General features: G+C 53.6%; 1 protein-coding gene across 1 annotated transcript; it reads right to left on the bottom strand.

Annotated features, from left to right (window-relative positions):
* Positions 1-23,086: 23,086 nt before the first annotated feature.
* JADE2 (jade family PHD finger 2) lies at positions 23,087-105,057 on the bottom strand. Its single transcript, XM_059825209.1, has 12 exons — positions 105,031-105,057; positions 97,881-97,938; positions 94,819-94,904; positions 82,347-82,504; positions 61,325-61,494; positions 49,535-49,746; positions 45,386-45,553; positions 44,750-44,866; positions 37,844-38,305; positions 32,445-32,562; positions 27,720-27,848; positions 23,087-25,253 (listed from the first exon to the last, which is right to left on the bottom strand). The coding sequence occupies exons 2-12, from the start codon at positions 97,936-97,938 to the stop codon at positions 24,397-24,399; spliced, it is 2,535 nt and encodes an 844-aa protein (XP_059681192.1). The 5' UTR covers positions 105,031-105,057; the 3' UTR covers positions 23,087-24,396.
* Positions 105,058-108,835: the final 3,778 nt, after the last annotated feature.

Raw genomic sequence — 108,835 nt, 5'->3', positions numbered from 1 at the left:
ACTCCCAGGAGCAGCACTAGCTGGAGCAAACCCCTGGCAAGCAGCTTGGGGCAGAGATGAGCTGTTAGAGACCTGATCTTAGCAATTTACTGATACTTGAGTACCCGAACCCAGAAGCAGATACAGGGGCTTTGTTGACAAGGGGTGTACTGTGACAAGCTGCTGGTCTGGGAGGGGATGGGACTGGTGCTTGCAGTAGTACGTGCAGATGGGGAAGCTGAGCTAAGGAGGGGAACCTGATCTTACTCTGTCGAGAGGATCTCAAGTGGTTCAGGTTTTGTAGCACACAGGCTTTCTGAGCAAAAGAAGCTGCTTTTCAGTGAGAGTGTGGCTCTTGAGAGGAAGGTCAGAATTTGTGTTAAGTTAGTGTTTGTTAAAATTGTTAAAGGTTTGTTGAAACCTAAAAGCTTTGCTAGCGGCAGGAAATCGGGCAGTGAGCAGGCTGGAGGAGGGGGTCAGCACTGGGGACCACGGCACAGGGTCTGCCGTGAGGATTACGCGAGCATCTCTAGGAAATACTTGACCAAGTTCCCGGCTGTGCAGTGGAGGAAGGGAGAAATTAATTGGGTTGAAAAATGTCCTCTTGCCAGCCAGGTAAGAGGGAGAGCAATCAAGAACAGGGCTCCTAAGGCTGCTCTGCCACGGCTTGTTTGTGGGCTGACCCCGGGGCTGGTATTTAGAAACGTTGGTGCTTGTGAAAGCAAAGGGGAGAGAGAGAAATTAGTGGTAGGAGCTGTATTCAGTCAGTCTGTGCATGCTATGGTAATGCCAGTGTTTGTCGGGGCGGTTTGAAATCCATCCAGTATCCTACAATTAAGCCAGGTTTTGTTAAGTCACTGAAAACTGCTGATCCTTAGTCGACTGTTCCCTAAGGGCAAAGCTGAGGTCACTTCTTTAATGCACTTGACTTCTGACCAGAGATAAGCGTGAACTGCAAAACTTAAAACCATATTTTAAGCTCTCTCATGCCTGTTGGCACTCAGAGCTGGATTTTTGAGTTCAGCCTAGACTATTGGTTCCAGCCCCAGTGCCCGAATGCTGTTTTCTCTCTGCTTTCTTAGGGCAGGAGTTTGGTTTAGGTTCAAGTAAATTGGAACCGTGAAAGGAAGACTCCTTATGTGCCACTTCGCTCTTCTATTCCTTGCTCTGTGTGTGTATGTATGTAATGTATCTGTAATATGTAAATATATGTGTACATATATACACACACAAGAGGTTTAAAATAAATCCATTCAAAATATTGTTACTGAGATGCATTAGCATGAAATTGCAGAGGACGTTTAGTGCAAGTCTGCTCATAATAGGTTTTAAAGGCTAAAAAAAATCAGGAGTTTGCAGTAGAGAAAATGAAAAGCTTTTGCTTTACTGGTGAATAAATAATTACAGGAGCTACTGTGGGGGAAATTCAGATGTGCAGCTATGGTAGGGAGAGCAGCTGGAGTTCTGGGCGCTGCCTGGAGAAACAGCGTTTAGGCAGAACAGAAGGAGGCAGAGCTAATAATATAGTTTGCCTTTTTTTAGAGCTTATGCTTTGTTACTGGCATCTGAGACGCTTTTAGCATTGGTGTAAAGAAGTTTGGGTGTTCCTGCAAAATGAGATGTTTACTCGAGCGTTTTTTAGCAAGTGTGTCCCGTCCGCTTGCTCCTGTTCATTGCGCTGTTTGTGGCAGCTGAAGAGCTCCGATGAACATCCCCAAAAGCAGGTTATGTTGATTTGACATTTGTACCTGAAAACTCCTCTGTAAAGAGAACTTCTTTTTGATTTATAGTCCTTTTTTTTATTTAGTTCTCCTCTAGTCCTCCTGTCTGCTATTACCACTTCTGCAATATCCTTTTGTTTCCTAATCTGCAATTTGAATTGCCTTCCTAAGTTTAAAAAACTATATGACTTTTTTTTCCCCAGGCTGCTTTGGGGAGAGCTTGTCTCCAACAGTTTGATGTTCAAAATCCTGGGGTAGAAATTTGTAAGGGGGCCCTCTGACAAAGAAGAAATTCTGCTTGTGTTCTCAGAGCCGTTGTCAGGTGGAAGGCAAGAGACAATCAGTAAAAGATTTATGCGTGTCTTTTACTGTTGTTATTTTGGGAGAAACGAGGAAAACCAAAGATGTTACAGTCACCATGGTTAGCTGAAGTTCATGGAGCTGCCGCAAGTCTGACCGCAGCAAAGAATGTGTAACAGATCCTCATGCATGTGACTGTGGGATGGAGTCTATTTCTGTCTCTGTAAACATGAAATTATGAAATACGCACCATGGAGATGGTGCTGGTGAAGTCCTTGTCTGACCTGGTCAACTATCATCGGACTCGCACCTCTCTGGGAGTACAAAGTGAATTTGAACTTACTGCAGAACATCGTGGAAGATGTTTATTGAAAGGGAAGCAGGTCAAGCCATAAAGCAAGGAAACCACCCAGTATGTTACCAGGTAAGAGGGAAGATGCTGTGAGTTTCTGTAATAATATGTTATGCACCTTGTGGACATAAAAGCACTTCACAAAGATAGCGTCTAGAAAACAAAAAAATCACCAAAAAAAACCCCATGTTTCCTTTTGTACAGTCCAGATATGAAGTAAATTCTTCTTAAAGCAGATGTGTGGCTGAGACTTGGATCCTGTCTGCAAAATTGAAAAAAAAGTGTGTCTCAAGATTGCAAAAGAAGGGAAAAAAAGATGTGGGAGAAATGGGTCGTGTACACTTTGCTTTTGCACTCATTAGGTGGTACGGATGGTGACCTGCATGGTACAAGGCTGCGGTGGGGAGGGAGCTGGTCCTGCCCTGAGTCTTCTGCAGGAGCCTGCCTTGGCTGTGCCCTGCCCTGCTGCTATCCCTCTCCAGGAGATGTGTCCCACCTGCACTCGCTGGAACCACCCCGGCACCTCTGCCCTGCATCAGCTCCAGCGCCGAGCCTGCATCCCAGGTGCAAAGGTCAGTGATGTTCCCCACCCCAGATGCTGAATTCCTCCCCAATACTCAAGGACGGCCGCAGGTCTGCCCTAGCATAGCGTTTCCTCGTCCCGCACCCACATTTGGTGTAGCTCGCTGCTGGAGGGAGGCTCAGGCAGCCTGCTTGGGACCCAGAGCCCGTTGGCAGAGTGGGGTGAGCGGGCAGGAGCTCGCTGGGACAAGCAGCAGCCTGCCTGCGCAGGCAGGTGGGAGGAAATCCAGAGCCTATCCCGGGGACTGGGTGAAAAAGTCATGCAAGGAGGGAGAGCAAAAACATGGAGGGGGGGAAAAAATGACCCATGGGATCCTACGATTTACTTCATTCCTGGTTTTCTTATTTCACAGAAGAGGCAATGGAACTCCTGCCTTGTTGCAGCAAGTGCCTGAGCAGACACTCCTTTCAAAAAGAGATGGTGGCCCTCCATTCACACACAACATCCCCAAACCCCCTGAGCAGCATGTGCCTCCATCTCCCTCCTGTGTAATGTAGCCTATAGGGCTTGCGTGGCAACCCTGCGCTGCTCCTTTTAGCCTATACATCTCCCCAGGGAATAATCTGCTCCCAGTCCTGGTCTTTGGGAAGTTTGTGGGGTTTTTGTGCTAAGACTAAAAAATCAGGTGAAGTGGAAGGAGCAGTACCCCCCACAAGCCTTCTGCAGTAGAGGAAAGGTCCTTGGTGGAAAGCTGTGCCTGACGAGGAGGTTTCAATCAGGAGCCCAGGCTGGCACGTTACTGCTGCTCAAGAACCAAAGAAAAACCCCCAAGCCCCAAATTCAGCTCATTTCCCCCATGAAAATAGAGTTGTGCCCCATATTGCATGTCTGGGAAGCTCTGTCAGCAGTCAAGTGCTGGTGACTGCTATGGAAATTTTGGCTAGAGATGACTTTCAGATGGTTTTCCCATTAGGCTTCTAAAGGTAAACAAAGAAAGGATTGGCATAGAAGGGTAGGAAGGCAAGAAAAACTAAACTATGTAAAATTTTATTAATAGGCTATTTGCTGTTAGAGAAAACCAGGAATTTATACCCCAAGTTAAGCTCATCATGGTGTGCAACCCATTCTTGGGGGTACTTTAACAGCAATTATCATAGTTATAGATCTGGACATTCTTTTTATTCTTCCCCCTGGTTTTCAGGTGACGTTCTTGCACTTTTCTCTGCCTCAGACACAACTGTCGGCATTAAGGCTGCTCTGTGCTTGTGCAATCCTCCTGCCCTTGAGATGAATCTCAACCCGATCGAACCATGGCAAGAGTTTGCTGGAGCAGCACGCTGCCCGAGCTTGCAGCGGGCTCTCCGCAAACACCGCTCCGTCTGCCTCCAGTCGGCACTAGGGCTGCAGGAGATTTGAGCTGTGATTTATGTCCCACAAGAAAGTGCAGTGTTGTATATTTAGGGTAAGGTGCTGAGCATCGTTTGGTCTTGACAGCTGTGGGATTTAGGAGAAATAATGCATCCAAACTGCTTAGTTTCTTTTGTTTTATTGATACTTTCTCATAGCAGAAGTACACAAAGAAAATTACTGAGATCTAGGTGCATAAGAAAAGCAGGATCAAGCCTTTCATTTTGCACCTTTAAAGGCTCGGTTTTGCTCACGCAAAATTTGCTCATCCCTCGCATGCTGCTGGCGCTGCGTTTGCTGGGCAGGGGTGATGTATCTGGGTGGCGGAGGGGAGTCCAGCTCCAAAAGAGCACCTTTTGACTTGGATTTCAAAAAGATACAGTTGTGATCTGTATAAGAGCTTCAATGAAGCAGATAATTTGAATGGTGCCCTCCTTTCCCCCATGAATTCTAGTATATGAGGTATGTCTCAGTAACGAGCAGTTGTGTTTTCTGCCTCATGGCAGGCTGGTTTCTGGAAACTTGGTGTTTCCAGGTATTTCGGCACTAGCATTTAGATACTTGTCTCTCCTTACAGGTTTTTGTATTTGTATTTAAACAGCAGACAGACTGTCAGTAAGATGTGATTCGTGTGAACGCTCTTCAAAAAAGACTATTACAAAAGCAAACAGAACGATCACTCCGGGTTCACGGTTGGGAAGGAGGAACAAAATGAGGCTTAAATAGCGATGAGTCAAGGCAGCGATGAAGTGCCTATTTATTGGTAAATAAAAGCTGGCTGCCATTGCCCGCTTTGAAGCCTGTGTGCCCCGGAGGGGTTCGGAAAGGGGTGATGCAAACTGATGAGTCACAGTTTAGAACAATAGTTTCTTTATGCGAAATGACTCAGGATAAAAGAAAAACAGGTTTTTCAAGAAGCTGAAGCCTATGAAATTACAAAAAGGGATAAAATAATAGGACATCTTTAACCCTGTGTTGAAAGTATTAAACCTTTTTCTAAAGATTAATGCAGTGGTTGTGGTGGATGCCTGAGACAAGTGGATTAGACCTTGCCTGTTTTCAGCTAGCTTTCCACTTTTGGAGCGTGCCTGCAGATAACCAGAGGGAAAAAAAGGTGAATACCGTGTGTATGAGCGTTAAATATGATGTAATTAACAGCATCTCATGTAACACTGGATTGCAGTCACTTGTCTGCATCATCCTCCCTTTCCTCTTCTCTTTCTCCAATTTAAGGTAAAGGGTTGGTCCCAGCATGGTCCGGCTCTTGGGGTGGGAGCTGTCCTGGTCTGTGCGTGGTTGTACGGGGCTGGAGCTCCTGTCCCACGTCTGCAGAAAATGCTGCCTGTCCTCCCTGCTTACCCTGCCACGGACCAAATAGCCTCTTCCATGAACTAAAAGCTCTGCTAGGTATGATGCTATACAAATAACATATCCTCTTTACTATAGAGAACGCTGTTTCCTCCAGCGAGGGTGGAATATACCACCCTGAAGTTTCTGTGGCCCCACAAATGTCCCTTTTAGGTATTCTGTAGAGTTTTATTGCAGAAATTATCACCTTAACGATCTCAATGCCAATATGTACAATTTTTTTTTAAGGATTTAATTAAATCAGAACAATTAGGTAAAGGGGAGGGCAAGCTATGCTCTGTCAATAAAACCACTGTAATCAGATTAATCCAGCAAGCCAAATAAATGGTTTATTTCTTTTCTTGTACTACATGCATTCACACCACAGGTAGCGAATTTCCAAGCACCATCCCTCAGCCCTCTGTGTCCTGCACCTTGTTGAGTTTGTCTGAAGAAGGAGAAAGCTCGGGTCTCGCCCAGGGCTGCTGGCATCTCCCCAGCACCACTGGCTTTTATTCAGAGTTCAAGCCTTCCTTGCAGCCAGCCATGCCCCCTCGGGGCTTTCCTGCTCTCACTGCTTTCCATCCATAGGTGGCAGCAAGCTTTAAAATCTTTAACCTCTCAACGTTGATGTTTTCTACAATTCTCAACATTGACGGTTTTTAGGAGCTCAGGGAGTTGTGCAATGATCTCCAGAACTTTAGTGCACGGAGCTGGGATAAGAGGAACGAGTTATTTTCAAGGAATGAAACATCCTTTGCAGCTGTTCACTGAATTGCTCTATGAAGACAAATAGAAGGTCAAATTCAGGGGTAAGAAAGGGCAGAGGAGCAGCTATTTTGGGCCAATGCACCCTTGCAAAGAGCAGCAATTATTGTCTGATAAGTTACCCGGGAAAATTGACGTGGTTAACAGCTTTCCCTTGCAAAAGCGTGTGGATGCAAAAGTCACATTTCACAGAATCCCTAAGGTTGGAAAAGATCTGTAAGATCATAGAGTCCAACCATCAACCAACAAACCCCACCATGCCCACTAAACCATGTCCCGCAGTGCCACGGCCACACGGTCCTTGAACCCCTCCAGGGATGGTGACTCCACCACCTCCCTGGGCAGCCTCTGCCACTGCTTCACCGCTCTCTCAGCAAAGACATTTTTCCTCATATCCAGCCTGAACCTCCCCTGGCGCAACTTGAGGCCGTTTCCTCTTGTCCTGTCGCTTGTCCCTTGGGAGAAGAGACCAACACCCACCTCCCCACAACCCCCTTTCAGGCAGTTGTAGAGAGCGATGAGGTCTCCCCTCACCTCCTCTTCTCCAGACGGAACAACCCCAGCTCCCTCATTTGTGGTGCAGATTTAAGCTGCTTTGCTTGAATTAGCTTTTGCGTTTTCTGTATGTCTCTGCCTGCACTGGGGGATCTCTCTCCTCTCCCTGTGCTGATGCCTGGCTGCTGTCTGGGGCAGCCTCAGGTGGCATCGCCAAGCCAGCGGGCTCAGCACGGTGGGGACGCGGGGACAGCTTGGGGCAGGGTTGGCTGCTCACGCTCCAGCAGCATGTGGAGTACAACCTGCTCCATGCGGACGTAGCCCCATGGTGACGGTAACCCCAGCTGCAAGGGGTGCTCAGGATCTCCGGCACTCGGGATCTCTGTCCCGGTGCCTCCACCTCCAGCAGCATCACAGCGCGGCTGCCCCACGAGCCAGCCCTCCTCCAGCCTCCCCGTCCCCTTCTGAGGACAGAGCGGATGAAGATCAGCATCAAGCCATCTCTACTCGCAGCAGTTTTAGGTTGCCTCGCCTGCTTGTGGGTCCCCACTAGCACTGCTCGGCGTGTCCCGGGGAGCGCGGTGCCACATGCCGAGTGCCCCGCGGTGACTCCTTCTCTCCAGTTTGCCTTTTATTTTCCTGCGTGCCGTGCCAGGCTCACCCAAACAAATCGGACTGTGTTGACAAGGACCAGCCAAAAGGCGCATTGGCTGCGGGCAGGGCTGAGAGGTCAGCGGGCTCAGGGTGAGGGAGGCGCTTGTTTGGAGGAGGCAACGAGCCACGGCTGCATCCCAGGGCGATTAATCTGGAATTTGTTAAAGCATGGTTGGGCCACGGGTGAGAGAAAAGCTCAGCGGCGCGTGCACGCTGCTGTGTGAGAGCAGCACTGGCCAAAGGTGAGGGAAACTCTCCATATAAGTCATTATACTTCTGCCAAAATTAATCGTTGCTTTAACTGAATGAGTTATTCTTCTCCACCTGCCCGTTGGCTGATGGGGTGTTGCTGGAGCAATGGTAATGACTCGCTCGGAAACAAGAAAAGTGGCAGGATTTTTGACAGGCAGCAGAGCAATCCTAAATGCAACCTTGCAAGCTGTACGCAGTGCTTGTGAAAATTAAATAATAATAAAATGGTAGTTACAGTAGTGCCTGTACGCACGGCGAGCTCTGTGACTCAGCCCGGAGGGGAGGCAACCACAGGGGAAGGAGAAAGCCTGGGTTTACGTATAGGTGTCCTGGGGCTGTCGGCTTTCCCAGGAGAGGGGGACAATACAGCGTGTTCGGTTCGGCCATGGAAGATGCGGTGAGGGAGCAGGATCAGGCCTGGTGAGCAGAGGAGCTGGGAGAGGACGTGGTCTTCTCCGGCAGAGAGGAAGCCCGTCCGGCTCTCCGCACGTGCCAGAGTGGATGCCGTGCTCAGCTGCACCTCGAGGAATTGTACCTTCTTCTGGGTGAACAGTAAATGAAGCCACGTTTCCTTCCTCAGCCTTCATTTTCTGATCCTGTAGGGAAAAGTATGTGCCGATTTGTATTTAACTTTTCCTAATAACATGCTTGAATGGCTATGTTTTGCACAGCTCGCTCGCACAAGGCAAGGAGGTGATTTCACCTGATGGGGTGCGATGCCAGTGCCACCTCCGGGACGTGGGGACCCTGTGCCGGGACCCGAGGCTGCCGCGCTCCCTGTGCTACCCCGGGGTGTTATCCCGCGCCTCTGGCGAGCGGGACCTCTCCATCCCCACGGCCCCTGCCCCGCGGCAGAGAAGGGAAGCATGATCCCTTGTTTACAGCCGATAGCTGGCATCGCAGGCAAAATTACCCCTATTTTGACACCTCTCAGAAGCTAGCGGCGATGAGTGATGGCTCTTCTGGAGGAGCAGCAGCTCCGCTCAGACGGCTGTTGACAGTTGCTGATGACAGGAATATGAGGGCTTAATTATTATATAATTAAATTGAAGTGATCATCTTATGTCTGTTTAGTGTCTAACATAAAATGAGCCAGTGATCTCAGTCTAGTTTGCGGTGGCCTGTGGTTAGAAATGACTGGCATGTGGGATGCGGATGGATGCTGGCATCCCGGGGGGAAAAGGGGGTCAGGGAGAGGGGTCCAGCCTGGGTGGTGGAGGCTGTGCAGGAGACTGGGCTTCTGCAGTGTTCTGCCTGGATATGGGTGGCTTTTCCCCTTCCCCGCTCCAGGAAATTCCCAGGGAATAACTTTCATGTCAGACGGCTGTGAGAACAGTGGTTCTTCATCCCTTGTAGCATTAAATGCAGATCGGTGCAGGATGCAGGGGATTCGCTGTGCAGGCAGCGGCCGTCCTGGGAGCCGGGCTCACTGCGGTCCTGCCTGGCCCGAGGGGGGGACCCTCAGCCTCCATCACCCTCACTGGCCCCGAGCACCCAGCGGGAGGGCTCCCAGTACCCAGAGATTCCAGCAAAAAGCAAAAATAGTTGCAAAAAGCTACTATTCAAACTACCAATGTATACCCCAGCTTCTTGGTGGTCCTCCAAGATCGTATGTCCTTGGAAGCAGAGTTCGGAGGATGGTCCCTGTCCAGGATGAGCACCTACCACAGGGGTGCAGAGACCCCACAGAGCCTTGGCGATGGGCGATGCCACATGTCATGACTGTAAAGGACATGAGTCAGGGCCTCGCTCTCTCTCCCCATGCGAAATTGGATTTTTCAACCTTAAATTCTATTAGTATCGTTTTTTCCTATAAGATATTCAATGTAATTCTGCCTATAAGATACTTACAAGGCTAAAAATCCCTTTCAGGTAACTGCGGATGCTGGCACTAGTGGGATGCTCAACAGTAATGCCTGAAAAGCTTCTGCGCCCGCAGGTGGGAGCTGCGTAAGGAGATGCTCTTTAATCCAGCAGCTTCGCCACAGTTTTGCTTTTCGGTGGTTGTTGATGCCATCCGGCCTCGGTTTGTTGTTTTTCTCTCAGCAAGAGCTGCGTAGGAAACGTTAGAGCAGGTGTTAGGCCATGTTTGTGTTTTAAAGGCATTTCACATTGCGGTTCACATCTGCGCTAGGAAAGCCAGAGAGAGGTATTGCAGGTTATTGTGGAAAATTTACAGTTTAAGCATCTCGCTTAATAGAACCCCCTTCTGCTCAGGCTTGGGCTATTACTGTATTATTCCCAGCCTCCATCTGTGCCTGCTGCTCCAACGCGCTGAGTGCCTGCAATTACTTCCAGAAGAAGTTCAGTCTCTTTTTGAAAGCCCCCATTTCCCTCTGGCTCGAGCTGTCCACAGCTTGAATCCGAAAAAGATCTCCAAGTGCTTTTTGAGCTGTGTGATGCTGAGCCGGGGGATGCAGCAGCTCCCGGGGGGGTGTCCAGCTGCGGGGTGGCCAAAATGTGATGCTCTTTCTCCCATCAGGCAGGTTATGTTCGTTCTCTACAGCAAGTGCTGCTTTATATTTATTTGCACGATTTCTCTGCATAAACCCCATGGGTAAGTAACTGCCAGAAAGCGAAGCCGTGTTTGTACCTAACAACAGCCCGCAACTTTCAGTGTCTCCCCACCCTTCCCCCGGGGTTTGCTGCATCGTTTGCTGAAATAATGGTTAATGTGGCACCCGATAAAAGTGCCAAAGCTGGGACCTGCGGCAGAGCTGCCCCTTCGCGTGCACAGGAGGCACTGCAGGGGCGGTGGGACGGTTTCTTCAGCTGCTCCTAGACTATCCCAAGGGAATGAAGCTGGCACTCGGTGTGATCCCCATGGCAGCTTCAAACCAGCCCCGCGGCACCGCACTTCCCAAAAATGCTTTCCCTGGCGCGGGGATGGCTGCCCGGAGGCGGCAGCGCCCAGGCTGGAGCATGCATTGGTGGGGTGTTCATCAGGACAGACCCTGAGCCCACTGTAACGTCACCCAAAGGCACCGACCAAGGAGCCATCTGGACTTGGGGCCATGGCCGTGTAGTTCAGTTTTCCCCAGCTAAAGGCGGGAGAGGTGACAGTGACCGAGGGTCGTGCCACTGGTCTTCAAGGTGGCAGCAAATAAAGTGTGGATGCGACACAGCCGCCTCTCCTGTGGCACAGCTGAGGTGCTGGGGAGGGAGCGAGGCCGCTGGATTAGCAGGCGGTTAAACAGGTACCGTGTCCCCGCGGCAGCCAAGGGAGCTTGCTGAGGCCTCGTATTCCTGCAGAAAAGAGCAATTCCCGCCTGCTGCTGCCACGAAAGCCACTTCTCCGTGCACTCCTCCGTGCACAGCCCCGCATCCCTCTGGGTCGCTCCTGCTCCTGTCCGTCCCGTCCGGCTGGGCTGGGTGATCTGGAGTGTGCTGAGGCAAGCGCTACCTGCAGCAGGCTGGGCGTTGCTTTTTCTGAGGGTTGTATTTATGGCTTTATTTCGCCAGCTCCAGCCTAGCTCCCACTCGCTGGCTTGCCGGGTGGTGAGCCACCAGGACAGACTCACGGGGACAACCCGGGGTCATTTGGAGGAGCAGCGATGGCTCTGGCATGCTTTGCAGCGTGATCGCCTGCGGCGCTGGAGTGCCACTTTGCCATCAAATTAGACTTGAGACGTCGTAAAATAATTGCGGTAACATCTTCACACTGTTTTCATCAGTTAGCAAAGAGCATCGCATGCACAGAGGGGAAGCTGATGGTCCTCGGGCTGTGGCCATGCTGAGCATCTTGGTGTGACTCGGGGGTCCCTGTCCCCATCCCTGTTCCTGTCCTTGTCCCCGCTGCCGGGGATGGGAAGGTGCTCAGCAAGGCTGTGCTGCCAGCACAGAGCGTGTGTGCAGCGGCCAGGGGAAGCTGTCTTGGAGCAAAGCCCCTCTCCACCGCAGCAGACCCAACACAAACTGCTTGGAGAGCCGTGTGTGACTCGGGGAGGGGGGGAGATAAGCCTGGGTTTTAATTTCTGAAGCCAGCTGGCCCAGATCGACTGCAAAAAAAGAAAAAAAAAGCAGTGTTCTGAAAAGCAGCATCCTTTCGAGCAGAGCTGGTGGCTGTCGAAAGTGGTGGCGGCGAGGGGAGGAAGGAAGAGGGGGCCGGGCGCTGCCGGGAAGCCAAACACGCTCTTTTTGGCTGGCTCTCTTCAGCAGCGTGTGGGCAGAGCGCTGGGATCCTGTGTCTCGAGCTGAGACCGGCTGCGCGTTGCGGAGATGACTCATGCGTTTCGCGGGGAAGATGATGCTCTCGGTGTCGCCGAGCGATGCCTTCCCCTCCCTCCCCTTCCCCAGGTGAAGGTGCCAAAACTGCGCCGAGGGGAGACGATGGCCCTGGGGAGCAGAAAGGCAGGGGCTGAGCCCTGACGGGGACAGGCAGCACTGCGGGCTCCTCCTCTCGGTTAGGAAGGAGATGTTATGTTCCCTGCCTTGATAATTTGGGGTCATAATTGCACAGCTGGAGCAGGAGCTGGGCATCCCCGCCGTGCTGCTGAGCTGCACCGAGCTGCGGCAGGGCTCAGCTGCGTGGGGCAGAGCCAGCGTGCAGGCTGGGGAATTTGGGCCAGTCATTAGAGGAGCAGAGCTGGGGCTGGGTGGACTGCGGCAGCGTTTCAGTCGGGGCTTTGCCTTTAGATTTACATTTGACAGTGTCGCAGGATGAAAAACAAATTCCTCCGCGGAGGAGCTGAGCCTGTCAGTCCTCTTGCTCGGATCGGGTCCAAGAGCATCCTAAAAGGGGCTGCAGCACCCGCGGGAGGCCGGGCTGGGGAGCAGAGGGGACTGACCGTCGGAAGTCCCGGGCAATGAGCCGGTGTCAGCCCACTGCAGCCTCCCCACTGCCTTTTGCTCCCGGGCACGGGTGCAAGCCTCCCCCGGGTTTCGGTGTTTGAGGTCCCCTCGCCCTGAGTTTCGTTCTGACTTTTAGGTTGGGATGAGTCAAAATCTCAGAGCAAAATGTAGATGAAACCGCTGCCTGTGGCAGGGTTTGCCAGCTCGAGGGAGCATCCTCGGGGGGGACAGCCCTGCACCCAGTGCCATGTCCCACGGGGGGAGGACACTGCCCCGGCCCCACGCGCCTCCCCGAGAAAGGCAAAGAGGCACGAAGTGAAGCGAAGGGGATGGAGGTGTTTTGTCGGTGAGACCTCTGCTCCTGCCGCTTGTCTTCAGAGAGCTGCGAAAGCTCATTCGAGCTGCGTTTAGTCGACGGCTGAGTCCATGAGACGTTTCAGTCGCTGACGGGAACTGACTCCTGGTACTTTCCTGCTATTCAGCAACGAGCTAATTCCTTGGTTATTCACCCCAGCGGTACAGCCCTTCAGATCCACGCAAGCCCCGCTCAGCAAACCTTTCCCCACACCCCGATTCGATCATTTCCAACAAATCCCTTTCATTGATACATACAGAAAGCAAAAATCCAAGATGAGTTTGTAAATGCACGATGAGTTTGCTGCTGCCAGCCCCCGGCACCCCATCTCTTCTTCAGCAGCCGGCAAACGCTACCTTCAGGCTGGGAAATCAGCCGAAAGGTGATTTTTGCGAGAGTCCAAGCGCGTTTCCTTCTGGCTAGCAGACAGTGCTGCCCTTGGGCTCACTCAGCCGTGAGTTCGTTAGTGTAAGGTAATTCTGTTTGCTCAAGCAGGCGGTGTTGTCCGCTTAATTGTAAGGAGATGGGAATCCTTAGCTGTGCCAGAGATTTTATGAAAGTATAAAAAAAAGCCAGCGAGCAGCCTCATAAGCCGGTAAATGGCATCCTATGTCCCTCCATTAGAAAGCAGAGAGTTATGCTGAGGTTAATATTTCATTCGGGAAATAAATCTGCCTTTGCTCTATGCAGTCCATAAAAGCAACCTCCCCGCAGATTAGCAGTCCCCAGGTGCCAGGAGTTTGGAAAAAAACCAGTCTCCGCTGCAATTAATACAACAGGCACTGGCGCTGCGCCCCTCCGTCTTCCTTTGTGCGTGGTCCCGGAGGAGCCGGGCTTGGCTTACGGTGCAGATGGGGCCGTTTGTTGGTGATGGACTATCCCGAGGGTGACGTGTTCTCCCGTTGGGTGCGTTGGCCTCTTCCTTCCGCACCCAGGAGGGAAAGCAGAGCCTCTGGCAGAAACCGGCATCGTCGGCTGAACAAAAACCAGAGAGGAAAGTAAGGGGGGGAAAAAAAACTATTGATTTATCTAGGCCATTTCCCCCGAAATGAAGGAACAAACATTTTTCAGCATCTTGTCCAGCCTCGTTTCGTTTTGCTGAATCTCGTGGCATTAGGTGTTTCTGCCAGGAGCTGCAAACGCACCCGTCCTACCCCTGAGCTTCCCTGCACACCCTCGTCCAGCCCAAAACAATCCTCTTGGTGAAGGTTACAGCCTCAAAAGTACATTTAATTCTGCTCTTAAGGCACCTTAGCCAAAATTTGCCTTCTCTTTGAAGAAGTTCAGAGAAAACCACCAGGAAAGCTGAGCAGTTTACCATTACTCTCCTGTTATTTACCACCAAACCCAACTGCAACTTTGCAAGCAGAGCTGCAAAAGGGACATTTCGACACAGACTTTGCTGGGTTTCCTGGTGGTTTGGCATGTTGTGCCCTGCGTTTAACGGGCTCTTTTCCACCTTTCCCGCTGAGATGCCACCGAGACCCAGAGCGGAGGTGAGCAAGGAAGGCTAGAGCAATAAAAATACCCAGAGCCAACCTTTTTTTCCCCTTGCAACTGCTATACTCGTCACACGGGAAACAATCCGTTATCTTTTCTCTCCGTGTAGAACAACCCTGAATACTCAGTGCGTATTTGCCTTGTCCCATACGCATGTTGACATTTTTCATCCTTCTGTTATTACAGATGCTGCAAAGGCAATAACCCTGAAATGTCACAGCTGCAGATTTGTATCGCACAGCTAAGATGGTGTGGTTAAATAAGGAATCACTCAACATCTAAATATTAGGTAAAAGGCAACAAAATCCGCACAAACAAGACCAAGACAGTGTACAGTACCTGCGGGATTTGCATCCCCACTCAACCTGGGAAACTTTGAATGGCCTGAGATAGATAGATAAACTAATTTAACTGTCTTTTAAAGTGCTGGAAAGTATGTAGAGGTCAGCCCGACCAGGCTTGGAGAGAAAATCGTTCCTCTGAGGTTTAGAGCTGATTTCTGCTCCTTGCTTTGCTCCCAGCAGTGTTCAGCGAGCTGTTCAGCAGAGGAGGTTTGCAAGGGATGGGCTGAATAAATGACTTTATAGGCAAGCTACTCATCAGACTTTTGCAATTGCCCTTGAGGGACCACGCGGTGGGTCAGGTTTGCACCGTAGCTGGGCTTTCCAGGGGATGCCGGACGCCGCGCCGGGCTGCCGGTGCCGTGCCGAGCACCCGGGCAGCGCTGCTGCTCCCGACCCGGCGTGGTTGCTGCCACCCGCGCTGCTCGGGGGCTTTTCCCCAACACCCTCCTGAAGCATCTCCCTCCTCTTCCTCGGAGAAGGCGACGGCCTGAGCAGCCACCTCCCGCTCAGCTCTTGCTGGGCATCGTGGGAACACTTCATGCTCCAAAGACATTTTCAATTTACCTGCAACCACTCACCAATGCTGAGAATAATATGTATCATCAGCACTGCAGTTAAGTCTTCTCCCAGCTTGAGGGTGTCTTCAATTGATAATTATATCTAGTTACTGCTGTAACACATGCTGGTGGCTGGTTGCTGCCAAACTGGCTGCGTTCCTGCTCCCTTCCATCCAGCTTTGCTTTTGCTGGATGGAAGGGAGCTGGATGGGAATACCTTTGCAGTGTATTTCCCACCAGAGCTGCTCCCTCTGCTAGGGCCGGGAGGACCAGCTTTGCCCAGTGTCAAAGCTCAGGTCATGTTTTCCAGCCGTAGAAGACAGCCGCGGGCCGGAGGCGGCAGTGACATCTCCCTTGGTGTCAGGTGGGGAAGTTACTTCATCCTCACCGACTATTTTCTAATGCTTGGGATGGAAAATATTGCACAGGGGTGGCAAGCGGGCTGGTGGGATGTTGAGAGGCGGCTGCGGTTGCTGTTGGCACGGGGGAGGCACAGCCGCTCTCGGCACACTCTCGGCTCCGGCTGTGCCGGTGCCATGCCGTGCCCACGCCGCTCCCAGCCCGCACTCCCGGAGCTCAGCTATTTATAGTGCTTCTTCCTCCTGGTGTATTTATACGAGCCAGTTTTATAGCTGTTGTCTAGCACATGCAGAGGACTGGGGAGATGCTTGCAGGCTTCAGATCAGACGAGTGACCAAAGTCCCAACAGCTGGGCACACATCTGGCTTTTGCCGTGCCGATAAACGAGGACGCTGCTGTCCCGCACCCGACTGTGTGCCTCGGCATCCCAGCGCCTCAGAAAGCCTACAAAATCAGCCGTGGGGGCCTTTTGCTGCTAGAGAAGCGTTGGTGCCGAGGAGGTGATGCTCGGGGCACAGGGGATGCGTCTCCTCGCCCTGCCTCCGGCCGCGCAGCGATGCTGCTTGGCTCTGCGCTGCTCCGGAGGGTGCTCTCTGTATGGTGGGTTTAAAAAGCTGACTGGAACCAGCTCATTCCTCATGGATCTCCAGAAGCAGCCCTTCAGGGTGACTGGCCCACCCCAGGTCTGTGTGCCGGTCTCTCTGGGTGTCGAGGTCCCCTGTGTCCCCCAGGATGGCACCTGGCTCAGGCTGTCTTCGGGAATGCGCGGCGCAAGGATTGGCATCCTTGCTGCCAGGCTTTATCCCCCAAACTTAGTCATTTTAAAGCTGGAGCTGCAAAAATTGCTGATTTCCCTCTTTTAGAAATGCATTATTGATCCTGCTTGCTTATTAAGGGCAGGAATTTATCCCCCGCCTGCCGGTCCCTCTGCGCAGCGTGAGTGTTATTTGTGGTATCCCATACAACAAACACCTATTTTTAGCTGACTGTTCTTGGAAGGGGTTTCCGTACCTTGTTTTCCGCAGGGAATTCTCTCACTTGCAGGGTGCCTGGAGCTGCTCGTAGCACTCCAGCCTGCACAGGGGGATGCTTGGATGGAGGCAGAGCACGTGGCAGGTCCAGACCCGCGTGGATGGCCGGCGTCCCGCTCTGATGGCAGCAGCGCCCTAAACAAACGCAGCATCTCCCTCCTAGGAATCATTTCCCTGGGAGTTATGGCTGCAGATGTGTTATTTTGCTTTTTGACCTGCCTGCCTCCCAGGAAAAACTCCATTTCATTGATCAGACCATTTCAAGCTCATTGCAGGGCTGCTAATGACCAAGCTGTAACAGCAATATTTTAACCTCTGCGTTTTCTCCTCGTGTTCAGTGTCAGCATTATGAAGTACCACTTAAAATATAAGCACAGGCAGTCAATTATTTTAATCTTTATTACATCTGAATGTACGGCAGCTACTCCCGAGCAAAAACACTGCGCCTGATGCTCAGCAGAGCAGGTTTGGCTGGGAAATGCCATCCCACCACTTTGGGAAATGTCATCCCACCGCTTTGGGAAATGTCGTCCCACCACTTTGGGAAACCATCCCACCACTGCACACATCAGCAGAGCTCACGGACACCCCCGGGCTCATTTCTCAGGGCAGCCACAGCGCAAACAGCAACCCCTCCGCACCCGACTCCTGACTTTGGAAGAGGGCTGTATTCCTCCTACCACCTTCTAATTCCGCTATAAATTGCTTGCCATTTGCATGGTATATACCCCTGTGCAGGCAAGGTCCAGGCTCAGCGCCCGCAGCACCCTCTCATGGACAAGGGACAGATACGGGTAAAGCCATGGGCTCACCCTGTGCCCCCCAAACCACTTGGCCGGGCGCTGAGCACCTCCCCGCCACGACTCCGTGGGAGGTCTCCGGCGTACGGGGCCATTGCAGGAGCAGAAAGGGCTGCCCGCAAGCAAAACCAGCCCCATCTCATCACTGCTACTTCCCCACGCGAATCCGCCACGAAAAAAAGGTGCCTGGTTAAACCCTGCACGTCACGGGCTCGAGTCTATTTTTAACTCGCGCATTAAATGAACAGGGAATGAGTTTGTCAAGCGGAGTTTGGGACGGGCAAGACGTCAAGGCAGAGGCAGCGCTTGTGAAACCTGGCTGGTTCAGCCAGGGTCGGCGTTGGCTGGAGTGGGATTTTTCCCTTGTTTTGTGGGTTAGTCATAGGTTTGTTTATTTTTTTAGAGTTGTGGGGTTTTTTTTTATTATTCATGTGTTGCAATCACAGCAGACACATCATTTCACAGCCCTACATGGAAATCCAAGACCAAGGAACTATTTTTAGCACACAAAATGTCTCCCCCTAAATGTATTAACTTTGGAAGAGTAAATATTAAATACACTCTCATCGCATTAGAGGCGTTTATGCAGAAGTACAGCATCAGCCTTTCTAATGGTTAGGGGAAATTATGTTATACAACTAGCACTTAATCAAACACAATAAAACAAGATCTTTCTGCAATTCTTTCAGGATAAGTTGAAGGGAAATTCATTCATTTTCTCATCCATTGCCGATGATTTACTGACACTGGGGCATATTTGCCCCATTAGTATTTATGGTGGCACTTGCAATCCTTATGCAAAACATATAGGGGATATCCTAACATTCATTTTGCAGTTAAACTGAAATGATTCTGTGCCTGCTCGCTCCTGATTGAGGCATTCAGCACCGTCTGTGATGAGGGTACTATAGGCAAACCCCAAGCAAGCAACACAGGGAAACCCTATGTGCTGTAAGTGCCTATAAATACATATATTTTTAGTAAGAATGGCTTTTTGTAACTTTATTGGGGAAGCATTCCTCAGGCTGGGCTAAGGGAGAAGGATGCGGTGGTGCTGGTGGAGACGCGCTGCCCCAGGGCTGGCTGTCCCTGCTCTGCTGGGTGCCTGGACAAACAGCAGTGACCCCCGTGGCTGGTGGCTCGGGGACCGGTGCCGGTGGCTCTCGCCTGAGCCAAAGGTGATGAGCAGCGGGGTGCTGCCCGGGTTTGGGTACCCAGGGTTTGGGCACTGGCCTCGCGGAGCTCCTTGCTGCACCGCGCTCCTGCAAGAACGAGCTGGTTGCATTCGAAGGTGCTTTCCTAAAAAGAAGGATGCCGGAGATACGGAGCCGAGCTGTTGTTGGTGGGTGGGTTTCACTGCCGTCTTGGTTATTGTCTCTAGTATGGGCTCTCTGGGAAAGGAGGGATGTACAGATGTAGTTCCTTTAGATGCCCCGAATTTTCTTCTCTCTTCCTTTACTTCCAGGCATTTGGGTCCCAATTCCCATGCCATTTCCACGACACATCTAGCCAGACCATCCCAGCCAGCTCTGGTCCGATACAGGTGCCGGAGGCTGGGATGCATCGCCCCAGGGATTTGGCCAGCTCGCTTTTCCGTGAGGCTCAGGTATTTTGGAGACAAAATCCTTGCCAGTTTGTAAGGACGTTGCCCCATGTTGTCCAGCATCAGACCTCCCAGGCCTGGCCGTGCTGTGTGTCATTCCCCCTCGGACTTTTTGGGAGCATCCCAGGGCCAGGGGCATCACCAGGGCTTGAGGGTATGTCGGGGGAGTCAAACCAAAGGGGTTTTCTCAAACCAGGAGCACAGCGGGCTGGCTCGCTCCCTTCTTTATGAAATCAAACTCTTTAATATCTCCCTGCCTAGAACAGGTGAAAAACTTATTACAGAAGACGACTCTTGAACTGGCTCTGGACAGACGGGTTCATGCGTGATGCTGCGGGCATCGCATCTGCGCCGTGAGGCTCCGTGGACCAGCCAGAAGTTCGGGTTCATCACTGGGGTGCCTCGGGCACTGCGAGCAATAACACAGCCCAGTAATAAAATCCTTAGTTTGCAATAAACTGATCCTTTGCTATTTCATTTAAGAGCAAAATATAAGGCCGTGGTAGTTTAAAGGTGGATTTCCTTCTTCCTGCAACCCCCCAAAGACCCATCTTGGATTGATGGTTTTAGCGCCGTCTTCTCCGTGCACCGTGATTTCCCTGATTAATTACTTTGGTAATAAATTGAATGAAGTATGTCTGTTAAATATCTCATTTTCCTTCAGCAGCTTGGGCACTTGGTCAATTTTACACAAAAAAAAAACAAAGTGCCAGGAGATGCCAAAAAAGTAAGACAAAAAAAACGATGGCCAACGATTCCTCAATGACCAACTGCCTGCCCGGATGAAGCGGTCCCACACCTCACGGGGGGGTCCCTGCCACCCAGCCCTACCAGGTCGAGTATTTGCTGAAATGAAGTGACACCCTTCCCCGTGGCCTCCAAGCCGCCCGTGCACGTGCAGGGAGATGTGGGTCCCATTCAAGCGACAGTTTTTCCAGCTGTCGGGATGAGCCCTGCCGCTGCCGGCACGCTCGGCACGGGGAAGGTGCGATGGAGGCTCAGCCCCGGCGCCCGCCTGCCCACAACCCACATCAGCAGGGTAACAAGCAGCGTCTTACAAACAGCAACACATTGCTGCAGTTATTTTGGATTTCACAGCTCGCTTTCGCTCCCGTGAATAGCAAAGGCAACAGCGTGTTGCTCCTCCGAACCCCCCGTCTCCCAGCGGGGTCCCCCCCATGCATGCTTTGCTCCGAGTCTGCAGAACAAGATTTAAATAGCCTAGAGAAAGGTGGTTACCTTGAATTACAGACACTTTCAGGCACCCTCTTGCTTGGGCTCTCCCCTCCAGCACTGGCAAATGTCTCCAGCCGCGCTCCCCAAGGCTTGCTGAGCTCTGGCAATGGAAACGCAAATGGAAATGCAATGGAAATCTGGAAGTTCACTGTTCGGGGGCAGACAGCGGCTGCATCAGCAGGGCTGGAGCAGCTCTGCATCCTCACGCACGGAGCTGCATCCCCTGGGATGCTCCAGCGGGTCCCCGGGTAAATTTGCTCTGCTTGACCTTGCTGACTTCACCGACACAGAGGTACACAGAAAACACTGCTTTATTGACTGCATTTGCCAACACATTGAGGAATGCAAAGGGTTTTTTTCATAAGCAATGGGCCATGGTCCCAATGTGTATTAAAGCATACACTGTATCTAAACAGGATGAAAATAATGGCAGACAGAGCTATTCCAAGGCAACACAAATAGCATGCATAATACAGTCTCACACAGAACGAGTTTGATAACATTATATTGCTTTAAGGATTAACTAACATGGAAAATGTACAAAAAGGAGAAATAGGTTTTTGCATTAATGAAAAATACATTTTTTCTCTACAAAGGAATTTCTAATACAAGAAAATAAATATTGCAACATAAGCCAAAAATAATTTAAAATTGCTCTTTTCAATATATTTTCAATATTTCTCTTTTATATTAACAAATGGCACATCACGTTCTTTGAAACAAAGAAAACAGAAGGGTTTCTCCTCCTGCGACATTCATATCGTTTCCTGTAACTGATGTGAAGTGGGTCTGTTTTGTATGTGGAATGGCGCAAACTGTGGGGGGATCTCCTTAAAGAACAACCAAACCTCACGCCCTGCCCTGCGGCAGCATCTTCCCGCCGGCGGCTGCTCCCGCATCCCGCTCTCACCTCCCGGCTCCATTCTGCATCCCGCCTCGGGGCCAGCTCCGTGGGACAGCAGGCATCCAAACCCCGTAAAATAGGTGCGAGCAAAAACAAAAAAAATTAAAAAAAGAATTAAAAGATGGGTGTGGGGAAAGCGGGTGTGTGGAATCGGAGCTGTCCTCGGGAAACCCCGCAGCGTCGGGGCTGGGGTTGATGTTGGGGCTGTGCTCCATGACCAGGGCACGATGCTATTCGCATCCTCATCTCAGCTATGACGGCTGCTGCTTCTCCAAGGAAACGGGTGCTCTTACAGTGCAAGTGGCGATTCCTGCAGTTTATACATCTTCAAAGACAACATTTCTCTACTAAAATAAACCCTTTTATTTTTTTTTCTTTCTTTTCATTTCAAAATACATTTACAGTAACATCAAAAATATTTCCCTTGTGCATTTTCTCTCCTGAATGCCAGGCTCCCCTGCCCCAGGGCGGTGGCGAGGATGCACGGGGCAGGGGACGCACCGGGACGGCCGCAGCCATCCTGCTGCGGTCCAGCCCCGCCAGCCCTCCCTCAGCCCCACGGCTCCCGAAAGCCCTTTTTCTCCTCTCCATTCCCCCCACCCCGTTCCTCTCCCCGGGTTTGACGTCCCCCACAACGCCCTTTAGCTTTCCCCACCTAAACGCCGTCTCCCGATGGCAAAATAGGATGCCTGACGCTTTGGGAGCTTTTCAAAGGGGTTTCTCGCCTGGGGCTGGCGGGTTGGTTGTTCTTTAAAGTCTCCCCCTTTTTGCTTTCCTGTACTGAGAAGACAAGTAGTGCAGAAGCTGATGAATGGAGCTGTGTACAGTGAAATTTGTGGATTGTTGTGTTTTTTTTAACCATAATTGAGTGAAGCACACGGAAGCAAGATTCATTAAAAGGCAGCATATTGATTATTGTTATGACTCTTATACTAGGATACTGTAGCTAAAGCTAGCAAGCCTGATAAGATAAACTAAGTCCTATTTACTGTATTTAACATTATCTGAACATACTGAGCCTTAATTAATGAGCAGATTTTCATTTCCAACCTCAATGGATTATGCTAATTTATAACAAAGGTGGTTCCCCTTTTGTTGATTTTCTGTTGGTGGTTTTTCTTTTTTTTCCTGCTAATAACTTGTGTAACGTTTTTCCCATCGGAGGAAGATTCCTCCCCAGGCACGGTCAGTCTCAGCCGGGTTAGTGTTGGGCTTAGCCAGGGCTGGGTGCAGGCGCGCAGCATCCGACCCGCAGCCCCCGCCGCTCGCCATGCCTGGGATGAGCTGGGCTGGCATCGCTTATCTCTGCTGCAATTTTATCAATAATAAGGACTTTGGAAGGCTGATAAAAGATGATCTACTCTAAAACATCAATCGAAGGAGTCTCAGAGGTTCAAAAGAAAGCTCACAGTGAAATGAGCAAAAAGCATCGGAAATCAAAACGGCAGGATGCAGTCTCGGAGCAGCAGCATCCCTCGGAGCAAGCTTGGAACCTAACGCCGCAGCGGTGTGTTATGAGTGTGTCTTTAGTCCTTTGTTGCTAAATAACTTCCAATTTTTTCGTAATGACAGGTTTCTGGTTTCTGGCTGTGCTGCTTGACTGTCAAAATATTCTTTGGCATCCACGAAATTATTTGACTGATTGGTTTGACAATTGCAAGGTTTTTTTGTTTAGTGATGGGTTTAACCGGTTGCAGAAGTGTCCCAGGTTTGGTTTTTTTTTTTTTAGTTTTTTTTTTAAACATTTTTTATTTTTAAAAAACAACAACAACAAAAGTTTCAGTGAATTCCTTTTTTTTTTTTTTTTGTTCCCTGAGCTCACACTGGGGTCACTCCAATAAAACACGTAGCATGACTTAACTGTGACCTTTGAAGCCAAAACCGAAGTAATGGTGCAATTAAGTGCAAACATGGAAATTCGCCTGACTTGTAGGTAACATGGGCTTTTAAACAACATTTAAGGCTTATTGGGGACATTTTATGCATTAAATTATTGTAATACTTATAATGTCAGCTTCTGTGAATCACCCTCCCACAATGAGTCAACAGCTTGTAACCAGGATTTAAGGAATAAAAAAAAAAAAAAAAGGATGGGGAGGAATAAATTCACCATTTCCATTGTAGCGTTTAGTAGGAAAACAAAATGGTGAAGGCAAGCGTTTCCATTTCCCCTCGGTGACGGGACGTTTGACCTCGGGGCCAAGCGTTTCGTTGGCAAAGGGGATTTCAAACGTGCTGCGCCGGCACGGTAGGACCACGGCAGCCATCGGAGAGAAGCACGGGCAGAAAAACTTCGCTCAACCCCCCGGGTTAAACCAACCCCGACTCCCCACGGTGTTTTTAAAGGATGCTTTTCTCCTCCATCCTGCCCCACCTTTCCATTTTTCCAGCTTGCTAACAGCTGATCAATTCACCTGAGTAAATCACTTCAGTTTTTCTAATGTCCTCAACGGGGCAGGGACGGGGAGAAATTGTGCATCCCGGCCCCTGGACGCATCCCGACCGGATGGAAAGGCGAGGGGAAGAATAATGACCGAGGTTTTTGTTTTTTTTCCTAAAAATATAAACGTAACATTGCTCTCTTCCACCCCAAGAGCTTTCCTCCAACAAGCTTTTTGTGCTTTAGTCATTATTTATTTTAGTATCGCTTATTTTGCCTCCTCGCCTAGGCGCACGCAGGCAGGTATTTCCCCTCCCGCAGCTGACCGCTACCATACCCTCCGCTCACTCCCTGCTCCGGGGCAACCGTCCCGGGCAGAAATCTGCCCCTCGTTAAGTAATGCCCATTAATTAAACTGTCATCCCTGCAGAAAGCATGGGTACTGGCACCCTTCGCCCTCTCGGCACCCTCGGCATCGGTCCCGCTGGGTGCCGGCTCGCGTTCCCGGGAAGTGGGGTCTGGCGGGGAGCTGGGGAGGGACCACTGCTGTCACGGTCATCGATGTCGGTGAAGCTGAAGCTGTATCTCAGGCGTATAGAGAAGAGAAAGACAACAGTGCCGAATTTCCAACTATATACACATATTAAAAATCCCCCCTGCTGCGATACCAGGCAGAAATTGGACATGGCAGTTGTGACTGGGTTGAGGCCTCGTCGAGCCGGCGCGGTCGGGAGGAGTTAGGATGCCAGGATGCTCATCCTGACGATGTCCTCGCCGGCCGCATCCAGCTGGCCCCGCTGCGCCCTGCCGCCGCGGGACTCCCCGTCCGAGTCGCTCATCTCTGCGTCGGAGAAGTAGCCGTCCGCCTCGGCGTCGAAGTGACGCAAGGGAGCTCCGCCGGTGCCATCGGGCTTGGGGGGCTGCGACCTCCGAGTCCCTCGGCTCTCCTTTGGTAATTTGAACCGCACGACGGTTTTGGGGCTACCTACGGAGTCAGGCACTTTGGCCGCGGGGCTGGGCTCCGGCTGAGCGCAGCGCAGCGTCTCCTCCTCCTCCTCCTTGCTGACGCAGCCCTTCGCCCCGGCCGGGGGGTGAGGCTCACCGGCTTTCGGGATTGAGCCCTTCTTGGCCGCCTTTTTAGCCTCGCCCGTCCCTTTGCGGTCGGCGGGAAGCTTCGCCGCCCCTTTCTCCGACTTGCTCGGTCTGGAATCGGGAGCGAAGGGCTTGGCGGCGTCATCCGACAAGTCGCTGGCGTTGTTAGTCCAGGGCTCCGAGCTCTCCGGGTGGCTCCCACCCACAGCGGGGGGGCTGCTCCTGGACAGCTTTTTCTTAGTGTTCGTTCTCGTTTTGCTTTTCACCTTCTTTGCGGCCTCGCTCTGCTTGAACGGGGACCTGAGGGAATGGTCCATCATGAAGCTCAGCAAGGTCTCCTCGTCCTGGAGGAGCTCCTCGGAGAGGCCGGGGGTGCTGTCCTCGTGGTGGGCGTTGTTGAGGGACCACTCGCTCATGGCCATGTTCTCGGCGGTGATCTGGACTGACTGCGCCAACCAGCTGTTGAAGAAGGTCCCATCGATGGGGAAGGAGGTTGACAAGCCTGGAAAAAACAAAAGGGGACAATTGCCTCAGAAGCCAGGAACAGCCACGCTGCCCTTTGACACCGCCGCCGCCTTCACTGCGACTCCCCGGCACCGGAGAAACAAGGTCAACCGTGACGCACCACATCGGGGCACGGAAGCGGGTTTACTCCAGCACTAACGCTGAATTTGGCGTTCGCTGAGCTCACAGCACAACAACCCCAGCGGTCCCCCACATCCAACACTCCGCTGACCTCCCCCAATTGAAACAGAGCATCTTTCTGCCGCGAAGACGCCGAGCCCCAACCCACCCCAGCACGGGTGGAAAATGCGTTCCCGCACAAAGGCAGCAGGCGATCAATCCAGGTGTAAGCCTAAAAATTTGGTGACTGCTACCAGAGTGGGACTCGTGCCCAGGTGAGGGGTGACAGGTTCCCCAGGGAGCCGCTGCCGCCGTGCCACCAAAACCCCGGGCACCACCCGAGCCGGGGCGGTCAGTGCCAACCTGGGTGCAAAGGCAGGGAGGGAGGGAGGCAGGTCTGAGAACAACTCTGAATACTCGCGAGGGGTGAAAAACGGAAGAAGAGGAGCAGAGATGGCAGGCTGGGAATGGAAAAAAGCTGAAAACCTTCCTAATCATTCTCTCTGAGAGCAAGAGCCGAGCATTGCGGGCTGGGTCTAATTAGCAAGTGGAAAGGCGCATACCTGCACAAGCACACCCAGCTCTCATCCCTGTAACGGGAACCCACCGTTCGACGACAGAGCTGGCTTCATGGATGGAGGAAAAATTAGGTTTGCTTTTTGATTTCAGGTGAGAGCTTTCCTTTTAGAACAGTCAGTCTAGCAACGGAAGAGGGAAAGAGCAGCGGCACGGGCAGGGTGACTCACGCCCGCGATGTTTGCCGGTCTCGATGACAGCTTCGCATCACCCTCCCCCGGGAGCAGCGATACGGGCTGTGAGCCCGCCCCGCGGGGGGACAAACGGAACACCCTGCGCGATGCCAGGGCTGCTGAAGGGCAGCGCTGGGGAGGTGGGTCAGGTCGGACCCCCCCTTGGAGGTGACACTGTCGAGGTGGCAGTCCCGCACCTCCTGGCACAGGGTACCACGGTCCTTTGGGAGAAGACAGCCCCCCGCGCCGGCAGCAGCCCAATGCAGGGGAGGGGAAGCAGGAGCAGGGGTGAGCTTAGGGCATCGCGTGGTACCCCGGCGCCGGACAGCCTGGGTCTTCCCGCAAGGGCACTGCCAAGGTCGTCTTCCCCAGCCCTTCTCCGACGACTCCAGCCCCAAGTGATGCTTCAAGCACTTTACAAAACCCCAGAGGTTACGACACCCCGGTGAAGCTTTGGGTGGGCTGCCTGGTTTCCCCGGCTCACAGAAGTGCGGCTTTCCTCTGAGATGCCTCAGCCCCCATCAAGTTTGACGGAATTTGCCCCAGAAAACCCAAAGTTTCTTTAGCAGAGCACAGCGCAGAGACAGGACGCGCGCAAAAGCCCCGTTTCCAAAGGGGATCCTGCCTAAAACCCACCAGTTTTGAGACGAACAGAAAGCAGCAAGGCGGGGCGAGCAATGGGCAAAGCAGAGCAAGGCAGGGTGGCCCAGACCCCCAGACACCCTCTGTACCCCACAGGGTCTTATAGCACCCCTGGACCGTCCGAGAGCCCCAGGGGACCGGTGCAGCCCCTGTGCACCCGTGGAGCAGCTGAGCATGCGTGAACTCATCACCTCCAGCCCTGCATGCTGGTGGAGGTGACAGTGCCGGAGGAAGTCGAACAAAAACCCAATTCTGTCTAAAAACCATATGCAGTCATCAAGGATCTTGTCAAAAAAGACCTTTTTTGTTCTGTTTTTTTACTTTCCCCCCCAGCCCCTTCGGCAGCCGAGCGGCGGTAGGTTGCAGCTGATGGGGGAGAGCGGGCGGCGGGTGAAGCATCCGCAGAGCCAGCCTGCATCTCCTCGCCCCCGAGGAAACACAAGAGACCAGCCACGTTTTGTGCCTGCCTCCTGGATGCTCCCGGATCGCCAGCACAACCAGCACGACCACACGGTCCTGGACAGAACATGCCACGAAAATGCAGAGCCCGTGGGCTGTATTCACCATCAGTGCACAGCAGAGACGGAGGATGAGCCCTGCTCTGGGGTGGGTAAGTCTGATTTTATCACCGGGAAGTGAAATCACGCTTCAGCAGCACATCACAGGTTTTGTACCGCGTTCTCCCGATCCGGGTGCAAGCCCTGGGGCTGCGGGGGTGGATTTTCACCCCCTGCTCCGCTGGGGACCACCTCTCCAACGCGGTCTCTCCCGTAGGACCTCGGTAATTCAGGCTGATGCCCACAAGGGAGAGATGGAAGAGGCTCCCACGGCCTCGGGTGTAACGCCACTGCGGACATGCGGGAGGGCTCAGGGGCTGGGACTCTTAACCCCGCTCCCCGAAACGCAGCTGCCAGTGGCACGGGTCAATTCTGCGCCCATAAAATCAGACTTACCCAGTTGTCCCAATACAGTTTCGTTGACTGATTTCCTTTTCTCTTTCTTCTCGGGACTATTTTTTCTACCATCTCTTCCTTTCCTTCTCGGGTCACTTTTCTTACCCTTTGTCTTCTTCCCAGTTTGTTCTGGCATTTTTTAGAAAAAAAGGAAAACTCCGTGTGAGACGAGGCATCAGGGATGCTGCGATGAGCAAGTTCCCCTGCCGCACCCCTGCGGTGGAGACCGGGACCGGACCTGCAAACAATTCCAAGCCAAAGGGAGACCAGCGGCCATTTTTTGGCCAACTGTAGGCAAAGGTCTCTGTAGGTTAAGAAAATCTGAATCCCGCAGGTTATATAAAAAAGAGGTTTGGGCCTTGGCTGAGAACTTAGCGTGGCCGCAGGAGCAGTCCCACTGAAGGCAGGGGACTTGCTGGGGACCCTACAGCCACCAACGTGCCCTCCTGGACCAGGGCTTTGGGGTGAGGACCTGCGGGAGCAGCAGAAGGGAGTAACCCCGAACCCTGCTCAGACACCTTCCAGGAGACATGGGGACCTCCAAAGCCGGCGGTGTGTCACCCGTCACCAACAAGAGCATCTCCTGGAGGGATTCAGCTGCAAAGCCAGTTTGACAGCAATGGTACCGGCAGTGTTTTAAAGCAGACCTTGATTTGATTTGACCTCTCGGCTATAGTAACTGCTCGTACTCATACCGTGCAGGGGTGAAAAAACCCCAGAGCTATTAAAACTTAAGCAGTGTACTGAGCATAAGTAAATGGAGTAGGAAAGATGACCAGCATTGCCTAAGGGAAGCCAGGGATATAACTCTTAGCTACGTAGACATTCAGCTAAAAATCAGTATTTCCTTTGAACTTCTATTTGATTTATTCCTCTTGGGTAAACAGGACAAATACCCTATAAAAGTATGACTTGTATTGCCAAGTGAAATACTTCAACAGTTTTTACTTACTCTGTTAGGTCGTTCTCCTGCAGAAGTCCATGCTAAAACGTCTATTAATTTTCAAAGGGGGAAGGATATTGCCCTTAAACCAAAATGTGGGTGGCTGATGGAAGTGGAGGCGAGACGTGCCGTTTTTCAGAGTCTGGCCCATAGGCTGAACCTGTGCAGCTATGGGAGCAATGATTTTAAGAAACGCATCAGTTTCTTGTGTAGCCAGCAGCAGATCTGGCAACAGCCTCAGCGGAGAGGCTGCGAAGGGGATGGATCAGCGGGAATAACCTCTGCTCTCCCCTCGCTGCGGCAGTGGAAATGTACTGGGCGAGCAGGGGCGGGAATTCGCACTGCACCTGCCCGAGTCTGGATTACCAGGGGATTTACAGTCCTGGGGGGGCCAAGCCAGGAACCCCTCCTGACCAAAGGACTCACTGAAAGAAAGAAAAAGCAAAAGCAAAATTGGTATTTGCTACCTTCCTGCCAAATAACTGGAGAGAGGCAGACACATTTTTCACTTCACTTACAAAATAAAAACCTAACTTTGTTTAGACAGCACAATGGGGCTAAAGAGAAACCCGAGCAGTGCTTTTTGAAGAGGAACCTGTCAAAATAGGAGCTGTGTTTCAAAGGCAGACAGTGTTTACTTTCCACTCCGTGCAAGAAAAATACCGGGGAAGGAGATGGGTTCATTTTACATGGGCAGTTCTCACTAATTTTATTAAAGATCTCCTGCTTAAATAATCATTTGTCAGCGGGAAAAATAAATCCCTCCAGTTTTAGCTTTATGTGAGAGCCATTCAAAAAAAAAAAACTGTGCCAAACCCATCTTTGGAATAACCCCAACAGGGTTCGGTCGATGACTGCCTTAACAGCAGTTAAAAACTGGCCTCATCCGGGCAAAATAATGCAGATGTCTTCCTTTCTCCAAGACACTCCAGGTATGCAGAGCTGCCTGGTCGGGGGCTGTGCGGAGGGGATGCTACAGGAACCGTCCACCCCCTTTCAAACCAGTCAGCGCTTCGTAACGATGCAAAATGCAGCAGCGAGTTCCCCGCAGCTTTGGTCCCGCCGGCTGCCGAGTATCTTTACCTCTACGTATCGTCAACGGGCATGGAGGAGGCTTAGCAAACGCGTGGGTTTTGGGAGCACTCGGTGGGATCGGGGTCTATAGTGGTGCGTGTTCGGGATGGGACCAGGATGAGACCGCTAGGAGCTGAAGCAGAAAATAAACACTGCTTTCCACGGCTCTGCTATGCGCTGCTACGCACGGGCACGGCTGTGCAGCTGCCGCAGGACGGGCAGCTGGAGGCTGAGCCCTTCTCTCATCTCCTTCACACCGACCGTCCCTCCGGGCCGTGCTGCCGTCAGCCCCAGCGCTTGCTCCTGCCGCCGGGCAGGACCTGGAGATCAGCGTGAGGACCACGTGCTGCAGCGGGGAGGAGGCACGTACTGACGCTGCGCTCTTGCCTGCACTGTGACTGTCACAGCTGACCGGGCCATCCTCTCTTCCCACATTTGGGATCGCAACTTATGGCCTGATGCTACGTCCCGGCAAGGGAACGCCTCCCGAGCTCGGGAGACCCTATGCACCGATGCCAGAAGGCACTCAGGTCCCTACTGTCCCCCTGGCATGGGAAGGACCCAGATGCCCAAACCACCTGGAGATCCCAGGACCAAATTCCCGCAGCCGGGCCCTTTCCCTGGCAGCAGCGACTCGCAGGAGCCAGGTTCCAGAGGCAGCAGTCCCTGCTCAGGCTCAGCCAAACAGCCCATCCCAGGGGAGATAAGCGGCTCAGTTCGGTCCGTTCAGAGTGGAAAATGAATCGGCGAACGCCACCCATTTGGGGCAGGAGAGAACATCTGCACCAGAACATAAGAAGCAACACGCCAGCCTGCACCCTCTCACCGCGGGGTTGTCTCTGATCACTCACCTTTAGGCAGAACAAACATCATGGCAATGGCAGTCATGCTTTTCCCCAAGCACGGGCGGAATGTTTTCAGGAAGGGCAATGGCACAGCGCGGGCACTCGGCCGCGCAGACAGCCCCGAAACACGAGTGGCAGAGCCCCGACACAGCTCCCCTTCGCTGGTCGGCATCCGCACCCCGCTGGGGAGGTCCCGGCTCACCCGCCCCAGCCCTCCCCGGGAGGAGCTACGGCTCCCACCCCATCGCTGCATTAGAGAGAGGGTTGAGCGTGCACTGAAGGTTGGACTCCCCAAGGCGTTTTGGGGAACACGGGTCCCCAAGGGTATTTCCAGCCGACTGACGCCCCATTTGCAAGGAAGGTGAGCTCAAAAAGCCTTCCTGGCAAACTACCCTGCGCCTGTCTCCTTCTGAGAGCTGCAAATCCTAAACTGGCTTCGCCCAGCTGAACTGAAGAGCATCACGAGGTCCCCTGCAATCCCCCCAAAATCCACCGAGCCCGGCAGCAACAGCGCATGGCATCTGCCTTCAGGATCTGAGTTTGCTGCTCTTGTCTTTTATCCACCCGTTATTCCCAAGCTGGACCGCCCGCCTCGCCGCCCCAGCCAGCAGCACCACTGCTGGGAGCAGCACCCGGCACAAACTTCCCGGGTGCCAGGGAATGGCTCTCCGGACGTGCAACGCGGGGTGTGCCGTTGGTGGGAAAAGCCGGGAACACCGTTTTGTGTGTGCCCAGGCTGGTTGACCCGTATCACTGGGTCAGCGAGGACGTATGGAGCAACACACGGTGTCACTGGGCTGTGTCACAGGGACTGATATTTGCAGGACCCACATCTCCCCGGAGCACGCCTTGGGGTCCTGGTCACCCCCCTGCAGGCACCTGCCTCCGGCCGTCGAGAGGAATTTGCACAGACTCCGAGTCGCAAACATCTCAACATACGCGTTTCTCAGCCTCCAAAACTTCAGTCAAAGGAAACTTTTGTCAAGAAAAGCTCAGCCCAGACAGTTCCTGAAGAAACCCCAACCATGTGATGGCTTCAAACGCAACTCCAAAGCCACAAACACAACAACCGTCGGACCAGCCTGCCAAAGTGCCAGATGCTGCCGCTGGAAAAACTGTTCTGCAGCCATGGGCTTTGGTCTGCGCTGCCACCGAAGGGAAAGGAGGAGGGAGCAGGAGCTGCGGGCTCCAGCACTGCTTGTGCAAAAGGGAAAAAAATAGGACAGAAGGAAACCAACTTTATTTCAGTTCCTTAATAAAAGGAGCCAGAGGCTTTGCATGTGGTAGGCATGACGTTCCCCACTAATAGGTGTGCGGAGCAGAGAACTGCAGCTGACCAGAGCTAAAGGAGCTGGTCTCTTGAGTAACAGACATCCCACCAGCAGCTTAGCCTTCGATTCCTGACAGAGCCGGAGGCATCTGCAAAGAGTCCAAAGCGTCAGCTGCTGAGCGGAGGCAGGGAGCCAGCTGCCGTGGATCAGCCCCAACGTCAGCAGCCCCGTGCCTAGGATTTGCCATCTCCTCCCAAACTGCTCCATCTCCACGGAAGTCGCCGAAACACTGCCTTAGCATCACCACCTAACCTGAGCGATTCCCGTGGAGAGGAGGATGGAGAGGGATCTGTGAAAACAAGGAGCTCCGACACTCCCGTCACCCAGGGTATGGCTTTTATTGTGTGTTTCTGAACAAAACTGGAGATGGGCAAAGAGTCAACACACGAACCGTGTTTAAGTAACACCGCAGGGGAGGGGGCAGCTCTGGCTTCCTTGGGGCGGGGGGGCTGAGGCTTGGGCACAAGTCTTTGGCTTCAGAGGACGGCAGGGACAGCGCCCGTGAGAACAAGCCCTGGTAAGCGGTACTGACCTGGGTAAAGATCTTTCTCAATAAGCTTCATCTGGAGATGGAAGATCTGCTCCTGGAGTTTACAAATGGTGTGTTTCATTTTCTCGCGTCTCGTCACCATGTAACAGAGATTTCTAACCTACAGAAACACAAGAAACAGTGTCTGTTTTAAGCAGGGTCGAAGCAGGTCCCCTCAAGCTGTGCTGCTGCTTCTGCCGCCCAGGGAAATCCCCACGCCTCGGGATTCGGTCCTCTTCGTCTCACCATCATCCACACTGCACCAAAACTCCTACCAGGGCTCTTTGGATGCGCCAGGACTAGAGGTGAGGACTCTTGAGCCAAACTGTGTAACATTTATGGGAAAAACCACGTGGTGAATGCTTCAAAGCCTCAATGTCTCTGTTCTGGCTCCAACATCCAGGACCCCGTGGGGGACAAGGAGGGCTGGCCGGTTTCTCCAGCACGTGCACTGGGCATATAAAAGCCATAAGGAAGCACGGCATCTCCAGGGATACGGCTTTGCTTCCCCCAACAGCACGTCCCTCTTGGAGCACCAAGCCTCCTTGCGAAGCCCCGCAGATACCTGCCAACGTGCCTGGGGCACCCACCCCAAAGCAGAGCAGCCACCTTGGACACCCCAAAGACGGCTCCACCAGCCTCCGCCCCGGCACCGGGGACAGCGGGGCCACCACCGCTCCCAGCGCTTCGGGCAGCAGCGAGCTGGGACCATCCTGCCCGCGGCGGCTGGGGCAGCCCCGGGTCCGAAGCCCTCCCCACGCAGGGTCCACGTAGGATGCCACATGTAGGGAGTCTCTCCCTCTCTCCTCTCTTCTTCTGAACATAAACAATAAGCGAGTTAATCCTTAACTTCTCCCATCAAAGGCCTGAATTCACAGGCAGGGTTTGCGCTTTGGCATCAATGCTTTCGAGGGCATAAATTCAGCCCGAATAAGGCAGCACACGGGGAGTCAAACGGGGCTGAGTGTGCTGCTCATCGGCTCCGATTAGTCAGGATTAACTTTCAGTACTTGTTGCAGCACATCCTTTAATTCTGCTGTTGATACGCATCAGCGCACAAAGTGAGCGAGACCCACAAAAGGGGTACAGGGCCAGGAGAAACAGGTAAATTCTTTTGTGATCTTACCCAGGTAGGGCAATGGTGTGGACACGCAGGCTGTTTTAATCTCCTGTTAATTGTTCACAGACCTAATGAAGAAGTTAATGTCTCTAAAGGATTTGGAAAGTCTCGGAAGGGAAGATGCTGTAGGAGGAGCTTTATAATATAGTTATGCAAAGGCCCAGCAGACGCACAGAGCCCTGAGCATCCGAGCATCGCGCTGAGCCCTCAGCCCAGCTACATCACGCATGTGCCTCGTTCGCGCTTGACGTAGAAACCTGCACAAAAAAATGCCAAATGCTAAGAGGTCCTTTGGTCCCCTGGGTCAAGAGGCCAGTTCTCATCCACAAATTGCTCCGAGACCCCCTTCCCGCAGCCAGGGCAGGGAAGGGGCACAGCTGGGACGGAGCTGCAGGTATGAGGCTACCGATCTGCTGAACGTCAGAGCCTCACAAAACTGCCTGTTGCCCTAAAGCAAATGCCAGGGCAGAGCATAGAAAATACAGCAAAACACCCAGGTGATGCTAGCCCAGGTCAGAGCCATGTACCGCTGCGGCTCCCCTGCCCCAAATCTGGCCACGTCCTCCCCTCCGCATGGTTACTCACACTTGCTCCACATCCACCTGCAAATCACTGGTGTATTTTGTCCCAGTACAAGAAATTTTATTAACCAAGCGGGAAGCCCGAAATGCAAACAGCAAAGCACAAGACATAAATGCTCGCGTGAGCTAGCGCAGCAGCGGTTAAACCCTGCTCGTCACACGGGGCTGCTGATTAACCCCCCCAGCAGCTCCAAACGACACAGCTACCGTGTGATACCCGCTGGCATCTGCCTTGTGATGGATTTCAGTGCCATGCGTATTGCCAGCCCTGCGTAACGGTGGCTGGAGAGCCAGGCTCCGTCACCATGGCTGCGGCGGGCATCGAGGCTTTCGGAGGAAACGGAGGGTTTCGGCTGTGAAACAGAAAATGCTAATGGCAGCTAACAGGATTTGACAGCGTTTACTCAGCTTCCTGCTGCTCTGAAAGAGCCAAAGCGCCTGCAAGAAGGTAAGGAGGAGGTGGCCTGAACGCACGGGCAGTAACGTGCGTGGGTATGTCCACGCTCACACGTGACCCTGATGCCTCCGATTCCTCCCCCTCCTCATCCTCAAACCCCTCTGCAGAGGAAGGCTGGGGTATTTCCAGGCTTGGGGGACTGTCCATACGCGGTCGGGAGCCTTTGTGCCTCTCACAGCGAGAGAGCAACCCGGGACCTCGTCCCACGCTCACCTAATGTCTGCCACCCGAGGCCGTGAAGGCAGCAGGACGACCGTTCCCATTCCCTAATAGCATCCGCCTTACCTAAGGACAATTTGGGAACACTTAGGAATACAGGAGAAATAGCTGCTCTTCTTTTTGTTGAATCCCCCAGCTGTAAATATAAAGCAGCGAGTTATACGCTGGGTATTTTACTGCTATTTTCCTTTTTTTTTTTTTTCTCTTTTTTTGTTCTGGATAGGAGAAGACATCAAACTAAAATTTCTTTATGAGGAAAACAACTGCCTCTGGCAACCTGCATTTCAAAGCATTTGGTGGTATCTCTTCTCTGTGATTTAATATTCCTAGAAGAAAACATTACTTGTACTCTGCTTAGAGACTGCTGGTATTTACACACACTTACACAGCTAAACACCACCCAGCGCTGCTTCCCCAAGCCAAGCTTAGATGCTGGTTTGAAAGCCTGGAAACTATAGGGTTTTTTTGTTAAAGCTCATTTAAACAACTAGCCTTTGGAAAAAGCTTTTTTAAAAAAAAAAAAAGCGAAGAGGGTTAAAAAAGGCCAAAAAGAAAATGGGGGGGCCTGTATGAGGATTCACAGGCAATAGCTTTTCTTTGCTGACACTGCGAGGTGCAGAAATGAGAGCGGTTAGGAGATGGCAGAGGGAAACGCCGGCACCCTGGCTGTCCCGCTGCTTCTGCCTCCCCTCCTCTTGGATCCAGATACCGTTATCAGCCCCCAAATCACAACCATTCCTGCCAGATTAATTGCTGAAAACACTAAAATAGCAATGTGATGCCCCGTGGACACCCTCTGAAAGCCACCCCACCAGGCTGCTCTTCGCCGACCCTTATTGATGTGATGCCTCACTGATGCAAGTGGAACGGGGCAGCTGCCAGCAGCGCCGACGGACAGCATCGGATACCTGGGATGCACTGGCAGCAACGGGACTTAAACCCGTATCATCCATCTGAGCGCCGGACTTTGATCCGGCCAATGTTTATTGTTCCCCCTCTTGGAAGAAGAGCAAACAACTGGCTCTTCCAGGGCCACGCAGGGAAACCTGGAGGGAGTTGCTAAGCAGAGACTGAATGCCGAGGGGGAATGACCCCAGGAAGCCTGGAGGCAACCCTGGAAAATGAGAGATCTGGTAAAACCCATAGTTTTGACACAAAGAAATCAAAGAGAAGCTGCCGTGCGGCGTCTTTGAATTAGGCAGCTCCTGGAGCTAAGTGCTGTACCCAGAGATGCACAGTGGTTCACTGCAGCCGGGAAAGTCACGCTGGGAGCAAGTGGAAGCAGAGGGAAGTGGAGCAGCCTGGTTTAGATTTACAATATAGAGAAGCAGATGAGGGGAAAAGAGTGAGTTGAACTCATCGCCCTGGGATCCGGCAGCTGCAGCCTGTTGCCTACAGCTTGGTGCTGGAGTCCCATGAAGGGTGGCACCAGCCCAGCCCTACACGGAGATGGACACATGATGCAGTAAAGGCAGGAGCAAAGGAGGGACGGACTGGCAGAGCGATGATGTACGCACACATGAAGGCCAATACGGCCACAGAAAAGAGACCAGCAGCTTGAAATCCAAATGCTTTTACACAGGAGAAGGGTCTCGGGCTCCAAGACCCACACAGGGAACTGCAGCGAGAGACCAGGACAGGCTGGTCCAGAGCTGAAACCCTGCCTGGACGTGACCCCCACTGCTTTTCTCCCCACGGGTTAAATTACGTTGCAGCCCCACAGCAGCTTGGAGAGGTTCAGGGATAAGCAGGGGCAGCATCACCGCCACCTTCGCCTCCCAGGGAGCAGCATGTCCCCTGCAGCACCCACCGCCCCCCCCAGGGCACCACCTCCACCGCCTCAAAGCAATGCCATTTTCCTGCTTTCCTCCTCCCTTGCCTGCTCCCAGCAACCCCCCTGAGCCCTTCCATGGCTTCTGCACCCCGGCTGGCCTGTCAGAAGGGGACCCAAGCAAGAGGCCATGGATTCACCCCCCTGGCCGGAGCAGGAGAGGGGGGACCAGGCAGGACTCAGGTTTAAGCACAGGAGGAAAGGGAGCTTGGCCCCTGCGTGCCAGACTTGGCCTGCCTGTCCCTGTCCCACTGCTGCCCTGTGCTGTGCCCATGGCCCCCCCCATAGCAGCAGCACCTCCCCACCCGTCCCCTCCTTGGCTGCTCTCCGCCGTCTCACTCTGGGTGCTGTGCTTCTTCCCCTGTGCTTCCTCCCCTCGCTGCTCCTCACCTTCGCCGCCCCTCCTCCTCTCCAGCCTGCCTCTGTCCCATCCCTGCTCCTGCCTGCTCCTTCCCTCCCTGCAGCCATGACAGCCAAATCCGCAGCCAGGCAGCACGGTGCGGCCGCGAGCACAGCCCGGGGGGCTCCGGCACCGCTTTGGTACTGCTGCTCCACTGATGTTTGTTCTCCCCAAAAAAGCTGCCGTGGAGGCAACTGCTCCCTCCCCTGTGCGAGGATGCCCCGTGCCGCGGGGCGCTGCGGGTGCCTGCATCCTCCGGCTGCATCCTCCGGCATGGCTCTGCCTCCGCCGGCAGCTCCCCCAGGAGCCGACCCACTTTCGGCTGCGGGAGGGCAGGGAATGCCCAGTCCCGCTGGGCCTGCAGCTCACTCCTGCCATTCACCCGTCGTTGACGTTTAATGTAAGTAAATAATGAAGTGTCCCTGTGCCTTGCTGAGAAGCATCTGAGGGGCAGCACAGGATCATTTTGTGGTTTGAGATGATGAAGAGCTTGGTGGAGCAGCGTCATCTGCCACCCAGCCCCACCGACGCACCTCTCCCCACAGACATTTGCTCTTTTGAACCCTCGGCTGAGACTGCCACTAACTTATTTCATCAGTATCAGTGTTTTGGCAGTGATGACACACGCACGCTCAGCAGCATTATTCTTCTGAATAACCCCCTAGATGAAGGGACGCAACTGTTAGGGGAGTCGAACAGGGAACAGGGCTTGTGCTGTCTGTAGGCGCCAGCACACATTAAAGCAGCCCTGATGGAGCATATGGGTACATCACTGAAGAAAAAGCTGTACTCACCCTCTCCAGGTCTTGCCTGAGGTGCATGAAGAGCTTTAAGCGCCGGTAGAGAACATCCTGTTCTTGCTGGGCCAAGTTGTCCACTTCATCTGTTTTTGGTGTCAGCAGTGGTTTGTTGGAATTTGCTTTCCTCTTCAGCTTCCAGTACTGGTAGACAAAATCCACCAGCGATTCGCTTAAGTCAAGGTTCTCCGCCACCTCCGAAGGCTTCACGAGTTCATAGAAGTCCTCCTCCAGCTGCTGGAGCTTCTGCTTTCGCAGCGTGACCTTCTCCAAGTCCAGCTGGGCTTGGTCGGGCTCTGTCCGTGCCTCCTCGGGCAACTTGGTGGCACCGGTGCTGTGCTCAAGGCAGAAGGACTTGAACTTCACTTCGTCGTTGTCTGCTAGAATAGTCCGCATGTCGAGGTTGTGGTCGAAGGCGCAGGTGACGTGGAACGCGGTGACGCAGGCGGGCATGGAGCACTGTGGGGAGAAGGACAGGGCTTACAGCCAGGGCAAAGCACCATCGGTGGGAGGGACGCTTACCAACACAATGTGACCAGAAGGCTCAAGCCTGGCTTACTACAAAAACTGTGACACCCATCTGAGTGACAGCACCTACCATGAAGTGATGGTTGCTCCACTACAGGTACTCCTTATGGAGGAACACCTGTATTGCCCAAGTCTTACACACCCATGAGCCGGACACCCCAGCAGAAGAAACCAAGGGTTCACTAGATACCAGCGGGCACCTTCCCCCCTTACCTGCTTTAATCCTTCTCTGTGACGGGCCCTGCTTATCTTTCACCCACCATAAACAGGAGCTTCCAATGGTTCTTCCAACAAGACATGTCAACAGCCAACGGCACGGCCCAACGGGATGCTCAAAGACTGTCAATGGATTTCTCCTGATGGAGAAATTTTCATCTGTATTTCACCCTTAAACTACTCCACTCTTTTACCACAACTAAAGCTAATATGCCATTTTTATTGAAAGCACACAGAACATGTCAAGGTTTATGAGTGAACGTGGTATCTCAGACTCAGCCAACGCTCCCGGAGCACCATGCCTTTCTCCTCTGGAAATTACACAGCCTCTAATTAGCTCCATTAAAACAGGAAAAAAAAGGCAACTCAGCATCTACAGAGCAAACCATCATGAAATAAACTTTTTAGAACTGGTACAGTGGCTAGACTGTTGTCAAACCTGTATCAGATTAATTTTTTAACGATTTCCCTAACTTACCTCAGACTTAAATTACTTTGGATCCCACAGGCAACAAACCTCAGCCTGGTTTCCTACAGAGGAAGCCCCCCAGCCAGCGCTGTGCCCGCGTCCACATCAGCACCTTCTCTGCCTCCACTCATTAACTGGTTTTTAATGGCTCAGAGTGTCAGGTAATTATTTCAACCATAACCCATAAGAAGTCAGTCTAGTCCAGCTGCTAATGACCAGTTAAACTGCAATAACGAGACATTTTAAGTGGGCTATTACTGTAGGCAACATATTTCGGCGTTTATAGAAGAAGCGTTCTTGTAGGGGATGAAGATGCAGTTGTGGCCTGAAGAACCAGGCGGAGGCACATGAAATCTCCTGGAAGTTGATGACAAACCATTCGGAATGCTGTAGAGTTTTACTGGGGCTTTGCTGAACTTTAATTCTCGAAAAGAAAAAAAAGAAAAGAAAAAAAATTCTGGTAGTAGTTGAGGAACAGAAGTTTTATGGCTTTTCATCTTCATCCCATCAGGCCTGAATTCCTGCTCAGTCACCCAGCGCGTGAACTTTTGACATTGCTGCTTTTAGATATTTTCCCTTGACTTTGTTTATGAATCTGCTGGTGCTTATGAAAGCTAGAGACTCGCGTGGCTGCCAGGGCCAAGAAAAGCGTAGGCAAGCGGTGTCCAAGTCCTCCACTTCCCAGGGCTCTCCAGGCCCCGCTCCAAAGCCTCCGAAACCAGCGGGAAGAGCTGGATGCAGCCCCGCCGCGGCCGAGCCCCGAGCTGTACCAGCACGGCTCTGGGCAGCGATGCTGGGCACTAACTGCTGCAGGCACCAAATGCAAGCAGATTAACTCCCACCCCCCGCCTACCCTGTTTAAATACGGCCATTTGGTTCTAATTTCAGCCTGAAATTGCTCGTGAAAATAGCTGATAGCGTGCAAAAATCAGCTCCCTCTGCCATGCTGCCGGTGCTTGCATGGAGCCTGGTGTGGCGTGGTGCCCGCCGGTGCTCCCCGCGCCAGCCCGCTGCACCCACCGCAGCGGCGGGCAGCGGGTCCCTGCCCTGCCCATCCCACGGGACAAGCCCTGTCGCAGCCTCCCAGGCGGGTGAAGCACCGGCTCTGTTCTCAAGTATTTATTTCTGGTAAGAAACGAGGGACAGAGGGAGCCCAGCCTGACTTGCAGCGTCCAGGTTTATTCGGTGCAGTCAGTAGATCACGCGCTGGCTTTTGAAGCGCGGGCGCTTGCTCCTGCAGCCATGGGGCAAGCATTAATACAAGAAGGAGATGCGATGCACTTTCAGGATGGAGGCCTTTACCAGCTGGAAGTGCCCATGATGGAACTTCCTTCTCTGGCAGCCAAGATGGTAATGGTATTGCATGGACCTACAGAGCTCCTGATCTTCTACAGAGCTCCTGATCTTCTCCTGAGGTACTCCTGACATACTCAGAATCACAGAATCACTAAGGTTGGAAAAGACCTGTAAGATCACCAAGTCCAACCACCACCCCAACCCCACCATGCCCACTAAACCATGTCCCGCAGTGCCACGGCCACACGGTCCTTGAACCCCTCCAGGGATGGTGACTCCACCACCTCCCTGGGCAGCCTCTGCCAGTGCTTCACCGCTCTCTCAGCAAAGACATTTTTCCTCATATCCAGCCTGAACCTCCCCTGGCGCAACTTGAGGCTGTTTCCTCTTGCCCTGTGGCTTGTCACTTGGGAGTGACATAAAGTACTCCCGATATACTCCTGACATACTCCATCCTGGCTGTTTGGGCATAACAACTGGGGGTGCTTCAAACTACAGCATCCTTTTGTGCTGTTATGCACATAAATATCGATGGTAGAGAAAGTGGACACGGAGAACTCGCTGCCATCGGTGAACTATGTGAGCGAAGGAAAGCCATGCAGCGATATCCCCTTCCTCCTGTTTCTGTCACCAGTGCTAATAACGGCATTAGCAATGTGGCTGTGGCTTCTGCCAGCACGGCGTCCTGCTAACAGGAACGACCATCACTCCACCTTAGGAATAAAGCAAATCAAACGACACCCGTCCTGGATCTCTCCTCCGACAGATGGCAAGCAGCACTTGTCAGAAACCGTGCCCAAAATGCAAATAGAAAATAATTAGGCAGCTCAGCTGACAGGGCAACAAAGAAAGGTACCCGGTCGGCCGCGGCTACCCAAGGACCTTGCATAAACTGGCAATAAAAACATATTGATCCACCCCAGAACGGCGCTGGAACGAAGCCACTTTTCGCAGGAGGGAGGGATCTGCCACGCAGAATAAACCGGGCTCAAAAGACTGGCACAGTCCCCAAGCCTGCTTCGTTATCGATCATGCTTCGTTATCTTACGGCACCTCTCATTCAAGGATTTCAGCATACTTTGCTTATCGAGGGAAATCCATCCCCAAACAGAATTCCGAGAGAGAGGGTGAAAACTGCACCACAGGTTAACGTGGGCTGTTAACCAGTCCTCAAACCACTCTTAGTGGGAAGAAAGAGAGGGATGATTTGCCAAGGAAATTCAAACAGAATGTTACCAGCTTACAGAGGTGCTCCGCTGCAGTTTGGGGCCGGAGGGAAGGAAGCGGCTTCTCCAGCAGAACTGTGAGGGGAACTCAGGAAGGAAAAATTAATTACCGGTGCTGAACCCCGGCCAAGCCATCAGCCACGACACTTCTGCCTCCTTACAAAAAGTACCATCTGATTTTTAGTGACCACAGATGGTCTGGATCCTGGTAGCGCTTCTCAGCCGAAAGAGGCGATTTCAGCATCGCGGATATCCTCGGAGGATGCGGGGCTGCGGTGGAGGATGGCGTGGGGGCTGTATGGTGCACGCGCGCTGCTTTTCCCCCCATGTCAAGGTGTACATTTTCAGGGCTACAGGCACAATCGGACAACAGCTCTGGGGACCAGCACACCAGTTATCCCAGTGGTTGGGGACCAGTGGCACAAGCAGCTCTAGGGGAGCTGGCAGCAGCGGGCGGAGGAGCGATAATGAACAAGTGAGCGATGGAGGACACTTCCCAGGGCTTTTTTCTCCAAAAAACCACAACAAAAAGAAAGCTGGAAGATGATGACAGCAAAAGATCATGCCCTTTGGAGAAGCCTGCCAGCAACAAACGGAGACCTGGCATTTTGCGCTGCGTTGAAAGGCCTTGGTGAGCTCTTCCAGTTGCTCTGAGAAGTGAGGAGGGAGGTGGTGAGGAGCGAGCTGGGTCCCAAGCAAGCGTGGTCAGGACTCGGGCTGCGCTGGAGCACGGCTCCTGGCACTCTCTTTTCCGGCTCAGCGATGCAAACGAGAAAATTCCTGCTGGATGCTGAGCTCCCTTTGGCATCTCCTGATGTCTGACCACAAGAACCACCATGAAGTCATGCTTTCCCCTTAACGGGAGACGGGGGAAGCGTGCCTCCAGGGCTGCGTCCCTACCCAGCGCGTGGGAGCACTGGCTCGACCACGGCCACGCTGAGTTACACGGCGTCCACAGCTCTGTACCAGAAATCAAGGGAAGTCATTACGTGCAAGCAGCAAGGTCAGAGGCATGGAGAGGAGCGGGGAGCCCTTCCTCAGGCTTCCCCGGGTTTGTTTCCCTTTTGGTGGTCAGATTCGGATGGGGAAAAATACCTCAGAACTGCCTATGCAAAACCACCTCACATTGGTCTCTGCAAATGTGGTCGAGTTGGGTGTTTTCTTCAGCTGCGGTGCTGCCTCTGAGCATCCCCATGTCCCTCTGGGATGACGGTCTTCTGCTCCTCCAGCCTGCCCTCCAGATTTCCCCTCCTGTTTTGGCAAAGCCCAGTTCTAAGCAGGCACTTGGAAAAAACCCTCCTGGAAGCAACACCCCTCCTTCCCCAGACCTGCCCCACCCGGAGCACCTGATTCCCGCTGCCAAGAGTAAAAGCTCAGTGCTTTAACAGAAAACAACCTCCTCCTTTCAGAGCTGGGTCATAAACCTGAAATGCTGACAAAGGTAGTTAGATTACACCTGTATAAACAGGCACTAATCAGAAATATGCTCCATAAACATTAGCTTTCAAAACAGCTCTGTACCGCTGATGAGTACAGATGTTTATTTGTCTATGGGTGAACTTGCTGATTTACCCCATAAATCCTTAAAGGCACTGCCTGCTTTTTTTTTCTTTCTTCTCCCCCTTTTCCTTGAAGCAAAACCATCCCGAGCGTGCTAGGGTGGCCTCGGCAAACGCTCCGGTGACAATCTCGTGAAGACTTATAACCTGGGAGCTGCCGGCGCAGGAGACAATAAAGCTCCTGTTCCATCTCAGGTGACCTTTAATGCAAGTCCATTCTGTCCCAGGGATCACACAGCTCCCGTGCCACGCCGGCACTAAGAGGATGAAGCCTGAGAGAAGCTGAATTCTTTTTGATGCTGCCAAGCCTGTTTGCCTCCTTCCCTTGCCCTTCCGTTCTTTGAAAGCAGTTGCTGTTATGACACAGTATCTCCATCTGGCAGGGTGAATAAGCAGATCCACCCAGAGCCATCAAAAAAGGAGTGAGTCAACGCTAGAGATTTAAAGAAGTATTGTGAGATTTCATTTCAAGCTAAGGGGATTGCTTTTAAATAGCTCCCTTTAAAGTAGTAAACCCCAGGCAGGGGCACAAACGCAGCGGAGCCTGCAGACCTATTCCTATCGCCCTTCTGCAACCAGCCAGCTGCTTCTGGTCCCCAACGGTCACTGCTGCCTATGCCGACCGCTGAGGTGCAGCTCCCGTTGCTGCACAGGAGCTGATCAGTCGGGACTGGTACGCATCCCAAACTTTCTCCTGATTTTTCAAAGCTTAATGGCTATTCCATTCCCCCCCTGCACGCCAAGGCTGCTTCCCTACCTGGTCTGCCAACAAAACCACCAGGCACCAGCACCGTAGAGCAGCAGATCCCCCAGCCCATCCCCAGGGACCACCGGGACATTACACTGTCCGAGCAGGGGGAAAAGGGGGAATCGTTTGCTGCAGCAAGGCTCCCCGAACGCTCTCACACCAAGTGTGCTGCATTTTGGATGGGAGCTTCTGCTCTTTGCTCCCCAAGAAGAGAGATGACGGCTCGGGAAGCTCTGTCCCACTTCTGTAATAGGAAAGCCCAGCGCGTCCTGCTTTCGGTCTGGAATGAGAACATCTCGCCCCCTCTTTCGCACGCTGCTGCTGCCGGAAAGCAGGCAATCGGATGTCTGCAGTGGTCTGCTTAGGTGTGGAGGAAATGTGGGAATGTAATACGCGGTACATACTCTATTTCCCAAGCCAGCAGGCTAGCGAGGACTACCTAATCCCGGGGTTTCCCGATATCCCCCCCAACAGAAAGGCTTCCCAGCCAACCCCCACTGGTTTGTGAAATACTTGGGCTATGTAGCTCACGAGTATCTCACTTCTCCGGCAGCTATGTCAAGCCTTTCTGCTGGAGATTCCTGATTTCAACCCAAGGTCATTTGCAGTCCCGGTAATTAGTGTCACTACAGCAACATCACTGTGTTATGCAAAGAAAGTTAATCTAGATTCCTAGCACTCAACACATTAAGTGATTGCAAACAACATCTGATGATGTCTGATGGGCGCCTGTGCTCCCTGTTGTTAGGTTTACTCAGAGCAGGAATAAGACTCAGGATTCACCAACAGCTTGAGAATCTCTGGCGGCTATTACAGGCACAACCCCAGAGGTCTGACTTTCTTCGGGGCCAAGTTACGTACCTGAATACATGTCCCAGTGCACTCCTTGCAGAGGCTGCAGGACAAAGCCCATCTGCTTGCTGGGATATGTGAGATCTTCGTAATGGGTTCCATTTTTTCAGGACATCCAATGCTAACCTGAGCATGAAACAGAAGACAAGTTGTAAATGCTGGTTACCATCCCAAACCTCCTACAGGGGCGTGTCTGTGACAGTCTGAAGGAGGGATGGATTTTTTATTTGTCACTTGTAATTTGGAAAAAAACCCCAAACCCCCAAAACCAGAAACAAATCTGGATTAAATGGAAGGAAAAACTTACGTCGGTGTTTTCTCTGAACTAATTCCTCATCTGGATATTGCTGTGTATCTCAGATGGGCACATGAAATCAGCTTTACCCTGCCCAGAGGTCTCGTGAATGCCGCCCACTTCTGCGCCCTTGCACCCCACCTCCGTGTCCTCCCTTAACAGGGTGCCGCATGGCTGGTAATTAAACACACAGCCCGATGACCGACGGGCATCGCTGCTCTGACCTCGGTACGACTCGACGAGCCAAACTGGACTCGCTATTTAGACCATTAACGAACGTTCCGGGCCGAGACCTGGAAACCAGCTCCATGCCCACCCGCGCGTCAAGAGGAGGTTGGAAAACATCTTACTTCAGGTATCCATAAGGCACAGCTAACGTGGACCCATTTCGTCCCGCTCCGGGTGGGCTTCAGCGCTCCCCCTCTCTTCGGGCACAGTAGACACTTTGGCTGAACCCCGAGGGCGCAGGTCCGGCACAGCCAGCTCCCGATGGGGACCTTCAGGATGCCGTAGCACGCCTGGACAGACACGAGGGAGGTGGGTTAGTCCCAGCAGCCCGGGAAGAGCATCCTCCAGGGCCTCCTCCTTCACTCCCACCTTTTTCACTACTGCTGTGGCTTATTGCCACCACATCTGGGCACCGCAGTAATAAAGAGCAGATGTGAAGCAGCTCTGCAATCACAGACAGCGAGGTTAAGTTCTTCCTTCCTTGCTACCTTCCCTATTTTCATGTGGATACTCACGCCAGATCAATAGGTCCTGGGTTTTAATGAAAAGCTAAGCATCCAAATGTGCTGTGCATCACGCCAAGAATCCGCCCAGCTCTGGGTCGGGGAGGGGGGAAAGCAACCAGACTGCTCCATCAGAGCCCCCCCCACCAGCAGCTCTGCGGTGCGGACGCCTGCCCGCTCATCTCCTGCCCGTTTCTGAACAGCTATCAGACCCACGACGACTCGGAGAAGTAAGAAATGCCACGTGGAGAAAACCTCTGAGGTAGCTGAGGGCTGAAAAGCCACAACCCCATGATTGAGAAAGATGGCCACACTGGTTACAAACCCAACACGGCCCGAAGGGGAAGCGAAAATAACTACGGAAAGGTAAAAAGGGGAAACCGATAGTCATGAATATAAATGAGAAGGGAGGAACCACAAAGGACGATAAATCTAAAGGAGGCAAGGACAAGTCTACGGCCAAGAGAGTGAGAACTAAAGGACTCGGGTTGCCCACGGAGCTCCCCGACCTGCTGCGATAGCGCAGGATGCAGCGAAGCCAAAGCGCTTCATAAATATTTCTCTTCCGTGCTTGGGGAAGAGCCAAACGATAAGCCGTATCACATAATGATGATGATAAAATACTTTCCACTTTGGCCGTAACTCATGACTGTATTAAACAGCTACTGCTAAAACTAGGCAGTTTTTAACTCACAGGTCCGATAACTCGCGCTTAAAGGGTTTTCAGAGAGTGGCAGACAACTGCCTCGGGGGCCAACGCGGGGCTGTGTCACTATTTTAAGCGAGGTGATGTAATTAATTCTAGATCTGGTTGCTCTGACATCCCTCCAGAAGGCAAGTGGGCAGCGCTGATAAGGACCCCCAGCGCTGTTGGCTGGAAATTGAGCCCAGGCATTTGTCAACTCCACGTTTTGAAGTTTACCCCAAAAAAGAGCAGTTTTTTGTCCTGGTGCTGCAGGTCACCGCGAGTGACAGTGCTGCAGGTGGGGACAGGGGCAGAGGGGGCATGTGGAGATGGCACGAGCGTGGCAAAAGCCTGTTCTCAGTCTTTACTGGCCAAGAACAGACTTTATAGCATGACTTTAGCTTGCCCCAAAGCACAAATTGACTCTGATAGTGATTTCCAAGGGGAAGAAGCCACTTTGTGAACAGATTATTGGGATAATAAGGAATTAAGGGAGGTAATATTATTGCTGCGAGTCTATACGGTTCAGAGAGACTTAACTGTGTGTTCCACAGCGCCTCCAAATCTGACAGATAAATCATTTCTGTAACAGAGTTTTATAAAACATCTGATTTAGTACCAGACAAAAATCAGCCTGGTACGTACTACCAGGAGAATAAACTGGCAGACTGATCTCCAAATCCAGGGGAAAACAGGAATTACGACCAGGTGTGCATCTCTAGCAGAGTCTTGGCTCTCAGTCATTTATTCCTAGAGGTTTTAGAGCAGCTGAAGGCGCGATTCTGCTCCTAGGAGCAAATACCACAGGGCCTCTGTCCCGGACAAGGAGTGGCTCTGGATACGAGGTGGGTTATCAGCTAAACACGCTCTCCCAGTCCAGCACCAGCCAGAAGATGCTCTGGGAACACAGAGCCAGAGCAATGCTGAGCAGGAGCAGAGCAGCTATTTTTATCACTGTGCCTGTCACGGACTCAACGTCATCGAGAAGGGGACGCCGAAACACTGGGGAGGATGCTGAGCCACAGAGAAGCTTGGTGTGGCCCTTGCAACAGCGGGAGGGCTCAGCCGCGTCCCCACGCCAGGGAATGGGAATTCGGTAATGACAAGACCACGGCGCGGTGGCTGGAAGCTGGAGATGGATCATTCCCGTGCTAAAGAGGAGTGCGACGTTGCCACCGTGAGAGCGATGAACCACAACGATTTAGCAGCAGGGAGGGAAGATTCCTCCTCGCTGAAAATTTTAGAATTAAGATTGCATGTGTTTTCTAAAAGCTACGCTTCATAGGAATTAATTAATAGCAAGCCTCATGGCTTGTGTTATGCAGATGAGATGATTACAACGATCCCTTCCAGCACTACAACCCACCGTGTGTCTGAGCACAACCCTGCTCCTGCCCCTTCCCGCTGGGATGCAGGACAAGCCATCGCTCCGGCCGTGTCCCACGGGACCCCAGCTCCCCTCCGCCGCCGCCCGCATACGCGAAGCCCGTGGCATCGGCACCGGGTTCCCCACAGGAAAGCATCGTCCGCAGCAGGTTTTGGACGTGGGGCTGGCAAAGGCACGGGGAAGGTTAGATTAAAAACATGATGCCACGTAACACCCCGTGCTGTGGCTCTGGACTTCGTGGCTTGGGGCGTAAATGGAGGCAGAGATTAAATCACAAGCAGCTTACAGGCTGGCATCGGGCTTAGGGCTGGACTCTGCTCCCTGAAAACTACGCAAAATCTCCCTTTTCTTTCAACAGCCTTGAAATCCAGCCCACTGCATCATCCAGCCCACTGCATCCCCTTCTGCAGCACCGCTCTGCTCCCAGCGCCGGGGCTGCTGCCCAAAGCAGAGCCCACGGGGTGCCCCGGCCCGTGGTGGGCACAGCCGGGGTCCGTACACCCCCAGGGCAGCCCTGCGCACGCTGACCACCCCCCCCGAGCCCCTGCCCACCGGCACGTGTCAGCTCACAGCCTGACGTTGCCACTTGGGCTCGTTAAAAACCAAAAAACCAACACAAAACCCCCCCAACCCCAACCCTGAATCGTCCTGGTATTTTGTGGAATCTGATTCACTGATGGAAACCATTCAAAACACCTACCTCCCGCAACTATAGATATCTCCAACGCTCTCCCACCTCCAGGAAGCACTGATGGAAAAGCTGCCCAAAAGATGAGCAAATGGCTCTCTTCAGAGGAAAAAAAACCCCACCCCTTCACACCGAGGGTGAAGCCCAGGAGCTGCCGCCGCTGTCCCAGCACCGCACGGCGCTTCCCCTCAAAGCACGACCAGCAAAACCTCCCCAGACCCGTGTGCGACCCAGGAGATGCCCACACGGCTGCCTTCTCCTTCTCAAGGTTTCCCCAAGTGCAGGAGCACACAGACCCCCCACCCCAGCAAGGGCTTGAAGCATTTGCATTCAATTCTAAAAATAAAATTATTTTCCCCCAGGCAGCAAAATAAAGTGAAATCCTACATTCGTACAAGCAGGGAAGCCGGGACAGGAACCCTGCCATGCGAGACAGCGCTAGTGGAGCTGGAAGGTGCTACGACCCCCAGTATAACGCCGTGGAGGAGGCTGGAGGTCCGGGCAAGCCCACCCCTCCGGGGAGTGCAGGGCGAGCGCAGGGCTGCGGACCCCCGCCCCTCCCAGCCCACCAGCCAGCCCCGCACCCCTGGGTGCTAAAGGTCCCACAGCTGCAGTTTAATAAAGAAAGATGGGGTAAGGAAGAAGAATAATGGAAGAGGAGGCATAAAATCCCACAGAGACCAGAGAATAAGGAGGAGGGGGGGCAAAGCAAGCTCGCAGGAAGCGGTTTTCAACCTCTGGGTGGGCATTTCTGCGGGCACTCCTGAAGGGTTGGGGCTAAGAAAGTAAGGAAAGCACGTTTGCTGTCTGCCAGCTATCCAAGACCCCCGCTGCTACCCTCGCTCCGCTGGAGACGCACTGGGAAGCCGTCAGAAGAGCTTAACAGGGGTCTACAGCAGCCCGGGGCAAGGGGGACGGTGGGGACGGGGGGGACCCAGAGGAGGGTACGGGAGTGTGACGTGCAGGCAGCCAAAACCTGCCGCTCTCCCCGCCGCGGCGGGGGCTCACCTGGTGCACGCAGACGTTGCACTTGTCGCAGAACACCATCTCGTTGCCGTCCTCCCCCTCCGGCGAGCGGCAGACGTCGCACACCACGTCCTCGTCGTACTCGATGCCCAAGCCCTCCTCCGTTTCGATGGCGATGTTCATATTCTCGTAGCACATGGTCTCCAGCTCCTCCAGCACTCGCTCCAGGGTGATCTCGTCCAGCTCGGGCTTTTCTGCAAGGCAGAAGGAAGGGGAGGACACTGATGCGGCTCCGGCACAGGAGCCCGGCCGCCTTCGGGGAGCGTTTTGCAAAGGGCTGAGCATTTTTAAACCGCCACTCAAGAGGCAAATCCGCGGCGGTGGTAAGAGCAGCGATTCAGAAAACGGTTGCTTCGAACTCAGGATGCAGTTTATGTTTCATAGACAGTAACAAAATATCGCTGCTGGCTGAGAGGAAAGAAACCCATTCAGCTGAAGCAAGGCGGATAATTAGGTCTGACAGTTTAAATGTTCAAGGAGACAAGTTTTGCAAAGATGCTTTCTGCAGCGAGGGCTCAGACAAGCTTTGGCAACGCAAAGTCAATGCTTTAATTGTTAAGACTGAAAATTGACCCTTTTAAGGCCAATTAAACGGAACTGTAAAACCGAAGCCAAAGGCTGAAATTGAGGATGAATGAGGTGGTTTTTTTTTTCCTGGTTGGGTTTAGTGGAACCAGAAGGTCAGACCCAGGCGGGGCTGGGCTCAGATCTGCTGTGTTGTGTTTGAACCCCCCCGCACCAGAACCTTTAGCGGAAAGAAGCGGCAAAGGCGCTTTATCAGAGGTTTCAACCAGGAATACGAGGCCAATAACCAGGAGAGGCTTTTTCAGAGCAGCAACCTCCAGCAGCGGGATACCGGGCCACCGTTACGGCGGGGATGCTGCTGCCAGGAGCTCGGCAGCACCGAAACAGTGCCACGCCGAGCGCTGCTCCCAAAGGCGCTGCCTCTCGCCCGCACCCAAAGACGCCACAAACGCAACATGAGGTCACTCCAGGTAAGGGAAAAAAAGAAGGGAAAAAATCTGTCAGCAGCAGGAGCGAGGTTCTCCGCGGGGCGTAAGAGGCTGAGTTAAGCCCCCACCGCACCCCGTCTCCCCGTGAGCACTATTTCATCACCGGAGAAGGCACGGAGACGAGGACGGAGATACCAGCAGGATGCAATACAAAACATTTAAACTTTGCGTTTCATTCGCGGATATTATCCGTGATAACGGCCAGGATGCTCCAGAACGCACCGGACAGTGGAGGAGCCTGAGCCACGCTGCCGTCCACCTTTCTTGTTGCAAGGCAAGGAGAGAAAATACCTCATTTGTGAGCAGAGAAAGGGAAAAAAAGGCTTGAGGAAGTACTAATGTAAAGCAGTTATTAATTAAGAGTTCAGTGAGAAATTTGCCAACCTGGGCACCTCTTGAGCCACAGTGTGACGTCCCTGTCCCATGCTGAGCTCTGGGGCCCCGAGAGGCCCCCAGGGCTGGGGGGGACGGGGCATGGGGGTCCCGGGCAGCGTTCCCGGCCCCTCCGGCTGGCCGATGCTGGCAGAGGCTGCACCTTCCCCCGACGGCCACGGACCGGCTGAAAAAACTCTGTCAAGGGGGAAAGCAACCCGTAGGCGAGCTCGGCAAGCAAACACACCATTGTCTGCCTTTTTAAGCTCTTCCCCAATGTTTCGCATTGGCACGGATTCCCTTGGCTTGACAAGTCTCTGCAAACATCTAGCCTGGCATTTTACATGTCTGTGTCGAGTCTGAGATACCATCTAAGACAGACAACACCGTTCCCTATCACAGCCCTTTCAAGCGCTCGGGCTGCTGTGCCGCAACACGCCGAGGAACCTGACAATACCTGTTTTATTACCGCGCAGCCCCGGCGATGGGCGCGGGATCTCTGCCGAGCCCCAGGCTGGTACAGCCTGCCCGGGGGGCGGCTGGAGCTCAGCCATGGGAAGCATCCTGCGCTGGCACGGCGGCACGGCCAGCCCCGCGCGCCGCAGCCGGGAGGGAGCCACCGGCTTTGCTCTTGGCATCCTGCAACAGGGCAGGGAGTGGGTTACAGACAACACCAGCGCATTATTTTTGCCTTCACGGTGTCCCTTTATAAACACACCACCTGTGTTGCACTTGCTTGATGGGAGAGCTGCAAACCTCGACTTCACGCGAGCATTAAATAAGCTCCCGGTCAGCGTTTCAAGATCACATCTGTGACTATGATGCCGGGCACCGGAGTGTCAGCCTGGAGTTACTCCCTTTCTCCCAACACTTCAGGCTCTGCTCTCTCTCCTCTTCTCATTAAAGTGTTCCCGGTGCTTTTCCCCACGCACTTTCCAGAGCCGCCCTGTGCTCAGGGGAGAGGCCGGGCAGAGAGCCGGCAGCTGCAGGCAGCGCGAGGAAGGAAAGGGAGGGGGATTTCCACAGGAATCATGACCCTGACCTGCCCGCAGGGTCGGGATCGCGCTGGCATCGCCGGGATCGCGCTGGCATCACCGCCGTTCCCCTGTGACCTCAAGTGGAAAGAACCGGCTCCCATCCCATCTCCCGCATTTTCCATCCGCAGCGATGCCCCCGTGTCGCCAGCCTAACGCCGGGGAGAAAGTCCCCGCCGGTCCCAAAACTCACGCGCCAGAGCAAGACCAGCACCCCAGCGGGGTTTCCTTATCAGCCTACACGTAATGTGGTTGTTATACCGTTACACCGAAAAATATAGATCTCTCCCTCCCTCCCACACGCACACACGCGCGCTCTCACACTCCATTTAGATGTAATTACATTAGGAATTCGTTTGCCAAGCGCCATTCAGAATACCTCGGAGCTTATTGAATTGACAATTGCACTTGATGGGGATGAAGCGATTAATCGCTTATGAAACACTAAACAATGGGGCCTGGGGGTGAAGAGCTTTTTCCATTTGTGCTCCATTTATCTCCTTCTGCATCATATAAAGTTTGTGCTATTAAACTCCATTCACAAAATTGTCATCTTTCTGGCTGCGAAAACGCTATCTGTATTGATTGTGGCCAGCTAAATAGGAAAACGAAAAAAATACTCCACCAAAACACTCCCTGTGCACATGCACAAGGGACACTTGTTGTCCCCAGGGAAGGAAAAGTGAAGACCCACATACTGATCTTGGCTACAATGAATAAATCCAGTGACGTCCAGAGGGTAACTCACACTTGAGACCATCACCAGGACCGGGGCTCTACCTGCTGACCAAGAGAAAGGTATTTTTACCTGGTTAAGGTATGCCAAGGTCTTGTATGAAAGGTGGGGGAGAAAACGAAGCTTTTCTGAGCCTCTGCAAAGAAAGCCAACGTAACTGCAAACTTCTCCATAGCTTCTGTCTGGAGGGACATAGCCAGAAGTGAGAACTCAATCTCACACCAATATCATCACCGGCGATTTGGAGCCATGTCCAAAACACTGACAGGGGAGTAACAGGCTCCATGTCCCATCACCCCTTCCAGGGGGTCACCCGTACCCTCTCCCCATTAACACCGAGCGCGGTAACAATGACTGGTTTTAATGGGACACCCCCGACATCGTTCCGCGGTGGGAAGGACTGTCTCCCAAGGGGGCAGTCCCAACATCCCAGCCGGAGAAAAGCGATCCTCTCTCGGCCGGAGCAGGATGCTGGCGGGCAGCGCGTGCCCAGCCACAGGAAGTATCCCTCGGAGAGAAGGGGTACTTTGCTTTGGAAATGGAGGAGGAGAAGAGGCACCTGATGATGATGCACTACAGGGCTCCAGATCTGATTCAGGAAGGGGAAACGTGTAGGAACCCGGCCTTTCGTTTCAACTTTGATCCCAGCGGAAAACCCTTCCCTGTATCTCTGCCGTCCGGGTCTGCCACGATCCCTGCAGCTCCGCAGCCGCCCAGCATCCCTGTTATCCCCGGGGGGCTCCGGAGGTGCCCACCCCGACCCTGCGCACCTCAGCTCCCCCAAACTTTGGAGCAACTGCGCATACCGCAGCTGAAACACAGAATTTAAATATTTTATCCCAAAGGAGCTGGGATCGCTGGGCTGGCACCGAAGCCATGGTGCCGGGTCTGGGAGAACCAGCAAGCACATTCCTTTACACAACGCCACTCTCCATTATAATTATTTCTGTAGTCTCATAATTTACGTGGCGTGAAGGAGCAATATTCTTCTGCTAAATAAATTCTCAGCTACTCCTTATCATGGTGTGAGCCGACTCGCTGTGCGGGGAGAAAAAAAATAGCTGAAGAGCCACCTTTCACAAAACAGAGACCTATTTCTGACTAAACTGTGCTCCACTAAAATCAATTTACTGAAACAATAAATTCTTTTACCCTGTGGAAGACACCTGGATATAAAACAGCTCATGAGCAAACAGTCATCAGGACTGCAGGCTGTGCCATTAGTTGATTCACAAGCTATAAACCTTGGAGTCTACTTTTCGGTAAAAATATATATAAACAAGCAAAATTACTGGCTTTTTTAATTAAAAAAAAAGGAAAGCACTTGTGAGGTGTAGGCTTATCTCTTAATACCTTTGAAAAACTGAGCGTGAAAGGGGGCCAGCTCCCTGATGAGATAGGGGTGGCACATGGCATGGGGACCACGGGCTCCCGAGATCTCCTTCCAGCTCAAAGACGGTCTCTCCTGCTCGCCCTCGGCCAGTCACTTCAAACCTGCCGGCTTTGGCTCCTGCCTCTGCAAAGCTGCTTCCTCAGAGGCCGGGAGAATGAAAGCAATCCGAGGATAAAAAGCACTGACCAGATGCTAAAACTGAGTTTAGGCACCGCCATGCAGGACACTTTGGGAGAAGCATAATTTGCCTCTGAATAAGCCCGGGAGCTGAGCACCCACACACTCAAGGCACCCACGGGGACACCAGCCACCCCCTGCCCCAGGCTGGGTGCTCCCCTGGGCATCCCGGGTCCTGTCCCGAGCATCCTTTGCAAAGGTCAGGGGGTGACGGACAACCCCCTGAACACACACCAGGCTACCTGGGACTCCCCCAGCCACCTCTAACCCATCACCTGCAGGCACACAACGCTTGGGAGATGCAGCAATTGAACGTTAATCTTTTATCAATGTCATTTATAAACAGACCCTTAACGTAAAGTGTGACCAACAAAACAAACAGCGACACTCAACCTGCGCGAGCTGAGCATCGGCCGTGAAACTTCTAGATATTTTGTTACAAATACAATCCTGCTAACGCACTTAAAAGATTTACAGAAACCAATTATCACCCTTTCTGCCACCCACCGACATCAATTATTGCTCACATGTAAGACGATGACAACATGTTTTAGAAGCCCCTTTATAAGCTGCCGTCTCTCTCCAGCGATGCTCGGCACTGACAGAGCTGTCCCGGAGCACTTCTGATGAAAGCCTCCTCGCTCCATCCAGCAGCAAAACTGGGAATATTGCTGGAAACTACCGCAATTACCGCAAGGAATTTATGGAAATGGCAAAACGACGACTTGACATAAAAACTGTGCTGAAAAAAGCAGAGGCAAAACATCTAGAGCGTCTCCCACTGATCTCCGACCCTGCTAATCTGTACATTAATACATAATCTAGACACATTTAATACATTGATCTATACATTAATCTATACTCAGCTTTCCTGCAGTACCTGTTTCTATAAGGAGTTAAATAAGCTCAGTTTTCCCTTCCAGAAGCTCACAGTGTTTTCACCTCTGCCAACAACTAAAGGAACTGCCACCTGAAAATATCTCTGGATTTCCTTGCTAAAAGATAAGCTTAAAGGCTGAGACTATTTTCACACAAAATTAGCCGGGATTGTTTAAGCCTGAATTACTCTCCTCCGTCTTCCTCCCTCCCTTCCCTTCAGCCGCCCCATGCTGCGGCACACCGGCAAACTGCCGCGTCTCACCGGTTCCCACCGGGCAGGAGCACCCTGGCCGGCGTCGGTGGTCGCGGGGGGCGATGCTGTTTACCCAGGAGAAAGGCAGCACCCCTGCGCACCCACCTGCGGCTCTCCAAACCCCCCGGGTGCTGCTCAGCAACTCTCCACGGGCCGCTCTCTACAATTACCTGAGAGGGGGTTGTGGGGAGGTGGGTGTTGGTCTCTTCTCCCAAGTGACAAGTGACAGGACAAGAGGAAATGGCCTCAAGTTGCACCAGGGGAGGTTCAGGCTGGATATGAGGAAAAATGTCTTTGCTGAGGGAGCGGTGAAGCACTGGCAGAGGCTGCCCAGGGAGGTGGTGGAGTCACCATCCCTGGAGGGGTTCAAGGACCGTGTGGCCGTGGCACTGCGGGACATGGTTTAGTGGGCATGGTGGGGTTGGGGTGGTGGTTGGACTTGGTGATCTTACAGGTCTTTTCCAACCTTAGTGATTCTGTGATTCTGTGATCATTTCTGATTGCCGTCACTGCTGTGCTGCTTTACCCCCCGGGCTCGCCAACCTGCCTGTTTACAAGGTGAGTTCTGCCCTCGTGTTAAATTGGGGTATCGACCCCTACATTAAGAGCAACAGCCCACCAGCAAGCACGAGCGTGGCGCCTGCCTACGGGCTGCTTGGGCAAGTCCTCCTCCCGTTGATACCAACGGCGTTAATCCAGATTGACAGTGATGTAACCGAGAACAGCTTCCAGCCCTAAATCTGTTCCCAAGACACTTCTACGCTGCCCATCAGTACCTCTATTAAATACATCTCGTTTGTAACATACCACCAAGCAGTGGACAATTTGCTGGTTCATCTATCCAGGCACCAAACCGGTCTGCTGCCAAAATGATGACTTGTGCAATGAGCTTATGATCTCGGCGGAGAACAAAGATTCCAGGCTACGTGCGGATGTTTGTTGTGGGCTGCAGCACAGACATATTATAAAACAGCTCCAAACTGGCAGGATTTCCTCAAAACAAGACCAAAAAAAAAAAAAACCCAACCCAAACAAACAGACCCTGAATTATTAATGGGTTATGCTTTCTCAAGCGATGCGCGGCAAGCAGGGCGAGCCCGGGTGCGGAGGCATGGCGGGGAAAGGGGTGGAAGGGCCATCGCTGCGAGCGGTCCCTTACGGCCGCGGGCTGGGGGGCTGACACTTGAAAGGGGGACGCCGGGCTGCTGGTTAAAGGACACGGATCCCACTGCGGAGGACAGACCCCCGCACATCCTCCCGCCAGCCGGGGCTGGGGAGCATCCCAGCCCGGGGGACGGCAGCCCCTGGATCCCCCACATCGGGGGGCAGCGGTCCCCGTTGTGGGGCTCCCTCCGGCTGTCGGCACCATCGGGGAACGGGGCTGTGCCTCTGCCACCACCGCACGGCGGGGAACCGTGCCCCAAGTCGTTAAAATAACGGAAGAGCTTCAAATGACAGATGTTGGGGTGGCCCGGCACAGCGGATGGAGCCTGGCTACGGTGATGGGCACCCGGGGGGGCACCAATGTGCTGCCTCGGGGCGAAAAGGGGGCTCCCCAAATCCCGAAAGGACGTGGTGGGATGGGGGTAGCCTTGGACAAGGACTCTCGGCGCTGCCGGGTGGCAGGCAGCCGCTCTCCACGGCGTACATTTAACGGCAGCCTCTGCTCCATTAGGCACACCTTCCCCGGGCTTACTCCGCCGACTTGGGTTTATTCCACGTCTGCTTGACCAATCTCACCTCCGCCGAGGGAGGTATCATCTCATTAGTACACAGACATATCTCAAGTATGCAGTGATGAATTCCCCCCGGAGCTTCAAAAGCAATAAATGTGACCTTTGCATGTTCCTGCCATAAAATACCAGGAACACCTCCAGCTCCCAAGATAGAAGCTGTGGTGGGCATATGTGAGCAGCATACACCATATGGATTAAGTCAAGGGAATACTTAGAAACTTCGACTCTGCCTTCAGCAAAATTGATTCCGGCAACGTTTTTAGCAATTTCTTGAGGATTTTCTGTGTGTTTATGAAGTGCCGATCACCACAAAGGGATCTTTCAGCCTTGGTCTTTGAAGTCTCTCTAGCCCCACTCTTACAATAGCTTTGGATTTAGTGCAGATCACAAAATACAGCATAAAACGTTAATAGAAAAATGAAGACTTTCCTCTAAAAGGAAAGGCCTGGGCTGCCTGGAGCAGTGTACACATAAATCTGGTTCAGGGTTTCATTCAGACTCCTTCAGACCCACTTCTTTTACTATCTCATATTGCAGCAGCAACAAATAAAACATTTCGGCATGCATAAATACTGATGTCATTTCTAGCGCACCGAAGTTCTTCAAGCAGTACATTTCTACTGAGTGCAGTAACAGCTACTGAGGCATCTTACTGGTGGGTTTAAACTATTTAAAGCTGTTTTACGTGAAAAACTCTTGCTTTTCGGAGCAATTCCACCTAACTGGGAGAGGAGCCGGCAGAGCGCAGAGAGCTGGAGCTATCTGGAGGTTTATCTGATCTCGGTGATAAAATTCCATCCCTGGGGTGACCTAAAAAGGACTGGAAAAGGCATGTGCTATGTGCTACGTGGATCAACGCCACGCTAACGGCAAAGCGAGATGGATGATCTCATAGGTGTTTTCCAGCTCTCCTCCCGGCAGCTCCTCAAGAGCCAGTCAGAGATCAGGCTCCTTCTTTGTCATTAAATATTTTGGGAATGACACATTGTGCCCCTGAACTGCCCAGTGACAACAGCTCAGCTAAACACCCCGGAGGAATTTAAACTTCTGCATATCTCTTGACGCTGGGAGATAACTCCCGGCTTCTCCGAATAGGAGGAGAAGCTGCAATTCTCCAGTTAAGTCATGTTAATGATCTCAGAGATTAGCAAAGCTGGTTTGGAAATCTCAGTATGTCATTAATGTTGAGGGCTTCCGGGAGAAAGCGCTATTTATGGCCTGCCTTCAGACCAACCCAGGCAGGCGGCAATCTTCTGCGCCGGGCGGTGAAGGGCACGAGCCCCACGTCCCATCCCCGCTGCGCCCGGCTGCGTGGCTTCTCCCATATGGGAAGCAGAGGGAGCGGAGCCTCCGCTCCGGCACAGCCCAGGAGGTGAGCAGCGACAGATTTCCTGCAACAGTTTTCCTCTACGTGCACCCAAACCCCATCACTTCCACGGGCAGGAAAACGCATCTCCCCCGCTCCAAAGAAGCCCGTTGCCCGCGCAGCCCCGATGCCCCGCAGCCTCTGCGGTCCAGCCCGCCGGGCAGCAGCCAGCGCGGGTGATGCGACCGTGGTCCCGACCCGTCCCGCTCCCTACCTGCCAGACAGCCAGCTCCCCGTGGCGCCGGGGATGGGTTATTAATCAATGCCACATGTTTTCCCTTTCAAGTCACTGAAAAAAATGCACGAGCCCTCGCGCTGCTAGAGAAGTCGGGAGGGCTGGGGGATGGGGCGAGATACCAGAATCCTCCGGGCTGAAGCCATATCCGCAGTGGATTTCACACACCAAACGCTGGTTTTCAAAGCTGCTCTCTCCCCAGCATATTTACGGCTCAGCCAGTAATTACAGTGCTCATTCAGCAACAGAAATGGGCTGATGGACAGCGAGGCGCGCTGCATTACCACTGCTGAAATCCCCTGCGTTCGTTGTCACCGTCTATAGCTGGTTACGGCAGGAGGGCTCATGGGCTGCATGAGAGACCGTGGTCCCATCCAGCCTGGTGCTGCACAAACACCTCCTAAGGACCGTCCCTGGAAAAGCTGACTGGCTGATAAACGAGGAGCCGGAGGAAGAAAAATGCAGCTTGCTCAAAATTGCACAGAGGGTCAGTGGCAAAGCACCGCCTGTGTCCCCACGTCGGGTTCAGGGTGTGCTCGCCGGGATGCTGCGATGCCAGCCCACCCAACGCGCCTGCCAGGAGCGGGGCTACCAGGAGTATACGGCTGTGACGATGCTCAAGCTCCCCTCCCAAATCCAACACGCTCCTGAGGCTGCACCGCTGGCGAAGCCGCCTCTCTCCCCCAGCACGCTTCCACCCGCGCACCGACGGCACCCGTCTCATCTCAACCTTCCAGCTATCCATCAGCGTGGGAGCTCCACATCTGAAAGCCATTTAAGACACTGCATTTGTAACCTAATACTTTGCAGAAATAATAAAGCGAGCCAAATTTAACCCAACTGAGCTGGAGAAGCCAAATCTCTGCCCGCTGCCTTTCTAGAGACTTATGAAATATGTAGAAGGGGGAAGTGGAAATACAGACAACCCTTCTCTGGAGCCCAGAGACACCTCTGACGGCCAACCAGCTGTGGAGACGGTGAGGGAAATGCAGTGGGAGACACAGTGAAAGCACGGTGAAGTCAGAGGGATGTCCAGTGTGGTACTAGCTGCCTTCTTGATGCAGTAACGGCGGCTGTGGTGTGTCAGGATCCTCTGCAAGGCACCTGAGCAGGACCGAGCCACCCGGCTGTGCCCAGGAGCACCCTCTGCTCTGCCCAAGGACTTGACTGTAACTGCCAGTATCCCAAAACCTGGGTGTGCTGATGACAGAGCTGAGGCTGCTAATGCAGGACCAGTTAATGAGGACAAAGCTGACTGCGATTTGCTAGTGATACTATGGGCTCCACAACACTGAGATTACGGGAAATCCCAGACATGGGATACGCATAATAGATCATTAGCCAAACCCTAAAAGCAGCCTCTACAATTTTCTCAAGGTCCTGGAGCTTGTGGTGACAAAATTTGGTTGTAACTCATGAGTACACCAGAGGAACAGAGATCTTCTGCAACTAAGATCAGCCAATGCGGTGGCCAAGTTCTGAGCTCATTTATGCTCCGTGCAAGCTTACTGAAGGAAATCTTGCTGCAATCTTACTGAATCTCGCTGCAGCTCTCAGCCAGCACGCTGTGCGACTCAGCACAACCTTCCTGTTCAGCAGTGCACGATCCCGTTTGCTCAAGCACTTGATAACATACTTTGTCTCACCCTTGAAAGACCTTTGCAACGGGGAGTAATGCTTCACGTAGACACGCTTCAGCTTTCACTGACCTCACAAGGTGAATGTTTTATTGCATTGTTATTCTTACCTGCGTAGCAGCAGCCACACCAGAGCAACCCTTACTTACCTAACAAGGACTGGAAAATCCCTCCACAGTCTGGCAGGACTACACACCCACGTGTCTGTGCCAACAAATCTGCCCAGCAGACCATGCTAAGCACTAGTGCCAATGGTCAAATTCCAAGTTGAGGTACTTGCCCTCCGCCGAAATGCACTAATGGATTTTAAGAATGTGCAGTGATGTAACAGCAGCGATGCAGGCAACACCACGCTGTGATATTTAGAGACACCTGGGAAAGGAGAGACAACCCAGGACGAGCATTTCTGAGAATTACACATTTTGACTAGGAAATCCTCTTCCCTCTGACTCCATCTGCCCAGCTGGCTACAGTTGGAGAAACGTTCGAGAAATGCTTCCACGTGTGGCCAGCCAAAGGAAGGGGACTCAGGGTCCACACACCCATCCTGACCAACACCTCCTCCTGCAGTACAGATGCTGCAGGGATGAGTATGGGAGATGACGATGGTCGTGCAATCAGAGCACGGTCCTGAGTGATCTGGATCTATCGGTACTTCTGCAAACCAGAGCCCTGCTCCACGGGGCAGGGCAGGTTCCTACCATCATCTGGTTCACGCCGTTCTTCTTGCATCACCTGCATCACCTTGCATCACCCCTACATCAGTGAGAGGCACCGAAATGCGCTCAAGATCCTGCGCTGCGGCAATCCATGTGATCTCTTTTGGAGAGCCTCAACAAAGATTTCTTCTTCAAGGTCTTTTGTTCAACGTGATTACTTAAAAAGACTGAATGCCCGCTCTGGGATGCCCAGGCAAGGAGAAAAACAACAGCAATACTCACCCATCTCCTTGAGCTCCATATTAACAAGTTCCAACCAGCAAGCATCGAGCTCGTCCAGGTCATAGCGGCTCACTCCTTGCAAGTAAGTCCTCGTAGCTTCCGAAATCTCAGAGCCAGGCAGGCTACTAGGTGAAACCTGTGAAGGCGAGTTCTCCAGCTGGGGTATGATCCTGGAAGAAAAGAAGGAGAGGTTGAGAAAGAGCTACAACTTCCCAAACTATCCTGTTTCTTGCCATGGAGGTGCGACCACGCCGTGTACAAACCTGACTCTAAGGAGAAAAGCAAGCCCAGCAAAATCAAAGGGGTTTTGTGCACCCGGTGTCGTCTCCTGTGCCTCGGATGCTCCGAGGACCACAACCTGGACACAAGCACTTTCCCAGAGACTGCTGGTCTGGGTACTTTACATGATGGTTTTGAGTTGGGATGCGTCAAAACAAGCTGATTTTCAGGAAACACTGGGCACAGCCCAGCTGCCAGCTCTCGCTCCTGGGACCTCAAACCTGTGCTTTTCCCAGGGTCACAGAGAAAAGCGACATGGGGAGGCGGCAGCGCGGCGGCACGGCTCCGGCACTGCGCCTGCCGCCGAGGACCAGCCCGCATCCCGCTGTGGCGTGGCTCCGGCTCCCGCTGGGCTGGCTTCCTTTGCGGTGCCACAGCCACCCGCCTCGGGCGGCCATCAGGAGGGGAAGGAGTGGTCTGGGAATCAGGAATTTGGGTTTTGGCCTGTGCCTCTGTCTGCCTCAGCATATTCTTTCCTGCAGATGGGTGGCATAACACCAATCCCTTCAGAAATAAAATTGGTATCAGTGCTGCCCGCGGGCTTTACCACCGCATCTCATTCTTCCTGAACACCCACTGATGCTTTTCGGTACAACCCAGCCCGTGCCTCGCACGGCTCCGTGCTGCAGAGCAGCCCCGGGGAAGCACCGAGCAGGCGGCTCTGCGCCAGGCTCTCCACGGGAACACACGGGCTCTTCAACAGTTCTCCAATTCCCCCCTCACACCATGAGAAATTAAGCCATTTTTCCACTTTGCGTGGCTCCTTTCTTCCTCCCCGCCTTGCATTACCACCAGCCTGGTGGCAGCAGCCTCCTACGTGTTCGGATTCCTGAGTCAAATAACTCAACCTACAGCTACAGCCGCCGGCATCAACCACGTGTTGCTCCCCCTGATGTTAGAGGGCTGTTTCTCCCCACGGGGGCTTGCGGAGAGGCTCACGCAGGAATACCACATCAGGGCAGAAACAGCCTGTTTGGGAGAAATACACTGTCCTGCCCGTGAAACTGGGAAATCTGATATGGAAAGCACATGCAAGCACAGGACCAGGGCTGTTACGAATAGCGATGCTCTTGCCCGGAGCCAGCGGTCCTGTCGGCGAGGGTGGACCGCGGCAGCAACCCATCCCTGCTCCATGGCCACGAAGGGGTATCCCATACCCTCAGAAAGGCAGGAGGCACATGGGATAAACACGCGGACAGGGCTACGGCAAGGGCTTCTGCTCACCACGCCGCCATCTCAGCCACGCTGCCGCCCCAGCTCCTTCCACCCTGCGGGCAGGAGGGCGGCACGCCGGCACTGGGTTTGGCACCGCCGCGCGCTCTGCGCCCTGTGAATATGAGACTCTTTGCCCAGCGGATGCATTTAAGCGCAATGCTCTGTCCTAGTTACATTCGGAAACGTGAGCTCAGCCAGCGCCTTCTCCCCGCTGCGCTCTGCCCGAAGCGCTCAGCGGGAGCAGAGGCGTCTGTTGAGTCTCTCCAGAGGTCTCCAAGGACCGGAGGAAGCCCCAGCTCTGCCAGTGCTTCCCGTCTCGCCCGGCCCGGGACCTGACCGCAGGAGAGACGAGTTATAGTTTGGTGACCAGAAGTCGCCCAGCTTTGCTTGCTGCCTTCTCCCCGACAGTCGTGGCCGGGCTCTCCGCTTCCAGCCCCACTGCACCAACGTCGACCGACGGCTCGCACTGACAGCTGGCCCCAGCACAGCTCCGTGGCAGCTTTCCTTCTCCTACAGCAATAGCTCTACCATTCATCTACGGAAATTAACTCTTCACAGGAGAAAAATGAGGTGTGATCAATATGATGGTCTAAATACTGATAGCAACAGTGACTCCTCCAGCCGTTATCTCCTCAGAAACAATTACTGCTGATTTACTGGGGCACAACAAGAGATCGGATCCCGGTCCTGGGCTGCCCAGACGAGATGCCCACCCCACTCTGTGCAGGTATCCACGCCCCAGGGCACCATTTGCAGGCAGAAGGACCCCTGATTTAAAACACCCTCCAGCCAAGCCCCTGCGACCGAGCCCTGCGCTGCAGGCAGCCTGCCTGCTGCCCACCGCTGCCGGACGCCTCCAGCGTGCCGCACACCTTTAGTGCCCTCTTCACACCGTGCCGGGCAGCGCTTCGGCAGGCTCGGCAATGGAGAACATCCCACGGTGGTCGGCGAGATTTGTTCCGAGCGCTCTCTAATCACAACCACAGGGACGGGGAGAGGAGCTGCCTCATCTGCTGCAAATTCCCTGCGCAGAGAGCGAACAGGCGCTGGCTGTCAGCTCTTCTGCCTTTTCTTGGCAACCCTGCGGCAACATGCATGACGCTTGCCATGCACACGTCAACAGTGTCGCGCGTAATGACATGCAAGCAGAGGACAAGCTGGAAATGAAAAGCAGCCTGTGGTGCCAGCTGACAGATCTCTGCGAAGCTGAGAGCTGGAGCTCGCTGCAGTATTTGCACAGCTCACGTTTCCTCCCCAAAATACCACCTCCCGGCACAAATGTCAACACAGAAAGACACTGCAAAGAAACAAACAAGCAAACAGCAACCCGCTGCAGCACGTCATCTCCTTCCAAGCAGCTCCTCTGCCATGCAAAGCCCGAGGACCCAACCCTGCTCTGGCACCAGCGCCGGCTGGGAAGCCCGTCGGCCCCTGCAAGACTTTTATCTGCCTTCTGTCCTGATACTTAAGTTAATGTCAGAGCATCGAGTGCCTTGTGCTCTGTGATGTGTCTGGGGCAAAGCCATCGTGTCCATCGCGGAACCAGCTCAGTCTTGGTACCAGATGCTCCAAGGTCTGTAAGCGCCAAAGGAAGAAACTCATGCACAGCTGCCCTTGGGAAGGGGACCCTACCTGCCTTGCCCAAGGTTGGGAAGGAAATCTGTGGCAGGGCAGGAAAATGAACCTGGAATTTCGCCAGACCCAGACACATGGTTTAATTGCTGTCCCCGGCAGTCACGACCATTGGAAGCCCTCCCAGAGCCACCAGTGGGAGAAGCAATAATTTGATTGCACAGAGAGGGAAACATCAAGAAAGGGGCTCTTTTTGCCTCTTTTGCCTTACTATTCCCACCAGTAAACTGAAAATAAAGATGTGCCCCAATGCCCTGAGGACATCTCCAAATTGAAACTAACCCCATGAAAAGACAGCTCGCAGTCCCCAGATTTTAAAAGGAGCTCACTGTAATCTAGGACAGGGCTTGGGGATTCGGTAACGTCTGTATTTAATGCAGACAGCAGTAATAACACTGAAACTATGCCTGCTCCGATCAGGCTTCAGGATTCTCATCTAAGGAGCTCCCAAACCCCTAAAATACACAAGTGGCTGGTGCAACGTGCCTTGGCCCGAGGACCAAGCCCAGGTCCAGCTCAGCTTTGCCAAGCGCCCAGCCCTCGGTGGGTCCGCAGGCAGGCTGGGCACAGCGGTCCTACGGGAGAAAGCTCAAAGCTGTCGAGAAAAGAAAAAATCCTCCAACTGCAATGAATATTCCTGTTGGAAAGAACTGCCTGAGCAGGCACAGGGACAGCTCCGTAAGCCTTCATTAAGCCGAGTTACACAAGCTGTTCGCCGAACAGCCGGCTGCCGCAGGTGAGAGTCTGACACAGGGCCAGCCGGGGATGCTCGGGACGGCGGGAGAAAGGAGCCGCTATTTTTAGCCTGGCATAAAAGCGCAAAGCTTAATGCTCTGTGTACATACCAAAGGGGCCGCCTGAACAGGTCTTTCACTGTATTGACAGCCACTGAAACGCGCTCGGTCTGATAAGGATGCTGATGGTGACCGGAGAAATCTCTTCGGGGTATCTATAACGTGGTACATACGATACTGCCCGCTGAGAGCCGAGCCACCGTGTTGCCGGTGCTGCCGGCGTGCAGGACGCGGCGCCCGCCCAAGCCTGGGCAAGTCAGCCCTGATGTGTGCGTGCAGGCTCTGCCTTCTTATCGCAGGTATCACCTCCTGGAAAAGGACTTTTGCTGACCCTGACGCTCAGAGATGGGAGACAAGTGACTCTCCCCAGTCACGCAGCTGCCTGCCGAACGCTACCGAACCCCCCCGAAACCTGGACGGGCGTTTAGACGCTCGGGTCCTGGCTTTGCGCTGATGATGCAGAGACCACAGGGAGCTTCATGGGGTCACTGACGGTAACAGCACCGCCGGCACGAAAGCTCGATGTTCAGCCCTTCCTAACACCATGCCATTAAACGGAGTTTGCTTTGGTTTAACGGGAACTGGAATTCACGCAGCGACTCTCTGCTTCTCACCATGTCACTGATGATGAAGATCAAGTTAATTAAGATACAAAGATCTAACGGCGCGCTCCGCATGCTCGCTGGCGCTCAGTTAAAAGGTTTGAAACGTGCCAACGCAGCGATGGCAGGTGCCTCCCCCCATCTGGAAACACACGTTATCGGGAGGGTTAACCAAGTGCTGCAGCACTCGGCTACCGCAGCCCCGCGCTGCCTGCACGGCTCCTTTCTCACCGCGGTTTGATTCTGTGACTAATTATTAGTCCTCTAAGGACTAAGTATTAATACGAAATGTATCTTAAAAGACCCACTGAACTTTACTTTCGGAGTTTCCTTTTCACGGGCAGGACCCCGTGCCCCCGCGCTGATCCGGCAGCACAGGCTGGCATCCCACGGCATTAATTCAGACTCGGGGATGCCGGGACACGTTCGTGCCATATTCTCGCCGTTTCAAATACCAGCAAACTGAGGAGGCTAGAAATTAAATAAGTAAAATATTTCTTTATTATTAAAAAAATAAATAAAATAATTATTTCTTGTGCAAAAATAAACTGCACAAAGAAGGCGCCTGGAGGAGAACTTCTAACCTGTTGTCCGTAACCAAGGGAAGAGATGAAAAAGGAAAGGCGTCCCAAAGGGTCCACGGCCCACCGAGCCCCTTGGTGTGAAACCTGCCCCTATAACCAGCCTGTGAGGCCAACGCAGCCATGGAGGAGGGAAACGCACCAGCCGGAGCCTCCCCAGGCGATGCCCACGCCGGGGGGACGCTGCGCCCCGGTCCCAGGAAGACTAACGCTGCCATCAAGACCTTACCTGCAGATCACAGGCGCCCAGCGACGGCCAGACCCAGCGAGGCTGAAACCTGATGTAGGGTACCTGATCGGAAAGCAAAAACTGCAGGTTCAGGGTCTCTTACACTCATTTTCTGACATGAATTTTACAACTTTAGCATAGCTAAGCCTGATTTGCACCGGTGGGAGATGAGACTCCAGCGCCATAGGGACAGCCTTTCGTCGGGACACTTTGCCCTGTCGGGTGGCTCCAAGCCGTGACTCGAGCGGTGCCGATACCTGCTGCCCAATGGCACCTCAGAAATAACCGCAAAACTGGTTTTTTATGCAGCGAGCAGCTCGTATAACCCTACAAAGACCCACTGGAAGCCTGGTCCAGATCAAACCCCTGACTCATCTGCAGCACTTGGTTAAACACGAGGTTTTTATGGCTCGCAAACAATTCAGCAAACCGTAGGAGAGGCTACGCCTGCTCCTATGAGTGTCCCTCCCGCTCCGGGGGTGCAGGAGGCTGCCCAGTGCCGGGGGCTCGCACGGACCCCCCGAGCCTCTGGGAAAACCAAGCAGGACGCGATGCCCGGAGGGGCACAGCCTGCTGTCAACTCCTGGATTTGCTTAAGTGGGTAAAATCATGTTCCTAAAAAGCAGGCCGTTCCTCCCTGACACACGCTAACACACCTGCAAAGAGCTTCTCGGTGTTCAGCTATAAAGATCAATGCCTGCAGAGACAGTTGCCTTGGGCTAGGAGAAGCAGTGGAAAGAAGAGATCCTACAATTTAATGTAAGAGAGCAATCCTTTGGAAAAACCCATGCCCTGACTTACAGCAACACAGAAAACAGACTGTGCTGCGCACCCCTCCTCACCTACCATAACATCAAGAAAACTGGAGCCCGGAAAGCCGTAAGCTTTGTGCTGCCCAAACGCACAACCAGAAAAAGGGAAGAAACCGCCCTCGCCAGCATCTCCTGCCCATTTCCCGCTGGGCTTCGAGAGCTGGGGCTGGCAGGGACGTCATCAGGGCTTTGCTTTTGTGCAGGACTAGGGCTTAATCCCTTCGGAAACATCCACATTTCCAAATAGCTGCTTGGTGGAAAAAGAAGAACCCAGGCTGGCTGATGACCACGTCTGCACACGTGCCACCAACTCGCACAATTTTTGCGGTGAATTTTGCATGACGTGCTAATACTCTTCACGTCCTGGGTTCAGGCATCGCTGATCCCATAGGAACCAACCCTCCTCTCTTGTTTCTAGTCTTGCTTTCTAGTTTTCCTCTCCTATTGCAGCCTCAGGCATGGTGGGGAAGATGCAGGACTTCCTACCTGCTTCAGGACGGCAAGACATCATCGCCCGCGGTGTGATGGGAGATATGGGATGCCCACCGTCATTGCCGGGGCCGTGGCAGGCAGTAGGTGCCCGGAGGAGTCTGGCAATAGGCAGGTACATGCTTGAGGAGATAGTTTTCTAAAGATTGGTGAAAATACCCGTTCCTCACCCTTGGTGAGAGCCAATGGCATGGCTGTGCTGCGCCCTGGCATCTGCTTCGGCTTGGGAGAGCGCCCGCACCCCCTCCGCCACCCAGGCGCTCCATTGATTTTTCCTTTCTCGGAGAGAAAGCAAGAGTCAAGCTCTTCATTACCTCAATTACCAGTTTTCCCGTTTCCCTTTATCAGTATCGAAGGGCTTCTGTCGGCTTGTTTAGAAAATTTTCTCCTTTTTAAAAAAGCAGAGGTAGTCAGGTAAACAGCAAAAGCAGCGCCAGGAAATTCATTACCCGGGCATTTGTGAGGCTGAGAACTCATCAGCCCAGCTCATCTGTGCTGCCCTGCCATCTCTGTTGGGGCCAGCTCCTGCACCAGCAGTTCTCCCCAGCACAAGAGGAACTTCACGTGTCTTCGAGGGTTTTTCCCATTCCCCCAGAGTTTTGATGCTTTAGTTATTCATCCCCAGACTCGGTTCAAAGAGGGCAAGACACACGCAGCCCCGGGCTGTATCAGTCCTGGCATGTTCCAAATAAATGGTGATGGTGACACACGAGCATCCCTGCAGCCAGGGACTCTGTGCAGGGCATGACCAACCAACCCACCCGGACTGGGTCTGCACAAAAAGCAAGAACATGCTCCAAAAAGCCCTAAGTCACCTCTCTCAAGCTGAACTAGAGCAAGAGAGTCTTGGGTAGCAAGCAATCTGTTATGAAGCGCGTGGACGAGGCAAGATCCTGAGCTTCCGAGGCTCTGTGACGTGGAGGGGGCGTTGAGAGAAAAGTCTCGAGCGCGACCCTGGGTTGGGGATGGAAAGCGTTGCGAGGCCGGGGTGACCCATACCCCGACAGGGAATGTCTCAAATGCACCAGAATGGGCCGGCGGCAGAGGATAAATCATGCCAAAGCGGGAAATGAAAACACTACAGAAACAAACGGCATGGCCTGAAAGTTCATTAGTGTAACATAGGTGCTTTACAGAGAATCATTACCCTATTACCGCAACACAAGGATTTTCATCTCAAAAATACCTTAAAAAAATTCAAGCAGAAACCTCTTCGCTGGACCCTGAAGTTTTACGCCAGTAAAAAGCCTGCTTTTGCTGAAAGTAAAAAAGAAACACTGCGCTGCTGAAGAGCACAGCAAACACCATGTTCCCCAAACGATGGCATTCTCGGGGAAAAAACGTGGTCCTGGGCAACAGCTTCTCAGAGATGCCACCAAACAGCTCAGAGAGCTGCGAGGTCCCCTGGCCCTCCGCCTTGCCAGTGCTCTTCAACACCATCCCCACCACCCCCCAATGTCACCCCCAAAGCCCTGCTCGTCCCTCCAGCCCCTACGGCGGAGGATGCGGTGCTGGGAAGGACGGACCTGCCCGGCTCCGCAGTGGCACAGGGGCTTTACCTGCACCTGAGCACCATCACGGAGCCCCCAAACACAGCAGACCCGCAACCAGGAGGTAAGTCACTTCTTATCAGACTTACAAGTCACTGATCCAGAGCGAGTGACCCGGGACGAGGGCAAGGTGTGCCCTCGCTGTGCCATGCACTACTGAGATGACTCATTCTCCAGGCAGGGCTCTGATGGTGGGACCACACGCGTTCCCATCCCAGCCACTGGTACTGGCGTTCGCTGGTGATGTGCCACCACCGAGATGCTGCGGCTCTCCCTGCACCCCCACGGCAAAGCATCACGGAGGCAAAGCCTCCGCCAAGCGCCGAACCATTTGCAGAAGCTCGATTGCTCTGGAGGAGCATTTAGTCCTTTATTTATCCAGCCAGCCAGAGACATGGCATTTAAAAAAAAACACCTGTATCAATCAAGGGCTTATTTGAACGAAAATTGGGATCAGCCTGAAAAGCACAACAAACCTGAGGCCATTAGTCTGAAAGTGGGTCTCGAGGGCACTTGAGGAAAAGGAGTAAGTGGACCCCAACACTCTTGAGGATCACATCTAACCCTGGAGAAGATTCTGCGGTAATAAAATATACTCAGCAAATTCCCATGGTTAATCTCATCTCTGTAAACTGAACGCTTCACTTGGCTGAAGGGAGAAGGCATTTTTTCTATATGCTCCCTTTTAACATGCTAGATAGAAATAATTAATCCTGCGTAGTGTTTCTCTTCCGAAAATACTTAATTTTATTAAAAGGAAGGCTTTAGTCACTCAGCTTTTCTTTACCTACGTTCCAGTCTAAATTAGCCTTGTCCAGTGTCCATAAATAAATCAGCTTAGGAAAGTCAGTGGAAAGATAACTCTGCCAACAACCTTCAGCGGATGCTGATACTGTTCTCACTGCCAGCTCCACTCGCGGGGGAATTCTCCTGTGGCACACGACGACTTTAAAAAGGCAATTTAAAGGGATGATTTTCATTTTCTGTTTATTAAAATAGTATCTAGCAGGCCATTCAGACCAGATGCCCAATCTTCTTATGAACTTAAGCTAATAGATTTTATAGGCGCTATTGCTTCTCAATAGTGGAGCGGAATATAAGATGTCAGGAACAAGAGCCCGGTGGCGTAAGGGCGAAGGAGGGGGTTGCAGACGGTGGTGGACGGACACGGTAAAGAGCTGCAACCCACAAACAACATTTCGTGACGCTCAGCGTACCCAGTCCCACATTTACCGACCATATTACACCTACTTAATCCACTTTTATGGCTATTGTAAAACCATGAGCCAAAAACTATCCTCCCAAAGCTGGGTTCAAAGAAGAAAGGGAATGCCAAGAAGATATTAAATGGGTTTTAGATTTTAAATTAACTGGCCTGATGTTTAGACCGGCATGCAAGCTAGCTGGACCGGCTGAATGAGCCTAAAAGCATCTTTAGGATCCAGGTCTTGGTGCTAAGGGGTGCCTGCGCGCTTCACCACTCCCCTCCTCGACTGAAGATGCTCTAGGTAACGTCGGGGACGTGCCGGTTACCAGCTCAAGAGCTCACAGTCCTGCGGGCACACCGCTGTCACCCCTGGCACAAGCCGCTGACAGGAGACCTGAAACCAGAGAGCCGGGACCCCGCGGGAGGGACCACTGGTACCCGGCGCCTGCCAACGCGTCCTCCCGCACGACGGAGCAGAGGAAGGGCTGGAGGCGGCTGGTCCCAGGGAGGAGAGCAGTGACACTGTGGGTCTGGGCAGGCTGCTGGCACCAAACCCTTTTATTGGAGAACAAACAAGAACCTCAACAGAATTAAAGCCCCGTTTTTAGCTGGCACTGCTGGGACAGCTTGGTGCAGAGAAGTAAGAATTTGCAGTATTTCCTTATCAGCTGTTGGAGCCAAAATCCCTGAAGATTTGGCAACAGCCTTTGCAAATCCACAAAAATTCATATGGACAGAGCGGCCGCAGGCGCAGGGCTCAGCCCGGGGGTCCAAGGTGGGTCCGGGAAGGGGAACCTGCGGTGGCTGTCCGGTCTGGTGGCCCAGTCTGCCACCCCGCTTCGTGTCGTTCGTAGGCTATCCTCATGTCAGGGGCTGTAACAGGCGCCTTTCTAGCAAAAGAAAGTTGATGCAGGTAACCTAACATCAGCCCTTCCCACGTACATCCCAGCCCTTCCCATGTACATCCATGCTCTAGCAAGCAGCCTGGTGTAACCGCACGGTTCGTCACCACCACTGCTGATGGGGGTGACGGACAGCTGGGCTGGCACTACCCCCTGGTATGACCTAAACCTTTAGTAAACCGCTTGTCACAAAAACCTACGCAGGCGGTAACACTTGGCTCAGCTCTGAAGCTCTTGTTTGGCTTCTTGCTGCTGTTTGGGGGGAACAAAGCAGCTGGATTTGTCCCCAAGAGGATCCACCAAGCTCCTGTAACAGAGGCGCCCGTGCCCAGAAGGGAACCCCCGACTGCACAGACACGGGTGGCCAATGCTCAGCCCCGTGAAGGTCCCTTTGTGCTACCCAAGAGGCACTCGGGATGCTCAGGAAGGGTTAATCCTGCTTGCAGCAGTGTCCTGCCCTCCGGGTACCAGCAGCCAGTGAGTGTGGCTCCGGGTGACGTAATGCTGGGTGGCTGCGCAGGCTGCACACCCCATCCCTCCTGCACACCCCATCCCTCCTGCACACCCCATCCCTCCTGCGCTGGAGATGTGTCAGGGACCCCGGGATGCGTCAGGGACCCCGAGATGTGTCGGTGACCCCGGCATCCGCTGCCAGGCAGGGACCAGCCCAGGACATCGCAGCTCAGCTCCACCCGCCATCCCTTTAGCTGTTGTTTTTCCCAGCTGATCCCCAAACGCTCGGCACTTTCCAAGCAGTGAATATTATAAATAATCATTATCAGCTTTTAAAACACCCTCAGCGATCGGGAGCATACAGTGACCGATGCTATGCAGCTCCGCAGGCTGCAGCCCCGGCACCATGCGTGTGTCTTGGCTGGGAAACTCCTTCTGGATCCTGGACCGTCCAGGGTCTCGCCGTTTGGGTTTGGAAATCCCCCTGTGACAATCTCATCTCTGTGCAAAATGTCAAGGAGGGGGTAGGGTAGCTCTTCAGCTGCTGCAGGCGGTTGAGGATTTATACAGACAGGTTCTGGAAGTTTTACGGAAATGCACCTGAAGCTCCAAATTGCAATTAACAGGTGCAGTAAGAAAAATGCTCCGGTTTCCCCTCTCCATCTAAAATCCACTCCGGTAACAGCCTGTAACCAGAATGGGTCCTTCCAAGCCTCTGGAATAATGTAATCCTTTAAGGAGAAAGTGATTCACTATTCTTTGATGTGATAAAAAGAGGAAAACAAGTGAACAGGAGGCACTAAACAGCCATCTTGTTAAACCCAGACAGCTTTTCCAATTTCGTTTCTGAGCTGTTTATCACCATATAAAAAGCCTGATAGTCAGCAGACTAGATAAAGACCAGAGTGTTGATCTCCCTGTCTTTCTCACGTTTATATTCCAGCCTAAATCTCACCGACATTTAGCTCAACGAATGAATTATTTAAGTCTCAACTCTGATTCGGTGCCCAGAAAATCATTTTGATGCAGACCGGAGAAGGGACCTGGCAAACAAGCGCTCAGGTGCAGCGCTGGGAAGTTGCAGAGCAGCGTCCGCCTTCCCGAGGCGGAGGAGAGGACGGGCACCATTTCACAGCCGGGTCCATCTGCACAACTTCTGTGCAGAAGAAAACCACGGCTGCACGGACGCGGCTGCACGGCGATGGCCAGCCAGCGGTTTGCTGGTGGGCTGGCTGGAACAACGAAACGCAGATGTTTTTCTGGTTGACTAGACAAAAGCAGCGTCTGGGCTGGGAGCAAAACCCACACGTAATTTTTGATGCTGTGCAAGGATCTTCTTCGTCTTCCTTTCCCCCGTTCCTCTCTGTGCCATTCAGCCTTAACAGTGGCACCAAAGGCAGCAGGAGGGGGCTCTGACCCTTCTGGCTCCCAAACCCAGCAGCCCCCGACCCCAGGGCAGCTGCAGAGGATGCTCAGGCAGCATCTGCTCCCCGCGGGCGACCAGGGCAGAGCCAGCACCAGCGCCAGCACCCATGGGTGCTGCTCTCCTTCTCCCAGAGCACCACTGACATACCTGATGGCCCTTCAGGGACTCACGTTGCATGCCAACCTTCTCCAAACCCAGCCAGCAGGTCACTAGTATTCTGCTCATTTCCATTTAAGCAATATATATATTGGAATTGCAACTAGGGAAGGCAGGGAGACTTAGGCGTATTTTTTCTGGATATAAAAAGATGAAAAATGTTGCTTCTTTATATAACTTAAGCCAAGCTACTAACGTTAAAGCATCTGGAATTAATTATCTCAGCCAGATAATGTTTCCACAATGATTTCAGTAATGCAAACAGCTCCACTCGTATTTGTACCCACCTCCTAACGGGGAGCAGAGAGAGAGGCTGTGAGCGACGGCAGCGGCTCTGCACCTGCCATGCTGCGAGCGGGGGCTGCGAGCACGAGCCACAGCAGAGCAGGAGTTGGCCAAACCCCCCCGACCCTGCTGCTAACGGAGCTGAGCGTCGGAAAGCTCAAAACACAGACGAGGGCACAAAGATGACTGTACCTGTGATCAGCACGGTGCCATCGCACGGGTCTCCTTACGGAAAACCAACCCAACGAAAGCAAAGCTTTGAGGAATTTGGAAAGGCAGCATCCAGCCTTTTTTAACGTGTTTTGAATCCCTGCGCTAACGCCGAACCCTGAAACACAGAACAGCTTTGACGCTGAGTCACTTGAAGCAGCGCACAGCCCATCCCACAAAACCAGGAGGGATCCGTCTGCCTCGTGCACCATCCACACATTGCTATGCAGCTACGCTTGTTTTGGTGCGTTTTCCAGACCTTCTTCAAGTGCACTGAAAATAAACACCTACCAGTTCTTCTCCACCTCACCAAGGTCCTGGGAACGTGGTAAAGCTCACATTCAGCGCAGGCTTCACCTGAATTCAACAGGATTATCCACAGCAGCACCAAGAACCGAGCAGCTGTTCCCGCTGCCGGGCTGTCCTGCTCCTCCCAGCACTCTGAAGAGCACTTAAGAGTAATAGTTTCTTGTATTGTTCAACGGGGACACAAGGTGCACTAAATCACTGAGAGGTCATATAATTACTGCTGGGCTGCAAGCAGCAGCAGCAATCAGATCTGCTACGGTTTGCCCGGCTATACACTAAATTCACGGATCTGGATGGAGAGCGGAGGTGATGGAGCGAGATGCGGAGGCTCCCGAGGCTGGACCAAACCGGAGTCCGTCCCGAGAGCTGTAAACCTTGCTACGGAGCAGCGGGAAGCAAGCCTGTTCATTCTATACATTTACTGCTGAAATACACTTGACCTTCTGTGTGCTTGATCCAGTATAAACCACAGGCATCCACTGGGAGGATTAGCAAACATTTAAAATAAAAGTCCAAGCGGCTCAGTACTAGGTAAGAACAGGCTGGATTAACACGTTTCCCGTAGCAAACTAATAAAGGTGAGGACTTGCTGAAAGCCCACATGAGAACTTGTCAAGCAGATTGTAAAACAGAAATGATTACAAGTAACAGACAGAGTAAATCAGGCTTATTCCTTTGCAAAGCACTCGTAGGCACGGGGCGCGAACAAACAACCCGCTACAGCGCAGATACCGCCCTCTGCACTGCCCAGACCCTCTGACGCACTGAACCGCTGCTGCCGCGGAGGAGATTCACCCCATCCTAAATCAGGTATCTACAAGAGCGGCAGGACAGACCACCCTGCAAACAACCCGTCCCTCCCCGCTGCTTGCAGGGACCAGGGCTGCCTGCGCAGATCCGCCTGGAAACCTCCCTTTCCCAGCGGCAGGGCTGCAGAGGGAACTCACTGATGTTACATCGCTGGGGTTTTTTCGCTGTCCTGGACCAGTGCCACCGGCCAGCCCTGAGCACAAGCGCTGCCGGGGACCCGCAGCTCAGCCCGGCCACCCTCGCCGCGGCCAGGCGTCACCGCGGGCGTCCCGGCAGCGGGCTTCCCTGTCCCCGCGCTCCCGTGTCCCAGACCTTGTGATCTAAACATTTAGGCCTAGGGCGGTTGGGATTTTTATTTCTTTTGATCAGAGCAGAGTCTCAGATCTTGAAAGGGAAGTGTGCATGTATTGCTGAAGCATACCAGAATCTAGGCACATTTAAGGGCAGGCAGCCACAGAATGGGGATAACTGACCCAAGAAATAGCCCTTTGTAAAACCGCCAGCGTGGCATCTGCAAGCCCCGAACTCACACGTTTTTCATGACGAGCTGGAGGGAAGGGGGGAAAAAAAAAGGGAGGGAAAAAAAAAAAAGAAGGTTCATGTCAAAAGACAAAAAATCTCTGCTCCAAAAGACACACGAACTGCTGCAGAATCCCGCCTGCCCCTTCTGCAGCAAAGCCCAAGGGAAGCTGCTGATGAGTCAACAGCCAGCCTGCGTCGCCGACCGAGGAAAGGAAGTCCAATCTCCACACTCGAGAACAAAGTGTGCTGGTTCACACAGTGCATGCTGAGAACGAAGCCTCGGAAAGCCCTCCCCGGGCTGGGAGCCGTGCTGCCGCAAGGATACAGCCTGGCCGCCATTCCAGGGCTCCTGCTGCACGCAGAGGAAGAGGGAGAGGTGAAGTCCAGGCATTGCTGGGACGTTTGCATCGTGCCACCCCACTGCCGGGCCAGCCTGGCCGCAGCTCCTCGGCGCTACCAGACCACACACCACGGCAGAGATCGCTCCCGGCGTTACTTTCTCCCTTTGCTGGAACCGCTCCCTCCCCGTGCTGGGTGTTCGGGATGTGGCATCCAGCCCCGCTGGGATGAGCCAAGGTGTCCAAGGGAGCAGAAGGGAAGAAGGGCGGGGACACGCCCCAGTCCTACACCCATTACTGGTGCACCAGTTAATTCTTCCTCCAACCCCAGTACATTCATCTCCGACACCGCTCCCCATGAGCAGACCCACTCTGTGTCCCTCCCCTTGCTCCCTTTTGCAATGACGCTGGTATGGCAAAACCACGGCGTGAACATCCCTGCCAACAACTCTGCGACCTCTCAAAGAACTGCTGGACCTCCTGGAGACGTTGGGACAACTCCTTATGGGACCGGAGTCCACTAAAGAGCAACACAGCTCGAAGGAGATGAACGCTGGGCAGCTCCGCATCACGATCCGGGCACAGCCAGCCCCGCACCAGCTCGACGCACGCCCAGCAGCACAGCAAGGAGCTGCTTTACCTGCGTAAAGGAGAGGGGACAGAGGGGACCCAAGGGATGAGGACAGGACAGTGACACAAACACTGTGCCGACATGGCAGATGGCGTTTGCGCTGGTGCCACCGCCGTCACCGAGTGGGTACTTGCTGAGGTTGTGCCTTCCTGTTGCCACAGCACTTTCTGTTTTCTGTTAAAACAGGGCCACAGCAACGATGCAAGTATAGATCCGCAACGCCAAGAATATCTGGGAAGCCTGCCAGCAAGAAGCAGCCTTCCTGCTCGTCCTCCCGCTGTGTGCGAATTCACAGGAAACAGAATCTACAGCACATACTAATGTGGCTTTAATGCGAGACCCAAGAGCCACCTCTAGATCCTGCCCGCATCCCTGTCCGCCCCGGGAAGGAGCCGCATGCCAAAAATGTTAAATCATTAAATAAAGGAGGAATTAAAGCTCGTACAGGTGCACAAAATCACCCGTAGCTGCCACTGCTTTATGGAGCGATGCGCTCTGCTGAGGGAGCTCAACGCGCCGCCGTGCACCGCACCGGCATTGCCACCAGCGGGTAGGGACGAGCCCGGGTCGGGTCCCTGCACACCCGCTCTGCCAGAAGGGCTTCACAGCCTCCCACGAGCACCCATGGCAAACCAGCAAGGCCCACTCTCCTCTTGGGTGTATCACGGTGTGACTCTGGCAGGACAAAGCTCATCTAAAGCCTCTCTTTCCCATTTACAACAGGAGTGGTACCCACAGCCCCGAGGCTCCGAGACTGTTGCAATAACTCCTCCTGCTACTTTACCTTGCACAATCCTTAAACTCAAGCCGTGCTGAGATGCTCCAATATTGCATCCAGCACTCAACTGTGCCCCTACAGAAGACTGGGATCTCGTACCTGGCTCTACCACTGACTCACAGTAGGAATCTCCGTGGCTCAGTTTACCCATTTGTAAAATAACTGCGGAGGTCCCGTGGGAGCTGTAAGGCTCATCTCTGGTTCTGGAAAGCCTGTGGCAATCCTTCGGCTATGGGCTCCAGCAGAGATGGGATGTAGTGTCATGACCAGGATGTAGTGTCATCACCACCCACATCCCAGGGCGGGTGACCTGGAGATGCGCAGGCGGAGGATGCCAGCCTGCCGCTCCCTGCCTGTCGGAAGGGAAACTCGCCTCGACTCCTCATTCCCCTGCTCTCATCCGACTGCGAGTGGCTTTTCTCGCCACGCTGGAGCCCTTCAAGCTCTGGGCAATTCTCAGGCGCGTTACCGTACAAAAGAAAACCCTTTTCAGTAGCGATGAGCCAGAAATGATTGTGGAAACAGCTGATCTCCTGCGCTGCCTGATAACCCTGGTGTGCGGGCGGCCGGCGGCAGCATCCGTGCCTCCCAGGACACCGAGCCAAGAGATGCTGCACCTCTTCCCCCACCGCTTTCCTCGCAACTGCACTGTGATTTGCACTAACCTAGAAAGGACCCTCGAGTTTAAGGTGGCTCTTAGTGGAGGCATTTTGAGAGGGTGGCTTTCTGGGGAAAGCATTCCTTAAAATACAGCTCTTTCCTTCTGCCTCACCCCCAGCTTTTGACATTTTAGAGCTCCAGAAAAATCAAATGTTTCAAAAAAATCTAATTTTCAGCTTCGGAGACACAAAACCTAGAGGCAGGCTGCGGGTAGGAAGAGCTGGTTTCCAAGCGCCCAGGCGGGAGATGAAAAGAGCAGCAGCGGCTGCGTACAAGGCACCTTTCGGAGGGCGAGAGCCATCTCTGGAGTGGGAAGCGACCCTCGCACCCTCCCCGGCAAAATCTGCTCGCTGCCGACCGCTCAGCCCAGGACCCAGACCCCGGGGGTCACAGGATGATGGGCTGAGGATTATTTTGCAGGCAGCGCTTGCCTGCTCTCCAGCTCCCAGGGCTCTCGTGGCTTCTCCCCCCCGCCTCCCTCTAGGAATTTCACATGGAAATGGCTGTCAGGAGTGACAACATTAGGACTGGATTTCCACGGGCATCCGTGCCCTGCTGCCACAAACCTAAGGGCAGGATACTCTGTCACACCCCTGCGTTGCACCTTTGAGATGGGGGGAAAAGCAAAACGCTGCCCCGGCAGCGAGGAAGAGCGGCAGCTCTGGGCTCCAAACTCCCCGGTCTACAAAAAAAATCAGTGCTGGGATGTTTTTCAGCAGAGAAAGACATTCGGACTGCCCATGTCCGACACAGGGAGGATCCGCTGGGTTTATGTGGAATTTCTGGAGTAGGGAGAAAGGGAAGTTTGGAAGCAAAGGGGGAAACTGGTGCGGAGCCCGTGGGGCAGCAGCCACAGGGCGGTAGCGAAAGCAGCAGCTCAGGTGGGACCAGCGAGGTACCACTGCTGCCGGGATGGAGATGGGGGCAAATGAAAGCCATTAAAACCAGGGAGGCAAATGGAGTTGTAAGGCCTTTTAAGGCTGCTCTCTTTAGGCAGGTGAAATATAGTCATCTCTTGTGAACGAATACGTGATGTTTCTGCAAAAGAGGGCAAGCTGCACGAGGGAGCTGGCTAACGCTGGAGATACGAAAGGGACTGCAGGCTTCATCGGTCCTTGGCAGCCCCAACGCTGCTCTCTCCATCCCCAGCTCTCACACTGGTGACCCACGTGGGAAAACATCGAGGGCAGGGATGCTATCGGAGGGAGAACGGCTCGGGAGGAGCACACCCGTCTCTGCCGTGCCTTCTGGTGGAGAGATGCTGTCCTGATTAAAAAATAGCTGGCAGTGTCACCGATGTCCCCCTGGGACGCGCATCATGGCCACAAACCAGGTGCAACTATTAATGCTCTGTAAAATGAGCTCTTCATTCCACTCCCATGGCACCAGCGAAGGCAAAATACCCTGAACAGGCTTCAGTCGGAGGATGAAGCCCTTCGGGCCATGCTTGCTGTCCTGCCAGCAAAGAGAGATGGTTCAGGCAGATGAGACGCGGTGCAGGACAGACAGATGGAGCAACAAGAGAGGAAAGACCTCCGAGGAAGCTAAGGCTGTGGGTAAGCAGCATGATCCCGCAGCAGCCTGGGATGAGCAGGGCCCGTCGCAACCCAGAGGGGCTGCAGAAATCCACCTGGGATTAGCTGAGAGTGATGGAGCCACTAACGAGTATCTTTTGAGAGGTCACAGAGAACGGGTCAGATTTCAGAAGACCAGAAGACGACACACATTATCCGCCTTTGAAAAGAAAACTCGGGGAAAACCACTGAAACACATAAATAAGCAATCTGTATGAACGCATGCAGAAAATAACAGGGGATAAGAACCATGCGATGCGGGTTGGGACCTCTGCAGCGGATGGATAGGAGAGGAGCAGATGGGACCCATCTTGACGTAGCAAGGCTTCAACGCTACCTATCAGGAGATGCTCGCTGGTGTCTGTCGGCCGTGCTGGGAGCTCTGCGGGGCCAGGCTTCCTCACGCAGACACGAGCTACGCTTGCTCAGTCTGCTGAATTTAGCTCTGACGAAGGGGAAGTCACAAACTCTTTGCAGAGCAAGGCTTGAACTCAAAACGGCGCTGAGGAATTGAAGAAAGAGCTGGAATTATTGCAAGAGGCAATTCATCAAGGATTATGGCATAGTGCTGCGCTTGAGAATAATCAAATGAGCAAAATAACCCCAAGAAGTAGGAAATTCTTCAGAGGAGGATCTGACAGTGGAAGTGAAACCCAAGCTCAAGGTGAGTGGGCAGCGCCAGGCTGCGGTGGGGTGTCTGATGTCCCCTCCAAAGCCCGTGGGCATGTCCCTGTGGTGACATGGGCAAAACCAGGGGAAGCCTGGAAGACGGTGGCAAAAACTTTCACAACTCCAGAAAACACAACCTTTGATGAAAGCTTAAAATGGATGGATCTGTTCAGTCTAGAGGAGAGAGGGCTGAAGAGACACGGTAACGATCCAAAAAAAATTGAAAGATATTGGGAAAGGGCTGGTGCTGGAGTGGGACAGGGTGGGATGGGGACCTGGGAGGGATGACCTGCACCAGGCATCGCTTTAGGAGCATCCCTGCGCAGGAATAGGCGGCACCCGCAGAGCTGCCCCTGGGGATCCCCGAAAACCAGGGCTTAGGGAAAAGTAGAGGGGCACGTCTGCAGCCTGCCCCGTGCCGTGGCAGCCCCCGGCTCAGAGGTCTGGGATGCAAAACCCCACCCGACGGAACGCCGGGACACAGCGCCCGCGGGCAGCCCGCTGTTCAGGCTGGCTTTACATGGGCACCGCCAGCCCGGGCAGCGCCGAGCTATCACTTTTCGGCTGGAAATAGAACCAGCGTGAGCCTTCAGCTGGGGAGCAGAGCGCTTGCGAGTCCAGACTGCGGTTAGCTATCAAAGACAACTAAAAAAAGATATTCCACACATAGGGCTTTTTTTCTCCTCTCTTGTTTTTTTTTGTTGTTTTTTCTTTTTTTTTTTCCCGAGGATTAAATCAACTCAACAGCCCCCTTTACAACTTCCCTTTTGATGTGTTCAGACTCATTAAAGTTTCATTTCTTTCTCTGTTTTCCCCGGGGGAGGAGGGGGAGCGTACACAAAAGTTTACTTCAGAAGCGAGGTCGGCAGCTGCAGCAGCAGCTGCTCTCGCTGTGGGACAAGCGGAGCCTCCGCTGGGCTTCACACCCTGCCCAAATCCCTCGGCAAAACGCATCCTCCCGCAGCCGCCCCGCTCCCGCACACAGCCCCGGCACCACGCCGGCACCGCGCTTCCCCGAGCGCTTCCGCAGGAACACGCGCCCAGCGTCGCACGCCACGGAGCCGGCGGTGCGCCAGCTGCAAAGCCCCTGCGAACCCCGCGAGTTTTGCGGGCCGACCCTGTGAGTTTTTTGGTCTGACCGTGCGAGTTTTCAGGTCCAACCCTACAAGTTTTGGGGTCCCTTCCTGACCCGCCCGGTTCCCCCCACCAGCAGCACCAGCCTTTCCCCCGCAGCTTCGGCCGTCGCCCTGGGACGATCCCCCGCGCGCAGCCAACGGGGAGCAGCTCCCCCACGTTTCTTTTCTGCCCGAGCAGCTGTTTAAGTGTCTATTTTAAAACTCAGGTCCCTATTTTAAAATAGCTAATGAGACACCGATCTAGGCCGACAGACATCGTCTCTACAAGGTCCGGGAGATGCTTGGCTATTTGCTGGGCTCCTTTTCCCAAGCCCCGAATCTTGGCACGCTCGTCACGTTTCCAATACGCACAAACAGCTTACATGGTAAAGAGGAAAGTTTTTAATTTAAGGGCCAACTCCTGCACCCCTGCCGTGAAACACCAGCGGTACAGCCGTGTGTTTCTAGATGGAGACGCATCGACCTGCCAGGCAGAGGCTGACATTCTGAGTGGTTTTCTGTTGGTGTTTTTTCATCCTCCCTTTGATTTTATCAGGTCTTTTTTAAAATTCCCCGACCAAGAGGAGCTGGCCCGCCTGGCACGGCTCCTCGCTGCCACCCGAGAAAAGCTGGGGACGCACGAGAGGGACTTTCAGAAAGCAACTGCCCACGGCAGGGTACGGTAGGAGGTCCCCGCGCATCCCCTTTCCATGCTCTCCGAGACGGTGTGCACCCCACCAAGGCAGAGGGGACCCCGTGGAGGGGACCCGAGGGAGGGGACCCCGCTCGCTTACCTGACCACGGGCTCGGGGATGGCCTCGGCGCTTGCCGGCACCTGGACGCCCTTCTCCCACTCCTGCCTCCAGGGATCGGCCAGGACGTAGTACTCGTCGGGGCTCAGCTGGAAGGAGTCGGGGATCTTCATGGCCGTTATCAGATCCGTACGGAAAACCTGCACAGGAAAAAAAAAACCATCCAACAGGCAGGGTGAAGGGGATGGGCAGAGGCTGGGTGCATGCCTGCCCGGGGAAGGGTGCCCTGGGGAAACGGTCCCCAAGGGAACAGCATGGTGGGTGCCTGCGTCCCCAACGGCACGGATTCGGGGTGTCACTTTATGTCACCTCCGGGGGGAGGTTTGGGCAGGAGTCGGGGAGAACAAGGTGTGCAGGCAGGGGCTGCCCATGCTTGGCCAGGCAGCACCGAAAGCCCGAGCCCCCGCAGCTGCAACCCCCCCCCGGTCCCCTAACCCAGGCAGATGTGAAATCCAGCCGCAGGGTGCAAGCTCGGCCAAGACACGGGCTGAAAATTAGCATTGAACTAAAGAAATGACAGGCTGCTTTCTCTTAGGGGATCAACGTTTTAACACAGCCACACGAATATCTACTCCGAACGCCAAGGGAGTGCAGCAACTGGGCTTCTCCATGTTCAGACTTGTTCTTGGCATGAACGAAGCTGTGGGAAACACAGAGCCACCGCATCGCCCCGAGCCCCTTCACGTCCCCATCGCGTCACCTCGCTGCCCTGAGCGAGGACAGCCAAAGGTATCCCATCGGGGCTCGATTGCTCCAGTGGTGATTGCACACGGAGGAGCAAAAGGCAAAATAAAGCCAGGCTGGGTTACGCTAGAGCTGGAAGATATCCCCCTAAAAGGTGATCTAGGTGCCTGCTTACACATCCACAGCCAAACACATGGAGATTTTTCCTAACCCAACAAACCTCCTGTGAGACCGACATTGGACCCCTCCTCTGTGAAAATCCTCCAGCCCCTCAGAGAGTGAATGGGCTCGTTCTCCATCTCACTTCTGGCCCTGCAGCGTCTTCCCCCAATATACTCGGATGAAAAACTCATTCCAAAAAAAACCTTCATGGTTAATAAGGTTTTCCTTCCAGAGGGTTGCCTGACAGCAATGACTCGAGCAATCCTGCCTCTTGCAGCATAAAACTAAATTGTAAATGAAAATGGATGATTTCTCCTCTCTACCATCTGCTATTAACCGAGGGTGCCAGCAATCATGCCTGGACACTATCTCGCTCTACCTACTCCATCCCTGCCACTTCTGCGGGGCCGGGACGGATCAGGTGTTTTCTTCAGACGCTGTTTAATCTGCAGAGCCTATTTTCCAAAGGAGCGTTGCTTTGTCAGAACCGCAGTAAATGATACAACATGGTTTTAGACTTTGATACAAAGATAACGTGCTTTGGAGAGTATTTGGGAAACCAAATGGGCTGAGATGCAGGAAACTAGACATTAACTAAGACCACTGAGACCAGTATTTAGGTCAGTTTGTTTAATCCTCAGAGTCTCACTGCTAACCCAATTAGAGTTAAATACAATACATAAACAACCTTTTCTATGTTGGGACCTCTTTGAATTTTACTGGTTCCTTCCTCCTCATGCATCTGCTTGGAAACATTTTTGACTACGTCTATATAAACCTGATTTGAGTTGGCCAGACACAGTCTCAGCGCATCCTTCAATAAACATAATTAACAGCCTACATATTACAGTCAGAATTAGGCTCTGTTTGAGAAAAATCAGGTTCCTTTAAGTCTCTGTGTGCCACAAATGCATGGTTACAGACACTGCAGTAACCTTTTAATACACCGCCAGTGTGAAAAATTTAAAATAAATGATAATATTAAGATAGGCATTAATTAAACAAGAGAAGGGAAATGAGGGATGCTGTAGTCCTTGCAGTGCTGTGTGTCTGCGTATCAAAACAAGCAAGGTAACCCCGCTGTACCTCGTTTTCTAAAACACAGTGCGCAAATACGCCCCGTTCTTGACCCCCCTGCATTGCCAGGGTCACAACTCGGGCGAACGGCATCTCTGTCACCCAATTTCGGTGCCCATCTCTGAGGCCAACGCAAACCCGAGCGACCCTCCCCACCTCGGACCGCTCTGCTTTGGCGGACGAGGCGGTCCCCCACGCCTGGACCACGCGTGGTCGAGGGCAGCATCGGGGGCCGGTGCCACCTCCCTGCTCCGGCCACCAGCACTGGGGTGGGAGCATCACAGCACATCTGCGCTGCTCCATTTGCAAAACTGGTATAGAAAACATTATTTTGGAGACACTTGCTCTCAGGATTCATGGGCAAAGCCAGGTAGGAATGGTTTCCAAAGGTGCTGGGCACCCAACAGGTTTTCAAAACTCCCTGGACTGGATCCTGCTGATATATAAGTGCCCTCCACCTCCCTCGCTGCCAACTCAGTTGCCTTCTGAGGACACCCCCTTCAATGCCGCAGGCTGCAGGAGCATGGCATCAGCCTTCCATGGCATCAGCCTTCCATGGCATCACCCTTCCATGGCACGCAAATACACACAATTCCTCCCTGCGCCTGCCCAGCGTGGTGCAGGCAGCGCAGGGCAGCAGGCAGGCTCCTGCTCCCACCGCAGGGCGCACGACCCGGCAGCCAGCCCAGGAGCAGCAATGGGGGACATAGGACTGTCCTCTCCAGGGCGATCGACCCCCAGAAAAGTCCATCCGTGTTGTTAACCTGCCCTGAGAGGTCTCCCCGCTCCCCGGGGCACTGGCACCCACTGCAGCAGCGCCCTTTCCAGAGCCTTATCCCAAACAAGGATCCCCACTTTCTTTTGCAGACAGCGGCGCGCAACAGCCTGAGAGGTGACGGGCCCCATCGCTTCGGGACAACACCAGGGGTGGGCGGCCACGGCGGATTTACGTCAACGCCCGACCCATCACCTTCCTCCTGCTGATGAAGAGGGAGATGAAGGAGCCTCCACCGACATGCCCTGCGTCGTGACCAGCCCGGGGAGCAGCTGGCAGCGCGGCTGGGGAGCCCTGGTCCCCCCCGAGGGCTGCCGACCACAGGCAGGAAACAAAACGGCTCCATCCGATCCTCCTGGGGGAAACTAAATGCATTTTGCTTTACTTATGGCTATCACTTAGATAATTTCTTCAGCGCTCTCGGCTGTTTGCTGGGGTCGTGGCTTCAGCGGGCCAGGCGCCCCAGCAGCATCCCATGGGCAGCTGGCCGTGCACCCCACGCTGCTCACCGCTGCTCTGACCCAGCCTCACCAATGCTTCCCACCATCCTCGGCAGATGCAGAACCCTCCAGCAAACCGCCGCGTGGACTCGCAGCCTCCGCGCTGGAAAACACAGCAACGGGATCAGCCCTTGGTATAATTTCTCCCCTCTGCATGGTGCGGGTCCCAGGCTCGTGTCTTCCTGCATTAAGTCTTCCCCAAATTCATCCCTTCTGGCTTTTCAGCTCACATCGGCGTAGAGGCTTTAGTTTTAATTTTAAGCCAAATAGGCACGATTGTATCTATTTCCCTGAAGATGATAAGGCACATTGCAGGCTGGATTTGCAATCTCACTCCTTCATTTATTTAGTCCTTCTTGGAAAACAGATAAGCTCGCCCATCCAACGGCAGCACGCCCGCCCGCACTTTATCACAGCGATGCCTCTGTCTTTTCATGAAGAACTGGAAATGCTCAAATTATTAACTATCAAAGCAGAACACTTTAGAAATGATAGAACGGCACAGAAATTGTAAAGGAAAGCAGATCAGTTGTCTGGAAATCTCCCAACAGCTAATACGCTCAAATTGTAATCTAAATGTCTTTTTGTTTTGAATTGTCTGGGATTAGGGTTGGGAAAAGACTCAATTATTCTACTCAAACTCCTCTGAATTATTTATGAAAACCAAATAAAGGATAAATTGGGCACTGATGAACCGAGGACCTGGTGGTGAAGAGAGAGTCGGGTACCAGAAAACAAGCAATTTTCCCTCAATAGGAGTGTTTACTGTTTCTCCCCGTCCACAGGAGCTGACAAATTGTCTCCCAGGCCAGGCTGCCCCGCTCCCCCCGCGGCCCTGGCCAGGCTCCGTCCTCCCCTTCCAGCTCGGCGGCGGGATCCGCTTTATTGCCTATCGATCTGCCGGCGGTGGGGATGGCCAAACCAAGACGCGCACTTTATTACCTCTGCTTGCTCAGGAACCTCAGGCAGGTTTCAGCGATGCTCGGAGATGCATCGCACCGATGCCCGGGAGCCAGCCTCGCCCTTTGCTAGAGTCAGCTTTAAAGATGGGGAAAAAGAACACGAAATTGCAAAATCCCAAGACGTTTTTGCCTTCATGCTTCCAAGCGAGAGGGAACAGGAGTCGGGGTCGGCGTGCTCGTGCAGGCTCAGACCCCAGGCAGAAGAAAGGCACACGGAGAAACACTCCCTCTCGGTCCCTGCCGATCCCGGATGCATGGGTGAGCAACGAGGAGCGTTTCACAGCAGGGCATGGCAAGGAAAAGGCAAAATGAAAGGAGATGCCCCCGGGAGCTCCCCATCGCCAGCCCCAGCACCCGCAGCAGGACCATGCCTGCACCCCACCACGCGTCCCACTGCACCCACCACCGCCTTCCCACACTGCCCACGGAGCACCGGGTTATAGCACGCAAAATGCAGGTGTCTGTGGCTATTACAGTGATGGATAAAGAGTAAGAACTGATAAAAATACTCCTGAAGATACCGCTCCTTGGCACAAGCGCACCCACCGAGGCAGTAGCAGCAAACCACCAAGTACTGCATGAAAGCAACGATCAATGCAGCAGCTTCCTTCACCTCCTCCGCCGCTGCCATTCCCAAAGCAGCCTCACATCTCGGCTCCCCAGCCGGCTTTCCCCGCTCACATCCATGTCGCTCATACACGAGGTGGCGGGTTAATTCCCAGTGTGATCACCCCGACCCCACGTCATGGACCAGGCTCTACCAGAGCAGCCCAAGGAGGACACCGACCTCCCCCCAGCAGCTCAGGCCACCAACACAGAGGTCCTGCTGCTCCAGCTGTCCCACCCGCCGCGTGGAGAAGCTGTCTGATTGCACACACAGTCCCATCGACATCTTCTTGTGTAGGAAACAGCTTCTAGGCAATTATTCCTCCCTGGACCGAAGAACTACTGGACAGTCACAGACTCGAGCTCACCCCTCCTGTCCCAGCACCACCAGTGCCAACCACAGCCTGGTCCTGCGGATCCACCCGCTCTGGGGCAGCTCCATTTCCCAGGGCTGCAAGCCTTTAAGTTACCCTTACTCACGTCTCGCCGGCCAGGCAAGGCTGTATTACCGATCTCTGCTATTTCCCCATCCTTTCAGCCCACCAGCTTGCGCTGTTGGACTGACTGCCTCCCCAGGACAGCCAGTCCCGGTGGCCCAGGAACAGGAAAAGTCACTGGGACACCAAAGCCGTCGCATTCCCAACAATACATTAACGGTTTTTGTTATTTCTGTGATTTGCTGTTGTGAAGCAAAAGCTGTATCAATTTTATCTCTCAAAAAAAAATCCCCCTGAGCTAATTCAATACAACACATCTTCCGATTTTCACATCCTAACGCTTTACTCCGCTCCAGCCTGGCACGGGAAGGACGCTCCTGTGTTACGGCAGAGACTGGCAAGGCGGGGGTTGGATTCAGCTCCTCCTTGAGCCACACACACCTCGTGCGTCGGCCGTTCCACCTCGCAGAGGATCTGCTGCTTCACCTGCCAGACGCAGCTGTGCAGCGGTTCCCCGCACCCCTGAAACGGCTGCTGGGCATCTCCAGGAGCTCTTGCGTGGACCAGCATCAATTTGTCCAACACTTGGGCAACCTCAGGGAGAAAAACCTACCCCTGGGAGGAGATGCCGTGGCACGCGGTGCCTCGCTGCGATGGGCACGCCGCGATGCATCAGGAACCCTTAGCGAAGGACTCCCAGGCTGCGCCGCTTTGCAGCAGCATTCCTCCTCCTCCTCCGCGGCCAACCAGCCCCTCTCCGAGCCTCTCCACCACCTTTCCGTGCAATCCTCCTATTGATTTCCAGCTTCTTTGACTCACTCACAAACCCCTCTAATAAAGCGGCGCCGCAATCTCACTGCCATTCAGCTCCCACTTTATGTGCTCCGTCGAGGACTCGGCTTTTCAAGTGACTGCACCGTAGGTCTGAGCCTGCCAATTATCCCCTCAGCCCCACACACCGACCCGAAAACACCAAATTCAGATCCCGCGGCAACGACTTTTCACTCGTCTGAAACCGGCTCCTGGGTGAGAGCCAAAAAGCTGTATCTGCTTTGGGCTTTAAATCGAAACGAAAAGAAACACTCGTCTAGCGCTGGTTTTAATTAGCTTTTAAAGAAGCAGCCAGCCCAGGGACTGCCGTGCAGGACCCGGCGCGGATCATCACACCCGGCAAGGCGGCACGGACTCGGCATCACCCAACACCGGTACGCAGCCGGGGCCGCCGGAGCCGGGCGCCTGCTGCAAACCAGCCCCGGGTGAAAACTGGCTCCGAAGGGACCAGGCGGCTCAGCCAAACACAGACAGGCTCCAGCAGGCCGGGTCCCCGCGCACGAGGCTTTCCGAGCCCGCGGGAATTGCGTTACGCATTTTCCCCTGCATCTGCACCCAGCTGACCGCGGGGCGGTTAGACCTCGCTCGTGGGGCGGAGGGACAAGCTCCATCCCTGCTCCCAGTCCCAGGATGGGATGCAATTTTGTTTATATGCAAAAACATCTGTATCCCTGAAAAGTTTTAGCACAAAAACACCTTTCCAAAGCACTCCACGCTGCAAAGCACTGGTAGGAAATGTAAGAGAAAGGAAGCCCGTCGTTCAAAATCAAGCGCATGCTGGAAAGCGCAACGTGCTCGCTGGGGAGAGGGTGGACAGGAGAAGCGGGAACGGACGGGCCACAGCCTGCACCCAGTCTCACATTTCAACCTGTTCCCTCCTATAACCCAACAAATCCGCAATCCTCCCCCGGCGCCCTCGCCTCCGCCGCAGCGATGCGGGATCTCGCACCGGCCGCCTCTCCGCAGCATCGCTGTGAAGGACGTGCAGCAGCGGGTCACCGCACGAGGGATGCGGGAGTGCTTTTTGACGCCGAGATAACAGGTTTTCTTTAGGTTTTGGTTCAACACTCTTTTCCCCCCGCGCCTGCCTGCGGTCCCGGCAGCCGTGTCCCGTGTACAACCCCCTTCCTCCATCCACACCGGGACCAGGGGAGTCTCTGGCTGCCTCATTTGCAGGGCTCCCTCCTCCTTTCCAGCCAGCGCTATTAGCCCTTCACTCTCTCAAGCATAAAATTGTTTGTTGTATGTCATGAGTCACAAGGATTTTTAGAGAAAGAGAAAACAACGGGAACAATGGGAGCCCTGGGAATAGTTTTTGGTTGTACAAACTCTCTTCGCATCAGCTTGAGCCGGCACCTCCACGGGCGCAGCCCTCAGCTGCCAGCCCCGCTGCTCCCCTCCCACCCCCAGCCCTACTTCCCTGCCTTCGTATCACATTTTTTCAGCCCTTTCCGAAATGAGTCGAGCGGCGATATTCGGTAGCAAGGCTCCGAAACGCGGCAGTGCCTGGTGTGTGTTTGTAAGCAGTGATATTATCTGCCTGTGGGGGAAAAAATACTTACTCTCGCGTTCATTTGGGAGCCAGCCTGCTATCTCTTCATCTAGTCTTGTTTCCTCTCGAAATGTGCTGGATGTTAAAGATTCAACGAACAACAGAATTTAAAATAGGAACAAGAAGCATTTTTCTCTGGCCCTTCTCAGCATTCCGAAGACAATGGTATTAATCTGTTATCCCCAGGCCGGCTTGGGAAAAGTGACAAAGCCACTGCAGTCAAACCTTTCAACAGAGACGGATTTTTCTCCTCATCCAGCCCAGTAAAAGCATGTCCAGTCTTGCTTGGCCATAGTCATAAAAGCCCTTCTTCAAGCGTGGAGAGCCTAGGGACTAAATCCCCATTGCACTGGCCCATTATCTACCTAGCGCAGGGAAAAAAACAAGATCTAACGCACTAAGGATTACTTTTTAGAAGGGAAACAACGAGGATGTTTGTGAAAAGGGTTAAATCCTTGTAAAGAGATATAAAAAGACAGCTTTCAAAACACGGAAGTAATATCTAAACAAGGCAAGCAGAAAATAATGTAAATTGTATAAACTTGTGGTTTCCCCTTCATCTTGAACCCTGCCTGCAGCTGCGGTCCCCGCCTCTCCAGAAGGTCCGGACCGAAGGAGAAGGGCGATGAGGATGTCCGGTGAGATGAGCAGCACCCGCAGAGGAGAGCTGGGACTGCGCAGGGCTCTTCAGCTGAGAAAAGGGACGGCTGGAGGGGCGTCAGGCAGGCGGTTTGCACAAAAAAGCAGGGTTCCCCCCCCCAATATATTCTAGCAGTGCGACTCACTGCCGGGTAGCGTTTTGGATAGTCAATAGTTCGGGAGCTAATGACTAAAACACCAGCTAAGGCAGTGAGTCAGAGGCAGCATCCGAGGGAGTCCCCAGGCCGCTGATGGCTGGGAGCTGGCGGATAAAACCGGCGACTATCATTACACACTTGCCTTGTTCTTAGATTCTCTCCTTAGACGCTGACAACTGTTCCCTGTCAGAAACAGGAGAGAGGACTTGATGACTGCAGTCTAACCAGCGAGGCTTGCGCTCATATCCCCAGCAGCCCCATAGCCGGGGGCAGGATTGCGCTAATGCGCCACTAAAAGAAGCAGAAATCCGTACTTCAGGCCCGTCTTATTCCCCGCTGCAGATTCAGCATCCAAGACAGGCAGGACCCGAGCGAGCATCCCCCTCCCTCCAGCTCCCGGGGCAGGGAGCACGACCAGCATCTCCTCGCAGGGCTCCTCGGCCGGCGGTGCCCGGGGATGGGTACCGGCCACCACGCTCCGTTGGAGGCCAGGTTCAGAGACAAACGAGCTCTAAGGAGATTAATCAAAATGACCAGATTGCTCCACTGCTATCGCTGCAGATGCAAGAAGCTGCTGGTAGCTGCCCGCGTCCATCCTCTGCCTACGGGCAAAGGCAGGGCGGGAGAGCCATGCCCATGCCCGGGCACCATCGGCGTCGCAGCCGGGCTCTGCGCCGAGGTCTCTGCCGCCCAGGCGCGGGGCAGGGGAGGACAACTGTCACCTCTGCAGCCGGGACGGAGGCCTGGTGCCTGGGACACGTCAGGAAAGAGCCCGGGCAGAGCCCCGTGACAGGCACAGATAAATATAATCGCCCTCCCTGGCAATGGCCCCCTTGGCGGATGTTTACAAACAGCTCAGTACTTTTCCACGTTAAGAAGCTTGTTTTTCCAGATGCCTTGTATCGGGTGGTTTTTAATGTGTATAGTTAATCCCTTCTCACAGAGTCTTTCATAATAAACATCACCCCCTGACCTGGCTAATAACTATGTAACACTAATGCTTTTCATTTTTTTATCTCCTGCTCGGGTTGTCAGGGGGAATGCGGATGGCAGCGCGCAGGGGAATGGGGACACGACTTTGGGAGGGGCAGGAGGGCTCGGCGGGTCCCCGCGCGCACAAACCTCCCACTCCCCAAGCCTGTCCTCCAGCATCGCCGCCCCTCGGGACGTGCCCGGACCCTCGGCACCTGGCCAGCAGCTCAGCTCTTGGAAAAGCTACAAGCCGTGTGTAAACCTGAGCCGGAGTTACTGTTTGAAAAGGCTTGTCCAGCCCCAAAACGTCCGGGACAGACTGCCCGGGGGGTTCAACATCTGATAATACATTCATCACGCTCTCCCTGTTACCCTCCTGTGGTTTCCATCCTCAGTGGGACAGCGAAGGGAAACACGCTTCCCTATTTCGTGTGAAGTAGTTTGACAGTGGTATGGTTTATGTCTCACACTTCTCAGTACTCGCACCAGCGGGACACGATGCCCATCCCGGTCCGTGCTTGAAATCCTCCAGGGCTCCTGCGAGAAATCCCCTGGGACGTGCCAAACCCTGCAGCGTTTCACAGATGACGGGCAGTGGATCCCACACGTGGACCAGACGGGTTCACGGGTGCGCTCAGTAAGAGCAGAGGTTGGGTCACTTGTGGAAAAGTTTGGAAGACGCTGTTGTAGAGGAAATCCGTAAACCAGTGCTCACCGGGGTGGGCTCCGAACCATTACCGTGCACCGCTACGGGTCTCAGACCTGCTGCGCGGGGCAATCCTGTGTCCAACCCCAGGGACAGTCCACGCTCTCCTGAGCCCTGGGTTTCACCAGGGCTGGATTCAAGCAGACCCGGATGCCGGCAGCCGCCGGGGAGATGCAGGGTAAGGGGGGTAAAGCTGAGATCTGGACCAGTCCCATCTGCTCAGGTTCCCACCACGCTTTTGTAAAAGATGGTTTGTCAGCTTGAGCATCCTGGCCAAACTCCAGCTTGAGTAATTACACATGGCCTCCCCAAATTCCCCCGGAGTTTCAGTTCAGATATGCCACTGGGGTTCACTTTCTGTCCCAACTGTTGCTAAGCTGGGCACTGTTAAGCTTTTGCTCCACTTTATTTGTTCCAGAGCTACATTTCACTGAGAACCATCCTCCGGGCATAATGGAGCATGAAGCAGAGGGATGAGCCTGGCCTCCGCGGTGCCGCATCTGACGTCTCCCCGGATGCCGTGGACTAAGATCTAGTTTTCACTCCAGCTGTTGTAGAGCAGTAAAACTTGGATCCGGGTCTGACCATCCTTCATAAAGTGCAGAAGCATTTTCACTTGGGAGTCTTGGGACCTATATCCAGTAATTTCATCAGCAGCCAGGTGAACTCCCAGCTGGCTGATACAGCTAATTCATATTAAAGACAAAAGCATGTCTGCACCGGTGATGCAGAAAGAGATCTCCTGACGCAGGCTCTTTTGGAGGAGGATTTTACCGGGCAGCAGCAGGGTGGCACGTGTGGCACTGCCGGTGACACAAGTCACATCCTCGCACATCTAACCAGGTCTAACGCCGGGCATCTCCGTGGGACTCCTGTAAGGCGCCTACACAGCTAATCTGATGCCTTTACAGACACATCGGGCACAGGGATGGGCAGTTGTTTCTGCCCCAGGAAGAGGAGATGCCCTAAATGCTTCACTCTTTCAAAACAGGGGATTCAGCTCACAGAATACATCCCTCACCTGTTTCAAAAGACATATCTATAATCAAAAAATGACATTACCAGCCCTAATGCGCAACTTTCCGACAGCCTGGTCAGCAGCCACTGACATCTACACCCCCGGTATTTTGCTCTCAAGTGTTTCCAATTACCTTGGCTGGTAATAACAGCTTTTCCCTCTTTACCCAAGGCACAAACAACTCGGACTTTTTAAGTCTCCGTCCACTGCCAACACGTTAGATATAGCAATGTAAATCTGTCTGAGCAATAAGAACTAAGTGCAGCTGTAATTCAGGCAGTGACCACAGGAAAACCTCAAAATCTCTACTCAGCTTGATGCAAAGGGAGGATGTTAGAGAGGGTTGTGCTTACCGGGCCACAGCCTCAGGAGACGTGTAACGTGGGGGCTTGGGAAGGAGTTTCCAGCCCGTGAGCAGCACTAGCCGTGCCGGCTTCACCTGCTTCTAAACTTAGCTCTCTCTGACTCCGGACCCTGGTCCAGAGGAAAGGGAATGGGAGAATAACGTCCCTCTGGCTTTGCTCACGCTGCTCTTGAAATGAAGATGACCACTGCTAAACACTGCAGTTGCTACAACAGCAGCTCATGCCTAGTATAGTTTCCACATCTAGTGGAAATGTATCCGAGGCACATGAGGGAAAACAGGGCACAGCATCGTCCCTTCCAGCATGGGTCTTGGGAAACACAGCTCCTCCCAAGCCGGTCCCAGACCCGGCACCGCAGAGCTGGCAGGGGCGACCTGGGCGATGCCCTCCGGGGTGGGCAGCGCTGCCCGTGCCAGCTAGGAGCGAGGGAAAACCCTGCAGCAAGGTCAGACACCAACGGCCTCGGCTTAGTGCCCTTGAACCCCGCGACAGGAGGAAACCAACACAACGTAATCTGCAACTCAGCTGCGCTGCCTCTCATTTCATGGCTCTCTGTACCTCCCACTTACTCACGGGGAGGAGCCTCCATGCCACCCAGCCACCCTCCCCTGGCATCACTGCTGTACCTGTGCCCTTAATGAAAGGACATCCAGGCGGGCACCCAAACCAGGGAACTCAGCACGCAGCCACCTCGACGTAGGACCTCCCAATCCCACCACACTCAACCTCTCCCCACTTGCATCAACGGGGACGGAGCGGGCACAAGGACCCCCCACCCTTCATCCGAGATGCCCGCCGGGTACCTCCGCCTGCTCCCTCCCGGCAGAGCTGAGCACGAGGCGGAGGCTGGCACCGCCGGCGGGAGCTGTGGCTCTGCCTTCTTGGAGGACACCCTGTCCTGGCACCCACCACCCACAGCCAGCCGTGGGCATGCCGGTTGCCACCACGTCTGGGCGAGCACGGCCCCGGGGGAAAACTCTCCTTTGGCAAAAGCCTAAAAGCCCACGTACCTCAGAGGGCTTCTTCTCCTTCTGCCGTGACCAGGTGGATTTGGTATTCGGAATTTTGGAGCATCTGGAGGCCGATGTGGTATGACCTGCAACGAGGCAACAGAGACAGGTTACCTGCAAAGGAGAGGCAGTTTTTTCCGTAGCTTTGTCGCCAGCCCCACTGCCGCTACTACAGCCTCAACCAACACTTTGGGTCAACGCTAAGAGGTGATAATACCTTGACACGGCATTATTTTTGTGCACATCCCAGGGTACTTCACCAAAATAGCTTAACATCGCTTTCCTGCTGCTATGGACGATGAAACAGAGACCTCTGAAATTTAAAAACACTCTTGTCAAGTGCAGACATCAGAATTGCAAACCCAAAGTCAGGAATAAGAACGGCTTCTAAGAAGGAATGAGCCAGGACTCATTCCTGGAATCAGGAATCTATTGGGATCGGGAATTAAGGAGATAAAAGTTTTCTAAGAAGGATGCTTAAAGACAAGCATCTGAACTGCTCGAGGACTTCAGACCCCACGGTCAAAAATATTGACTAAATTGGGTAAAACTCCTCCGCCTGTGCCAGGACTAATGACTTCCAGACCTGTGCGCAGCTCAGCATCTAGTGGGAACCGCGCAACAGGACACACCGAGCAAATGCACTTTACACTTTTCAGTAGTAAGAGCGTATTTGCTTTGGGATTTGGGATTACTTTACTCCGGGAGTATTATGAATGGACTCTCATCATCCTGACTGGAGCAGTATCATCACCACCTCCACAAGGCAAGGGCAGCTAAAGCCTGAAATGTGCTGGGACCATTATGTTATTAATCTTTATTTGCAACCCATTTGTGTTACTATCACTTAAAAAAAAAGCTATATGTATTTGGTAATAATAAATAAGAAACTAGTTATTGGAATCTTTTTATAATAATGATGACAGTCGGATCTTCTGTCTAGCAGGACCCCTCCAGATTCCATTATATAAAAATGCTTTTGTGGGGGGTCCAACAAATTATCGATAGACCTATTCAACACTGATTTTATCCAGGGATGGCTGCATAGGAGGAAACAACACCGTGCGCATAAGCAGCTGCCAAACACGATGGAGCCACGCACGCAAGGACTTCAGGAGGGGCTCTGCCAGGAGCTGAGCTGGCACCAGGGACCGGGGCTGCCCCGGCTGCCGTGCCCCCGCGGTGGGAAATGTCCCTCCCTCCGCCAGCTCAGGCAATTGAATCCCTCACGAGCCCAGATAAATCTCACATGCCTATTTTTGCTCGCAAGAGAAGAGGCACTAGTTCACCTTGCACTCTTCACTTAATAAACGCACTTTCTTGTACTTCATAATACGAAGACCAGATCTGATGGCATCAGTCGTTCCCAAAGGGCAGCTCTTTTTCTGACTGCAGCGTCAGTGGGCTCGACATAAATGCATTTTTTTCATCATTTCAGCACATAACAGGACCCCGTAGGCAAAGCCCACAGCAGAAGCTCCTACGCTGCAGCCGCCGGGAAACGCCGCTTCGCTCGGCGAGCTGCTCAGAGCACTGCGGCACCGGATCCACAGTCTGTGCTGAGCGATCGAGTCACTAACTTCCACCTTGCCCCCTCTTCTCAACCTGCAACGTGGTGCTACAACTGCACAAACTTCGATAACATGTCACTACCGTCCTTTCCGGGCGGAGGCATGAAAAAAGAAGGTCATCACTTTGCTTACAATTATCCCGCAGGAGAGCATTTGTCAACAGCTTAGATATCACCTGCGGCATAAATATCCAAGCCCAACAGCGATAAGGCCGTGTTGTTTAATGCCGTGATTAAAGATGCCTTACCCCCGAAAGGCAGAGAAGCCAGCTAGCGCGGCTCGGCTTGGTTAAGCCTTTGAGCATCTGCGGATTAGGAGACGGGAAGTTTGGAGCACGGCTTCCAAAACAAACCCCTTTCTGAGACAGAGATGTTGTATTTTACGAGAAGCGAGCGGCGTCGACAGAGCCTGAAACACTTTCCCTAGGCACGGCTCAGCCCCCAGACCCCCCCAGGGCTGCAGCAGGACGGGGGTCCCCTCCGGCAGCCGAACAGCAGGTTCCCGTCGGCTGTAGCGGTGCAAACTCCGCTCCCGCTGATGATTTTTTTGGCTAAAGCTGTGGGAACAGCAGCCAAACCCAGCAAGATCAGCCTTTCCATAACCCCCTGTAATCTCCCCATCATCCTGTTAGGGAAAGGCCCAGAAGTTTAGTGTCTTTAGCAAAGTCCCTTTCGTTCTCGGATATCCAGCAGCCAGATCCTGTAAAGTGTGGAGAGCAAATTCCCAGCACGGTCCAGATGAAATTACTGTGACATTCGTAAGAAACCAAGAGCAACTAGTAGGAAACTCGGGAGCCCAGACAAGGGATTAGAATACTGCCTCGAGGGTACGGAACACTACGGCACTGCAGTATGTCTGCAGTGGGTGAAACCCTGGAATAAGTGGTAGAGGAAAGCACTCTATTTATAGCCAAAATTCAGCACATTTGCACATGTTTATTGTTGAGCACATGCTTCTGTGCTTTCCTGAATGAGGACGAAGTGAGGTAGATGTTGAGAAGCAAGCGTGGGCTTGCAAGCTTTGCTGGCTCCAGCCTCATCCCTTTTCCCACATCACTCCTCAGCTCGCAAGAAGGGAACAAGGCGGCTCCGGTTTTACCCTGACTCCAGTAAAAACTTCCCCTTCCCCCCAGTACAACCCAATCAAGAGCTAACTGGTCTCAGGCTGCAGCTCACAGGAAAGGACAACTTGTCTACTAAGGGTGTTTGCTTCGTTAGCAGATTTGCGATCAGCAGCTCTCCCTCGCCCGGGCTCCTCACAGGAGGGAGACACGCTCATCAGTTAAGAGGAGCCACAGCCGGGGCATTTAAATTGGTATCAGCTTGTTGCTGCATCTCTGACAAACCCAGCCCGGCGCACAATTCATTGTGCAGAGACTTCCCAGTAAATGCAGTTTCCTCCACTCTTTGCAAAGTAATTATTCAAGCGTTTTCCCTGCTGGAGGTGAATCGCTTAGTTATCTCGTTCAAAGGCTTGAATTAAAGGTCTTACTGTCAGTGGTGTCTGAGTTATCACTGCTGATCGAGTACTTGCGTCGTTTTTCTTCCATCTGTAACAAAAGAAATTGAACATTACACTTAGTGCCCAGGAAACTCATCTCAGCACCAAATCACTGTTACCTCTGAACATCTGCACACTGGTCATCCCAGCCCCAGCCAGTACTTACCCTTCACGACAGACAACTACCCAGAGCCTTAAAAAAAAAGGAAGAAAACAATCCTCATAGGGCTTTTTTTAAAAATTTGAAGGGTGCCAGTGTGTCTTTACCAGCTTTCCCTGCTCCTAGGAGGTACAGCCAGTACACTTTGATCACTCAGCTTTGCATGGCCATTTGCCTATGCAGGATTCGCAACCAAATATCCCTCCCGCTGCAAGAGCATCGCCAGGGAGGACACCCCACCACGGACCGTACCCCACCACGGACCGTACCCCACCATGGACCATACCCCACCACGGACCGTGGTGCTGTTGGACGGGACAAAAGACATCCCATGAACTACCTGTCTGGGCTGCCAATGTGCACAGAGAGAAGAATGGAAACTACGCACACTCTCAGTATGTCTGCAGGGGGAAGTCCGAGCATCAGGGAGCTGAAGGGGACCCCCGTGTACAATGAGACCGGGGTTTTACCCTCTGACTCATCTTCCCACTCAGGCGGTATCTACTTCTTTTAAGGCTTCTGCTGTATCTGTCACACAGCCAGCGCGCTCTTCCCATCACCCAGAGCTGCCCTGCCTGCTCGGGCGCAGCCAGGCAGCCCCCCCCAGCACCGCAGCTCCCGGGGGGGTGCGAGTGAGCGGCTTCTGCACAGCTCCTGGGACTTCTCCATCCTCTCGGAGACAAAACCATGGCAGCGGGTACCACCGCACCGATTAGGAGGACAGGAGACCCCTTTCAAGCTCAGCTGCTGATTTGCTTTGTGACTTTGAACAAGTCACAGAACCGCTTGAGATCAGCGGGTTCTCCTGAACTCGCCCCTCAGAAACAGAGCGCTCGGAGCCGAAAGTCAAGTACCTGTACCAGCAAATGCTTTAGATGCTTTGAAAAAAAAGAAAAAAGCAGGAAAAAATTATGAAAAAAAGTATTTTAACTTTTGAAGACCCCAGTTTACCAATGTGGCTGGTGGCTGATAATGTGTCCCCCAATACAGTGCCTTTGGGAGCTCTGGATGGAAAGTGCTACCCATGGACCGGACAACTATCCAACAGGCTGTGAGCTAAAATGCACCAGCAGAAAGCAATGTTAATCTCGTGGAAATCTTCTTAGTACTTTCTGAGGTATTTTGTAAGAATCTAAGGGTGTTATCATGGCATATACACTACTGCTTCCACAAATGGTAAGTGGGAATGATGATAGAACACTAGTTTTGTGCGGTTCGGTCGCAGCAGCTGCCAGCGGCACACAGACTGGATAGCGGGCTAGAGCACGCCGTTTCCCCCAAACAACAGAAGTTCCACATAAGCATACAAACCCCTTGCAATGCTTGTATTTTGCACTATATGTGCTATGTTTTATCACACCATTGTAAGGGATAATACTACAAAGTATCATAAACATTTTAACTATCGGTGTTGTGGTAAGGCATTGCCCTGTCGAAACATGATTAAAAATGTTCCTTGAGAATATGGCAATATCAATACTTTCCCCCAGTGATTCAAGGGGAAACAGAAGTTATTAAACCAGTCCTGTTCCAAGTAGCCATTGGATTTTGCTTGAGGAGGGTGATATTGAAGACAGCTCTAACTGCGGTTTACTTACTTTTAGTAGGAATTCTACCCGAACCTTTTAAACTAGTTCCTACTGGTCTGAAGTGGCAAAGACGCTCTCGGAGCACAAAGCTGGAGCTATGCTTTTCCTGACTCTGGCATTCCTAGCCACAGAGATTAAACAAGCCAAAGCCAATGGGGAAAAGAAACACCTGAGCTGAAGCAAAGGAATGCCACTGATAACCAGAGGGATTTCCAGTGTTTCCCGTCTTTGCCTTTACAGCCAGACAGTGTCACTAACGTCATTTTCCTTCCAAGGGAGGGAAAAAGGTATATAATTAATGCACAGCACTGGTGTCAGGATGCGGGGACTGGTTTTGGCTCTGATAAATATGTGAGAAGATGCACTCATCATCCCTTTAATTGAACTTGGTCCTTGCATCCCGCTCCAGCCCTACCGCTACCTACACATCCCTGCATCCCGCTCCTGCCCTACCCCTACCTACACATCCCTGCATCCCGCTCCTGCCCTACCCCTACCTACACATCCCTGCATCCCGCTCCTGCCCTACCCCTACCTACACATCCCTGCATCCCGCTCCTGCCCTACCCCTACCTACACATCCCTGCATCCCGCTCCTGCCCTACCCCTACCTACACATCCCTGCATCCCGCTCCTGCCCTACCCCTACCTACACATCCCTGCATCCCGCTCCTGCCCTACCCCTACCTACACAACACACTTTTACATGCTCACTATTTAACAGTATGAATTTATGCTCACATACCAACACGGTCCACATTGCAGGTAAAACAGCGGCTCTACTTCAGTAAATCCTTTTGCCACCGTTTGGCAGGATCCAAGACAGCACCCTTGGAACCAAATCGCAGTTCAATTGCTCTGAATGAAATTCTGGCTTGAGCGAAGTAGGGACCTCTCTGAACACAGAGCAGCACCGAAAGGCAACCACCGCCTGGGTAGGGCATGGCACGGCACACGATGCCCAACGAGGCACTGTGTGCACGAAGGGAGCGAAATTTGGGGCCAAAGCCGCAGAGCTCAACCAGATCTTTTCAGAAAATGGTTAACTTCCAGGCAGGGCTAAGAAGATGCTGTTTCCTGAGGCACTCATCTTCTTGAGCAGCCACACAGTAGTAAACAGCATGGTACTTAACGGAGGAATTTACTGTAGAAGAAGGGTAATTGGGCCATTTCCCCACCTGGAGCACAGGGTTATAAAGTCTGAAGGTGGCTGGGCTCCCGGCACCCCTCCGGCACCCCTCCGGCAGCCAGCGCAGGGGACCCATGGCCCACATCACTCCCAGGGCTGGAGCTCCGGCCCCGACAAGCCTCGCATGGAGCGAGCTCTCAGGAGCAATTCAGTTGGTGTACTACCAAGCAACTTAAAGTCTCCACAAAATACGGTCTCTGCTCCAAAATTAATCCTTTGTTTACATTAGAAGCTAATTTCACCTTCAACTGACCCATTCCCCGCATGGCATCATTATTAGAGTCATAAACAAATACCAAAAAAATTTGTAATACTTTGAAAAGGTCACCCTTAGGTCAAACTTGGCCCAAAATCTAGCTTTTACAGAGCCAGAAACCAAGAGAAAGGTTTCCATGTATGCTTGCTTAAAAAATTCAAACAGAAACAGATGTGGGTTTCTTTTATAAACAAATGAACATCCCCCTGAAGTGTCTGCAACTCAAATCCACAGGCATAGCCCTGCGCTAATGCCTGGAAACCCGAAAGCGGAATTGCTTGCAAACTAACACATGTTCAGCATTGCCTTTGTTCCAGCTGAGAAAGGCAGATAAATGCTAAACCGAGGAAGATGGTGGCCCTCCATCAGCCTAAACAAATGTAAATCACTAGGGCTTTGGACAAATGGGCCACAGTAAAATTGAGATGATGGCCTCAGGCTGCCTGGTCCTGCCTCGCAGCAGGGGAAGGGTTGAAGAAGAGCTTTTGGAGATGCGAATTTGCCCAACCCATGCAACCTGGGAGAAGCGAAGGCAGCAGCACCCTTCAGCACACCCGGAGGTGCATCTGCCCAGGTCCTGAGCTCCCGTCCCACCCGGGCGCTCCTCCCCGCATGCACGCTCCCATGCGCGCTAAACCCAAATGCCTCATCCAGCCTTGCGGCCAGCAAAGAACTGCTCTGCCAACCCCTCCAGGATCCCTGTGCTCCGGGGAATCGGCTGATGTTCCCCAGCTCCTGCGAGCATCAAGTCCACGTGGGACGTGGAGCTCCTGGTGGCATCACAGCACCATGTGCAGGGGCTGTTTGCAAGAACGAACCATTCCGGACTGTGGCAAGCAAACTAGAGGAATTCATACGTGCCTGTGCACACAGGGAACGGGCACAGAAACCTGCAGAAGTTGCAGTAAAAAAGGGGGAAAAAAAAAAAAGTATTTGGTCATCACCTCTTCCAGCGCTCATCCGCACGTTAAGGGATGCGCCGCGCTCGGTCCCCCTGCGCCGCCACCTCTGACGCTGTGACAGTTGAGCAACACCGGCTGAATTCTGTGCTCTGTTTGTGAGCTGCAATGAGACTGCAGAAAAACCACTTCCCTGTTTGTTCTTCCAGCACAGAAATAGGAACACGAAGAGAAAATAGTGCCCCCAGCGGCATGCACACCGCTCCGGCCAGCGGACCCCCGCTCGCGCCCAGGGACCCCCGTCCCACCGCCCTGGCATGGCCGGCGACGGGGAGCCGAGGGGCAGCTCGTCCACGCTTCCTTCCCCTCTGCGTTAATGTATCTCTGCTCTCTCTAGGAATAGCAGCAGGTTGTTAGAAAGTACAGTAAGGGTGGAGGGCTGGAAGGTCCCAACCTTTCTACCGTAGGAGGGTTGTCCTCCTCGGATTGCCTTTTCTCATTAACAATCTGGAGCCAAGCGCTGCTACAGGATGCTCTGAGCGAGCGGCAGCATCCCCCGGCGCAGACACAGCCCCAATTCCACAATACCAGAAGAACAAACTTTGCGACCGAAGGATGCGCGTCGACTGTGCCAACAGACCGTCAGCAGATCTTGGTGGACAGCCCTTACATCTCAGGGGGAGCCGCGCTCCTCTTTCCTTAACCTCCCCGGTAACCCCGCAGAGGCGAAACCCAGCGAGGCACGAGCCTGGCACCCGGGAACACCCGTGTTCTGGGCAGCGGGAGCCCGTCCCTGCCAGCCGGGGCTCGCCTGCCCCTCCGCTCCGCCACAGCCTGCTGTCAGCTCAACCTCTTCAGCAAACACCCAGCTCGCCCAGGTGAAGAGAGAGCCATTCCTCCTCTCCTCCACAGCCACTCCGCTTGCTCTCTTGGCTCCCTGGGGCAAAATTTAATCTCATTTAAATTTAAAACAAAACAAGCCCTCATCTACTTCCTGTGCTTTGCCTTTTTCCACATCTACAAGGGGATTTTTTCTTTCTTTACTACTCACATTTATAACTTTGCTTGCCTCTTCTGACTTGTTACCCTCTAATTATCCATTTTTCCTTCAGCAAGCCCAGACAGAGCACAGGTAATCAGAAAGGTTACTGCGGGCACCCGGGGCCACCCCTGCCTTCGGGCAGGAGGGAGCGGGCAGGGACAGGGGACAAAGGCAGGGACAGGGGACAAGGGCAGGGACAGGGGACAAGGGCAGGGACACGGGGCAAAGGCAGGGACAAGGGACAAGGGCAGGGACACGGCTCCTCGCCCGCAGTCGGCTGCCCTGTCCTGCAGGTCTCGGAGCAAAATCAACAGGAGCTCTGGGTGCTCCAAACTTTGTACCGAATGCCCAGAGGAAGGCAAAGAGCAGACGGGATTCCGAATACCTTGGTTTGAGGACCACCTACCCACCAACTTTCAGAACTTGGTGCCAAACACTACCAGCAGAAACCAGTACTTTAAATAAATTGCATCTCCCTGCCTACAGACCCAAGGTGGACCCTCCCACCCTTTGCTCCAAGCCTTCGTGTTTGGACATCAGCCTCAATTTTCCTAGGAAAAACAAATTTAACCTTTGATTTAACCTTTCTGCAAGCTATTTTTACTCCTCTCTCAAGCTTATTTTAACCTCAGTAGCCAATAAATGCTTAAAGGTCAAACACCGTTCCTAAGAGCCGGGCTCCTCACCCCTGGGAGAAAGGCTGAGATCATTCATTTTTTCCCAAGCAAAATCCCCTCTTAGAGCTGTCCCGGCGGTAGGAGGGTCTGGGATCACACCCCTAAGCAAACAATTTTCACTGGGGGTGCGGAGAGAAGGAGCTGGGAATTTTCCCTGTCAGTGCCATCCTTCTTCCCACTCAAAAAGCGCTCAGGATGCACAGGTATGGAGATACAGATGTATTTTTTTTTTTTCCTTAATTGCACCTGAGCTTGGCAATTCAGCAGCCCCCCCCGCCCCTGCAGCGCTTCCCAACTTCCAGGTCGCTGCCTCCAGCCCCAGGAGCGGAGCAGCCGGGGCGGGGGGGGGCGGGGGGGCGGCGGGTAAGGCGCTCCCAGCCCCGCATCCCACTCCCGCATCCCGGCCCTGCTCCCGGCCCCGCATCCCAGCTCCGCATCTCAGCCCTGCTCCCGGCCCCGCATCCCGGCCCCGCATCCCGGCCCCGCTCGGCGGGCCAGGAAGGGGCAGGCGCGGCCGCGGGGGCGGCGCGGGCTTCCCCCGGAGGGAGGGAGCCCGGGGAGGGGGCAGGTGGCCGGATCGGGGCCGGGGGGGGGAGCCGGGACCCCCGGCAGGGCCACGGCGGGTGTTTTCGGGCCCGGGTGATGCGCGGGAGGGGGGGGGGGCGGCGGCCGCCTGCGGGCCCGGCAGCGCGGGGACCCAGCGGCGCGGTGCGGCGGGGCGGGGGGGGGGGAAGGCGGCGGGGAAAGCCCCGAGGCGCGGCGGCCGGGAGCGGTGGGGAGGGAGGGAGGGAGGTGGGGAGGGAGGGCAGGCGGGAGCCGGCAGCCGCCACGCCCCCGGGCACCGCCATCCCGGCCCCGCGCAGCGCTCCGCGGCCGCGGGCCCGCCGCTCCCCCGCCCCAAACGCGGCCCCGCGGCAGCGCTGCCCGAGCCCCGGGGGCCGCGCGTGTCTGTCCGTCCCCGGGGCCGCGCATCGCCCCGAGGAGCCGCGGGGCGCCCCCCCCCCCCCCCCCCCCCCCCCCCCCCGGCGGGCAGGGCGCGGGGCAGCCTCTGCCGCAGTCATTAATTCGGAAAATAAAGCGGCGGGGCTGCAGCCCCGACCCTGCAAAAGTTCTTGTTTACGTTCCCTCGCAGACTTTAAAACGGGAGTGACCAACATGCGCCATCCCCCCCCTGGAAATGCTGCACATCCCCCGCCTCGCAGCCGGGGGGGGGGGGGGGGGAATAAATAAATAAAGAAAAATAAATAGCAGCGAAGCAGGGGGAGCTGCAAAATAACCATCCGCGGCAAAATAAGCCCCTTCCCGCCGCCAGCCCCGCCGAGCCCTTACCTTTGCCGGGAGAGCGTCCTCCAGGAGTTGGGGCTGTCTCTCGGGTTACGGGCGGGGAGGGGGCGGGGGCGGGGGATGCTCCCGCAGTCCCCGGCCGGGAGAGCCCCCTCGCCGCCTCAATCCGGTGTCATTGCCGGGGCCGCGCCGGCCGGGCCCTCCTCAGGAGCGGCCGCCCGGCAACTCCATGGATGCGGCCCCCGCTCCCAGCCGAGATGGCCGCTCCGCCGCGGCCGGGCGAGCCCTGCCCGCCTGTTTCTCTTTCTTTTTTTCACCCCGCACTTCCTCAGGCTCTCCGCGCCCCGCCGCCCGCCCCGCCGCCGCTCGGGCTCCGGCAGGGAGGCGGGGAAGCGACTTTCGGAGCGGGGACGGATAATGGTGGCGGCGCTTCCCCCCCCCCCCCCCCCCCCCCGCCCCGCGCCTTCGGCCGCCCCAAATCTTCAATTTCTTCCCCTCCTGCGCCTTCTCCCTTCCCCCGGCGCAGCGGCAGGGCCAGGTGCGGGCAGCGCGGGTCCCATCCCGGGCCGCGCCGCCGCCGCTCCGCTCCTCACCCCCCCGCCGGCCGCCGGGGCCCCATGGCGCTGCCCGGAGCCCCAGCGCCGCTCGCCCGCAGCGCGCTCGCCCCGCAGGCGTCCCGCCGGCCCTGCACAGGCGGACACACACGCACACACTCGCACACACACACGCACTCACACTCTTTCCCTCCTCTCCCCCCCCGCCCCGCTCCGCTCCCCCCCGCCGCGCTGTGCACAGGCGTACACGGGGCCGCTGCCGCAACCGTAAAAAAAAAAATAAGCTTATACTTTAAAAAAAAAACCACACACACACACACAACCTTTTGGCGCCATATTAATGACGTACTTAAAATTTGCCATTTCTCCTGCGTCAAAAAGACGGTTCTTGCCCATCGCGCAGCGGGCGGGGGCCGCGGTACGGAGCCGCTTCCCCCTCCCCGCTCCGCGTAGCAAACTTCCGCGGCCGCGGGGCGGGCCGCCGGCGTGGGAATTGCCGGGGAGGGCCGCGGTGCCTCCGCGCTGCTCCGCGGGCCGCGCCGGCACACGCGGCCGCTGCGGAGGGGCGAGGAGCGGCTGGGCTGGAGGTGCGGCTGCAGCAGCACAGCCCCGGGGCAGGGGGAAGGTGTTCCCCCCCGCCCCAACTTCGCGGAGTTTCCGCGGAGAGGAGCGCAGCCCCCGCGGTCACCCCGCCGCGTGCTCCCCAAATGGGTGCTTCGGGCCTGCGTGGCTCGGGGCTGCCCGTTGCCCGCTCTTTCCCCGGGATTAAAACCAGCAAGAGCGCGGCTGTCGGGAGAAAACCACGTTCTTAAATTAAAATAATAATAATTGGATGGCGCGGTCTGTACGATGTCCGTCTTTCCAAACCCTTGGAGGCCCCAGAGGAAAACAAAACGGCAGAAGTTGTCTTGCAGGGCGTTAAAGCGTTGCTGCAGAAGATGAAAATTCAGGTTAAAGCTGGTCTTTCAATCACAATCTGCCACCATCTCTTATTAAGCTGGTCGGCTCTGAAACCGTGAGTTGAAGAAGTTGTGAATTTAAAGAGAGAGATGTAACTGTGGGTTACTGGTTGGTAAAAACGGTTGGGACCACAGCTAGAATCACCACAGCCAAGGTAGTCGGGTGCTCCCCACCATACATCCCTGTTCTGGCTCCTTATAATTCGCCAAACTTGAATGAATTAGGCTGCAACTTTCTGCCTTGGCAGCCTGTGCTGGACGTTTTCCCAACGCTCCAAGTCCTTTGGCTCTTCCAAGGATGAAAGCGGAGGAGGAGAGGAGCGTTGCTTTGGTCATTCTTGGGCTTGCTGTGGTTTTTTGGACGGTAATGCTGGAAATCGGGTCCCGAAATTTGGCATGGGGCAGCCTTTTATGGTCTTGTAGACAAACCCACCCAAATTAGGCACGTTATTGGGCTTTGAAGAAGAGCAGCTCGCAACACACAGCAAAAACGTGCCTGATTCTGCCTGCTGAAGTCCCTCAGGGTGCTGCTCCTGGGGCACCTCCTGCCCCAGCGCTCGGAGCCCGCCCCGCAGCCCCCCCAGGGAACGGGGCGCTTCAGCCCCTAGTGAAAAAAGCCTTTCCTGGTGGTAGGAGAGCGGTGGGACTCGTGAGCACGGCCCCTTTCTGTCGGTCCCCACCAGCCCTGGGTACCTCAGCAGGCGCTGGCCCCGCTGCTCCGGCACCCAGTGGCACCCGCTGCCAGGGCTTCACCTATGGGTCCCGCCCCATCTATGTGCATGGGCTGCGTTAGGGGGTATTTCGAAGGTCACTGTGTTACCTGCTCAGAACATCAGAAATGTCCGAAGCGAGGCATTCCGTACCAATTCGTGGAGACTTTCTTGTGCACGCATACTCTAATGCAGTTCTTAATGACATTGTCACAACCTGTTTTCCGTATGACACCTGCGTGCCACGGACCTGCTCCGTGAGTCAAAAAGGAAACAAATTTTGGCCGGATCCTCATCTTAGCTGCAGAACCAAAAACTGCCCACAGAGTGATGCAACGGCTGCAAGATGCGGACACGACCCGATAAAACCGTCCTAAAGAAGGGGATTCTCTCCTTGCCCTTGCCATAGGCTTCGTAATGCTAACGAAGTCATTAAACCAAACTTTTGGGTGCTGACGGTTGTATTGCCCGCAAAGCTTGAAACCTTGAGCCTGAATTGCTGACATCCGTCTTAGTACAGCTGGAAGCAGCGGGTGCTGTGCTTGCATGTATGAAGTGCTGTATCACGTCAAGTGCTCTGAAAAAGCAGACGTGACGCTTCTCAGGTGGAGAACCCTGAATTAGTCAAAACTGACCTAAATCCATCCGTGTGTCACCCTGACCCATCTTCATGACGGGCGTTTGGGGAGGATTAATGAAGGTGCTGAAGCGCTGATGCAGCGTAGTGGAAAGTGCCATAGAAAAAGCCACGAGGAAATTAATAATTCCTCTGTCTTCAGAGGAACCTGCCAGCGTCCCTGTGCCGGTCCTGTACAGCACGGTACAGCCTCACGACCCTTCTGGCCGGTTCTCTGGGATTTCTGGACAACACCTCTAAAGGAGGTCACAACATGTCAAAACCCAGGTACGCACACCGGTTCCGCGGTGCAGGTGGGTCGCGCCCAGCAGGTCCGCAGCATCCCTGGACGCAACCTGGATGCGTTTTTGCTATCCAGAAGATGAGCGCCTCGTTCTGCTTTCAAAACTTCATATAGGAATATTGGAGCTGTATTTTCTATTGCTGCGAAATCCAAAAGTGGTCAGACACGTGAACAATGTGCTGAGCTAAGGCCTAGGATCATGTGCTGAACAATAGGAACGAGCCAGCACTGCTGAGCCCCTCGCTGACCATCTCACGCGCCGCACGCCACGGGCGACGCAGAAGAAAAACAGTATCTGAACATGCAATTAAAATCTTGTTCTGCTTCAACAAAAGGGCGTCGATTAAGGTGCACTGGCAAGAAGAATTCGGACGCTTCTGCATTTGGCGTACTTTCCCGGGCAGTAGCGATCGCATGCTTGACAGATTTTTGGCTACCATATATGCACGCTTAAAGAAAACTTGTATACAAATGCATATACGTAACACACACATGAAAAATACACAGAGATAACACCTGACGGATGGTTGTACAGAAAGGTCATGTATATGATATATATGATCCTCAGTTTACGTAGCATGACATTTATGTAACACTTACGAAGAGCTCTGACAGGGTGTTGTCAGCTGGCATTTGCTAAGAGAAGAAATAAATCTAATAATAAAAAACAAAAAAAGCTTTTTGGAAGAAATAATACTGCACAAATC

Source organism: Gavia stellata, chromosome 16, assembly GCF_030936135.1.
Source record: "Gavia stellata isolate bGavSte3 chromosome 16, bGavSte3.hap2, whole genome shotgun sequence".
Taxonomy (NCBI): domain Eukaryota; kingdom Metazoa; phylum Chordata; class Aves; order Gaviiformes; family Gaviidae; genus Gavia; species Gavia stellata.
The sequence above is the reverse complement of the archived record's forward strand: the minus strand, read 5'-3'. Positions and strand labels throughout refer to the sequence as shown.

Bases quoted from the DNA above. Each gene is read 5' to 3' on its own strand.
- JADE2 (XM_059825209.1), bottom strand. From the start codon at position 97,938: ATGGAAGAAAAACGACGCAAGTACTCGATCAGCAGTGATAACTCAGAC. The intron at 45,554-49,534 runs GTGAGCCCCCGC...GTGTCTGTCCAG, and splicing joins GCAACGTCTGCGTGCACCAG to GCGTGCTACGGCATCCTGAA. The intron at 25,254-27,719 runs GTAAGTCTGATT...TGTTTTTTCCAG, and splicing joins AACTGTATTGGGACAACTGG to GCTTGTCAACCTCCTTCCCC.